Source organism: Pseudogymnoascus destructans (genome assembly GCF_001641265.1).
Source record: "Pseudogymnoascus destructans isolate 20631-21 unplaced genomic scaffold scaffold_9, whole genome shotgun sequence".
NCBI classification, from domain to species: Eukaryota; Fungi; Ascomycota; class Leotiomycetes; order Thelebolales; family Thelebolaceae; genus Pseudogymnoascus; species Pseudogymnoascus destructans.
The window spans coordinates 589,451-692,730 of NW_020167528.1; the positions used below are offsets into that span (position 1 = coordinate 589,451).

A 103,280-nucleotide genomic window follows, 5' to 3' on the forward strand; every position below is an offset into this window, starting at 1 on the left:
TTCTGGAGGGCTTTAGTAGCCCCTCAAAAGAGAGCTATAGGAACTGGCTTACTGGAACAGAAGAGGTTGTAGCCTTAGGCCAGCTTATAGAGCTTGACCTACATACTACTCAGCAGCAGGTTGAGGAGTGGAAGAAGCAGGCAAGCTGAAGCCAGGCCCGTCTTAGTTTGGAGGTGAGCTCTAAGCTGCTCACGCTCATGAGCTTTGGGACTAGAAAGCTGAGCTTTAGGCTGAGAAGCCCGTAGCTAAAGAAGCCTAGGTAGCCCGCTAGGTCTTAAACCAGGCCCAGAAACAGCTTTATAGGGCAGGAATTGAGGCCTAGAAGGAAGAGCATGCCTGAAAGAAGATGATTGCCCAGCTCTATGTAAAGGTGGGTGCACCAGATGTGAGAATCTAGCCACCCAAGGAAAGGGATGATTTTACTAAGACAACACACTGTCTTAGGAAACAGAGCCAAAGGGTTGTAGCTTAGACTATTCCACAATGCAGCAATCAAGTGTATGATGTATGTAAGGACACAGGGCACCCAGCTCACAGTAATAGCATATGAGAGTGCGAGTCGGAGGCTAAACGGATGCTATCCTATAGGTCTACTACGAAGGATACAAAAAAGATGAAGGGGGAACCCCGTTGAGTCTGTTTCCTTAAGTACCCGAAATGGGCCCGACTCGGTTATCCCAACCCTAGCCCTGAACCTTCCACCACAACAGGTCTGCATCGGCCCTGAACCCTATACACTTACCGTCCCCCACTATAGTGTAACTCGCTATATGCTCCTCTACTGGTTCGAAACCCCACCGAGTCGGATTCCATGCTTGTAGTGACTGTAACATCTGAGACAGGTTCTTCGAGTATCTAGGTACGGAGGCATCCTTACAGTCGGGGTGTTCTTGTGAAAGGACACCAGCTACGACTCCATCGGAGGAGTCTGTTTCCAGCTTCGTAGGCAATTCGGGGTTGAAGTGGTGAAGTGCCTGTACGGTTAGGAGTTGTCGCTGCAACTCTTCGAAAGCAGCCTCGCATTCAGCTGTCCACAGGAACGGCTCCGAAGGACTAGTGATAGTAGTGAGGGGCTTGGCTATCTTGCCGAAATCCCGAATGAATTGTCGGTAGAACCCACAGAATCCTAGGTAGGATTTCACACCCGTAAACATGGTCGGTCGCATCCAGTTACGAAGTGGTTCGATTTTGTCAGGGTCCGCTTCAACACCGGAAGTAGTCAGGATGTATCCTAAGTACTTGGTCCTAGTAACATTAAACTCGCATTTTTGTATATCTGCCTGGAGTCCAGCTTCTCGTAGACACTGTAGGACCTTATGCACATGCTCTATGTGTTCCGTAGGGTCCTCTGAATAGATGAGGATGTCGTCTAAGTATGCGGTACAGAAATCGTCTAAATATTGCATCAGGACGTCATTCATATACCGCTGATAGGTTGCGGGACCGTTTGTCAGGCCAAACGGCAACACTTTGCATTTGTAGGTTCCATAGCGAGTCCATTCATGAAAAGGAATTGGACGAGGATGCAGAAACACTTCACCTCATCCAACAGAAACTCCCGCATATGCACCGAAGCTACGCCGATGTCTTTTCGAAGTCAGAATCAGATCGGATCCCTCCACACTGCATATAAGATACAGCTCGAAGCTCCTTTACCAAACGCCTTCTCCCTGCTATACCGACAAGGCACCGAAGAGCTTAAGGCTACCAAGCAATACCTGCTGGAAAACCTGGAAAAGGGATTCATCATCAACAGCAACAGCCCCTTCGCGTCCCCTATCCTATTCGTAAAGAAAGCGGATGGCAAATTAAGATTTTGCATCGATTACTGGAAGTTAAATGGTCTCACCCGGAACGACCCCTACCCCATCCCGCGTATCGACAAACTACTAGGATGGGTGTCGTCACGAAGCTAGATATTAGACAAGCCTTCCATCATATACGAATGCACCCCGACTCAGAAGAGTACACTCTGATCGATTTCGTAGATGCTAGTTTGAAAGAACTCGGAGTCGCTTCGCATCATCTCGTGGTGGAAAGCATTTGCACTGATTTCGCAGATATGCATGGGCGTAAAACTATGTACTAGGGTCTTCTGCAGTGGGGGAAAAATCTGCTGGTTTCGTAGTGGGTTCGATGGCATATCGGTGATCTCTTCGTAGTCGGGAATTATGACTTTCATTTCCATCGAACGTCCGCCTGTGCGGCGTCTGTCTTCACGGTGGATTGCGGAATCCCGGCGATTCGCATCTGACTGGTATGCAGGATGTCTAATGGACGTTTCGCGTGAGTGGTAGGGCAAGGTGATCTCCTTGCTCCAACTAGGTCTTTGCCAGGCCAGTCGTAGTTCCCCATATCAACGCTCTTCTCGAGACGTCGGTAAGATAGTGGTCCTCATTGACGTCAGCCAATTGTAATTGTTGGTTCCTCACTAGCTTCATGTAGATTCCACACTAGCTTAATCACAACTTGGCAAGTGGCACCATGGCGAGCGCTGCAATTGGTTGAGGTGCCTTTAGGTGGGCTTTGCTTACGCCTATTCTGGCAATTCCAGTTTTCAAAGCGGGGCTTCTTGTAATGGTGGGTGCACCAGATGTGAGAATCTAGCCACCCAAGGAAGGGATGATTTTACTAAGACAACACACTGTCTTAGGAAACAGAGCCAAAGGGTTGTAGCTTAGACTATTCCACAATGCAGCAATCAAGTGTATGATGTAGTGGAGTGGTTTAGACAAGTTGTACAAATGTTGAGTCTGAGAACTCAGGGACAAGTCGGAGAACTCAGGGATATATCTACAAATGGCAAGGCACATAGGAACTATTAACTATTATAATTGATTCTCATTTTATGAAGCTACAGGTGCAAGTATCGTGAGTGCTCATTTTGACAGGGGTAGGCTATACCCCTGCCTGGCAAGGACTTGCTACCCTGGCAATAGTCAATTCTAGTGTTTTTGGTGGGCAACTCGCCCATGTAGGCAACTCGCTCGTGAAATATGTTATTTATCTTGTAAATTTCTCAATTTTAGGTGGGAAGTTTAGTGATCGCTTCGCTTGTGAAATACGTTACATTATCAAGACACTATTAGATCACATGGGAATTTTTTAGGATATCAAATGTGAAGGTTTATAAATTAATACTAATAAAATCCACAATCATAATCTGTTAATGAGTGAATTTAGTTCAACCAGCATCCCAGCCTCTAGGTCTAGGGAATCTATCACCACCATCTAAGGCCCAAAAACCAGTGCCCTAACCTCAATACTCTCCCTCCCCGGCCCCCCCACCGGCGTCCTCGGATCCACAAACGCTGAATGCGGCACCCTCCCCCCCTTCACCTCCGATCCCTCCTTCAACCCCTCACTATCAAAGCACTGCAACAGAATCCTCTCATCATTACTCATCCCCGACAAATAATTCCACCTCTGCCCCTCATTGTACCTCACACTCGCCATATACCCCACGCGATTCGGATACCTATGCTCCACCGGAATCAAATCCTCATCCCGCACCGTATGTGATGAAGTGAAGGACAAGGGCTGCGCGACGATCGGCCCGTTGAGGGGGCGCCACACGCTGATGATGCGGTAACGGCCCTGCCAGAGCTTCTCGGCTTCGGAGGGGAGGTGGACCTTGACGCGCTCTTTGGCGGAACTGGCGATCTGGTCGATGTGCGCTCTGTTCACGGGGCCACGCTTGGCGTCGGGGCCGGGGCGGCGGATGGTGTGGTCGAAGATGAAGATTTTGTTGGCGCCGGGGACGTTGTCCAGGAGGATTTTTTCGACTTTGGGGTAGTAGAATTCTTTGATGTGGCCGTCGTCCGCGAACTCGGTTTCGCCCAATGATTCGACGTTTTGGAGGACCGCGAAGGCGTCTTTGTCGAGGGTGTAGGAGGATTCGTCGCCGCAGATGTCATGGATTGTGACGGTGTGCGCGGTGGCGCCGTAGTTGTGTTGGGGGGTGCGGAACCATTCCGACTCCGTGACTTGTCCAGTGATAGCAGCACTCTGGAATCGAGCTTTGAATTCAGGGAAGGTTTCGTTAGAGTGTCCCTTCTCTCCCATTTGCATGTCATCGAAGAGGTTGTAGTAGCCTCTCTAGCTGCAAGTGCAAGTGTTACTTGCTTTGTAGAAGTAGGGATAGTAATATCAGACCAAAGAGCTTGCTCTACAGCTTGAAGTGATTTTGTAGGTATAAGGCATTGTATAATACCAGAGAGTGTTATAACCTGATACCGGTGTGGATAGGGCTCTTCTAAAATGCGTGCAAAAAGCCTCTTATTATCAGTTGAGGTTCTATCCTCTCGAGGAACCTTAATAGAGACTATAGCTCCAATATCGAAGTGTTGGATATTATGCCTCTTACTATACTTTTGTATCATAAGAACCCTTGCCTTTAGAGTTGCTAGTGTAGCCCGCTCAATTATAGGATCAATGGGGGCTCTAAGCTCAGTTCTAGGCTTTGCTGCTACTCGACTCCAGCTCCCATGCCGGAGCTCAGAATGAAGCCGCTCTTGCGCTTGCTCGGAATTGATCGATTCTGCCGGCTCAGAATTGAGTGAGAGTGAGAGTGCTCGCTCGGAATTGGGTGAGAGCGCTAGCTTAGAATTGAGTGAGAATGCTCGCTCGGAATTGGGTAGGAGCGCCAGCTCAGAATTGAGCGAGAGAAGTAGCTCAGAATTGATTGAGAGAGCCTGCTCAGAATTGATCGAGGGTTCCAGCTCAGAATTGATCGATAGCGCTAGCTCAGAATTGATCGATAGCGCCAGCTCAGAATTGATCGAGAGCTCTCGCTCTTGCTGGAGCTCACTCTCAAGAATCGGTGCCATCGTTGGGTCTTCCTGCTCAACTCCAATTGAGAGATCCTTCTGCGCCTGGCTATTAAGCCAGTTAATATAAGAGCTCCTATCTCAGAATAGTAGCTGAGTATTCATTGCAAGCATAACCTCGAGTAGCCCATCCTTCCACTCCATAGATCCATGATCCATTTTCCATGCTCGTAGCTTTGCTTCAACAACCCCATTGGCTTGCTCAACTAGGCCTTGTGTCTGTGGTGACCGTGGCGCTCCATTTATCACTTGAATTCCATACTTGCGTAGTAGGATAAGTAGGGCTCCCTTGAATTCCTTTCCGTTATCAGCTTGCATAATCTTTGGAGGTAAGAAAGCTGCGATAAATTGAGCAAAGCAGTCTGCAATTGGCCCTGCGTGATTGCTCTTTAATGGGTATAGCTGTGTATACTTTGGGAAATGATCCTTTATATACAGAATCCATTTATATTGCCCTGAATGCTCATGGCGCATATCAATTAGATCAATTTGAACCCGCTTCCACGCTCGCCCACTTATAATAAGGACTAACGGAGCTTTTGTAGTAGATGGTCGATTTAGAGTACAGTTCTTACACCGCTTTATAATGAACTCTACTTCTTCTCTCTTTAGTCCATAGAACTTTTGTTGTATGATATTCCATGTTTTTCTACGGCCTGCGTGTAGGAGTTGTAGGTGTTCGTTAATAATAGTATCAAATGCATCGCTCTCAAGAATTACACATCGTGGGTTTTGAAACCTAGTAGTAGGCTTATAGTAGAGCTTATTATGTAGAAGCATAAACTCTGTTTGCGCACGATGCTTAAGTCGTGATTCAATAGGATTTGCAGGTTTCATCGATGGGTTCTGAAGATAGAGGAGTAATTGACGGTATTTTAAGTAGTCTATCTGCTCTCTATTACTATAGCTAAAGCTATGAATATAGGTTTGAAAAGCAGTGCGCACATCCTGAGGAAATGGACTAATCTGTGCAATGTAGGGTCTTCCATATTGATGAAGTTGATATAACGTGCATGTATAACGAAAGTGCCAAACAAGCGAAAGTTCCAAAATCATGCGGTGACCAACCCCCCCAACTAAATGTTAAATTCCTCCACAACATAACATGCGCCATAAAAATGATGAAAGCAAATTAGTGCTAGCTATCCAAGCTATGTAAAGCGACCCAAATTTGCACCTTCGAGTTGCAGCTAGGATCTATTCCATAGACCACCGCAAGCTACGTCACCGTTTACAAGGCGTACCTTCACGACGCGATATCCAAGCCAACCTACGGAAATTAAGTAACCTAGAGGAATCAGTTCTTGTTCAGTATATACTTGGCTTAGCTGCTAAATGGTTCCCTCCTCAGTTGTCTATTGTTGAAGATATGGCAAATCGACTACTTGCAACACGCGACGCGCCACGCGTCGGGTCACGTTGGGCTTTAAACTTTGTTAAGCGCCATGTAGAGCTCCGGACATGCTTCCAGCGAAAATACGACTACCAGAGGGCTAAGTGCGAAGATCCAGAAGTCATTCGTGGCTGGTTTGAGCTTGTATGGAACACAATTCTAAAGTATGGCATCAACAATGCAGATATCTACAACTTTGATGAGACTGGGTTTATGATGGGCGTCATCTCAAGCGCAACGGTAGTAACGAGCTCAGATGGGCAGTCAAAGTCAAAAAAGGTGCAGCCTGGCAATCGGGAATGGGTTACAGTAATCCAAGGCGTTAGTTCTCAAGGTTGGGCAGTGCCGCCATTTGTCATTGTGGCAGGTAAAAACCACCTTGCATCTTGGTATGAGAATAGCGGATTTCCAGCAGATTGAGTAATCGCTGTTACTGCAAATGGCTGGACTACAAACGAGAGAGGTATGAATTGGATTCAGCATTTTGAGAAGCACAGAAAGCCCCGGAGTGTTGGTGGTTATCGCTTGTTAGTCCTTGATGGTCATGAGAGCCACCACTCAGACAAGTTTGGGGAGTACTGCAAAGAACACAACATTATTACGCTTTGTATGCCTGCTCACTCTTCCCATATACTCCAACCACTTGATGTTGGCTGTTTTGGCCCATTAAAGAGAGCTTACGGTCAGCAAATTGGAGATATGATGCGGGCTCATATTATTTACATTACTAAGGATGACTTCTTTCCTGCCTTCCACGCTGCATTTAACATTGCAATGACAGAAAGCAATATTCAGGGAGGGTTCCGAGGTGCTGGGCTTCTTCCATTTAGCCCTGAGAGTGTAATATCTACACTTGACCTTAGGTTTAAGATGCCAACACCTCCAACCTCTCACCCAAGCACCGCTCAACCATGGGTTTCTCAGACACCAAATAACCCAACTGAAGCTGTATCACAGTCTACTTTCATTAAAAACTGAATTGCGCATCATCAAAATAGCTCTCCAACCTCAATCTATGCAGCTGTTGACCAGTTTACAAAGGGTGCATCGCAAATAATTCATCAATTAGCATTGTTAAAAGCAGAGAACCAAAACCTGCAACAGGCAAATGAAGTGCTAAGCAAGCGCCGGAGAGCAAAAAAAACATGACTACAGCAAGGAGGATCACTTAGTCAACAGGTAGCATAGGAGCTACAGGACGAGAGGGACGTTGTGGAGCAAGTAGAGCAAGAAATAAGGGCAAGTAGTGGTCGGAAGCCAAGGGAAGAAACCCATGCACGTCGCTGTGGCAAGTGTGGTGAGACTGGACACAATGCGCGCACTTGTCAGATTATAATAGACATGTCTGAGGAAGAGGACTCCGAGTAGTTTTAATTAATTTATATTGTTGTGGTGGATTTATCGCAATTCTTATGGGGTAGTCGCGATATTTTGGCACTTTCGCTTGTTTGGTACTTTCGTTATACATGCACGTTAATAGATCTATCTACAATATCTATACTATATTACCCCGCATAGGTTGGGCATCATTCGCTGTTGGGCCGGAACATATCTCTTTCTCACAGGTGTTACGCCAGAGTTCACAGTTCCCGGAAACACAGAACAGAATGGTGCTCCGGAGAAGCTTGGACATATCATTTGGAACAAGGCTAAAACGTTCTTAAAGCTCTCTGGCTTACCATGGGAATATTGGCCGGAAATGGTATGCACAGCAAACTGCGTTGGTATGCGTACTCCTCAATCAAGGCTTCTGCCAACACCATACCGAGCCTGGTATGGACATGATCCCCACTACCGACACATGCGTACACCAGGCACAAAGTATCTGGCTCTGGAGACTCCGCTCAAAAGACACGGACAATGCGGTTTAATGTAAGCTTATTGGCTACGAGGGCGATCATATTTACCGGCTTGTTACCACCACTGGACGACTAATCCGAGCGTCATCTGTACAATTCACAGCCGAGAAGAGGGGATTCGATGATGTGGGAGCATTTGAACCCTTGGCTAAAAGACAACACTTATTGACAGCCACGCCTGACTTATGGGGGGATGATGATATAATCCAGGTCACTCCTAGTCCAGAAAGAGAGCCTGTACCTGGGCGGCCCCATACGCCAGTGCCAGCGCGAGAATCTCGTCCACAAATTGCAACAGGAACCAATATCACCCGCTTGAACGAGCATTACTTGCCGCAGCTGATGAGTCTGCCATAATTGATGAGCCCTGCTTTATTGCACTTATCGCAAACACAGTGTAAGAGAGCCTTGGTAGAACAGGGCAGCGGGAAGTCACGTTATGGATAGTTACATAGTAAGGCCCTCTATTGATATGAAGACTGAACGCTGACCCTCCTCCGAAGGTCCGCGTTCCTACTATATACGATTCCAGGCGGGGTTCGGAGTGAAGACCCTCCACCTTGGCACCGCAGCGCACGTGATTGGAGTCCGCATGTGATGATGCTCGTGACAATTATCCCCCCCTATGTGGCTCAAGCCCCTTTGAGCCCGAGAAGTGAATTCGGCCCGTGTTGTTTATTTTGGCTTGTTGCCCTGGCCACTTAGCGGCAGCCCTGCCCCTGAGTAAGTGGTCCCGGGTCGCTTGCGCGTTGTTGTGTTGTTGTGTCGTTTTGCCCGCTTCCTCCTTCACCCTTTTTCCTCCAACTTCACCACCTTTAATTTCTCTTTACTGACTCAACCGATAGATCTCTTCAGGATGGGCCCCAAACGCCCCGCTAAAGGCAAGGGAAAGAAACCTGACGCCGCAGCTTCTCAAAGCTCTCCCCGTGGCGCTGAGGCTGCCCTGGTACCTGGCCCAAGCAACGCCACTGCTGCCACTCCATCTGGCCTCGCTCGTGGTAGTCGCCTTGCCACTGTGGTCCAACCCCCGGAGAACCCTTTGCGTCATGCGCGCCTCCCACCTGATGACACGATGTCAGAGGTGATGTCTTCGCCATTGAAGCCCTGCCGCGCCAAGCCGAAGGTCGCCATGTGTCTCCGTTGCTCTAAGAGAGTGTACAAGGATTGCGAGGATATGTGCTGCTCCCGCGTTAACACTATGACCCGCTGCACATACTGCCAGGAACATCGGGCGAAGTGTCTCCCCGTGCATGTTTACCCTCCGCTTCGCCTCCTACTCCACTGACCCTGCATTCTAGATTCCCCCCTGGGCTTTCTGCAAGTTCAATCACTTGATGGCAGCATTTGAGAAGTACGAGGGCGCCATCGATCCCAGCTTCCCTCGCCCAAACTTCAGCCAAACGACCACGCACCGCCGCGCCAATGTTTTGGAGGCACTTCAGCTCTGCTACACAAAGTTTGTTGAGGCCGGAAAGAACCTGATGTGTCGCCGCCTGCTCGTTGGGGAGGATTCCAAGCATCAGAAGGTGAACACCTGCCTGGCGATGCTGGAGATCGCCTCTGACATTTACAGCCTACACTGTACCATGAGGCACGCGAATGACATCCAGATGGTGCTGGTCTGTTGCCCCTCCATCTGCCCCCCGCTTTCCATGCTGACCCTTGATAGCACGTCCACAACCCTACCATCGCTGCGACTGAGGAGTACGAGTCGTCTGGTAGCGAGGGTGAGGAGGACCCGCTGGTGGATGATGAGGACACTGAGGATTGGGAGTTGGTGACCGTTGTGGCCTCTGATGCTGAGGAGGAGGTTCCTGAGCCAGGACGCATAGCATCAATGACGACTTCCTTCACTCCTTCACAAATCCTCTTGAGCTCAGGAAAATGCATGGCGATCACTGCCACCATCTCTTTGTCTGGGCCAAGTGGGATTTGTTCCCCCCAACTGTAGTGTTTGTTAGCTCCGTCCGTATTGTAAAATGCAGTATATCTATCTTACAACTTGTATGTCTCTCTCGGCAGAAGAGGCAGGATGCCTGCCCCAAAGGTGCTCGTTAACATATGAAGCACCCGTCCTAGTTGGAAGTGCTTGTCAAGTTGTTCCCGGTTAATGCCGAGCTTATCAGAAAGATAATCTTTAAGAAGCGTCACCTTTCCTACTCCTTGCTTGGTAAAGTGTCCTTTGCTGTTCAAGAAGGTCATGATGTCCTTGTTCTTGTCCACAAGCTCTTTGCAATTGCTATACTCGCCATAGCTTATGATTCGCTTCTCCATGTCCATGATGACCTTAAAATCTCCCAGCGACATCGGAAGATGCAAGGCCGGACTTGCTGATGGCGGAACACAATCGACGAAGCGGTAGGGGTATCTCAGCTTCGAGCTTCTTACTCGTTGCGTTCATGACGATCTTCCACTCGTCTGTGGCCTGCAGCTGCTTCACCAGGTTCTGGACCTGACGGGCTCCTGGGATGTTGAACACCCGATGGAAGAAGAATTTGATCACTTCACCCACGATTTGCGGAGTGACAACATACGGTTGAAGGAGGTTACGTTTCACCTCCATTGTCTCCAGATGACAGAGCGAACGGAATACATCAGCGAAGGCGACACGGTATTCGTCCGTGGTGTACTTGGCCGTAAGCGTCATCCCGCCGCTCACCATTGTGGTGCAGATGTTCTCTGCCTCAAGCGCTGCGAGCCTTGCAAGGTCTTCCGCGGTTGGCTCTGAGCTCGGTGGTCTCTCTGATTCTGATGCAGCGTTGCTGGCCGACGCATCCTCATTGTTGTTTGTGGTCGCATCATCGTCCAAGCCCTCTGCTGCGTCATCTTGCGCTCCTTGGAGTTGTCACTGCACAGCCTGTACGCATCGCGCAGCAGACTCTCTGCAGCCCGCACAATGTGCATCAGGTACGACTCTGGATCATACTTCCTTCCATCGCTACGGCCGTCATCCCCCGCCTTCCTAAGTGGTTGCACCTTAGGCAGCTGGTACGAGCTGTAGATCTCCTCGACCTTCAGCCCAGTGAGGTGGCTTGGGAATCCCGTCCGCTCTAGCCAGGGCACTCAGTCTATCTTGGAGGTAAGGTCCCGCACTACACTTGCAGCCTCCTCTTGGTCTTTTGTGACCTCTTTAACATCCTTGCTGATCTTCTCGAATAGCATGTCTTCCTTCAGCTGGCGCTCCTGGTCTTGTTGTGTTGTCGTAGCTTGGGGTAGCTGGGTAATGTCTTGTGTATTACTTAGAGGCTCAACTGCAAAGTAATTGATCCGATTACCGCCTTTAAAGTATGTCTGTAGCTTGCACTCCTTCCACAGCTGGCCATGCATGGTCTTCTGTTGCGCAGCCTTTAACCTATGCTCTACTCGCAAGTGCTCCTTCATGTTCGCTAGGTTGCGTGTGCAGTAGATGCATTGCGGGCGGAGGCAGTAGAACCCATCATGCCTCATTAGGCCTTGCACGGGTTGCGCCAGCTGTCCTGAGTCACTCCTTTGTAGGTTCAGTCGTCGCACCTCTTCCTTCAGCTCGTCCAGACTCCTCCTCCTGCCATACCCATCAAGCAGCTCAGTAGTGGCCTTATGGACAGCTCCGCGTAGGTTGTGTGGGAACTCCCTCAGGTGTCGCTGCCCCCCGCGTGTGGTAGGTGACACACAGCTGCTACACGCTCGGTAGACCACAACCAAATGGTTCGCATCATATGTAAACTCGCTCATCATGGCGACCACAATGCTCCTGTGGACCTAGTACATGAGGTATAGGATGCCCTCTATCACGCAAAGTATATAAGCTGATTTTTAATCGTGTGTGACACTGTGCAGAGGGTGTAGCCCATGCACCGGGAAATCCACGCCGCAGGGGATCACGCCGCAGGGGGAGACCCGCTTTTCGCGTAAATCCACGCCGCCGTGGCGGCGTGGATTGGCATAAGTGGTAGGAAACACAGATCCAGTATTTGGTTCTGCAGAAACCCGACCTGGAAATTCCACACCGGACAGTTATACGCAAGAATTAACAATGCAATTTAACAACGTCATGGAGAAGATACTATTGGATTTACAACCTATGGCAAAGGTTTCAATTGCCCTTGATGGATGGCAAAGTCTGCTCAAATTAGCGTTCTTAGCAATTACTGTGTATTATATCACTGACGATTGGCAATGGAGAGAGGTGAGCAGATTATAACTTATATAATAATATATTAACTTACTAACATACATCTTATAGTGTCTTATTGGTTTCGAGCCAATGACTGGAGTCCATTCAGGACAAAATATGGCAGCTGTTGTACACAATTGTAATGGTGGGTGCACCAGATGTGAGAATCTAGCCACCCAAGGAAGGGATGAATTTACTAAGACAACACACTGTCTTAGAAAACAGAGCCAAAGGGTCGTAGCTTAGACTATTCCACAACGCAGCAATCAGGTGTGTGATGTAGTGAAGTGGTTCAGACAAGTTGCAACAAATGTTGAGTCTGGGAACTCAGGGGTAAGTCAGAGGTTAACACCTCACTGACTTTTCAGAAACAAGGAGTAACAAGATGAATGCTTGGAAGCTTGGAAAAGACGTGGAAGTATGTGATAGTCAATTTACTGTATTGTCTGCTTGCCCTTTCTTAAGGAAAGGGCAATCCTATTTATGCTAAAGGAGTGTAGTTCTCTCATTTTCCAAGACTTTCCATGATTACCAGGCTTGGTAACTGTAGTCGACGTAAGAGAATCCCATAGAACCATCTCTTAGGTTCGTAGCCTATAGGAAGTAAAAGGAGGTCCAAGGTCAGAGTACCCCTATAGACAAATTATGTCATAGACAAATTATGTCATAGACAAATTATGTCATAACTTAACCAATCTTGTGGGTAACTAAAGAGCGATGACATGTAATGAATCATAGAGGTTCGTAGGAGCTTTTAGAGCTATCGTTCATGCTCCTAGGCCTCTAGTTGGTAGAGATATGTCATGTGGTAGTATGAGTGATGTCATGTAATGAATCATAGAGGGTTGTAGAGATATGCTATGTGGTAATATCGGCCCAGTAACTAAGGAGCGATGACGTGTAATGAATCATAGATGGTTGTAGCAATCGTTGAGTAGTATTGCTCTTGTTGTTGGTGTGATAAGCCAAAATATGTATAGTGACTTGTAGGTTTGAGGAGGAGATTTCCAAGTTTGCTCTTGAGTTTGATAGCAAACTGAGTGCAACGAATGTCAGTATGACATGATCCCCCTCTTAAGGACGTTTGTTAGCTGTGTGCTTGCCCTTTAGCCAGGTGGCTTTCTTAGAAAGAATTTCTAGAATCAGCTTGGATGCATTTTTTAGATTTCTCTTAGGCTCCCAAGTGTTGTCACTTGTAGGATAGCCTTTCCACTTAACGAGGAAGTAGTCCTAACCTCTAAGTATCTTTTTGTCAAGGATAGACTCTACTCTGGTTGATCCAAAATCAGAACAGGAGGTGGAGGAGACTGGTCTTAAGGAACTTTCTTGTGCCTTAGACAAGAGAGATGCATGGAAGACATTATGAATAGTCCAAGTAGGTGGCAATGCCAGCTCGAAAGCATTGTTGCCAATAGTCCTTGTGATCTTAAAAGGTCCAAGTCTTTTAGTATCAAGTTTGTCTGAAGGTCTAGTAGTTGTGATATGACTTCTAGACAAAAAGACTTGATCACAACCACCCCCCTGTTAAAAACCTGAGCCTGCTCATCTTGTGCATGCTGTATTTGGACCTTGAGATAGTCCTGGAGGCCCTTAAGGTAGATGATTCTTTCAGTAGCAGAAGGGTTTTTGAGATTTTCAGGACAATTAAGTTGTGCCACTTCAAACCTAGGGTGATAACCATAGTTTGCATAGAAAGGTGTCTCTTTTGTGGTGTTAGAGACTGTGTTGTTGTAAGCAAATTCTGCAAGATGGAGAAGATCTGCCCAGTTGTCTTGAGCATAGTTTGTATAAATTCTTAGATATTGTTCAAGTACAGAGTTGACTCTCTCTGTCTGGCCATCTGTTTGAGGATGATAAGCTGTAGAAAAGCGTTGTTCCATGTTTAAGAGTTTAGAGAACTCCTTAAAAAAGTTTGAAGTGAAAACTGCTCCCCTATCTGAGATCCAGTGTCCAGGAATTCCATGATATTTAAAGACCACCTTGAGGAATAGCCACGCAAGTTCAGAAGCTGTGATAGTCTCATTGCAAGGCTCAAAGTGTGCCATTTTTGTGAGCCTTTCTACTACCACAAGGATAGAGTCATAAGGGGTAGCACCCCCTTTTGGGATAGAAGGAGGCAACTTGACTATAAAGTCAATGGATATGGAGTCCCATGGGCGTTCTGGTATAGGTAGAGGCTGCAAGAGGCCATAGGGCTTTTGCCATGTAGGTTTGTTCAAGTTGCAAGTAGTGCAAGAAGATATATAGTCTTGAAGAGTAGTCCTTAGACTAGGCCAGTAGAACTTTCTTGTTAGAAGTTCATAAGTTTTTGCAAAGCCAAAGTGCCCTGCAGCTGGAGCATCATGGAACTGCTGTAGGAGGTGTAGCTGTAATCGTTTATCCCTTGGGACATAGATATAGCTCTTGAATAAGAGAAGTCCTTGCTGATTTTTTGAGAAATTTTCTTAAGAGAGGAACCTTTCTTCTGGAGGTATTCCAAAGTTCTTTTGGCAAAGGGGTCGTGGTTGTAAGCATCTTTGAATTCTTTAAGAAGTGTTGCTGAGGGTGTATAGTCTTTAAAGGTCTCTGGTTTCTGAGAAGAGGTAATGGGGGCAACTTGTTCTTGAGGGGATAAGTTTACCCCCAAGTCCTCTGTAGTACGAGGGTTGCTTAAAGATGCTGCTATAAGCTTTGTAGAGTCTAGCAGGGCCTTTGTATTGCTTGTTTTAGCAGAATCTTGGTAGTCATGTCTTCTTGAGAGCAGATCTGCTCCTTTGATTCTTGGCCCCTGAGACATGTTTTATAACAAAGTCAAAACCTCCTAGTTGTTCAGACCACCTTGCTTGTCGTCGATTGAGCTGTTTAGTGGTTGTAAAGGTCAAGAGATTTGAATGGTCACTGTAAATAGTGATAGGATAGTTTGCCCCTTCAAGGTAGCATCTCCAATGCTTTAGAGAACATACTATGGCAAGCAGTTCCTTGTCTGTAATGGGATAGTTTTGTTCAGCTGCTGATAGCTTTCTTGAGTAAAATGGGGCTCTTGGAAAGCTTCACAACATTGAACGGTCACCACAACGAATTGCTGAATTTAGAGAGTATAGCCAAGGCAAAAGGCTTGAACGGGACAACTCAACTTGCTGGAACTCATGGTCTCATATGATTGGCTGCACTCTACGGCCTGGTGTTTAGCCTGCAATTCGGATGTTTTGCTCAGAGCACAAGGACGAGCTTTGGGATGATACTTTGACTACTGATGAGTGGTCTCATCTTGAAGGAGTATTTGGGATTCTCAAGATCCTAGAACAAACATGTAGAAGGCTCGTTTGGCTCTCTTGGCAAGGTTATTATGACCATGGATTTTTTGCTTAAGCTTTTCGAAGACATTTATTGACAAAACATCGATTGCCCAACGAGACAAATTGGGATATGCCTCTTGTTGTGAGGCCTCTTTCCACCAATCGAGCGGCTTTTTTTTACTCTTCTGGCTAAGTGTTATGCTATAGTAACATGATGTCATGGTTACAGGGCCAGGGCCTAGTAACGTGACATGTGAGTCACAGTGGGAAGCGGGGTAGGCTGCCATGTGACGGGGCTAATGGATAGTTGCAGAAACTAGTGGATATTGGATAGTTGAGCTATCCACGAACTATCCTGAATATCTAGCTATCCGCCAACTATCCAGATTACCCATGAGGTACGACGCCACTATATAAGTAGATAGTATTTCCTTAGATAGGAGCTTCGTGCTCAACTCAATACAGTATTTGTTATATACTAGTAATGTGTTACTTGAAGCCTTTGTGTCTGATCCCCTGCCTCCTCTGATAAGTAAACCTTTACGCAAGAGAACCTCTGTGTCTTCTATCGTTTAGAAGTCAGCATTACACTAAGCTGAGGAGTCAAGCAATACATCTCATACTCATCACATTCTTCATGCTGAGGGTTGTTCTGCTGCCGGAATTTTTTTTTTTGCTTAAGCTTTTCGAAGACATTACGGAAATCAAATATTCAGATGCAATTAAATCTATGGCTAATGACGCATGGAATAAGCTCAACAAGTACTACAATATGACAGAGGCAAGCGAGGCTTATATTGCTTCAATTGTTCTTAATCCTCAGATCAAATGGGTGTACTTTACAAAGCAATGGCCTGATTGGATTAATCAAGCTAAAAAGGACATGTTGGCCTTCTGGAAGACTTATTACAGTAGTTCAAACATTTTTGAGGATCTTTTAGAGCCTCAAAGGGTCTATGAAGATGGCCAGTCAGAGGTCTCAAAATTCCGGCAGCAGAACAACCCTCAGCATGAAGAATGTGATGAGTATGAGATGTATTGCTTGACTCCTCGGCTTAGTGTAATGCTGACTTCTAAACGATAGAAGACACAGAGGTTCTCTTGCGTAAAGGTTTACTTATCAGAGGAGGCAGGGGATCAGACACAAAGGCTTCAAGTAACACATTACTAGTATATAACAAATACTGTATTGAGTTGAGCACGAAGCTCCTATCTAAGGAAATACTATCTACTTATATAGTGGCGTCGTACCTCATGGGTAATCTGGATAGTTGGCGGATAGCTAGATATTCAGGATAGTTCGTGGATAGCTCAACTATCCAATATCCACTAGTTTCTGCAACTATCCATTAGCCCCGTCACATGGCAGCCTACCCCGCTTCCCACTGTGACTCACATGTCACGTTACTAGGCCCTGGCCCTGTAACCATGACATCATGTTACTATAGCATAACACTTAGCCAGAAGAGTAAAAAAAAGCCGCTCGATTGGTGGAAAGAGGCCTCACAACAAGAGGCATATCCCAATTTGTCTCGTTGGGCAATCGATGTTTTGTCAATACCAGCAATGAGTGATGAGCCGGAGAGGCTGTTTTCAAGAGCCTCAAATACAATCAATGAGGACCGAGCACAGCTATTGCCAGACACAGTACAAGCGCTCGAGTGTATCAAGTCCTGGACGCTTCAGAAAATTGGATCTGAGAATGTGGATCGTAGCATAGAACAGCTAGAGTTGAACATCATGTAATTCTATTGCGATTTTCCCCAAGTTACCACACTTTCAAGGCTCGTAATGAGGCTGTACTACCACCGGAATCTCGACGCAGATCGAGTCCTGTGATCATGTGACCTCGCGCCGCTTTTGCTCAGGCTTGCTCAGGCCAAGAAGGAGTATGGGAGGTTGAAGCGCTGCTTGCTAAGTCGAAAGAACGCAACATGATTTGGTATCTTGTAAAGTGGAAAGGCTACACGGATGAGGACAATACATGGCAGAAATGGAATGACATAAGCTCAGATCTCGTTGAAAGCTTTGAGGAAACTTATAAGGGAAATTGTTTGGGTGTGCAATTGCTCAAAAAGCGAATATGGCATGGTAGGGTTTAATACTTGGTTCAGTGGAAGGGCCGGCCAAAAGTTGAAAACTCGTGGGTAAAGGAAGGTACAGTAAGCTGTGAATGCATCATGGAGTTTGAGGAAAATTAATGGAGGAAACCATAGCATTCTATTTACTACTACTAGCAAGTTGTTTGATATAGCATTAATATAGTACCTTCAGGGCTCTATGCAAAGCTCATTGTTGTAACCAGCCCATGCGAGACATCCTACATATCACCAGCCTCATTAGTGTATGAACTAGCTTTAGCCGTGCTATAAAGCCCAAATCGAGCTCACAGTCGCCCAACATCTATACGTAGGCTCATTAGATAGTTCGACAAACTTAAGTTGATTTAATCACTATATGTGTCCTGTATTATTGGTATTCCATTCTGACTGCACTAAAGTGATAGTTTGGGTCGCTGTGATAACAGGCCGATTTCATACAATTTAGATCATCTGCTGAAATCCACAGCTCCGCCTCAACCATTCGATTCCAGTGGGTATGACGCACAGCCCTAAATTGGAAGCAGATACTGGCTTGTAATTATCTCTTGCTTACCTAGTCTATCAAACCACGTTTCCATTAACTTCAGGAACTGGCTCTAAAAATGGCTGCTTTAAAATCAGGTCATAAATGGCACTAATTTAGAGCAGCCATTTCTGTCAAGCATGATCAAATAAAAGGACGCGCTGTTCAGTTCCATTAATAAGCCGATGCACTTGCACCATTGATATTTACCGTCAATGCTGGTAGAAATCTTTCCTTGTAATCCAACCTACCAGACAGAATTTAAAATGGCGCCTCGACAAAGTAACATAGATCGAGCCCAATGGTGGTCTAAATGCCGCGAAAAGCTTTCTGAGCATATTGCCAAGGACTATGCCTAGGAACACTAATTTAATGCTAACCAATACCAATAGAGACCAAGCTTGGAATAGCAGTCGACCCGTTAGAAATTCGTCTCATTACCTGCAAACAGGATCCTTATTCTTGGCAATATCTGCCAGCAGCATCACACCTGTTCCAAAAAAACCTGAGTAATCATTCAATCGGAGCTTATATGGAGTTATATCGAGAAATTGGAATTGGTAGTTCGTTTGAAGCTGTAGCAAAAGAAGTTCATTGTTATACTACTGAAGAGGCTCAATGCTAATCCTACCGCAGCATATGTTTTTAACTCAACCAGCAGCAAATTTTACGGACAAAATCACACAATTAGAAGCAGAAAATTTGAGATTGGTAATTGAACTGAACAAGTGCAAGAATACTGCTGCAATAGAGTTAACGAAGAAGCAAGAAGCTGAAGAAGTTGCAAAACAGGCTAAGACGATGTTACACACAGTAGACTTAGAGAACCAGTGTCTGAAAAAATATAATCAGAAGTGGATTAGCGTGGCAGAAGATTTTAGAGCAAAATCTGCACATTCCTACCTGATTGTGGACGAGGCATCGCTCATATTAGATAAATTAAGGTCTTCACTACCTTCTATTCACAGAATACAAAATTAAGACTGATCTTGTCAAAAACATTTCCCTAATAACTAGTATGCAATGCATGGCTCATACATTATATTGCATTAAGACAGACAAAGTCAACTGAAGAGCACATATAATTGACTGTGTTAACTTATTAACTAGATTTACTGAGAATAGCTACTAACGTTACAAACATCTACAGACAGCTTTGCGGGCCGTCAGAGACAATCTGACCAGTAACAACATTCTTTAAGAAGCTTACATTTGCGCACAGTGTTAAAGCAATAGAATTATTATTTCTACACCCATGAGATGACCAGTCATCATTATAGTGTGTTTAGGCTTGAATGCAAGTTGAATTGCCATTCGGATTTCCACCAGGGCAGGTTACAGTAGCACAATCGTCACTGGTTCCTTCAACAATCAAGCCATCCTTCTGGAATGGCCAGGGCAGTATCCCATTCCAGCCATCATCTGAATCAAAGACATAGCCATTTACATTTGAGACAGTATACCAAAGACCAGGCGTGTTTTGAGGATGGTATGTGTACTCAAATTGTGTAATTGTGCTCTGGAAGAATGCTTGCTTATCACCGGCAATCGTCTGATTAGGCGAGAGCTTAATGCTGATGCCGCCGTATATAGCTTCTCCATCATGATTATCCCCAAGATACCTTAATCTAAACTGTTCCCGATAAATCCCGCCTGGAGGGAGAGTGTTGACGGAGCCCGAATCGCCTATAGATGCATAAAACACAGGAACATCGCATTTATTCACCACAATAGCTTCTCCGTTTTCATGTTGGGGAGCAACCCCAAGTTGGGCGACAGACAGAGCTATTCCAGTAAAGAAAGGGGTAATATTCGTAATTATCTACATTTCGGGTAAGGGTTATTATGATGCATAGACCGTTGGCACCTCCTAGTATGTTATAGAAATGAACTGTGGGCTGGAAAGTATTCAAAAGTGGCTCTTATGTCAAAAACGCCTTATATATAGCCTATAACTGTAACTAGTATAAGCTGATACAAGCTTCTCCCTAGCCCGTAGTTTAAATTGCATTGCTGCTATTATTCATGTTCATATTTGCTAACTTCTTGTATGATATTAAAGCTAGATATTGCTAGTTTTCTTATATGAAGTTCTCCACCCTTTTCCCCTTGGTGTAGTGGCCACCATAACTTTAGCCCATATGGAGTTATGGTATCCACCACCACTCCATTGCAAATACAACAATTTCACAATCAACATTGATTATAACCGTGGGGGGAAGCGAGTGCATCCACTCGCTTACCAGAGGAAGCAAGTGCGTCCTCTCAACTTGCATATGTTCACCGCTACTCTTTACCAAAACCTCGAACATTCCTACACATAGTAATTTATATAGTAATCAAATGTAATTCATATAATGGAAGGGACACCTCTATCAAATGCCTGTGAATGGCTGGCAGCAAACCCCTCTGAATCTATAGGTGCTGCCAGTAGGATTTTTAAGGTCCCAAAGTCGACTATACAGTCAAGAATCACCCGAGCAGTCCCACGGAAGCAGCCCCATGGAGGTCACAATAGGGTGCTTTCTATAGACCAAACGGAGGCCCTAAAGACCTGGATTCTAGAGCAGTATTACCTAGGATTAGGGGCTAATAGGCATATGGTTTATGGGGCAGTATGCCACCTACGGAGCCCACTGCCTCCACCGTCACAGAGCTGGCTCACTAAATATATACGGAATGAGCTTATGGATTTCCACTTTATCACTACAAAGCCTATTGCGCAACAGCGTACGCAAGCTCAAGAGGAACCTGCTATTGTTAAGTGGTTTGAAAAGTACACGGAATTTGTACTACAGCATGGTATAAATCCAGAGTCAATCTGGAATATGGATGAAACTGGATTTAGGGTTGGAATTCCAGGGGGTGAGAGAGTTATGGCCCCCCGAGCTGTAAAGCAGCTCTATACTCCGAGCCCTGAGAATCGTATATCTATTACGATCATAGAGTCAGTATCTGCAGCTGGACAGAAGATTGCACCTGTACTTGTTGTACCGGGTAAAATCCATATGGCAGCATGGTACCCTGAAAACCTCAGTGGAAATGAGCTGATATTGCTCTCGGAGACTGGCTATTCTAATAGCCAGCTTGCTCTATGGTGGTTACAGCACTTCATAGAGCTTACTGCTCCACACAACCCAGGAAATCCCAAGGTTCTACTACTCGATTCTCATGTGAGCCACACGAGCCCTGAGTTCGTCATTATGGCAGCCGAATATCACATCATCTTATGGGCGTTTCCCAGCCACCTTACACACGTTTTACAGCCATTAGACGTGGGAATATTCCAGCCTTATAAGCACTGGCATAGGCAGGCTGTGCTCCGTGCTATACCGGAAGTGGACATCACCTATAACCTACCCTGATTTATGAGAGATCTCCCACAAATGCGGGAGCAGACTTTTAAGGAATCTACCATACAATCAGCATTCCGGAAAGCTGGAATCTGGCCTATAAGCTGTAATACAGCCCTTGAGAAGCTGCGTACGTACTCGCAGCCTTGTAATGGTGGGTGCACCAGATATGAGAATCTAGCCACCCAAGGAAGGGATGAATTTACTAAGACAACACACTGTCTTAGGAAACAGAGCCAAAGGGTTGTAGCTTAGACTATTCCACAACGCAGCAATCAGGTGTATGATGTGGTGAAGTGGTTTAGACAAGTTGCAACAAATGTTGAGTCTGAGAACTCAGGGGTAAGTCAGAGGTTAGCACCTCACTGACTTTTCAAAAACAGAGAATAACAAGATCAATGCTTGGAAGCTTGGAAAAGACGTAGAAGTATGTGCTAGTCGATTTACTGTATTGCCTGCTTGCCCTTTCTTAAGGAAAGGGCAATCCTATTTATGCCAAAGGAGTGTAGTTCTCTCATTTTCCATGACTTTCCATGACTAACCAGGCTTGGTAAATGTATTAGAAATCAAGTGCGACCCACAACTAGCTTGCTAATCATGTAGTGAACGTAAGAGAATCCCATAGAACCATCTCTTGGGTTCCTAGCCTATAGGAAGTGAAAAGGAGGTCCAAGGTCAGAGTACCTATAGATAAATTATGTCATAACTTAACCAATCTTGTGGGTAACTAAGGAGCGATGACGTGTAATGAATCATAGAGGGTTGTAGAAGCTTCTAGAGCTATCGTTCATGTTCCTAGGCCTCTAGTTGGTAGAGATATGCCATGTGGTAGTATTGGCCCACCCCCTTAAGGAGGAGATTTTCTTAATAACTTGTTCAATAAGTGTCCAAATGATATGCCGTGATGTATGTAGCATAAACAGATGTAGTAGAAGAGTTTGCAGCAATCGTTGAGTAGTATTGCTTCTGTTGTTGGTGTGATAAGCCAAGATATGTATGGTGACTTGTAGGTTTGAGGAGGAGATTTCTAAGTTTGCTCTTGAGTTTGATAGCAAACTGAGTGCAACGAATGTCAGTATGACACCTGCCTGATCTAAAAACTCCTGAAGGTGCTTCTGTTGCGACGTGGGTTGCTGGTTCAACACAGAAATTCACAGTCGTTGGTAGTATTACCCACAAGGGTGGATCTTGCCGAGCCAGTCTGTCCACTGATGGCGGCATAACATTTACGGTCATCCAGTCCTACATTGGCAACTGCCTGCTCGTTTCTGAATTCCCTTTTACGGTCCCTAGCGATACTCCTACTGGCCCAGCCGTGTTTTCCTGGACGTGGTTTAATAAGGTTGGCAACCGCGAGATGTATATGAACTGCGCAAGTGTCACCATTAGTTCAGGGTCAGGATCAGGCCCTGTGGATACTGCGTTTAGCTCCCGACCAGACGCCTTTGTCACTAATGTTGGCAAAGGCTGCAGCACCCTTGAATCCATTGATCTTGAATTTCCGGATCCAGGTCCAGATATCACGGTGAACAGCATTGGTACTACTCACCCAATTGGGTCATGCTCCCATGCAGTCACAAAGGCTGGCATTAGCTCCATCAAAAGCATTAGCATCGGTACCCAAACGTTGTCACTAAGTGGCAAGTGCAGTGGCTAATAAACGTGTTATGGAACGAAATTTGGTCGCTGCTGCTCTAAATTTGGATATTGCGGCACTATGACTACCTATTGTGGTGATGGATGCGACATAGGCTTGGGAATCATTTGGCAACACTATAGCATGCATGCATTCAATAATATTACATTAGTGCAGGATGGCTATGTGTAAACTTGGATAAATTTGGAAGATTAGGGCGTGTTTGTTCGTTGCTGGGTTATTCAGCTTATCACCTGTGGTCGTCTCATTGCCATTATGCCCTTTTGAACTTACGCTTTCTATATTTGTTTAATACTCTTCCTGAATCATGTACAAGGTATGATCGTCAGCCTCCATAGCAACTGTATAGCAATCTTTGTTATTTACTCTCCGACTCATACCATTGTGAGGTAATAGCCCCTCTTCTTCATGTAAGAGTATCATTCTATCTCTGACTACATTTTGTGGGTCTTTAGTTGGCACTACTATCGAATCTAGTTGATGGAATGGTAAGTCTTTAGCTGGCTTAGATACCCATTGTGACTCTTTTATGGCTTTCTTTACGTGAATTGTAACAGTGTTTTGAGCAAGAATCTGAGCATTAGTGGCGTTTTCACTTTCTATATCTAGTAGGCTGTTCGATTCCTCGTCTTCTTGGTGAGGCCGCTCTGGAAACACTGGGATGTCATGTAAAGCTAGCTGGGTATCATCCTCTAACTTCACTTCCTGAGTAGTTTCACATAAGGGAGTGTTATATAAATCCAGACGGTCTTCTTCCTCTGCCTTAATTTCCTGGCATTTCTGGGCAATTATACTTAGACTTTCCCCATCATTTTGTTTTATCTCTAGCGTAGATTCGTACGTAGGAGCTTTGTGTAAAGCTGACTGGTTGTCATCTTCTACCTTTACCCCTTGGGTAGGTACGTGTAAAGGAACGCTGTATAGATCCATTCAGTCTTGTTCCTGTGGCTTTATTTTCTCACATGTGTAAGGAGTTTTAGTCTCACGCTTCCCCTTCCTCATTCTACTTTTAGAGTAGTTGTCTGTAAAGCTGGCTGGGAGCTTTTCTCTAACTTTACCTCTTCGGTAGGTATAGAGGGAACACTGTATAAACCTAGATGGGCTTGTTCCGCTGGCTTGATTTCCTGGCGTTTCTGGGCAATAACACTCAGACTTTCCCCATCTTTCTGTCTTATTTCTTATGTAGATTCGTATGTAGGAGTGTTGTGTAAAGCTGGCTGGGAGCTATTCTCTAACTTTATCTCTTCGGTAGGTATAGAGGGAACGCTGTATAAATCTAGACGGGCTTGTTCCTCTGGCTTGATTTCCTCACGTTCGAATTCCACCCCACCCATAACTGATGTTTCAAGTTGTTCGCGCCATTGTTCGTCGTCCTCAGGCTTTATTTCCGAGATTACAAAAAGCGTATTGTTATTGCCTGCCATAGTCGCCACTTTATAGCATTCGTCAGCTGCTATATGTCTCTTATTTTTGTCACAAGTTCTCTTTCCTTTATCTTTGAGCTCTATGACTTGTTGTTTAACAAAAGATTTTGGGTCGCCGGAATCAACCCAGAGTTGAAATACTCCAGTAGATTCTGGTAACTGGTCTAGGCATTCAGTCGCTGTACCGTCTTGTTCTACAAAGTGTATGAGATCTTGGATTGTAGAGTCTAGTAATGTTAGACATTGCTTTTAGCGGCCACAATGGACGAGTAATCTTACCAGGGGGGACGTCTATCTCCATCTTTAGAGTTGGGCTGACTTTCACTTTAGGTATGTGTTTGACGCTATTTTTGTGCTTGTCAATGCGCGCACTATGCTGCGGACCTAATGGTCATAGCTGCGTCTTTTGTAAATTGACACTCTCGTTTTTAACTTCTTGGTCTTTGGGTGGTGACATGTTGCTGTTACTGTTTGGAACCGGTACCGGTATCGCCCATGTGCCAAAAAATGCATTGAACCAAGACTTAAGAACATAAAATGACGTGATGCCTTCGCCTGCCTCGTCACTTTGGAGTAGGTTGTGTAAAAATATATGCTGTCTGTCTTTCTCAAAAGTATCAGTACATGGCATCCCAGACCTGCGCTTAATCTCAACCACAGCTGTTTTAGGTACGGGAACTAATGCTTCCACTTCCAAGAATGTTAAAGGCTCCATCCCTTTCAGCCTCTCTATCTCAGGGGTGCTAAATCCTAATTGCTTCGCAAAGGAAGCACCTTTTTGGAGCACTTCACTATCGGCTTTTGGCCTTGCAATTTCTATCAAATTTTTCTTCACAGACTGCTTGGGTAAACCTCTGTATTCTTTCATTGCAAAAGCAATCATTTGCAAATACCCAAGTTTCATACAGTATGTCGGGTTTCCCTTTACTAAACGGAAGGTAGTTTCAGTTGTCTGGACTACCTGAGTGCATTGGGTGCCTCCTTGAGATTGGAACGCTTCCCCTAGCGCTGTGAATACCGTCTGATCCGCCTGATCCATAGGAACTGTAACTAGCCACCTGATGCAGTTAATGCAAGCTTCCAACAAGTGCATGTCTTCAAAAAAGGTTGATAGAGAAGGTATAATGCCTCTAAACTTGAGGATGTTACCCCATATAACGCTGCGTTCTTGGCTGCTGAAGCCACTGAAGATGGCGCCATTAAAAATAGCAATGGATAGCTCCTGAGAATCCGAGGTTCATACTGCAGGTGCCTTACGTTCGATAGCCTTAATGGTGGCCTTATCTAGTCTCTGAATCCCATTTTCAATCCTGTTAAAAAATCCAACGAAAGCTGTGAAAATATGATTAAGGTAATGCTGTATTTCCTACATGTAATATAAGTAAAAGAGTGGTTATGCATAGCATTCGACTTACCTCATAGCACCTCGTTGCCATCACTGTATGCAGTGTAGTGACCTTCATTCCAGCGTCAAAGAGAGCCGGAATCTTAGTAAGAGCATCAAATCCAGCAGCAACCAAGCGGTGTCGGAAGAGGCCGCGGAGTCTCTTCTGTCTACTTTCATTAAAACGAGACCACCAATGCATTTCGAAGCTTACAGAGGTAGCTGGTAAGACTAGGGCATCAGCCTTCTGGGGTAGATACTGGTATTTACAGATTTTGCGATATATTTGACCATCACAAGGCCTATCTTCAATAGAATATTCTTCATCTAGAATTGCCCTCGTCTCGTAGCTGATTCCTGAAAGGTATAGATCCACTATCCAGCATTTCTCAGCTGGGCGCAATGCTTTTCCCGCTTGAATTCTATGTAATCCATGGAGACAGATAATTCCGCCTGGAAACTCAAGCTCTGGGTATCCGTTTTCTGAGTCGATCATGGCGTAACTACTTGGCAAAATCCCCATTTTCCACGTCTTATTTTGCTTCACATTCTCTATGGCAGTGTCGAGATGATGTTGATCGACAATAGCAGGTATGTGGTTTCCCACCTTTAGCGAACGGCATCCTTCCTTCTCAAAGATCTTTTTAAGTCGTAGTACATTCTTCAGGTCATGTTGGCGAGTTTTATGCTCTTCCCAATTTAGACTCTCAAGCTTGACAAGAGCGGAACCTTTGCAGAAGAGACGTTGCTCTGTCTCAAATCTTAGGTCTTCCGCATGTACTCGCGCTTTCATATTGAGGTATGGATGTCTATGCTCTGGGAGAATGCTCACTTTTCACATGGGCTATCTAAGTGCAGCAGCCGAAACTGGCTTAGTGCAATATCTGGCTTATTTATATCAGTATTAAAAGCCTTATAGCTCTTCCAACCATAAAAACAAATTGCGTCAACAATAAGTTATTGCAAGTATGAGCTTAAAAAGGAGTAACACCTGGTTTGGGTTTTTTAGAGCCACCCCTGACTCCAACAAAAACAGGTCGAATGGCACGGCATCCCCTCCCGCATCATCCGACAATGATCCCCTGCCAAACAAGCTGAGGAAGAGGATACAAGAAGATGAATCATCACAAAAGAGTCGTCAGCGCTTAGGGGAGAGCGTTAGGGGTAGAAGCAGATTCCGTGCTCCAGAAGCAATTCAGTCCCAGGATTCGTCACCCTGGGAGCGCCTCCAAATGCGATTTAACCTAACCTTAAATAAATCAGTTACGGGCCTGTTCCGTCTCGTTGCCGGTGAGGAAGTATGAACCTAGTAGGTCCATCATCTCGTCGGCGCTGCGAAACGCATGTGTAGCGGACAGGTATTGGGGTTCCAAATAGGTCTTTGCCAGGCCGGTCATAGTTCCCCATATCAGCGCTCTTCTTGAGACGTCGGTAGGGTAGTGGTCCTCATTGACTACGAGTCGGTCTCGGATCGACGCGCTCCATTGCATAAAAGTATGTTCTATCCCATCGCTGAGCGGCGTAATCTTCTCAGAGATGGTGGACTTCTTGTATCGATTCGGAGGGTCCTCGGTGTACTGTCGGGGTAGAACTGGGATTGAAGGAGAGCACGCATTGACGACAGGTGGCAGTCGAACGGTGCCCCCTCGAAGAAAAGGCATTGCAGTGGATTGGTGACAAACCGGTACGTTACAATTTGGAATCCGATAATAGACATGCGGACTCATGGTTGAAGGGCTACACTTGCACCTTATCTGAACGCTGTTTTGCAGTATCTCCACCTGAAGGTACTTGTTGGATATATGTCAATGCCGAGGCAAAGGGATTAATTGAAAATAATCAACACTTCACATCGAACAGCGAAGTAGTAACGGTACAGAGTGACGAGGACTGGATTGCGGGAGATGGAATTGACGTGGTGTGGATTGCAGAGCGTAAGGTCATCCCATCAGGGGGGGAGCTGTTAATAAAGACTTGGTCAAAAACATCATACTGATGTGGTGTTTTTGGTCGCTCAGCCTCGACTGATGGCTCATCATTGAGCAGCGTACGCAATGCTCGCTGGGGATAAACAGAAACAAGCCAGCACCACGGTATGCTGACTCAATGTTCTGATGGTTGCATACATCAAGCCGCACCTGGATGTATGCCTCTATCCATTCATACTTCTGTATGCGCGCAAGTTGCGCTTGGTTGAGTGGGGAGAGCACTGCCGTTAGATGCTTTTTTAGTGGGCTGAATATCGCAACATCTAGCGGTTGTAGCAAATGCGATGTATGAGGGGGAAGTATCAGTAATACAATACGGTTCTGCATGCAATGCGCAATGAAACTGCCACTAATGTGTGAGTCGTGGCCGTCGCATATAAGAAGCCGGTGCTGACCATCTGCTTTTGCACGTGTTGTTGGCTCAAAGATGCGTTTTAACCACTCTAACCCATGGAGATTGCTTGTCCAGCCTTTTGTATTCGCAGAGAAGAACCACTCGTTGATGATTGTAGGAGGAATCCATGATTGGAGAACGTTCTTGCCCTTAAAGATCCCAAGGGGTGGAAGGATGGTTCTGTCTGCACAGATGCACTCGACCATTGTAACCCATTCCTGATGGCCAGGATGCGCTTGATGCTTTGTACGAAGCGTTGAATCAAGTATAATTCGAGTAGATTCCATTGTCCCAATCGAAAATCCAGATTCATCCATGTTATATGTGTTCTCTTGTGTGATTCTGAACTGTTGAACCACCTCGGTGTATGCATCAAACCATGCTGTAAGTTCTGGTTTTGTTGCACCGTCCATGCGTACAGTTTCGATCCGTCGTCCGATGACAACCTGTAGATGGGGTGCCGTTTTATGAATCGCTGTACCCAGTGGTAACCAAGGGCAAACCGTGGTTGGAGTGGAAGTGAGTTTGGTGTCGCGTCATCAAAATTGAGTGATCGGTGCGACTGGATTTCTTCAGCTATTTCCTTTAACAACCGATGCCCAGGAGAATAACCGCTAATTGTTAGGTTCTTAATCCACTTCAGAAGTATCGTCTCTTGCGCACTTGATAAACTCTGCTGTTGCTGACGGGCTTGAGAGCGTGTCAAACCTCCATTGGCGCGACGCGTCACAGAACTCTTAGGTAACCCTAGCACTTTCTCAGCGTGATATGCGCTCTTATAATTCCCAGATTTGACGTCTAATACTGCTTGGGCTATTAAAGTCTCACGTTCAGCAATACCCAGGTATTCACGACGATTCATTGTTGAGTTATTTACAATTATCTGAAGTTGGTGAGGGAAATCCACCGCGTTACCCAGTCCCCCGCATTACACTGTCACTTACGTTACAGTCTATAGGGTCAGAAGAGAATGCACCATGACGGGTACAAATAGGTGGTCTACTAAGTACGACATTATATGCAGCGGACCTGCCTGCAATCCAAGGAGGTGAAATGCCACAACAGCACTTCTGGGGTGCTTTATTATGCAACTTAAAGCCAGACAATAAGTTACGGTTTGTAAAAAGCCAAAATTCCGTACTATTCTATATTTGGATCCCGGAAACTATGATTACTCTGGATTTATGGCCGACAGCGGCCGGTGCGTTATGGAAAAAAATAGTAACCACGCGGGAGGAGAATAGATAACAAGGAGAAATGTTTACGACCATGTACGACAACAGTCACACCTTCTTCAACATGTGTTTCTTAGTAGCTTCGCGGTTTGGGGTCGTTGTCGTCGTTGCTGATGTGGTTGTCTCCTTTTATCGTCGTCATGGATGCGACGTTATTTTGCAGCTTGAGGGATAAACCGCAGGATATGCAGCCGTGCCCAATAACACCACGTCCGATCATATGCTGTTGTCACCTGTCGAAGAGTTTTCGAGTGCCTTCGGGTTGCTTGTCGACCCAGTTGTAGGGGACTGAGCCGTCGGAGGGGGCTTGGTAGAAGTGCAATTCGGCTTCGACGTTGCCACGGGGGATGGGGTAGGTGGGGGTGGTGGTTTCGGTTTGAACGCCAGCCGCTTCGGCGCGGGCGGAGGCGGAGAGGTTGTGTGAGGGGGTGGCTTGGTGGGAGGAGACTGTGGCCATGGTGGTGGTTTGGGTGTTGGTTGCTTGGGGGAGGTTGGGGGAGGTAATGCGATGGGTGGTAAGTGGTTGTTGGAGGATTTGTTGCTTGAGTGAGGTATGTGATAAGTGGTTCTTGGTGGATTAGTTGCAGTTGGTATGCCAGTCACTGAAACAGCGTAGGATAGTAGAGTGATAGGAAAGTAAGAAAGATGAAGCAAGAGCGGGGGAAGGTCTCATATATGCAGAGAGAGATATGAATCCTCGATGCCACAAGGAAATGGCGTCAACGTGGAGTTTGATATAGTAAGCAGCAACCTACCGTGATAAGTACAGATAGAATACCCAGAATGCTCAGAATGCCTCCGGGATCTCCAGGTAGACCAGGTAGACCAGGTAGACCAGGTATATCACACGTAGTTGTACTCGAAAAGGCTTAAAATGGTGTATTTCTGGTTATACCCGAGTGCTGTGGAATGTATGGCCAGCCAGCATCGACCCCCCTCCTTCCTTTCGGTCATCACATCATGGCAGCTTACTTAATCATCTTGAATTACTAATCAGTCTAGTGGTCCCTATCCCCAAATTCCCCCGCTTTTTGCCGTGTTGTAGCCTTGTAACTTTCTTTATCTTAGTATCGTCTAAAGTAGTTTAGTTCCACCTAATCTACGGAGCAACGACAAGACCCCTTCCCCGCTACTTGTGAGATGGTTGGACGTCAGCTGTCGAACCCCCAATTCCGCAAACAGTCAATGTAAACAAACCCGCCAGGCAACTCCAAGAGCCTCATCAACTTTATTCATGTACATAAATATACGAAATCGATGCGGTGACTGCTCCTAACACCCTAAGAGCTCCAAAAAGGACGCGTCTTTTTTATTGTCGCGAGTTGGAACGCGCTTCCGCTGTCCAAAGCTTCATGAGCAACTACGTAGTCGAAGCTACACAATCAAGAACATGTCTTATAATATGGCAGACATTTTATCTTCCTCGCCGGACCCTTTCAATGACACTCCGACCTTCTCATCACCTTCAAAATCTATCCGACAATCGAGAGCCCGCAGGTCACAACAAATGTACGGCAGCTCGCCAACCAAACAAACGTTCGAATTGGACGTCGGCAATGACCTCTCGCCGCAAAAAATAAGGGTCACCGTCGAAGCGGAGAACAACAAGGAGAACTCCTACCCTGAATTTTCGGACCTAAGATCTCCCTCGCCATCGCCTTACTATGCTTCTTCAAGACGCCCAAACATGCGAACAACTACCACAACAGTCCCGCTCAAGGGCCTCTCGGATTCCGAAGAAGACAGCCCTGCCGCGCCGCCAAAACGCGGTCGCGGTCGCCCACGAAAGTCAATAGGCACCCCAGTGCCCGCGAAAACCAGAAATGTAACTCCCGCTGGAAAGTCTCCTAGGAGGAGGAGAACACTGGGAAGTCTGGTGGATGGTGATGACGAGGAGGACTGGGATTTCGCGATTGGGAAGAGCGTCAAGGTTGGAAGAGGCAAAGGACGGTCACGATCAAGATCTGTTAAATCGGTTACTCGAAAAACGCCTGCTGCGAAATCGATGGGGCCTTCGTCAGATCTGCCGGATTCGAGTGTTGCGAACAAGAGGGGTAGAAGACAGTCGTTGCTGCCGGAGGTAATCCCGATACTGGAAGATCTGACGGGACATAGCTCGCCGGCAGAGGAGTCATTTGAAGAGGTGCATCCAGATGATAACATACCATTGAGTCCTATGGAACAAAATACAATGGGGTCTCATTCGGAATATTCCACAATCCGATCTACATCCACTGCATTCGGCGAGGATGTCACGGTCGCCCAGTTTGACAGGGAGAGAACACCTGAAGCGGAGGGGTGGTCGAGTCCGAGAGTTGTCTCAGCTATCCCCAGACACCTCCAGGATAGGGCCAGCTCGAGACGGGGGTCGCCACTTGTCCATCAGGCGCTGGAGGAGGTCCCTCGTTCATATCTGTTCGCGAATGAGATTGGCTCTGAAGATTATCGGTCCCAGCATGAGGAAGAGCACAACTACGATGATGAGGCTGAAGATGGCCTTGATGATCTCCAGGAGTTTGATACGATCCTGGAAAGTGAGGGATTTAGCATGATATCGGTTGATTCGGTACCTTTGTTGCGGGAACACTTCAGCAGCCCTTTTATTCAGAGCAAGCCGGTTGAGTCTGTATCTTCGTCTGAAGAACGTGAAGCAGAATACAGAAGCGACAACAGATCCTCATCGGGCATGTCATCTCCAGCAGAAGCATCTTCATCGAAACGTCGAAGCTTTGATAATATACAGACCGCCCAGCAAAGCTTAGTTAATGTTTCCGCTTCGAATAATTATGCTAGGTCCCAGCCTACCACGAGTAGCCCGCGCGACCAGGACCATGAGGCGGATGCCACTGAACATTTCCAAGAAGGAAGCTCTGTGGCTGAATCTGCGCTCCTTGCTCCGCCTGTTGAGGCTACCACTACCTCTATTAGAGATGCTGAACTCCCCCAAACACCTTGGCTCCCAACTCCCCAAGAGGCACCATCGCCAGATAACGACTCAACTGGGCCATCTGCCCAGGTAACCTCTCAGGATAAAGTACCGTCAGTTACGAACAGGGAAAGCGTTCACGTTGAGTCAACTGCGGATTCGTCGATGAATATGCCTCAGATGAGATCGTCACCTCCGTCATTCGCAGCTCCTCGATACACATACACGGCACATCTACGACAACGTAAATCACTAGGACTAACCGAAACCCCATCAATCGTGTTCTCATCGCCGTCTCTACCTCCCCCAAAGCAAAGGCCAGCTCCGAGAGAACAGTTGCCGAGTACGACAGAGATTAATGGAGCGCCAAAGCCACACTTGTCTTCAAGTGTCATTGCAGGCCGTGCTCTTCAAGAAATCGTCGTTCCAAATTCGGCAAGCACGCATTCATCGTTCCTTCGCAGCCCATTCAAAAGCCCAAACGCGAGGAGACACCCATTATCTCCAACTGAGGAGCCGACGAAGGAACCTGTGGTTCAGCCTTCGAAACTGGACTCCTCTGTCCCCGGACTCGGGCCAATGTCATGGCGCAACCTTTCTCACAGCAGAACATTAAGCGGGGCCGCAGATGAGCGAAAGCCAGGCTTCATGAAGAATATCCCCTTGATTGTCGATGACCCATTCCTGGCAGAGGCATCTGAGCAGTTACGCTCACCTTCTCCGGAGGAAAAAGATGACTATTCTCTGGGGCTGCCTACGCCGGGTCAGGCTAGGAATCCCCAGATTGTTAACTTGGTAACTCAGGATACGAATACGGTTCGCTATTCTGATGAGATGAGCTGGCAAGCTGAGTATCCTGTGATGAGGACGCCTCCGCGAGATGACAATGAAGGGTCTGGAAGCGGTAAGGCTACGGCTGGCTCTTCTCGCACTGGGGGGCGTCAAATGGAATCTCAGAAGCAAAAACAAAGAGATGCATGGCTAGATGATAAGGCTGAAACCACCCAACATCTGGGACTAGACTTAACGCAGGTATATGTCGTGCCATCGGATCTACCAACGATTAACAGCACTCCACTCATAACACAATCTGAACCCGCTCCGAAAGCCAATGCTGTCGAAGATGTTTTTGACGATGAAGACATATGGCTAGCCGAAGCGCGTAGTAACTCATCGCCATCTATAGGGAAGCCTGTTGATATAGCCCCTAAACAAGCCCCGTTGGAAAGGCCGAGACGCAGCAAACTCCCAAGTCCATGGAGGCAGAACAGCAGACGATTGGTATACAGCGACGAACTTGCCGCTAAGGATTCATCGCCGTTAAACAAGAATGAAACCTCGACTGCATCACCGGCGATTGAGGCACGGAGCGCAGCACTTCCGGCGCCACCAGCAATTGCCCCCAAGGCTACCTTGGTACCAAAAGATGACATGAAGGCAACCAGTGTGCTAGCTAGATTAACCCAATCGCAGCTTGCACCGAAGGCTGTTCTATTGTCGAAAAGCACTTCCTGGCCCTCTGATTTACCTTCGGGTGCGCCACAACTGGGAACATTGCGACGGAGCATTGAACTGCCAAAGCCACAATCAAGGCCTTTTATGGCAGCAGCAGAGCGGCCACAGGCGCCCCCCGTCACGGAATATTATGACCAAACAGAGCTATCAACTTGGGACCTCCCGCAGAAGCAGAATTTCAAACCAAGGATTACACCACGACAGAGCAATATCTTGGGTATTTCAGCCCTGCTCGCGTCGTCTCCTGTCAAGAAGCCCGAGCCTTCCTATGCTGAGGATGATACCATCGCATCGCCAACGCAGAGTTTGCCAGCAGCCGAGCAATACAACGACACGACGGAGGAAGCAGACTTCATCCAACAAGACGACTCTCAGTTTGCCTCAGATGAGGATCCAACAAGGGAGGAGGAATACACCCAAGACCTCCCCACCCCCGAACGCTCCCACATCTGCTCCCCCTCCGCCCTCTCCGACCTCTCCCAACTCTCCCGCACCTCCTCCCTCGACGAATCCTCCCGCCTCTCCACCACCCCCGCACGCCCAAACCCCTACCGCCGCCCCTCCGCCCCCTCACCACTAAAATCCTGTCTCCGCCACCCCAGCACCGCCTCCCCCACCAAAGCCGTCGTCTTCAGTGCCACCACCGCCGCGTCCCCTTCAGTGGTAAAGCCGCGGTTTATGGAGGACGCGGAGTGGACGAAGAGCCATTGGCTGTCTTTGAGATCAATTTACTGGGATTATAAGAAGAACCCAACGCCGACGGCTGAGATTCCGATGTCGGTGAGGGAGAGCGAGTATGCGGGGAAGACGGTGTGGGGGAGGGAGGCGGATGGGAGTGATAGTTTGGTGATGGAGGTTTGGATGGTGGATGTGGTGCATATGTTTCTTGATGAGGCGGAGGAGGAGGGGATGTTGTGGGATGAGGCGTTTGTGTGTAAGAGGCTTTATGGGCTGGTGGGGATGGAGAGGAAGAGGAAGAAGGAGGAGGTTGAGCTGGCGATGAAGGTGGAGGAGGAGGCGGAGAAGAAGAAGGGGATTTTGGGGTTGGGGATGGGGTGGTTGTGAGGAGTGGTGTAGGGATATAGTGTGATACTGTTTGGAGTGGCGGGCTACTGTTGTATATACCTCATTGTTAGGAGTTGGTCGGGAATCACGAATTACGTTACAGTCACAAACGTGAACTAGTCCAGAGTAAAAAAAACACATAATGAGTAATGCACGCCTTAATATTCTCGATCCGCCCATGTAGCGCCTCTATTTAATACAAGCCTTTTGCCTCATCCCCAGCCCTCACCCTCCAAAGCCACTCACTCAAGCTGCGACGCCTGGTTCGTATAAAGCACATCCACGACACCACTCAGCTTCGCAATCGTCGCCAACGCCGATTCATACCCCTCATCCGGCTCCGTCTCATCGAAAATAATCAGACACCCCGCGCCCTGATCCAAGACGCCGATAATCACCTTATCGAGAATCATCTGCGACAGCTTCCGCTCCACCTGCTGCTCATCCAGCCCTACCATCTTGGCGATGTGCGCGATCTCGACGCGCGAGAAGGGCTCGATCACCTTGATCAGGTTCTGCTCGAGCATGGAATCGTACAGTCGACGCAGGTGGTTGCGGATGAAGGTGTCGCTGCCGAGCTCGTACTTGTAGTCGCCCAGCGCGGCTTCGTATTCCTCGAGCGACCGGTTCGCGTGTGCGCGCGCGACGGCTTTCATGGCTTCGAGGTTCTTGCCGGCGTACTTGACGGCCTGCTTGGACGTCATGAGCTGCGCGATGTCGTCATTGAGGTTCAGCATGATCTTGCAGAGCAACATGTACTGCAGTGCCGCGGTGGCCTTCGCCGGCTCATTCTGGGTATGGTACCCATCGAGCGCCTCGATAAAGTACGAGAACGCGGTATTGAAATCCTTGTCCTCCGCATGCAGCATCCCAGATTGCATGTCCAGCCCTGCCTGCAGGAGAGGGGGGGTGTAAACCGACGCGGCGGAGGTGCGGGCGCTGGTTAGGGCGGCGCGGCCTTTGGCGACGTTGCCGAGGGCGTGGTAGACGCGAGATTCGAGGAGTTGGACTTCGACGAGGACGAGCTTGTCGTCGAGGCGCTTGAGTTCGCGGAGGAGGCTGTTGATGAGGGTGAGGGCGTCGTAGTAGGATTGCTTCGCCATGTGCAGGGCGACGAGGCGAGTTTCGAGATTCTGACGCAGGAAGCTGCGGCGCTCGGAGGTGGCCCATTCTATGCAGGATTTTGTGACGGAGATTTGGGTGTCGGTCGTGTTGGGGATTTTGTGGAAGAGGTCGAGGAGGGAGCGGACTGGGGGGTGTTAGCCTTGCGTTGTTGGGGGGAGGTTGTTGTCCAGTGCTTACCAAGTTTGGCTGTCTTTGCCTTTGCAAACGACGACAGAACTGTCCGGCTTGTTGTGATTAGGTTGACAAGCTCATCGGTTTTCCTGTTAATGTAAGCAAAGGTCATCCATATCCACTCAAATAAACATACTGCTCATCTCGATACAGCTCTCCCAGCTTCACCAGCGCCGTCTCAAACTCCCGCACGGCCGCATCGTTGGTTGCGGATGGGGTTTTCGAGAGGATATCCTTGTATAGTGCCTCCGCTTTCCTTGGTTCCGTCTTCACCAGCCTCTCAGCTTCTATTATCCGATCTGAATCTACCGGCGCCATTTTGATGTTGTGTGATTGAGGGTGGTTTGGCGTACCGTCTTGCGTAGCTTTAGTCGCCTTGGGCGACAGCTTGACGCACTAGCGCATAGTCACGTGATCTACGATAAAGCATCCCTGCTCGAAAAAGTTCGAGACGAGGCTTCGATAAACGGCCTCTGCGAACTTCTCATGAACCAACAGTAAATGGGAATCCAACTGTTCAGCACATCATGGTATGTGAAGGACTACTTTTTAATATAGGGAATTGGTGCTAATACTCAAATTTAGAAGATTAAAGCGCTCACGCGCTCAGCGGCCACGGCGCAAGCGCCAGGTTCTGATGTCGCCAGACAGCCTCGCAACCTTGATCCAGCATTACATCCCTTCGAAAGAGCAAGGGAATATACTCGTGCGCTCAATGCGACGAAGCTGGAACGTATGTTTGCCGCACCATTTATTGGGCAACTCGGCAAGGGCCATGTGGACGGAGTCTACACCATGGCGAAGGACCCGAATTCCCTGCACCGATTTGCAAGTGGCAGTGGTGACGGGATAGTAAAGGTCTGGGATTTAACTAGCAGGGAGGAAATATGGAATGTCGGTGCCCATGAGAATATTGTTAAGAGTATGAGTTGGACGAGAGACCAGAAACTCTTGACTTGCGCCTCGGATCGGTCGATCAAGCTCTTCGATCCTTACAACACACCGTCTGGAACGGCGCCATTAGCAACATGGCTGGGTACGAATGCCTTTACGGGAATATCGCACCACAGGTCGAACAATGCTTTTGCTGCTTCGTCGGGGGTTATTTCTATCTACGACCTCGAGAGGTTTACCGCCCCGCCAGAGGTGCTCAAATGGCCAACATCCACAGACACCATCACCACCGTGCAATTCAACCAAGTCGAGACCTCCATCCTAGCCTCCTGCGCAACAGACAGGTCGATCGTACTATACGACCTACGCACCTCAATGCCCCTCGCAAAGACAGTGCTGAACTTCGCATCCAACGCCATTGCCTGGAACCCCATGGAAGCCTTCAACTTCGCCGTAGCAAACGAAGACCACAACATCTACATCTTCGACATGAGGAAGATGAACAAAGCCCTTAACGTTCTCAAAGACCATGTCGCAGCAGTCATGGACGTCGAGTACAGCCCCACCGGTGAGGAACTCGTGAGTGCCTCCTACGACCGCACCATCCGCATCTGGAAGGCGCGCAGCGGACACTCCAGAGACATCTACCACACCAAGCGTATGCAGCGCGTCTTCTCCACCAAGTTCACTCCGGACTCGAAATACATCCTCTCCGGCTCCGACGACGGAAACATCCGCTTATGGCGCGCCGAGTCGTCGAGACGCGAGGGTATCAAGTCCGCCAAGCAACGACAGGCATTAGAATACAACGCCGCTCTGTCAGAGAGGTATCAGCATATGCCCGAGATTCGCCGTATCAAGAGACACAGACATGTGCCGAAGGTGATTAAGAAGGCTGGGGAGATCAAGGCGGAGGAGCTTAAGGCTATTAAGCGCAGGATTGAGAATGAGCGGAAGCATACTAAGAAGCAGTTCCAGAAGAGGAAGCCGGAGCGCGAGAAGATGGTGTTGGTCAACGAAAAGTAAATTTTGTGGGCAGGGGGGATTTTGGGGAACATACCAGGCGTTGTTGGGTGGGTCGGTTCAGCATTGTTTGGAGTTGGGTTATATAGACACTCCCAGTGTACGGGATGAAGTACAAAATTGAACAAATTCACGACTACCGGCGTCAGCCAGCCTTCACTATTCTAGCTGTTCAGTGAGAATATATGTCTGTTCACGAAATGCTATCCCGCGTGCAGGGGTGGTAAAGACGACAACGGTAAGCCTTCAACTGTTTCTATGCGTTTATATCAATCGCTTTCATTCTTATTTTATATTTCACGGGGCAGTTTCACAATTAAGCATGCACCTCAGTTATATTTAATAATTTCATTATTCATCCTACTTGATCCCAAAACAGGCCAAGTACACTACGCTCAAATACCTCTCCTTCCACTCTCTAAGCAGAAGCAGCACTCTCAGCGGCCAGCGCCTCCTTCCTCGACACACTAGCCGGGTCCAAATACGGCCTCTCCCCCAAGCTCACCGCGCGATTCCCCTTCCTCTCTCCATAGTTACCCTCGAGGTAATCCGGAGTAGCAGCATGGTACACACTCCTGTTATCCCAGATCGCAAGATCATTAGGGTTCTGCCACCTGTGACGGACCTGCAGATCGTGGTTATCGACGAGCAGTCTCACGAACCACGCCAGCAGCGCCTCGCTCTCGAGCTCGGTCACGCCGTTCACCTTGGCGACGTGCTGGCCGACGGCGAAGACGGACTTCCAGCCCGTGACGGGGTTGGTGCGGATAACGGGGTGGATGGCCTCAAGGAGCTCACCGACGTTCTCGGGGGCGCCGCGGGCCTCGGTGAAGAGCTTGAAGCCGTTCCTTTCGGCTGCCTCATTGAAGCCGGGTTGCGCGTAGGTGGCGGTCAGGGTCTCGAGGAATTTCTGGTATGGTTCGGAGATGCGGTCGTATAGTTCGTAGCCGGAGGCCCAGAGGGTGTCTATGATTTATCAGTTTGGGTCAAGGTATGGGGTGTTGTTTTAGGACTCACCACCACCAGTCGAAGGAAGCTCAACAAGTCTGAGGATGGAGTAGTCGGAGGGGATGGGCTCGAAGGTGATGTCCGAGTGCCAGCCAATCTTTCCGTTCTGTTTCTTCTCGCCTTGGCTGTATAGCTTCGACTTCGAGTGGATATAGATCTTCTTCGCCTGGGCCGATGATATGACGCTTATCTCGTCATCCTTTCCTCCGTGCTCCCTTCCTGCGTTCGCAACAGGGTGGATATGCAACTTGGAGGTCTCGGGCTTGCCAGATAGCTCGCCGAGGCGTTGTGCGACTTCCTTCTGGAGGTCGTCTGTAAGGTTGTCTTGGGCACGGAAAAAGACGACACCACGTTGGGAGACTGGACACCTGTTAGCACTTTCTATTCTGTGTATTGTTGGGCTTTTCAAAACATACTGGTGATGGCAAGGTCTCTGAGCAGCTCGTCAGAGTTCTCCGCCTGCAAAACGGCGGCAAGGTCAACGTCGGCGTATTCACGCCCAATAACAGGAGTCACTTCAAAGTTCTTCCACGAATCGATGGCACCGCTGAGCTTCAGGGGCGCTTTGATGTAGCTGGCAGCTGGGACAACTGCTGGCTTGACGGACTCCTCAGCTGGCACTTCAGCAGCCGGAGCCTCAACAGCAGGGGCCTGGACAGCTGGGGCCTGGACAGCTGGGGCAGCCTCGACGGCTGGGGCTTGGACGGCCGGAGTTTCCTCGACAGGCTTCTGCTTCTCAACCTTAGCTTCGGAGGAGTTACCAAGGCTAACAGCTCCAAGCTTCTCCTGGATGTGCTCAGCAGTCTGCACGACGGACTCCGGGACGACTTGCTCAATAGAAGGAGCCATATTGTCTAAGTCTTGATAGGCACTGGTGGTATTGAAATAGCGGTAGGCTTCTGTGGCTTCGGTCGAGTAGGGTAGTTGGAAGAGATGATTATAAAACAGAGTCCGGGAAGACATATTTTCGACTCTGGCTTGCAGGGCATATATATATATTTCGTCAGTGATAGCTCGCTATGTATGCAAGATCGCAATGACGCCAGATGGCAGCCTATGGCGACGATATCGATGTTCGTGCTCCTCATTGAAGCATTCTATGGCAGCTGTCGGCGACAACTACCATGCTTTGCCCGTCCTCGAGACTACCCCGCCATGGGTATCCTCATGGCGCCTTGTTTTAACATCGGCGTCGTCGGTCCCATCAACCCCGCTATCGAGCGTGCTTTCAATCAGCGCGTCCTAAGTGGCTACGCAGCTCGATCACAAAATCTTGCATATACCTAGTGGATTAAAATAGACGGCGGTCGGTGGTTGACTTCTCCGTACTGTGATGCTGGGCAGGTTTCAAAGGTCGAGCTATGAGGGAGGTCGGCGTCTCAGGAAGAGTTGACCGATGGCGGATGGGTGATTGCGAAGGCGTCAGAAGACGTCAACGCGTTACTCTGATCAATCAGTGTGGTCGCTAGCGACACTAGAGTTGGGCATGGTAGCTTCGTAATGTGGTGAAATGTGGTGGTTGATGGCATGGGAGTGATATGATAACACTGTGTGGGGTTATGGCGTGCTAATTAGGGAGAATATCAACACGGACAATTCAACTTTTTCCACCGACGCCGGCGAGCCAGAAAGGAGATAGCTTGTATAGTTTGATCAGAACAATTGGTCATGAGATATTGTTTTGTGGTTGCCCTGACAATTGAGCTTACGGCGTTGATTTAGAGATTCATGGCAATCAATGAAGCTATTTGAATAATGAATTTCTTGCCATTTGATATGCTTCAGCTGGTATCTCTGCAATAGTGAATAAATAAAAATATACAAGGTCCCAATCCAAACGCCGCGAATGCTGATACAGCTCCTATCGCACATATATGATAGGTGATGACGCCTTATTCTCCCCTACATTGAGGCAGCGCTCAATCCGTTCCAAAAGCCTACTCCTTCTTCCTGTCTGCAGCAGTATCTACTGCTATCGGTACAGCATTCGTTGTCCTCAACCACTCGCCGTTAAAGGCGTTAATAAGCCAGTTATTTAGTTCTGCATTATATTAGTACGTATACGGCATGTGACCGGACACTATAGGGGTAAACTTACTGTCATATACAATCTTGTTCGCGTTGTGGAAATAAATTCCGTGGTCGCTATCGGGGAAGACGTGGACATCATAGTTCTCCACGCCGGCCAAATCCAGTCGGTCGAGCAGTGCCAATGTGTTCTGCATGTGCACATTATCGTCCGCAACGCCGTGCATGATCAAGAACCGTATATTCTTCTGCAACGCCACTGCATCGCTGACGGTTGCGTTGTCGTATCCCCCGGGGTTCTCTTGGGGCGTATACATATATCGCTCTGTGTAGATGGAATCGTAGTACCTCCAATCCGTTACTGGAGCAACAGCCATACCATATTGGAAGGTCTTGCCGGCATCCTGCTCAAGCGTCTTGAGGGTCATGAATCCACCATACGACCATCCCCATATAGCGAGGCGAGACGCATCGACATAAGGCTTCGCAGCCCATAATTTTGCAGTCTCGATCTGATCGCGCGCCTCCCAGTGTCCCAGGTCACCTCGGATGATGCAACGCGCTTTGCGGCCTATGAAGCCCGTGCCGCGACCGTCAACCGTGACAACGATATATCCCAAGTTGGCAGCAACATATGCTTGAAAGTCGACGTTAAATTTCTTGTTGACTGTTTGTGAGCCTGGACCTCCATACAGGTGGAAAAGCACAGGGTACTTCTTCTTCTTGTCGAAATGGGGCGGGCGGCGCTCAATGACTTGCAAGTTAAATCCGTCAATTGTAACGTTGGAGAATATGTTTTCGGGTAAGTCGTGCTTCTTGGTCATCCTCTCCAGTCCCTTGTTTTCCTCTACAATTTTCTCGTAGGAGTCAGGATTGCTCGGCGTGCTAACAACCCTTTGCCACGGAATAGCAGGACCGTCGTAGCCAAGTAAGACGTAACCAGCACCACTGGAGAACGAGCCACCGTAGTACCCCTCTTTCGAAGTGTCAGTGAGGGCCTTAAGATCGGTCCCATCTAGTTTGACGCTGTAGATGTGCCGTTGAATCGGTGATTCCTTAGTGGATACAAAATACACCAGGTTCTTCTTCAAATCCACTGCTGACGGAGCCGACTCGACCTCCCAGTCTCCGGAAGTAAGTAGAACTGGAGTGGCATTATCCAGGGGTGTAAAGTACCCGAGATGATCGTAATTTTCGTGGATTATTGTATCGATATAACCATCGTGGGGCCTTCCATTCGAAGGATCTGCTGGAATGTAACGAGTCTTCTGAGAAACTTCGAACCATCCGCCATCAATCTCAGCCACATTGACAGTACGCACAGTCTTGCCTGAGCGGCTCAACACATCCACCAAAACGACTCGTAAAATGTCGCTTTCGCGGTTGGTCTCCTTGACGATTGCTTTTCCTGTCGAACCTGCCCAGATGACTTCTGTGATAAGACGAGTGTCGTCGGCAAATTCATCCGTAGTCTTGACGTCAAAGACATCACCCTTGTCAATATCATAAAACCGGAGAGAGACTATAGGATTCGGAGCCCCAGCCTTTGGATACTTGATCTCCCTGACCTCCGGGTAGTTTTCCTCTCCAGGGGCAGCCTCGGTCCCACTCGGTCTCTTTATGAAGTACTGGACTGGATACTCCGGCACTTTAGATTCATTTGTCCTGAGAAATGCGATATATTTCCCATCTTCAGCCCACCAAGTCGCACTATTTCTAGAGAAAACTTCCTCTTCATAGACCCAGTCGGGAATACCGTAGAAAAGGTCCTTGTTACCATCTGTTGTGATAGGTATGACGGTTGTTGAAGAAAGTTTCCTCAGGAACATGTTGTTTTCTCTTGTAAACACGATGGCATTGCTCTGTGGGCTCCAGCTTGCCAATTGAACTCTACCACGGAGGTTCGTGGGGTCCAGTGGCTGAGCGGTTTGAGTCTCAACATCGAAGATCCAATACCGGGCATAAAAGGAATGCCTCCAGTTGCTTTTAACGTCGGTAGCAATTAGGACATGTTTAAGGTTCTTGCTTGGCCAGACTTTGGACGGACGAAGCTTTTCACTTCCCGAAGCAAACTCTCCTGTCTTCATCAACGTAACACTGTTCGGAGCGCTACCCTGTGTTACATTATCCCCACGCACATCGTCAACAACGAGGTAGTCCTTGCCACTCGCACCTTGCTCAAGAAGCAGGCCGTCTTCGCCATTGGCACCCTCAATCCAGCTGATGCCGTGCCTTTGCGCGCGCCACTGACCGCCAAGAACCTGTGGTAGGGTCACTTTATTTCCGTTGCCGATATTGGGCGCACTTGGGTTGTGAGGGGCATCGGATACGGGATGTTGAATGAGAAATATAACAGTTGCCAGAGCCCATGCGCCGACAAATATTCCCCCAGCAATCCAAACAAGTTTTGTGCACCACCTGCTGTTTCCCTTGCCACTGGTTAAAAGACCATTTTCGAGGTCTTGCTGCTTTTCCTCTTCGGCGTGCATTGGGGACGCTTCCACATGGTCGCTGTAGGGTCGGGAGCCGTTCTGGGCTGGTAATCTCGAGACCTTGGCTTGACTCTTGTTTTGTTCATCGATTCGTTGAAACACTAGGCTAGTCGTCGATGCTGAAGATATCGAATCGACTGAGGCCCTTGATTGGGCCCCATGATTGTTGTCCAGAAGCCCTGCGGCCTCTTCTTCGCGTCCCACCATGGTCGGAAGCTGTGAATGTGACCGTCGTTGCGGGCGACTGCTGTGTAATGGCCAAGCTTCGAGTCGGCCAGTTTTAGTAACGAAGTCCCATTTGTGTGAAACGTCGGGAGAAAATATGCAGATATTCCTCTCAATTAAGGGTTCCCAGGAAATGTTATTGAGAACCCCTTTGGGAATAAATTGATCTATTCGATCGATGGTCCTTGTTGGGGACAGTTGCAGGCGGCTGAGGTCTGAACCCCCCTGTATGTGACGCGATCCGGTAATTGGCCAAAACTGGAGATATGCCACGAGGCTACGAGGCTGGATTTGATACATTTATTTCCCCCGAACTCGATACGGGACATCAAAACGATGGATCTCTTTCTTGTTTGAGAAGGCCACATCCCAAAAAACTGCCATTTCGATCATAGGAATTCTTCCTTAGGTTCATTTTCTGCATTAGAACCCTAATACCAGGACCCTTCTCTATACCCCATTGTCATATTTAGCTCCATACTGTCGGAGCGCGGCACCCTACCATCCGATATGTTGATAGCGCCTCGCTCCAATTCCGCGATTTCCTTAATTCTCTGAAATACCTTTTCATAAAACAGGAATTGGCTTTACCAACAGTCGAGCCCAGGAACTACGACTCCAACGCATAATAGAGCCCGCGACTTCAATCATACATATAAGGAGCGATAATGGCAGCAATTTAGCGCACGTTTTTGGTTCCCTGACAGCAAGCCACCCGGGCTTTGCATTTCTTAAGAGTCCAGGACATCAATTCTTCCGTTTCGCAGCCATGGACATTACGGCGCGGCGCATATCAGCCAACAAGTTGGTGACGGCAGCATCGAAGAGAATTGCCTTAGCGAAATATCCCATTCCGACGCTCTGTGCCCAACGATCCACAGGACGAAGAAACCTTACAACCCCCTCTCTTCGAACGAAAGCACCCTCACAGCAGCAGCATAACCTCCTAACACCCATAGCGAAGCGACAGGAATACAGCTCCTCGTCAGCCATATCCCCACCACCTCGATTCTCATACGGGATTGCAGCCTCCTTCACAGCCAAAGACAAACGCTTCAAGCCGAAAGATAACGTGCTTCACTTCGAACCCCGCCCAATCCCGGTCAAGCGGCGAACGAACCGTAAAGACCGCCCTTCTTCCGGCCAAGATGCTTTCTTTGTCTCTCATCTTGGTGACAGCGGCGATGTGGCGATGGGTGTTGCAGACGGAGTAGGTGGGTGGGCAGACTCGGGAGTGGACCCGGCGGATTTCTCCCATGCCTTCTGCGACTACATGGCATATGAAGCCAATAATTACGACACCGAATCGGGGGAGGCACTAAGTGCGATGGCATTAATGCAGGAAGGGTACGATGATGTCGTAAACGACAAGACTATTAGAGCAGGCGGTAGCACTGCTTGCGTCGCAATCGCGAGGACCGATGGAAGTCTGGATGTTGCGAATTTGGGCGACTCTGGCTTCCTTCAGCTGCGGTTGAATGCGGTGCACTACAACTCTGAGCCTCAGACACACGCTTTCAACACCCCCTATCAACTGGCCATCATACCAAGATCGATGAGGATGATGACCCAAGCTTTTGGAGGAACGCAGTTGGATGATATGCCAAAGGATTCCGCAGTCTCCAAGCACAGCTTGCGCCACGGTGACGTGCTCGTCTTTGCAACAGATGGCGTGTGGGATAATCTCAACAGCTACGATATCCTTCGGCTTTGTAGCAAGTTGATGGTAGGGTCAAACGCGTGGGCTCACAGTGACGACGGAATCAACGTTACGAATCGCCTATCCGATTATATTATGAAGGATGATTCGAATGGGTCTGACCAGGTTAAATCGTTGCAGTCGTTCCTGGCGATGGGGATAGCGAGCGCAGCTAAGGCGGCCAGTATTAATAGGAGGGTTGATGGGCCGTTTGCGAAAGAGGTGCAGAGGCACTACCCGCATGAGATGTGGACTGGTGGAAAGGTCGATGATATATGTGTAGTTGTTGCTGTGGTTGTGGAAGATGGGAAATAAAGCGTCCAGGGTTTAGATGGAAATGGGCGTCTCTGGATGAATTATTGGGTCAGATGAGAATATAGACTGCGAGGTCCAGGCTCGCGGCCGAAGGTAATAAGATTAATTGGTCGAAGACGTATATATATAGCATTTATATTGAAGACGTACATATTATAACATTGTCCTGTCACGTTTTTTCAAGAGTCAAAGCCACCAACGTGAAGTAAGTTGGTTTTCAAGCAAACAACCTCAAACGGGAAAGAAACATTCAGACAATCACGTCATTTACAATTATTTATTATTTGTACAATCCCAAATGGCATTCCCCTAACTGTGCCAAATCCTCTCCCAGAGATAAGCATCGGCGTGCCAAGACTTCATGTCGTAGCGCCTACTTAGTCAGCAAGATTTTGAGATTCTCGAGCGCCCTGAACTACCAACCTTTATAGACCAGCTCTTGCAATTGGCATCGCAGGCCACATTCAAGACCGAAAATGTTCACCAGGGCATTAAGACGAGCGGTGCAGGAGGTGCGGGTGCCCTCCTTGACACTCCCGCCAACTTTCCTCCTCCCAAGCCAGGCACGATACTTCAACTCGACAGAACAGCACGTTGAGCCCCCGACCTCGAAGGCTCCGCTGGCTTCGCATTCTCCTATCTCGACTGAGGCCATTGCGTCTGCCACTGGAATCAAAGCCACCCAGCCGACAGTACCATCTACTCCCTACGCCGTCACCGAATCGGTCAAGGAGCTCCTACCGCTGCTCAATGCGCAACCGTCGAAATTCATAACGGCGCTCATCCACGGCCGACCATACCTCCTCACAGTAGGAGATACCGTCCGTCTCCCATTCCATATGCCTGGTGTTGTGCCCGGCGACGTCCTCCGACTCAACCGCGCATCCGCTATTGGCAGCAGAGACTACACACTGAAGGGGCAACCACACGTGGACGAGAGGGTGTTCGAGTGCAGGGCTATCGTGATGGGGACCGAGGGCGAGCCGGCACGGATTAAGATTAAGAAGAAGCAGAGGAATCGGAGGACGAAGACTGTTATTAGCAAGCACAAGTTTACGGTGTTGAAGTTGTCTGAATTGAGGGTCAAGGAGTTGGGGGAGATTGAGCAATAGATGTGCAATAGCGAGAGGGCATGCTAAAGGGATAGCTAGGGGATTTGATAGGGGGAATAGGGAAGGACTATGTTGTATGATTATTGCAGTATATACTGTCATGCGACGAGAGGCATGTGTAACTATCAATTGTGTTATTCTATCTCACTAGAGAGGCAACTGTAAAACGGCACTGCTTTATATGCATGTGATCGTTTCCTTTTGGCAGCCAGTTTTTACATGTCTGCGTGTGCACTTATTACCACTGCACAGATTATGTCTATTAATTACTGATCAAATTTGGGTATCTCTATACATCTGTCTCGACACATCGTCTATCTCGTGCTTGAAGGGCCCCCCTTCCATAAATGCCCAATCAATCCCTTTTCACTTCAAACAACACCTTCGCCAACTCCCTAATCTCTTCACTCTCATTCTTGCCCAGCGCAGCCGTAATCCCCTGCAGCGTCTCAGCATCCAGTCCCTCCTTCCGCCGACTGTAAATATCAATCCCAGCCGGCGTAAACAGCGTCTTCTGGAAATACGTCACAGCCCAACCTTCCCCCTCTCCTCCCTCTCCTCCCCCGCCATACCCCAAGAACTGCCAATGGCTACTAGCAATCATCAACCACCCCTTCCCCCGCCAACTCCACGCCCCGTCGCCTGCTGGAGTATCAATCCCAGAGACCGTCTTGATACCAGAGCCCGTAAGGCCCTGGTAGGTTACCGTGTCGTCAAGCTTAGGGCTGGCGTCTTCCGAGAGAGGTACGTAGGTTATGGCGACGTTGCGGGCTTTTTTCCACATGGGGAGCGTGGAGTGGGTAACGTGCCAGGTTCCCGTGATAGAGTCGCGGGGAGGGACGAAGGTTGTGGAGGATGCAGAGAAGGGCGCGCCGCGTTCTTTGGGAGCACGGATTTTGATGCTGGTGGTAGCACTGGGCGCAGCTGCAACTGCTTCGGCGGCGACTGGGTCTGACATTGTTTTGGAGGGGCGAGTTGGTGATAGTTCCAGAGGGACAGTCTCGCGAGAAGCTGATTTTGATAATGCGGTAGTTGGGGGTCCGTCGAATTATATGGGCATTCTGGGATATTATACACTATGTAGAAGAATTCTTTTGCTCGCCATATTATTTCTTAACTTGCAAGACGTACAAAAAATTGAAGTGCTGGGCCAGGCGCAAAGCCCAAGATCTGAGACGAGTTGGGAGCACCTAATGCATGGTAAAGCACGGACCCCTACTGGCTTTCTTCCCCAGAATCTGCACGTGAGTTCCTATCTCGTCACCTGACCTACAATACTACACTCACCTTCAAACCTGTAATACTTTCTCCTCAAAGCAACAAGGATGGACCCCTCATATGCCTCGTCCGATGATGAAGCCGACTCCATGGCGGCAGCTATGGGCTTCTCCTCTTTCGGTACTCAGGGACCACCCAAGAAACGGAAGTTCAACCCCAAGAGCGATGCCTTCATCGAGGACCAAGAGCTGGAAGCCGTAGACAAAGGGGGAAAAAAGGGGCAGGGCAGTGGAGGGAATCAGATTCCGCTGGGAAGGCCACGACAGCTCGGTGTGCCGTCACAGGCATCAGCAGGAGCTGCGAAAAATGACGAGGAAATTGCATTGGATGATGATGAGGGACCACAGTACGCGGGTGAGGATGACGAGGGGCCGAGATATTTGGACACCAGTCATCCGCCGCCTATCATGGATGGTATAGGGAGGAATGAGGATGAGATTCTGCTGGATGAAGATGAAGACGAGCAAGGTCCAGGCTATGTTGATACTAGCCTCCCACCACCAAACCAGGCAGCTCGTGAAGCACAAGAGAAGATCGATGCCATCTTATCCTCGACAGGAAGTTCGGCGGCCCCAGTCCCTCCGAAGCAAAAGCAGAAAGCCAAAAAACCACAGAGTTCTGGACTTGGAGCTTTTATGAACGCGTTGAAGACGCCTGTTGTTGCACCACCGGGATCCAGCATAGCACCAGCGCCGGGGACGACGCGGATACTGCAAATCCCAGCAGTGGCCTCACTACCACAGCGCCCACCGCCACCTTCTTCAAGTACTATGGGGCCGCCGGGAGCATCAATGGGCAGGAGTCAAAATGCGGGCCAGAGGGGGCAAAGGAATGAGCTATGGTATATAGGCTATTACGATCCAAGCTTTAATGATAATCCCTGGAGAGGACTGGAGAAGGAAAATGGGCTGCCGGAGGTTGGGACGTGGATTGAGAGGCCTCAGAGGGGTCAGGGACAGACGGCGTAAATGGTCGTAGAGGCCGGGCAATCACATTCACATTAGTTCGAGGTTGGGCTGACAATCACAATAACACTGCAACAAATCACGCATCAGTTTCTCCCCGTGCTCAATCATATTCTTCAACTATCTTTTATTTTTCTCGGCGTCTTCTTTACCCACTCAAGCTGTCTCACGCCCGTATCCAGCACTTGGGAAGCGTGCAATTACGATGTCAAGACATTCATAGTGTGAACAAAATTAAGCTGGTAGGTAGAAATCAGAGCCGCAGATGCCCGTAATATCCTGCGCTCATCTCCCCCGTCTTTGGACTTCGGAGTCTTTTTTTTGGGTATAGCAAAGGTATGTAAACGGGGCTTGTTTTTTTTTTTTTCGGCCGAAGCACCGATCATGTCCTGTAGCAACTGCCCACTGTACTGTATACCCACGCATGGTGTCAAATGAATGGGATTAACGAACCCGCCCTCCCAACTCCAATGAAGCAGAAGAACGAGGAAAAAATATACGCCATGAAAGAAAACTGCCTCTCCCAAGATTGGCTGGTGTAATTCCATTACATGTATTCTAGTCGTACTGGAAAAGGACGCTGATGGATTCGCCGTGGTATACCCTTCGGATTGACTCTGCGAAAATGCCGCCAATCTCCAGTACTTCCAGTTTCGGGCACAGGCGCTTGTGCTCTTCTTGTGGGACACTGTTAGTGACGATGACTTTGTCAATGGCGCTGGCGTTGATGCGGGCGATGGCGTCGCCGCTGAAGACTCCGTGGGTGAGGAGGGCGTAGACGTAGGTAGCGCCCTCTCTCTTTACAAGCTTGGCAGCGCGGGTAATAGTGTTTGATGTATCAGCGAGATCATCGATGATAATGGCGACTCGACCAGCGACATCTCCCACAAGCATCATGGTGGCGTTTTGGCGGTCAGTGATGCGAGTCGGTCGACGTTCCTAGGGTTTTGATTAGTTTGTAGCCTCGGTCAAGAAGCAGGCTATGTTACCTTATGAATCAGGGCGAAGTCCATGTTTAAGCCGTCGGCAATTGCTGTGGCACGCTTTGCACCGCCGGCATCTGGACTGACGATAACGGCATCTTTGAAGTTCGGAATATGTTGTTGGATATATCTCTTGAGAAGTGGCTTGCCGTAGAGGTTGTCGACGGGGATATCGAAGAAGCCTTGGTATTGCGGGTCGTGAAGGTCCATGGTGATGATGTGGTCCGCTCCGGCACAGGTAAGCAGATCCGCGACAAGGGTGCCCGCTTGAGCGACCCATTGCTTGTATCCAGGCTTTGGCTGGAAAAATGCGGCGTTGTTGATGACTGCGTTGTTCTCGTAGTCGTGAGTCGTAAAGTGGGGTGTTTGGGCACCCTTCTCTTCCCTAACTGATCCGTTGCTGCTATCGCTCGTATCTTGTCGCCTAGGTGGGGTAATACCATTCGACATGTTATCCTCTAATGACGACTTTCCAAGCTTCTTGTGCAAGTTACCGATGCCATTTGTCAAGCCTTGACTCTGTGGTTGAGACAAGCTCGGTGTAGCTGGACGACTCTCGAAGGAAAAGTCAGTCCGGTTAACGTCCGTTGGATTTCGGGTTAGAGGCGCTCCAATCTTATTATAAGGAATATCCGGCTGCCTCGAGTAGGGAAATAGCGGTAGGACTGCGGTGACTCGCTTTGCCGAGCCGGTTTTGCAAGCGGAGATCATGATGCACAGGTCGATGAAGTTGTCGTTGACCTTCCCACCACCTGACTGAATGATGTAGACATCCTTTCCTCTGACTGAGTCTTGAATCTCAAGTCGACTTTCACCAACCGAGAACTTTTTGAGGATTCGATCACAGGCAGCAACGCCAAGAGTATTGCAAATCGTCTCGACAAGCTGAGGATGCGAGTTGCCACCCAGTATGACGATGTTTCTGGTCATCGTGAAAAGGTCGGAGTATTTATTTTGTTTCTTTCAAGGTAGGAGGTCTGCTAGTTAAGCAAACTTGTTCGCCGGTAAGAAGCTGTTGAGCAGATGGTGAATTGTTTTGTTGTCCGATGTTTCCCGTTTACGTTCGACGGATAAGGAAAAGTCGGTATGAGGGGTGACTTGAGGATGCGGTGAAGGCAGAGGGGAGAGTAGTGGTTAAGCACTTTCGAATGTAAAGTTTGCTTTCAACATTTGGAATATTGGTGCTTGTGAAAACACATGAATTTTGAGGTTGTTTTCTCCGGATGGAGAGGAAAACGAGGAATTGCGAAAGGCGGCTCAATCGTAGTTTCGGCGCGAGGTCAAGGAAAAAAGTTGTGCCCCACCCCAATCAATGCGGAAAGTTAGAGCTTTTGACATAAATGGCGCATTAAAAACCCAATCAGCTTGACCGCCTCGGCAGAATTCATTCCAATAAACGCATAACTACTGGAGGTTGCTCATGCGGTTAAAAAGTTTGAAGGAGGGACCGTGCGTCCTGTGCAGTAGTTGGGAATCAAATAGTAAAAATGAAGCTGATGGGAATTACTCTCGTTATTTTAATTCTTGAGTACCTGGCGTATGAAAAGGCGTATTGGAAGATCGAAAGCCATTCTTTTATTCACAGCTACTGTAATTACCTTAAGCGGCGATGGTGTCTCAGTGGTGTCCAATAAACTAAAACGCGGCTTCGCTAATCCACCGTACAAGCTGCCCATACAGTGCTCATATAAACAACCAGGTCGCAGCTTCCATATTATCCAAGCTCTCATATCTCGTACTCCAAAGAATAAAGGGGCGGCTGAGCAGTAGCTCGTCTGGCTGATCAGGGTTCTGTTTCACTGTTTGAATACCAACTAGAAGCCTCTGAGACAACGGCACCGCGGGGTCGCAAACCAGAATGAAGATCCTTGAGGCCCAGTCAGCGGTCTTAACAAACTATGAAGTTTACACTCATCTGTCGGAATTGAGAGAGAGGTATGCGAAGGAGCGTAAAAACAAGAGAGGTAAGAATAGCCAGCGTTCAAACCGGGACATGCACTCTGCAAATAAATGTACTCGTCCCCGCCCTCAATGCCTTTCCTGGCTGGAATGCTAACAGAGTTTCCAGGACTGGGAAACCTACAGACCATAGTCATGGAGCTCATGGACTACTTCGAGAAGCCTCCGTCTCCACTGGGGAGCAAGCCTTTGCCATACAACAAAGACACCATCCGTACTCTCTTGGAGCGCCTTCGTCCGTACGACCTCACAAAAGCTGAGATAATAATGATTATGAACAATAGGCCAATGAGCCCTGCGGTGCTGAATATCTTGATCCAAGAATTTGACGACCGGTTCTACGAAGATGTCGACGGCATTCGCGATGATATCCTTAATATCGTTGCAGATGTTCTTGGGACACCTGATCAAAAGGATAGGCAGATCATGGCAGCCGAAGCAAGTGGACATAGAGAAAAGGACAATGAAGCGAAACTGGCAAGGAATGAAGATGTAAAGATGGAAGGGCAACAATAGAAGGAACATAAAAGGTTGGGTTGGTATTTAGCATTGCGCGGCGTTCTCACACGGGGTATATAGGCGCTGGGACAAATCAATTAACTTCAGAGTGGCTGAAAATTTATCAGGATGGTTCTTTACATTATCAAGCATCCGCCCTCACTGAGACCTTGCAGCCCATCTACTTTGTTCGTTGTCTGTGCCCCAGTCTTGCAGATATCTTCCCAAGCTTCCTTTAAAAGCTCGCCTGTGACTGCTGAGCACTCCATATACTTATCACATCTCATCTCTTGGGCAATTCTATATGCTTCCTGGGGATATATGATCCCGTTCGGGTCTTCCTCGCTACGCAAATCGCGCTTCAAGCCAAGCACGATAATTGGAAGCTCCCGTTCCTGCATAAATGACTTGATAGTCTCATTGATCCACTGGAAATACGTCAGGCACTGTCTATCAATAGTCTCGCTGATAGCAAGCTGGGATTGGAAAGGTTATCCTTACATATCTCTGCATGTGGATCATACTCAACCTCTGGCTCACATCAAAGCACAGCACTACTACGTCGGGTCGCAGGAGCTTCCAGTTTTCAGGGCTTGCGGTGTCGTAAAGTCGAAAGCGAAACGGGCGATTGCAGAACTTTATATCATAAACAAACGGTTGGTCGCCATCACGAAGAGGCGCAATGCGTCTGTCGGCCTGTTGTCCCACGGCGCCTTGGCTTATCCGCCTGGGATTTGTTTAGCTTGGATCAATCATGATCGATTCAAGACTTACGAGAAGAACGTAGACTTTCCACATCCAGCATCGCCAAGGAATAGAATTGAGACCACAGGCGAATCGGGATCGGAATTGGCCATCGAATGGTGGTTGAATAGTGAAAGACGAACTGACGTCTAAATCCATTGTTATCTTATCGATAAGCCAGGCCCATAGTGCGACCGCAGAGCACAGAGTTCAGGGACTCGGCGATTAATGTGTCGCTCCCCGTCTCCCCAAAAAAAGTCTTTGGGGTACGATTCAGGAACCCAACGGACTCCCAGGCCACCAGAGGCCATGAGATGAGAACCTCACAACTGCGCAACTGGAGAAAGTCTTTGAAATCTCTTGGCGAATCCAAGAATAGGCATTTTCACGCCTCACCACCTCAATTCCTTACCCATTTTGAAATCGAAAGGAGGAAGAAGGCGGCAAGATTCGCCCTTCAAAACATGGCAACCCTGCCTGTGGAGAAGATAAACTACAAAGAGTGGTCTCACGAAAATCTCATCAAACGAGTGACAGAGCTGGAGCACAACTTAAAACTCAAGAATGCACAGTTGGTGGCAACCCAAACTTCTATCCCAACCTAGCTAATAACCACACAGCTATCCCGTCGCGACACCAGCAAAGAGCTACAAGAAAGTGCGCACAGAAAAGGCCTTCGACCCCTCTAGATACTCTACCCGCCTCATCGCGCTGAAATTGGCATATCTGGGAAAGGGCTACAACGGCTTCGAGCACCATCTAAACAACAAGACACGGTTACCAACTGTCGAGGAGAAAATATGGGAGGCGCTCGTTAAAGCACGGCTCATATTCCCCAAAGGCGCATCTCTGGATCAGCACGATGGCAGTGGCGAAATAAACTGGGATGGATGCGACTATTCGAAGTGCGGCCGTACCGACAAGGGCGTCAGTGCGTTCGGCCAGGTCATCGGCCTGAGAGTCAGGAGTAATAGGCCTCTACCAAAGTATACGGCCGAGGGACCTAAGTATGAGACGGACGGTTTTCGCCACACAAAGCCCCGTGATGGGGCACTTGAGATGGCTTCGCCTGCTCTCCGTCCTAGTATTGAAGAGTCAAGGTCACAGGTCACGCCGGAATTGAGCATCGATGATCCAGAATTCGAGGAACCTCTCAACTTCGATCCGATTGCGGATGAGCTACCATATTGCCACTTATTAAACCGCCTTCTCCCTCCGGATATCCGCATATTGGCATGGTGCCCGGCGCCGCCTCTCGGGTTCTCAGCCAGGTTCAGTTGCAAAGAAAGGCAGTATAAGTACTTCTTCACGCAACCCGCGTTCGCACCGCCACCAGAGAATCCAAACATCAAAAGTACTAATAAAAACACTGATGTCAAGGATGGATGGCTCGATATCGATGCCATGCGTGAAGCGGCTGGTTACTTCGTTGGATCTCACGATTTCAGGAACTTCTGCAAGATCGACGGCAGCAAACAGATAGAGAATTTCGAGCGGACTATGTTTTTCGCTGATATCTTGGAAGTGGACGACACAACCCCAACATTGGACTTTGTTGGGAAGAAGGAATTTCTTCCCGCTGCCTCTATTACTGGCTCAAGCGAACAGATATCTCCAAAAGTGTATACCTTCACTCTCCACGGTTCGGCATTCCTATGGCATCAAGTCCGCTGCATGGTGGCTATTCTCTTTCTGGTTGGCCAGGGCCTGGAAAAGCCAACTATCATTAAGGAGCTTCTTGACGTTGAGAGGAACCCTTCTCGGCCAGCTTATGAAATGGCACAGGATTCACCACTCGTTCTTTGGGACTGCGTCTTCCCTCATGAAGATGACCCCAGCCGAGAGAACGCAATCCAATGGCTCCATATGGGCGACGAGCCCGGCCGCGGCGATACGAAATGGGGTACGACCGGCCTAATGGAAGATCTTTGGAAAGTCTGGCGAGAGAGAAAGATTGACGAGGTTCTTGCAAGTAACCTCCTGGGTGCAGTCGCGAAGCAAGGAGGTGCCATTGAAGGTTTGACAAGCGATCACTGGGCCAAGGTTGTCAGGAGCCAGAAGGTCTATGACGGGAACAACAAGCCGAAATTGACTGGACAATACACTCCAGTCATGAAGAAACCGCTGATGGAGACGGCCCGGGTGATCAATGAGAAGTACGCCGTACGGAAAGGCTTCGAGGATTCTGCGGACCTGAAGAAGCAGGGCTTCAGGAGGATGAATAATCCCAGCGACAACGCAGACGAGTAAAACATTTAACAATACATATATTCATCAGTAGTCTCGTTCCTTTCCATCTATGCCATCCCAACATGAAACTTCCTATGCCTTCCCATTCCCAGCTTTATCTACAGCTTTCGCTCGACCATATAAACACTGTCTCCCGCCCCTCCACACCTCCTCCACAACCCTCCTCCTAGGTAACGTTTTGGGAAACACAACCACCACCTCCCTTTCCCCCTCCACAACCACAACCAAGTAGTACCTAACCTCAAACCCGCGAAACGCCTCGTTAATGAGCAGATCCTGAATCTTCTGCGTCGGGATAAACTGCGTCGATGCGCCGGTCAGATACGTCGACGAGCTCGAACAAGTCTGGATCCCAAGACCGCGCAGGACCAGCAAGGACTCCTGAGAGTGGATGCGCAGAATGGACAAATAGGCGAATGCAGCTGCTAGCGGGAGCAGGATGAAAAGAGGGACGAGAGACGCCACGTGCGTGGCTCCAAGGCCGAGTTGCGAAGCATGGAGAAGAGCGAGGGAGTGCCAGAGGTAGTCTAGGCTGGGGACCTCAGGCGTTGGGGAATATGGTAGAATCGATGGCGCGGAGGGGTAGAGCTGCCATTTGCAGAATAGGAGGAGGGCGATGCTCAGGAGGAGGAGCACGCGGATGGTTGTCAAGATGCCGAGCAGAAGGCGGAACGAGAGCGTGGACGGCGGGCGCGTCGAGACGATATATTCAACCGTCGTCGGAGAGGGCCTCCGCACGCGGAGGGTGGGTTCGACAGTTAACATTTGGCAATGGCTGTCTGCATCTTTGGTTGTGCCGTGAAAGGAAGCTCTTGGTGCTGGGGTAGCTCAGCATATGGATATTTACAAACACTCGAGGCTTATCGATAAGGGAATATGTGGTGGATGGTGGAGTTGGCGGATAGCAACAGATCAGAAGTTGCAACATAGATCACAGTATTTCGGTCCAAAAGCTCTTGAATGAACCATAGTGCTTTAATATTCCTATGTTACTGACAGTAAACTCAGTAATCCCTTCTAAACGCCCTCATGATACCGTCCCACCGCCTCCCAGCATTGACCAGCTTCAATTAATCTCCAGTGTCAATCTCCAAGTCCAGCTGCACCCCATTGCTAACCCCATAATCCTCCAGCGTCAGTTGATCTTTGAATGGTCGCTCTCCTTGTCTCTTCAGCATGATCTCATGTGGCTGTCTTCCAATGCGCGCCGCAACCTGAGCTTTGAACAGCTTGACGGGATCGCTCGCAAGACATGGAATTGCAGCCTTAGTCCCCAACCGATCATTGATATGGACGATAATCATAGGCTCACCACTTGCAACCGGTGCAGCCGCAGCAGCAGCAGCAGCCGCCCGAGCTGGTGGCTTAGAAGTGTCCGCCGCAGCACTCTTCTCCGTCTTCGACGAGCTCCCAAACTTATCAGCCACCGACGGCCCAAACTTGGCAGCAACACCGAATTTGTCCTCGACCGAGGACCCCTTGGCCGCTGGTTCACGTCTTCGAGGCGAGGGCGAACGGTTTCGGTAGCCTCGCTCAAGGCGCTTAGGCTCCTCGAGGCGGTCCTCGTCGCGGCGCTTCTCTTTCCATTTGAAGCCGCTCTTCTTGGGTTTGTCGCGAGGCTCGCGGTCGCGGGTTCGGTCTCTTTCGCTGTCGCGATCTCGGTCGCGGGGTTTTTCTTGACGGTCTGGCGATCGGCTGCGTCGCCGCGGGGGCGAGCGCCGTGGTGCGGGTGACCGCGACCTGGAACGAGGCATGGTGGTGACTGTTGACGAGAGGTGGAGTACAATGGCGGGGAGAAGAAGTTAAAAGGTCCCAGACTAACTACCAACACCAACACGTCAAATTATATCATTTCACAGCTCATTCACCCTAATTCACGTACACATTTACGGTTATTATTTCAAACATAATTTTCGGTCTCATTCCATGAAAGTGGTAATATTTTTACGCAATAAGTATACAGCCTCGTCGTATCGTTATTCAGGCAAGCAAGCTTTCAACTAATCAAATCCCTTAAACTCCTGCTTATCCAACTCAAGCAAAGCCTTCTGCTCCATCTTCGTCTTCTTCCTCACCTGCTCCAATAACGACAGCAGCTCGTTCTCCTTCTCTCTCTCCTCGGCAGTCATCTTGTCCACCCTCTCCGCCTCTCTCTTCCTCTTCTTCTTCTCCCTCCTGTCCTCCTTCAGATCCTGTGCATCGTGCTTCGCGCTCCACGCACTCCGCTCCTTCTTCCTTGCAAGCTGCTCTGCAGTTGGCACATACGGACCCGCATTCTTCGCCTCCTCCATAGCAACTATGCGTGCCTTCTCCCGGATCTTATCCTTGTATTCATACTCAGACATGTTGAGCTTAACGCCCAGGCTCTTGTCTCCATCCCACTTGTTCAACTCCGGCATCTTTGGGAGCTTCACCAATGCCCACGCATGGCCAAGATCAGTCCAGTCCAAGTCTGCGACCCGGAATATACTGCTGGCTGTATGCTTGCTGTAGCTCTTAACCCACGACACGAAGCCACGCTGACCCTTGTCATGCAGGGCGCGGTCATCTAAGACCTCCTTGCGCAAACGCTCAGTTATGGTGCGCACGTCCTTCTCACTTATCTTCACTTCTGGTGTCGTCAGCTCACTGATTGGCGTTTTGCGAATCTCCAAGAACGGGATATAGTCCTCTTCTCGGCCTGGCTGCAGGAAAATGACACTCAGTCCTTTGCGGCCAGCGCGTCCAGCACGGCCGCAACGATGGAGGAAAGCCTTGGGGTCGGAAGGTGGGTCGATTTGGACAACCAGATCAACTTGTGGGATATCGAGGCCACGGGCAGCCACATCAGTAGTGAGAAGGACCATGGGACTAACGGAGTTGAGGAATTTAGAGAAGTTCTTGTTGCGTACGGCAGGAGGGTGTTTGCCGTGGAGGGGAACCAGAGAGAAGGTAGGGTGTAGAACAGCGATGAGGAGATGCTGGAAGTAGTCGACGGCTGCACAGGTGGAAAGGTAGACGATGGTTTTCTGTGGTTTGGGGTCTAGATTTTCCAAGAGTGAGAGTAATGCGGGTATCTTCTCGGGCGGGCGTGTGGGTAGGTAGGACATTTGTAATGATGCTGGCGTTCGTTTATCATCGCCGCTGAGAGATTTCACTTTCACAGCGATTTTGACGGGATTGCGGAGACCAACACGGACAATTTCGCCAACTGCTTCTGAAACAGAGGCACTAAAGAGTCCAGTGCGGCGTTGTTTTGGTAGGCGGGCGAGAATGCGCTGGAGGTCATCTTTAAATCCCAGATCAAGGAGACGGTCGGCTTCGTCAAGAACGAGAACTTCAAACGACGACTGAGGGCAATGGACATGCGGAGAGGATAGCAGTTCGAGGAGGCGGCCGGGCGTGGAAATGAGAAGGTTTGGGCTGTTCTTGAGGAATGCGCTCAAGTCTTGGGCTGGGGTTGTTGTTCCTCCGAGGAGCAGTTGGGGGACAACTGAGAGTGTCGACGCGGGGAAAGGTGTCGCAACTTCGGATGGAGTAAACTTTGCTACTGACGGGGCGTGGAAACCAAGGAGCGACAACAGGACGGTGTGTAGTTGGGTAGCCAACTCTCGAGTAGGAGAGATGATTATTGCGCCGACGTGATGCTTCCTCAGTGGTTCTTGGAGCCTAAGTAGCTTCTCAACTACTGGTATTAAAAACGACAGAGTCTTTCCGCTTCCAGTAACAGCCTAGGTTTGTTAGTTATTATTTTTGGCAATTAATCCGAGCATTCCAACGAACCTCTACAACAACATCTTTATTCCCCATGAACAGTGGAATTGTCGAGGCTTGGACTGGTGTCATGCGCGTGAAGCCCATTGTCTTAATCGCATTGAGAGTCCAATCGGACAGTGGAGGAGTGAGCGAATCCCACGCCCGGGGATCCTTCTTGGTCACATCCTTTGTTGGCATGTCGCCGTATGTCTGCTTTTTCCTCAGTTTGAGCGTATCGAAGCTCCCCGCCGTATCAAAGATATGTGGTCGTGGTCGAAAATGTGCACTGAATTAATTTTCTTATCGTTATCGATAGCGCACGTGACTAATGGCACCCATTCCACATGCCTGCTGTTGATTTCCCCACCTGTGATAAAGAATTGGAGAAATGAGGTCAGGGACCAGGTAAAACAAATGCAGACATCTCTATTAAAACTCTGTATACAGATAGCTAAACTCTGCACGCATATAAAACACCTTCTAACACCTTCTAACGACCTCGCGGTGAATCCAAACCAAAAAATTGTCATCGTAAAAATGTTATACGTCGGCGCCTCGGACCTACCAGAAGGAGGATGCCGTCATCCAACATTTTCGTCACTTTTTTTACAATCTTAGCGGCCTTGTGCCTGTACCTGGTCGTCAGCAACCAACCCACGTTATTTTCTATACCACGACACCCTTCACTTGCTCTCACGTCCTATTCCCTATAACAAGATAACCGTGGCAGCCAGCTCACGAAATAGTAGGCAGAATCTCCATTTCTATGAAGATGCAACGCAGCCCTGCTCTGTACCTATCGCTCCACTGGAGCCAATAGCACAGTCCACCACTACAATTACGAACCTAACGACACACGACACTCAACTCCACTTTACATATAATATACTACGACTGCAAAATAACCGGCGAACTATCGTCGGCGTTGCACCTTGCTGGGCGCTACCGACCTTTGACCATATGATGCCTCCGCGCGCGATCCCGGCAACTCCGAGGGTGATTTCACCGTCGCCCACCCCATCCGAGACGTCACAGGATGGATATTCTGGTCCGATGACACGCGCATCCGCGAGAAAGCGCGTAAATACACCTCAGGCTATTCATGAAGATCTCGATGACGAGTCATCAGACTCCAGCACCGATGCGACTGGCAGAAGGCCGAGGCCGAAGAGCAGAAGCCCGGTCAGGGTTCGCAAGACCAGTGGAATCTCCAATGCCCAGCCCAACGGGGCGCCAGAAATACAAGATGAGGCATTATTAAGTCCAGCAAAGCTGTCACCGTCGACGGCCTGGAGTTGGCGCGAGTTCAGTCGCAGCCCGAGCCCTCTCGGCTTGATTCCGATCCATAAACAATTCCGCGCCTTTATTCACAGGCACGAAGTACCCAGGAAAGCACTGCATGTGTCGATAGGATTCTTCACATTATGGGCATACGTCTCTGGAAAGCAAACCAGCGCCATCCCACCTTATCTGATGGCTGCACTTGTACCTATCGCCGCGACGGATTATTTAAGGTTTAGGTTCCCATACCTGAATCGAATATATGTAAGGGCACTCGGTGCTCTCATGCGCGAGACGGAGTACAACTCATGGAACGGCGTCATATGGTATTTACTCGGTACATGGACCGTGCTCTACTTCCTTCCTAAAGACGTCAGTGTTGTTGCAGTACTCCTCCTCAGCTGGTGTGATACAGCTGCAAGCACTTTCGGGCGGGCCTGGGGCAGATTCACTCCACGGATCAGGAAAGGGAAATCCCTTGCTGGCACTGCCGCTGCATTTATTGTCGGTGTTGTGACTGCTGTGGGTTTCTGGGGATGGTTGGCCCCACGAACTGGACCGTTCCCTGGTGATGACGAATGGCCATTTATGTTCACGGGTGTACTGAGACTCCCTGGCGCCATCCAGAATGGTCTGAGCCTCACTGACTCTCAGAGCTCAATTGGAGGAGGAGTTGCACTTGCAGTAATGAGTGTGTGGACGGGTTTTGTTGCAGCGGCCAGTGAAGCTGTCGATATCTTTGGCTGGGATGACAACCTAACCATACCAGTTCTGAGTGGTATCGGCATCTGGGGCTTCCTCAAGGTCTTTTGTTAGAAGGTCAGGAAAGATCTGGTACACACTCAGCATTGGACAGAACGAATAGCACATCACATGTATTATGTAGACGAATATTCCAATTACCACTAGGCAGCACTCCACGTTTTGAGACTTTGTTGTGCCTTGTGCCTCCAGGCATGGTTTCGTCAGTATCCCTTCCGATGCACGAATTCCTTCAGTGGTTGTGACGATATATTTTGGAATTTGTGTCCAGCCCATGTTTCGTGCCACAGGTGCCAGTCGCCTCGTTCAGCTTCATTGGTTCCTGGCATGTATAGGCCACCTCATTTGATCGCAGAAAATATGCGGGCTTACCCCGTCCTTAGCCAACGAATGCAGCCTTGTGGCATTCCGTTCCAATGTATTAGCTGAGTGCTGAGGGTGCTGAGGTCTAGGGGGAAAACGTGCCGCGGGGAGCATGATACTTGCCCGAAAATTTGTACTGACTGTACTGTAACATGCATGGGGAAGACTCTGTGTTCCCATAACACAAAGCCACAAAGGTTTTTTGATACCGCAGTTGTATCACTTAGCCTATCACAGCAGAAAATGGCATTTCCAAGCTATCTGTTTGATGGGTTCCGATCGGACATTACAAAGTGATGTCAGGGACGAATTTATGTTTTTTTCCATTAAAAAATTAAATATTTTGGACACACAATTCGCCCATGCCCACGCACAGCCCGACGATGCATTTCTGCCTGACATCATTGATTATTCTGTTTTCCTGGGCCCTTGGGATTTCCCATACATTTCCCACAAATGTCCCCAATATCAATATCGGGCATGTTAATATCAATGCTGAGACAACAACCTTCATAGGATCTTCCCACATTCTCCCATTCTCCCACTTTCCAGTGCTGCTTTATCCAGCCCGACTAGCGTCACCGCGCTTGAAGTGTATCATCGCCTTAATCAAGTCGCCTCACAACTTTCGCTCCCTGAGACCAGCATCTGACTGGACAATGCCCGTCTACCGTCCCCCCCATCCCCTCCCCTTATCCACCAATACCAGGTGTGCCGACGGAGCAAAACTCGAATGACGGCTATCTGTGATCAATAGAAACTGCGTCTGAGACCAATCCCCGTAGATGGCGTCAACCAGGGTGCTCCGGGGTCCATGGCCGGACCACCACACTTACAGGAAATAGGACCTTGGAAGGACGGGAACGGCGGCTAAGGAGAGCGGAGCTTCCGGAACTGAGGAGGAGGATGGGGGAAGGGGGGTGTTCAGCCTATCTCTGGAGTCCCTCGAGCGGGGTCAAGAGTATGACACGAGGACACAAAGGGAAGGAATAGGGTCAAACCTATTCAACCTTCCTCCATCGAGCCTGTCCCCGAAGCGAGGAAGAATGAGGAAAAAGTATAAAAGGGAGGTCAGAATCCTCGATGGAGGACTTTCCTCCTTCCTTTCCTAACATTCACATACCCGTTTGCACAGTAACTACCCAGAGCACATACTCTTTCAAGCACCTTACTCACACACCTCGTCGTCTCACCAGCAAACAGAAACACCCACCACCCCACCGCTATCACATACTCTTGTCTATACACCAAGGTTATACCAAACCTCGGTTCATCTAACATCCATATTCCAAACGCTATCATCCCTCCTGCCACCGTTTCTCAAACCGCACAGTTTCAATTTATTGTTTCTATCAAACCATCAAAATGGCCACTTACACTTATTCCGTCACCTCCCCCATCGCCATGACCTCCAAGTCGCAATATTATCACCCTGCACCTATTAGCCGCAGCTACGCCGTCTCACCACCAGAGACCGCTGATTCGGTCACTTCCGGCTCAGCTACTGGGCCATCATACTCGGTTTCTGGATACAGCACTACTCCTTCCTACGCCAGCAGCGAGTGCGAGACGAGGAACTCAGCGAACGGAATCGATCTCCAGGAATACGTCAGCGAGCGATTCTCCAACATGATCTTTGACCCACTTCCGCTGGATCGCAGTTTGGCGACCCAAGCACAGGCGTGAGTTCTATTTTCTTTTGGGGGTCTCGGCGCATTACCCCTAATTACCCCGCCATTAGCGAAACTGCCCCCTTTTCACTTCCAGTGAGAATTCAACATTTTGGATTCTGTAGCGCGCGGAAAAAGAGATAGCTGATTGATAATTTCTCTCGGCGAAATCTATGAATGCATAACTGACTAAATTACAGATCCGGCAAACTCAACAACAAGCAGCGCGAGATTGAGGAGCTGCGCGCAAAAGCACAGGCTCGTCTGGCGAAATCTCGCGCCAGAATGCAGACTGGATTCCAGGATGTCAAGGAGGTGAAGAGGGATTTGGAGTGGAGCCAGAAGCACGTTTCGTAAGTTTTACCGTTAATTTGATCTGCAATCTAGAACTCTATTGTCCTGGAATGCTGGTTTCACCGGTTTTGGACCGTTCCAAATGAGACCTGCGAAATTCTACCAGTTGCGATTCAAATTGCAACGGATAGAAAGAACAGAATCTCGCCGTTTTCAAACTTTCAAAGCAAGGAAAGTTGAGAACATAGCTAATGCCATTCCCAGTGCTCTCACAAGCAAAACCTCGCGAAAGCACCCCCAAGAGTACAAACAGGCCCGCGCGCGTTACCCATCACCAGAATACTAGGTTTTGTCACCAGGGAAACCTCCTTTTTTCAATCCCTCACAATTGATCTTTTTTTGTTTACGTCGGCGTCGTAAAAACCGTCGTCGTCGCCATCTGCGGAGTGGCTGGCGGAGCGGAGCGGAACACCCCCTCCCCCCGCAAATAGCCGCGCACAACCTTGTCCGGCACACTCGCTGCTGCTTTATCACGACCATTACGAGCTTCTGATTTGAGAGTTAGCGCTAGGGCTGCAGATCCTGCTAGTAGGGGGGAGCTGCGAGGGGATAGCCAGGGGGGGTCGCTCTGGCTAGGGCGCCTGGGCTGGCTTGGGGTGCGGAGGGGTAAAATCGGGGCGAAAATCGGGTTTTGGATTGGCTATTTTTGCTGGGTTTTGAGCGAGAAGGGCGTCCCAGTCGCCCAGAAAGGGTGATTTAGCGCTGTTTCGGGGGGGTTTTCTGCCCTTTCAGGAAGGGATTTGGACGCTTGGGTGGGTGCTTTGCCTATTTGGGCCATTGTATTGATCGATTGGGCGTCTTGGAGGTTCTTTCTTAGTCGTTTTGGTGGGTTAGCCTGTTTATATGACTTTAATGATACGTACTTATTATGGCATTGTTGCCCATGAAACTTCCGGATATGGTGCGTGAGACTCCAAGTTTGGGCTTAGGCTGGTGATACTGGCAGGCTGTATAAATGCACGTGCACATCTCTGGCAGAAAGTAGAGTAAGCAGAATGGATGAGGCTGCTGGCCTCACGTGGAAGAAACTGAAAGGTTGAGGTGTGGTGTGGTACAACGAAAGGGGAAGCTACCCCTAGATAAGCATTCATGATATCGTAGGAAGGTACAGTATATATGGCAGGGGCAAGAAACAGCTTACGGAACATAGCACCCAAGGCAGAAACACTGGTCACATACACATCACACAATGGCACCAAATGACACAAAATAGATGCGGCCGAGGACAGCTTCCAGTAATGCATTATTGCGTAATTCCTCCGACAAGCTTCGCATTCCATATAGTACGCGTCCCAAGACAAAGGAATCAAAACACATGCCAGCACAGGGCTTTCCCTCAACCGCCGAACGAGTGCACCAGCAGCCCAGTATCTTTCCCTCATAAGTGTCAGGCACGCGAATCCTCAATCAGGCAACGACATGATGGGGTAGCAAATCGTTTCTTTTTCTACAGTTTGACCTGTAATAAGACCTAGAAGACAGGCATCTACCAGTCCTCAGTGGCGGCCTTTGGGTCAGCAGCGGCCCAGTCGGTGGTGGTGCCAGCTGGCTGAGCAGCCCACTCAGCACCGGCCTCTCCATCCCATCCAGCACCAGCAGTAGCAGCGGCACCAGTCGCGGCAGCAGTGGCAGCGAAAGCACCTGCAGCTGGGCCGGAGACCTCCCAGTCGGCGGCACCAGCAGAAGCGAAGCCGGAATCGATGGCACCGGCTCCAACCTCCTCAGCACCCGGGGCCTTGGCCTCCTCGGCGATCTCCTTGTTCTCCTCGGCCTCAGGGTCGCGGTAGAAGTAAAGGTCGACCATGACGTCCCAGTCGGCCTCACGGTTGGCGATGGTACCTCTCAGGCGGAGGACCTCACGGGCAAGCATCCACCAGACGAGACCGATGGAGTGGCGGGCCTTGTTGTTGGTTGGGATAGCAACGTCGACGAATTCAGTTGGGGAGTCAGTGTCGCAAAGGGCAATGACTGGGATGTTGACGTAGGAAGCCTCCTTGATGGCCTGGGCATCGGTACGGGGGTCGGTAACGATGATGAGACGGGGCTCCTTGAAAGAGCGGGTGATGTAGTTGGTGAAGTTACCGGGGGTGAAGCGACCGGCGATGGCGACGGCACCGGTGTGGTGGGCAAACTTCAGGACAGCGCGCTGTCCGTATGGGCGAGCGGAGATAACGCAGATGTCGGCGGGGTTGTCGATGGCCGCGATGATACGGGCAGCGAGGACAATCTTCTCCCTAAGCGTACACGTTAATACCAAATTCCAGCGCAATAGCAGAAACTATGCGTAGCATATTAGAGCGTCTCTTACCAGGTCTTGCCAATGTTGATGACATTGATTCCATCCGGGCGAGTCTTCCAGAGGTAGTTCTCCATGTGAACCTGCATGTTCTTGGAGCCCAAGTGGCACTGAGCTGCGAGGAGCATCTCAATGTCCTGGGAGGTGGCATTGAAGATCGGGGGGAGTTGAGAAGGAGCCATTTTGACGGTTGATCTGGTACCTGGTAAGACCGTGGTGTTGTGATTGACGGAAGATGAGGAGGAAAAAGACGTGAAGGAGGAAAAATTCACGATAATTTTTTGGCGATATTCAGTGTGCGTCGGCCCTCGTAGGGTTTCGCGACAAGGCCTGAAAGGGTTTAGCGTTTTGTAAAACCCACTAACCCAAACGCAGGCTAGTGCATATTAACCATTGGCGACGCCCGAGAAAATAGCTGTGTTGATGAGGCCGGGATTCAGGTCAGGAGGAAGTATAGCAACCAGCCATGCCGCCTCAAATACCGTTGCTGGCGCGCTTTGGCGCTCTGTCATGTATGTGGTACACACAATTCTATAATGCCACAAGTTACTAATATTCCGCAGTATGCGCACGACCTGCTGTAAAGCCTGTAGTCGCCGGCCCAGTATCAAAGATATCTGTCGCCAATGCGTCCACGACAAAGCGACGATACCGTGACCCATATGCTTTGGCCCAAGCACGCCAAAGGAAGGCAGCCAATGTTAAGAGGCGGGATGAGTTGAACGCGGAGCGTGACGCCGCCCTAGGCGACCCAGTTCGTGGCATCACAACGCCCTTTGTCGAGTCCTTCAACACTGCCACCCCCATTCAAGGGCTGGACAGGAACACTACACGCCACCTAAACCACTTCGTCAAACCCTCCGAAGTTGAGACAGCCCTGCAGCACTCATTCATCCTGACGCAACCCGTCGTCTCCGAAAACCGAGACATTATCGACCCAGTACGGGAAGCCGAGGAGATCCGCAAGCATGCCGAAGATCACGAGCGAGCCACCGTAGCAGTTCAGCGCATTCTGGCGCTGGAGAATGGAAACCAGAAAGATAGGACGAGAGCCAATATCCGACGTTGCATTGATACCTTTGGCCGCCACAACACCGATGGTGTCCTGAGACTTCGTGCGGCTGGAGCTGCTGAGGCACAGTCGGAGATGGAGAAGACACCCCGTGCTGGTCCAGACACTGGTAGCTCCGAAGTTCAAATAGCCATTTTGACGGCCAAGATCAAGGTCCTTGCAGACCACATGTTGTTGAAGGGGCGCCAAAAGGATAAGGCCAACAAGAGGAACCTCAGACTATTGGTGCATAGGAGACAGAAGTTGTTACAGTACCTCAGGAGAAAGGAGCGAGGAGGTGATCGTTGGCAGAACCTAATTGCGACGTTGGGTCTGACCGAAGGAACATGGAAGGGTGAGATCAGTTTGTAAAATAGCAGCATATGTCGTTAAGGCGCAATGTACAATAAGAATCGAGTAGGTAGACTCGATTGTGAATTATGTAAAACTACCAGTGTCCCATTCGCCTATTGCGCCTATCTCACTGTTTTCTAACCCGTGCAAAATAAAAGCAGGACGACGTATCGAAAGCCTAACTATATGGCTAGAATACGCTGATATAGTTCCCAATCCTTTCCTTCTGATTCTGTGCTATACACTCTGCAATCCAAGTGATATTGCGGATCTCCTGATCATATGTTAGACCTTGAACAACTTGTGATATAAATAGGTTCGACTTACTTGCTCCCGCAGCTTAATCCATGCATATACAATCGAATATGTGAATTGTCTTGTAAAGGCATTCTTGGAAATTTCCATCTCCTTTTGATAGAAGAGATCTTCCAAGCTTTTGGTGTCGCTCCCCGCACCACCGCTCATGTTTCCAGCGCCAACACCACCACCTTGTCCCAGCCCTGTTTGGTCGAAGTATGACTTATAATCCGAGTTACCCTCGACAGCTAGGCGTACACCTTCAATGTCATCTGCTCTCGACAACATCAGAATCCCGTCGGGGAATAACTTGCCAAAGGTTGGGTACAGCTTCTTGCGGTCTTGCTTTGATAGTTCAGTGCCGAACGAGTTCAGCGTAATGTTAATCGATCTGCGGTCGGCCTCAAACTCTAGCATTTCTGACATGACTTCGCTCGTAGGGGTGCCGGCAATATCAGAATCCGTGGTGACAAAGTTGTAGAAGTCCTCCAAATAGTTCTTGTAAAGTGTGTTTCGAACAATTTCAATGTTCAGCTCGTCAAGATCTTGGTGGCTCAGGCTGCCCTTGAAATAAGGCGCAAGAGGTGTCTCGATTAACACGCTGTTGTATAACTCCTCCATATTCGTGGCGACGCAGAGAACCGGCATGGTCTCAAACCAGCCAAGAGGGTGGCATCTCTCCATTAGTTCCCTAGTGTCTCTTTCGTGCAGCGTCCCTGTAATGAGGAGCGCAACATTATCGATCATATAACCGTACGTCAGGTAGTCCATGAACTTTGCCAGCGACCCGACAGCATTTGCTCGCAGATAGCGGAACTCCGATATCAGTTTGTCTGTCGTCTTTGCTGCGAGAGAAGAAGTGGAGGGGTTCGGAGGTAAAGACGAAAGGAAATCCCCATATGCAGGGCCTAGTTGAAGTTTGAGATCTAAAACATCAATATCCTTTCTGTCATGAGTATTATATAGAATGACCCACCATCAATAGTCTCGCACTGTGTCATGTTGTTGTAGTTCTGGCTCGTCAAGAGGCTGTTGCGGTAGCCACGGACGATTCCCTCGATGTAGCTGCCAGATACGTCAGAAACAATCCCGAAAAACTCATAAGACTACTTACCCATTGTTAACATTGAAGAAGAGGCCCTCCATCTTGAAGGCTTGGTGGTTGTTTGAGAGTGGGTGGGTGTTCAACGTCTTGTGAAGCTCCCAAGGCTCCACCTGAGCTACCATCAAATCACGTGACCGAATAAGTACAAACTTTCGCCAATCCGCGCTAGTCCCGTCTGCCTCTAACATTTTGAAAAGTTAAAAACTTCTGGAGCAAGAGCGCTCAGCAAAACAGCTCTCTCCAACGACGACTTCCCCACGCTTCCGGCAACAGCAACCGCCACCCTTCAAAATGACGCTGTTTATACTTACGGAGACGAGCGCAGGATATGCGCTCTTCAAGGCGAAGGACAAGAAACTTCTGAAAAATGAGAACCTCGCAACAGAGGCCGGCACGGCTGAGGGTGTGTGCAGCATGTAAGTTTTTACCAGCAAGTGCACAATGGCCATGATGTTCGAGCCATTGGTGTTGCGCGTTCTTAACTAATGTTCCATTTCTTCCAGGCTCAAACTCAAGACTTTCCAGAAGTTCGATAGTGCCGCTATGGCCCTCGAGGAAGTTGCGTCGTTGGTCGATGGCAAGGTCACTCCCATGCTGGCCAAGCTCCTCGACTCAATCAAGGACGAGAAGAAGGCCTCACTGGCTGTTGCCGACCCAAAACTCGGGCAAGCAATTAACAAGTTGCCATCGGTGACTCTCACCCCAATCTCCGACTCCTCTTCCAACGAGCTTTTCCGTGCGATTCGTGAGAACCTCCCAGCGCTCATTCCGGGCCTCCTCCCAGAGAACATCTCAACCATGTCCCTTGGTCTGTCGCACTCTCTGTCCCGCCACAAGCTTAAGTTCTCTCCCGACAAGGTCGACACCATGATCGTTCAAGCCATTGCACTTTTGGACGACTTGGACAAGGAGCTCAACACCTACGCTATGCGTGTCAAGGAATGGTACGGATGGCATTTCCCTGAGATGGCCCGTATCATCAACGACAACCTCGCCATCGCCAGAATCATCTTGAAGATGGGTATGCGCACGAACGCCGCTACCACTGACCTCTCGGATATCCTCCCAGAGGAGATTGAGGCCGCTGTTAAGGCCGCCGCTGAGGTTTCCATGGGTACCGAGATCACACCCGAGGATTTGGACAACATTCAGCTCCTCGCCGAGCAAGTCGTTGGGTTCACAGAGTACAGACAGCAACTGTCCAGCTATCTCAGCGCCCGTATGCAGGCCATTGCCCCCAACCTTACCGAGCTTGTCGGTGAGCTTGTCGGTGCCAGACTTATCGCACACGCTGGATCTTTAATGAACCTTGCCAAGTCGCCTGCCTCTACCATCCAAATTCTTGGTGCCGAGAAGGCTCTTTTCCGTGCTCTCAAGACCAAGCACGACACACCCAAGTACGGTCTCATCTACCACGCCTCCCTCGTCGGACAGGCGACTGGTAAGAACAAGGGAAAAATCGCCCGTATGCTTGCTGCCAAGGCTGCCATCGGTCTCCGTGTCGATGCTCTTTCAGACTGGAGCGCACAGGGTGAAGGCAAGGGCGATGATGTCGATGAGGAGGAGCGCTCTGCTCTTGGTGTCCTTTCCCGCGCAAAGATCGAGCGCCACCTTCGTGGCCTTGAGGGCAAGCCGCTTCTTCCAAGAGGCGTGGCTGTCGGCCCTGACGGCAAGGCTCTGGACAAGCCAGGCAAATGGGAGCTGAAGGAGGCAAAGAAGTACAACGCTGATGCCGACGGAATCGCTTCCGATGCGCCCGCCGCTGTAGAGGAGAAGAAGGAGAAGTCCTCGATGAAGGACAAAAAGCTCATCCAAGAGGTCGAGTCTGAGTCTGAGTCCGAGGAGTCTGACGAGGATGTTGAGATGGAAGACGCCAAGTTTGCCACCAGCAGCACCCCCAAGGAGTCCAAGAAGGAGCAGAAGAAGTCCAAGAAGGAGAAGACCCCCAAGAAGGGCGAGACCGACGAGAAGAAGTACGGCGCTCTTGCCGAGGCCGCCGGAATAAGCGTGGCCAAGTACAAGCGCAAGGCTGAGCGTGGCGAGATCAAGTTAAACGCCGACGGCACTCCTCTCGTGGTCAGCAAGAAGGACCTCAAGAAGCAACGGAAGGCCGAGGAGAAGGCTGCTGCCGCTGACGGATCGAAGGAGAAGAAGCGGAAGCGCGGTGCCAGCGAGGATGCCGAGGAGGTGAAGGCTGACAAGTCGGAGAAGAAGGAGAAGAAGAAGAGCAAGAAGAGCAAGGCATAGAGAGGGCGAGAGTTACGCTTTTCTTTTTCTGTAATTGCTTGGCGTTTTGTATCATATATGTGCACAGCGGTCGTACATGGATATGGCTGTACTCAATGGCGTATTTAGGGGGTGTATTTGGGCATGAACTCTTAATGAGATTTCCTCAAAAATAAAATTCAGAGATTCCTCTTCATTCTGTCTGCTTTGTTAAATTTTGTGAATTGTTTGTATCTAATGAACGCTTGTACTGGTCTGTCTTGTCTTCAAGCTGCAGGTGTATGTATACTGCACCGAAAATCCACGCAATGCCAAATCTAAATATGATACCGAAGCATCCCAATTATGTGCACAAAATCCAAATGGGTAACCCGGATGACAAAACTCCAGGAAGCAATAATACCCAGTAAGAGAAAAAACTCCATATCCCATTTTCAAACCAACCAGCCCGCGCCGGGAGGACTCAAGACGCTACTCATATCCATTGATCGTAATTCGTAATGTAAAGCCCAGAAACAACACTAATTGTTCTTCGCCTTCCGCCTCGAGCCCTCCCCGCTCATCTCCACGCCCCCAGCCTCACTGCCACCACGACTACTCTGCTTGCTCATCGCCGTGCTTCCCATCTCCTCGGCATCCAGGCCCAGGCGCGCCGCGGCACGCTTCCCGACACCGAACTCGCTCTCGATGCGCTCTTCCCTCTTCTTGCCGCTGAGCCACACGGGATACACTCCCGGCTCGGCGATTGCGGCGGCCAGGAAACGGCGGTCGCCGGGGATGGTGCCCTTGTCGGTCTCGACGTCCTGGTCCAGACTGGCTCCGGGCTTGAGTTGGGAGTTCACGCGCTTGCCCCACTCGATGCGGTTCATGTCTTGGTTGAGCTCGTCGCCGGCTACGCCCTCGGTGAGGTTGGGGCGCATGTTATCGCCCTTTGTGGAGCCGAAGAACTTGGTCATGCTGGGGTACAATGGCGGGGGGAGACGAGGCATCTGGTTCAGCTGGCCGGTGAATGTGGATGGTAGAGTGAGATCAGCGATCACTTCAATTCCCGTTGAGCCAATGAAGCCGCTGGTCGCTCCGCCGATGCCGCGAGTTGAGCGTGTTGTGCGGTCCATGGCTGGGGCAATCAGGGGCGAGTCGGGTGTGGAGTCATTGTTTCGCTGGTCGGCGTCGCCATTGCGAGAACCGTCACTGTCGGATTGGGAGCGTGTCGCTGCTTCGTTGAATTTATGGCGGACCATGTATTTGTGCGCTGCCTCGGCAGCCTGGCGCTCAAGCAGAGACAACTCTTTCTCAGTAAAGAGCTTGTCGACACTGTATAGCGGGTACTCAGGGTCTTGGGCTTTCTCTGTGAATCTATTGAGAGGTGTGTTCGAGCCAATCTGGTGCAGGTCGATTGGCGCACGGCGGCTCGGGACTGGAGACGCCCGGCCGTCGTCGACAGCTCGGCGTTTGCGCTTGGTGGGATCGAGCATTGCCGGCAGATCGTCCAGGTCTCGGCGGTGTCTTGATGAACGCTTCCCAAGAATGCCGCCAGGGCTCGTGGGGTTGAGAACACTGTATTGCGCTGGGTGGTAGTGATATGCATTGGAGTTGTCGATTCCTTCATTGCTTGTCATGTCTCTGTTAAGCTTTCGCTTTCTTTCTGTAATCGAATTTATGAGTCGGTCGCGAATAGTACTGGCGAGAGCCGAATGCTCTCGTCCAGCGAGCTTCGTCAAAAATGCCGAACTGGTATTGAGTTCACTGAAATTGCTTTTGTGCTCGAACTGAGAGAGACGTGTCAGTGATAGTTGAGATTTAACTGAGGGGTTCTTCCACTTACTGCATACGCTGATAAAGCGGCATCTCGACGCTCCATGGCGTCCTGAATCTCATCTCTGAACTCATGGTATATTCTCCCTCCAACGCCTTGGAGATCTCCTTCCTTGACAGACTGGAGGGCTCGTGGGTCGCCCCTGGTAAGTTTTTGGATGACTGCCAGCAGCTCGACAGTTGATTCTTTAGTCGGGTCTTCCACGTAGGGGATTGCATGGAGAATCAAGGCAATGTCCTGCTGAACAACACCCAGTTGCTCACGATAATACTGGTCTTTATTCGCCGAAAACTGCATCGTGATGTCGTTGAGTCGATCAATCAACGCAGTGCGGCGCTTGTCTCTCTTCGAGAGAGGTTGGGCAGGAGGGGCATTGTCGTCTCTGTCTATGGCCAGTGATAGGATCGGAGATTGACTGGTTGCCATCTCGCGATATTCTGCGTCGCCAATTGTTCGAAGCCCAAAGTCTGTAGATATTTGCAGGATGCGTATGAGAGTGTGGTGTTGTTCGTAGCTTCTGAGAATTGGTTTTGATCAGAATCGTGTTGACAGAGCTTCACGGTCGGTGCAGTGATTGTCGTTGCAGAAAACCTGGCGACGGTAATCAAGTTGAGATAAATATATGTTTAATGGAACAAATAAAAGATCCGATCCGTAGCGAGCTATTGTCACTCCTGGCCTTTGTTGTGTTAAAAATATTCCCATTACCAGCGTCTTGAACCGTCTGCTGCTAAGATTCAGTCCTGTGACCATGGCCCTGGTGCGCTTCATCAGATGGATTTAGCGTCGTGTGCGGATTTTTGGTTTGAGCCAATGAAAAGATCGGAAATACCGTTTGTCGCAGCCGTGCAGGCGAGGCTGGCGTGTTCGAGGTAGCGCGAGGCTTCAGCCTCAGAAAAGGGACAATGATAAAAGACTACAGACGATCGAGTACATAGTGGTAGGATTGTGTTTCTATTGTATAGATAATAATCTCTGGTAAATATTATCTGAATTACCTCGTCGCATCAATGACGGCTATTGTCTTGCCATTGATTCATCTTGCCTGAGAGAACTAATAGTACACGCGAGGCTGCACCATATATAATAGAAACCTCCCCAGCCCAACTTTCTGACTATAAACGTCCTGTCCTAGGACTTTGATAGTGTGTCTATTGAATATCTAACGATATCTCAGCATATTCTAAATTTCCAAGCGCCACCGAAATGGCTTTCCAACCCTCCCATTCTAAGAGAGCCAAACCACATAACTCCATTCCTTCTCAGATGCACCATCTATCAAGTCCAAAACAGGCCGACTACTGCGGAGGTTTATCCGCAATAATCTTCCCAAATTTATTGTATACCGGCTGGGGCACCTTGTCTTCCTCTCCCAGTTTCCCCATCTTATCCCCAAAAGCAGCCTCGTCATATTGACCACAAACCTCCTGCCACTCCAGGAACTCGCCTGAACTTCAAGTTAGCCATTATCACAGACTCCCGGGTGGATGCTATACCTTTATCAGTCCACATCCCCCCTTTACCTCCCCTAAAGTCCCACCAATACTCACCTCCTCTCGCTGCCGCCTCTGCAGCAATATGCCCAGTGTAGCTTCGCATATACCGTCTCATCAATGCTCTAGCCTTGGGCTGGTACCACATCTTCTTCCACCACTTATCCTCCAGTCCCGGCGTCCCTGCTCCAAAGAGGCTCAGACTACTTGGGATCTCTGTTCCGGGAACAATGATATTCGTCGCCAGTGCCACATCCGCCCATGGCTTATTGACGGGCAGCTTGTCGACCTCTACAAGTGGGAGATCGGACACTGGGCCTTGAACTGGTGTGCTGTGCAGTTTGAAGGGTGGGGCGGTCGAGTTCAGGTCTTGGGGTAGGTAGATTGGGTGGCTGAAATCGGAGGCGGAGATGCGCGAGGGGGAGTTGACTATAGTGGGGTGGTTGAATGTGACAAATTGTATGTCATCGACACTATTATCGAGAACCTGGAAAATCGAGCTCGAATAGTCTAGACCAATTCCAAAATCGGGATTGTTATTATTCGTAGATCCGGTGTTCGTCAGGTCGAGCTTGTCGATACCGAGTAACGTTTGGTGATCATTTTTAGGATTGTTCCGTATGAGCCACTCTTTGAAAGCGGATATAGGGCCCAGGGAATCCCTTCTGACCTTTTCTCGTTTTAATTCTTGATCTCCAAATATCTCAGAATAGAGGTATTGCGTGCTTTCTTTCGAGGTTCTGGTGTCCAGTTTCAGTTGCGCGTACTGCAACATATCTCTCAGATCTCCAGCTCGTCCCATCATGTTTGGCGAATATAAATATCGAGGCCGGTAGTTTGAAGTCGGCGGCTCGTCCGTGCTGGGTCCGTATGCGTCTTTCGGTATTGGTGATAATGGCGAGGCATAACATGCTGTGTCGTCTGATTTATGATCAATGCATGACTTTTCAGCCCCAAATAGAATCTTCTCCTTGAATCTTCCCGCGCCATACTTTGCAAGTAATTGGGCATTAGACCTTTGAAGATGCGAGTCGAAACGATCAACCATTACTTGTCCGGGTAATTGAAACCATGTCCTCTCATCCACGACTAAAGCCAGGTCACCATCCTGTATTTGTCTGCTCAATAAGAACTTTAGAGTGTCCGTAGTGGCCCCGCCATCTGCTTCATTTCCATTATCGTTTCCATAGCCAATGAGAGTAGGCGGAGGATAGTTCAATATAGCTGCAGATACCAGAGTCTTGCAGAGGGCGACGCTGGGACGTCGGGCTGGAATTATGAGAACAAATTTGTTTCCGTCGATAGAGCCGTTCGAGGAGCTATTGTTGCCGCCGATTCCCCATTTTGATTCCTCTGGTTCCGATGCTGAGTTGCTTGAGGAAAGTGACGTGGAAACGTAGTTTTTAATATGATCCTTTGGAATATAAGGTCAGACTTGACATCCCTCTATAATAACCAAATGCTAATGAGATAGGGCTTTTCATACCGTATTACCTCTCACCATATATGCAGCAGCCAACAATAGACTGATAAGAAGTGCAATGGCTAGACGACCGCGAATACGACCTGGCCGGCAAAGACCACTAATAAACATTCCAGCAAGTGAGATCGGGGAGGACGCAGGTCTACTGCTGCCTCCACCGGGAACGATATCCAAACCATCTTCCATTGCTGAGTTGCCTAAATAGCTGCCATGCATCACGACCCAACAACGATATTTTAAAATGGTGGAAAGAAGTGGCGTGGCATTTCGTGGTGTTTAAGCTTATCACAGTAGATATGTGTGGGGTGACGCAATGGGCCCTAGACAAGGAACGAACGGATGATAATCACGATAAAAGTCGAAAAGGCGGATTCCGCGCACGAGAACCGCAATAATAGAGACGATCACCTTACTTTTCCTAAAATGTAAGTGATAAACATAAAATCGACACCATGGGCAGGGCTGGACGGGAGAAAACTCTGGAGTCATGGGCTGAGCCACGTTGCAATCCATCACCAGTCAGGGCAGCCGTTGTTTAACCTCGCACCATATTTGGTTGTAAATGTTCTGTTCATTTGATCCCGTTTAAATACCACCGCGCATTTTTTGAAGCTGGCTAATGAAGCCGTAGCTACTTTGAGCCTTCGAATCCGTTGCGCTGGCCGTCGGGACCGTGCCTGTCGCTTTCACCTCAGGTTTACTTCTAGCTCCCTTCTCTTGCTCTTGTTGTTCTCGGAGAAGGCTGCGATGTCTATCTTCGACCATCTTTGCCAGGGACTCCACAAATCGAACTCTTGCCTTCTCCTCTGCCGTGCCCTTCCACACCTTACTGAGCTCCTTGAGCTCTTCTACTCTCTTAGCGGCCGCTTCAATGTTGTCCACGGGGTCATCACTGCGGATAAGTATATCGGCAATCTCGTCACGAAGCTTCTTGGAAACTTGCTGGCCCTTCTCCTCGATGCTCTGTGCTTCCGACCCCGGCTCAGCTGCTGAGACTGATAGGAATCCCGAGCTCACTGAGACTTCTGACGGAGGAAATGTCCAAGACATGGCATCGCCGAAAGTCTTGATGACTGTATCGAGTCGGTCCCTCACTAATGTCAGAGTGCGCAACTGCTGGATATATGGAGGGTCGCCATTGGCCGCAGCCTGTGTAGTAGTTGTAGCCACCTTTGTATCTAGCGACATAGATGATTTCCGTCGGGCCGTCCCACCTGTTCCTGAAGCTTTCCTTCCTGGGCTGCTATCGATACCACCGGGAACAAACTTTGAAATGTCCTCATGGAGACCTTCGGTCAATGACTCCGACAATCCAAGCGTCTCGCCGCGCAGTACTTCAACTTCGTATGCCAGTCTACTTCCACTTCGTATTATCTCATCTGTGAGTTGTGTCAAGGTATTCGTAAGTCTCGTTGTGTGTGCGCTTAGTTGTGACAGCAGCGTTTGTGTCTGCGTAGACAGGTCGGCAAGTGGAACCTCTTTGGAGACGCGCTGGGTCGATGTTCGAGCTTTCAATGGTGGCAGCGTCACATTCAAATAGTCTGCCGCATTGAATGAAGGTGCAAGAAATGGATTCAACGTCGGATCTGCTACGTGGGTAGATTTAGGCGTGTATGTCTTGGTGACCAGCGGCTGTGCTGGGCTTTCAACACGTTGCGGAGAAACAATGTTACTCTGCCGCCGCCGGGCAGACTCAGAGTCCCAGGCCATGCTGGACCATAAACAGGAAAGACTGCAAAATGTTCTATAATCTGAAGCGCATTCAATTGAAGTATTCTACGCAATCAGGCAGTTGGTGGCGAAAGACCAAAGTCGTTAACTTAAGCTGCTCGTACGTGGATCCGTACTGTACTCGACTACCCCAGTAAGCTCTTTTGGCCCTCAGCTGTCGTCCCTATTGGCTGCATGCCAGGGCCCCGCGCTGTACCTGATGAGGCCCCCTTTTGAGACAGTGCCCTGGTATAATGCGACGACTGCCTATGTTTCCTCTGGTGTAAGGGTGCGGCTTGTTATCCTCAGACCACAACTCTCGCGACTTTTCTAGCACATTAGGCATCGACTGATGTCCCTTAGTGAAGGCGCTTGCCAACTTCTTGCTGACTCTTGATTCACATGGGCACATCCAGGGACCTTCTTGACCATTACTTCATGGACAAAGATCAGAGTGAATAATGGTCTGGCCCGCTTCGAACTGGCCAGTACATTGTAGCATTCAGCCTCAGCCTCACTCGGGAGATTCTGTTCATCTGCAATACAGCATACTATAATTTCCACTCCTCAGGTGGTTATAAATGATCCTCGTCTTTGATAAATCGGAAACTAAATTGGCTCACAAATCTCAACTCGAACATCATGACTCGGAAGGCCTTCATAGCTGATGTCGCCGCGGCGAGTAACACCACTATTGACGATATTGAACGTGTACAAATCGGAGATGAAGGAGAAGACTTCACCTTCGCTTTCACAACTGGATCAGGTGATTCAGTGCTGATCCAGGCCCTCGCAACCGGTAAGTTCAAATTCTGGTGTAACTTCACTTCTTCTCGGATCTATTCACAGGTTCCCATTATGACCTTGACGTGGCAACCGCTATTTCAAATGATGGCTCCTGTTCACTGCCAATTTTGCACAAACTGATGAACTGCTCATACTAATTTAATGGTAGATACCTCCGCATATCCAAAAGGCAATACCTATTTTCTTGGTGTCGACTCCGTCTCAGCCCCACCAGCTTTTGAAAGGGAACTTCAGAGCATCCAGGGTTCTTTACTCGGCCTCACAGTTCAAGGTCTTCTGGAAAAGACTGCGGCAACTCTACGCTCTTTGGCAACCGGCTCAGAAGAAGATCCGCTATGTATAGACGATGACGATGTTATTATGGGCGGCTCGTTCCAAGATGATCAGGCCACTCACCCCGGCTATGGCGGCCAAGAAGATGTCGAAGATGACGGGGACGATGACGATGATAACGACTGGTCTCCAGGCTCCCCATTTAGTGATATTTTCATGTCATCCACCAAAGTCACATTGGATCCGTCAATATTAAGAGCTATTCAGGGGAAGATAAGACAAGACGTAACACGTGCGAAATTGGCGGGATTCAGGATTGGAATTTTGGCTGGGATGAGAGCTGACTCTACAGACAGCATCCTAAGTATGTCCATTAAAGTTGCACATCTTGGACTCTCAGAGCAGGCTATTGAGGCTTGGGATTTACAGCCACATCAGTACATCGTTCTGCTCATTCACTACGCAGGGCCATATGTGACGTTCCAGAAAGTCATGGACATCGCCGTCCGTCAGCTTCAGATTGAGTTTCGAATTGGGGTCTGCAATCATTATAAACCCTGCTTATCGGACGCTGTGGCTGCGTTTTCAACCTCCAGGCTTCAAGCATCTGATATTCTCTCAAATACACTAGAGCTTGACGAGAATCCAGAGGAGACTGATGATCGCAAGTTCCACGCCCTGTTTATATCCAGTCCGATGAATCAACTTCTAAGCGACCGCTTTCTAAGTCTGCTTAAAATCCGGAAAAACGATGGTCTTGGATGGGAAGGGGCAAAACGTGCCTACAACATGTACCAATCACGGGCAACTATGTCTTCGAGGGAGCCAGTTGACCATTCCATCACTGAAGATATCACCAAGGAAGATCTTCCGCCCATTGCCTCAATCGACCATCTTGAAGACTCTGAAGGCGAAAACTACTCGCTTCCTCTCATCGCGATGCAGTTTTGCCTGCGATATCTCATTCGATGCACCGAATTCTGTTTGGTGTGTCACTCCAAAACTGAGGACAGCTTTGAGGCTCTGAAACCTTACGTTTGTTCTAACCCGCTTTGTCTATACCAATATATGGCATTGGGCTTTGGCCCATCGGTTGAGCATTCTGTGGCAACCCAGCCATACGTCGTCGATCTCCTCGTCAGTTTTGCCTACGCCAGTACCCATGCTCGAAGTATGCGCAAGTATCCTACAGGGATGGGGTTGGTTGTGGCACAACCTGTTCCGAATGCCATTGTGCAATTCACTGAGGGAGCACCATCAACATCACCCCCGAAAGATCCGCCTAGTGGTGAAACCAAAGTACCCGGCATCCATGTCGTTTGTTTTATTTTGGCAAAGAAAGAAGTTGTTATGGATGCCGAAGATCCCTGCGATGTAGTGGTGGGCGACTGGGTAGAAATTACAACTCAGGATGCAACTCAGGAGCCAGGAAGAAATATCTTCCATTTCAGAGTTGCTTCATATACGCACCCTCACATGCATCTTATCAATCCCGGCTTGGAATATGATAACACAAGCTCCGGGGGGATAGTTATGCCTCAGGTAATCCAAGAAAACAACCTTGGAGGCGCGCCTTCCCGAAATAGCACCGCCGCCTCACCCAAAGACCGTATCCGGGTAAAGCTGGCCGCCTTTAAAATGAAATTTGACGACCTCACTGTTTCACAAAAAGATGCAACGATCTTATCACTACTGAGGAATATGCCTTCTATCAACGATATGAGAGCATATCTTCAGTCAACGAAGGTCTCTGGAGAACCCAGCTTTCGCAATTGGGCCGATAGAATGTGTCCTGCTGCTCTGGGCCTACTTCGCTGGATCGTTGCTTCGAACCTGTCATGCATCGTGCAGGTTGACAGATATCCTGGTCAGCCAGAAGCAGATGCTTTGTTCAATAATGCCTCTCGCTTGGGACAAAAGGTTACGAATCTGGATGGGTGGGTTCAGTTCCGCTTTGCCCAGGGTGCCCCAGACAAAGAGCAAAAATTCCACAAAGCCCTATCACTTAAGAAGGGCAGCATCAGCGAGGAGTTCCCCACGCTATTTGCGTGGCACGGAAGTGCTGTTCACAACTGGCACAGCATAATTCGAAGTGGATTGGACTTCAACCAGATCGCTAACGGGAGGGCATTTGGGAATGGCTGTTACCATTCCCAACACTTTCAGACAAGCTTGGGGTATTGCAACGCTCGTGGCGGTGTCTTTCCTTGTGTAAGTTACTGTACTCTTACTATCAAGATTCGACTGCTAACAGAAACAGGATGCCGGATTGAGGTACTGGCCTGGTTCCAATCTCAAGATCGCGCAGGCTATATGCCTGAACGAGATAGTCAACGCCCCTCTGGAGTTTACTAGCAATAATCCCCATCTGGTCGTACAACACGTCGATTGGATCCAGTGCAGATATCTCTTTGTGTTGTGCGGCGAAGTCGTAGGAGCTGCAGGCAAAGGCAATATGCCGAATGGTCCCATCGATTCTAAAGCAGTTCAATACATCAAGCAGGATCCCATGAGAAGAGTCACTGGAGTCAATGGACAAGTGCTTGGGATCCCAAGAAGCGCCTTTCCCCCTTCACGAACATTCTCAGTTGAGAATGGAGGAATCTGGGCCAAGAGGCCTGACCCGCCTGGGAACCAAAAGAAGAAACAAAAGCATCGGTCTTTGGCTAATATCTTTTTCAAGAATCCGGCAGGTGACGATTCGGATCTTACTGATGATTCGGATCTTGATGATATCAATTTCTTAATAGATGACGAAGAGAGCAATTCCGTAGTCAAGGCGAATGCTGGCCCCCAAACCGACTTTATCCCGGGATCTCTCGACAGGTCGACAATCACCCTCCTTGGCTCTCCTTCCTACGCTACCTCGACCGCAACCAACATGTTAGCTCGTGATCTTCAAGTTCTTCTCAAAGTCCAATCCGCAACACCACTCCACGAGCTCGGCTGGTATATCGATGGGGACGCCATCGACAACATGTATCAATGGATCGTTGAACTCCACTCCTTCGACTCGAAACTACCTCTCGCCATGGAGATGAAGGATGCAAACATATCATCGATCGTCTTGGAGATGCGATTTGGAAAGAACTATCCGATGTCACCCCCGTTCGTACGTGTCATCCGCCCACGATTCTTGCCATTTATGGCTGGCGGTGGAGGACATGTGACGGCCGGGGGAGCATTGTGTATGGAGCTGCTCACAAACTCGGGGTGGTCGGCTGTTTCTTCGATCGAGAGCGTCTTGTTACAAGTACGCATGGCAATCTCAAGCACAGATCCGAAACCAGCGAGGCTTACTAGGGGGGGGCGTGAGGATTATGGCGTTGGGGAAGCTATTGATGCATACTTGAGAGCATGTAGAGCGCATGGCTGGGAGGCGAGTAATATGGACGACTTCAAGAGCGGGGTTGCTTCCAGCTCTTAACGAAATTTGATGAGAGGAGTTACTTGGTTAGCTTTATGAATCAGGAATAGATAAGAACCATGCAAATAAATATAATTATTATTGCGAATATTCAAACTCGAGTCTTCCATTTGAATATAAATAAATTGAGTTGCGTATTTATAGAATAAAGCCACTTCTCGGGGTTGCGGCTGCTGCTTTAGGCACCCTTTACCTCTGTTGATGATTGATGATGATGATGATGATATTTATTTACGTCTAGTGGGCCGCAGGTGTAACCCGCGGCCCTAAGACCTCCCAAGGGTATGGGGACGTGCTAAGCTATAGGTTTATGTACAGAGTATGACCTTAGAGAGCAGTTCTTGCGTGTTTACGTAGCTGTAAGGCCCGTTCACTAAGCGCCTTCCCTGCTAATTGGGATGGTGTTAGGTTTGCTAGTAGAGGGCGGTGCCTCAAAGGTTCTCCTAAAAGGTGGTGTATGCGGGACCGGTTGGTCTGGTCCCGCTGGTCTGATGTTATGAGCCACTACAAGTGTGGTGTGTAGTGTGCCCTACGGCCTTGCTACGGAGTTGTAGCTCTATAGCTTAGTAGTAGGTAAATGAGTGTCTTTGACAAAGTATAGTGTCGTTAAAGGGAGTGTAGGGGTGTTTGACCTAGACCCCAACTGCTAGTTTGAGAAAATATAGAGTACATATCCTCTAGGACTATGTCGCATTAGGGTCCTTCCTCTGCTCATTCTGCTGCATCTTGCAGACATTAGTATAATTCCCACACTCGTGTCTTCCCTTTCTCCTTAGGAATGGACTCCTCGAACTTGTAATTGTTCGCAGCCTAGATCTCTATAGGCTGTGGTCCTTCATATCCTTCCCCTAGCTCTAGTTGCTCTAGTACTTATAATAGGCTTTCTTATCGATCCTTATAGATCTCTTTGTTAGGGTGATATATGTCGAAGATTCCTCCTTCTACAATAGCATCCTAGACGTTGTATTTGTAAAGTTTGTCCTTTAGCCATTCTATGGCTTCTTTTTCTGTGTAGTTGCTCTACGTAGTCCCTACTAGTATGGATATTCTAGTTGGTACCTCATTGTGTAGACTGTAACCTCCTAGTCTTGTGTGGTGCCTAGCCATCTTGTTGGTGGCTTTGGCATAGGAATTCCTTAATTGACTATTTCCTAGAGCATGGTTTCCTTAAAGGTTTTTACTGCTCCTAGTAGCTGCTCCTTAAAGAGGGTCTCACTTGCGTTTTCCTTAAACACTTGTAACTGATGCTTCTGAAAGCTAGTGAGCTCTTTGACTTCAGCTCACTAAGTCGTCACTCTTGTCTTTTCCATTTGACGTGTTGAATTCCTTAAGATCCTAAGCATTAGTGCTCTAGGTCTCTTTTTGTTACGATATCAAGTGCGCCTTGCAGCTCGAGTGGGGGTTCAGGGGTGTGGGGAGCTTTCCGGGGTTGGAGCAAAGTTTTCAGTTGTGGAGTGAATTCTCAGAACTGGTCTTGCTAAAGAGAATTCACTCTACAACAACATAGCTGTATATAGATTGAGCCACTTCTCGAGTGCTCCTCTTCTCTTTCCTTTCTTCTCTAGATTGAGTTTAATTCATAATACCCAACTGGCGCCCTATGCCTTGGTGAACCGTGACACTTTTCCCTATAACGTGGCGCATATCTGTCCTCGCAGGGAATTGTACCTGCCCTAACCTTGCTAAGTAGCATTGAGCTGTTTGCTATACTTTCGCCTGCCATTCCCTTTCTTTAGTTGCTTGCAATTTCGCACCATATGTCTAGGCTTGTTACAGTTGAAGCAGAGCCATTCCTTAAGCTGTTGCTCCTTGTTAGGATTGTAGGGTTTGCTGTTAGGCTTGATAGTAGCATCAAGTTCCATAGGTTAAGGCTAATGACTCTTTGTTTGTCTCCTCTTCTAAGTCTCCTAAATGAAAAATGACATTACGATTAACAGACAGAAAACGCGTATGTAGGTAGGGAAATGAGGACATTCACAAGCGTTTGACATCTAGAAGCAGGATTGCACAACTTTAAACCACCTAATGAAGAAATTAGGAGAATGGGGGCAGGATGGGGATGTGTAGGATGACAACGATCTTGTTGATTAGGTGGTCCCCCCTTCTTCTTGAGTTTCATGTTCATAGTGTTAGTTGTTAATCTTCTAAGCCAATTTGATCATTTCCCTAAGGTCATCCAGTTTGTCAGACCTTGGGATTTCGTACTTTACGTGGTCCTTTAGACCTGTGTACTCGTGCGGCCCAAAAGTTTCCACAGGGTCTGTGTGTAATAAGTGGGGCGTGTAAGTACTTGGAGAAAATGCATGTACATACTCTACGTACTTGTACTGATCTACCCACGAAAGTTGTTCCCCCCATTGACTGCAATACACCGCTCCAACTTGTCCTTAAACGAAGCACATAATTGTGTAGATTTCCCATCCATTTTTTTCCCCCATTCTTCCTCAAGAAATACCCGTGCATGAGCTCTCTCAAACTTCCCTCCGTTTAATGGTGTATAGCCATCAACCTGATCCTTGAGATAATCAAAGGCATTTTCAATAGGGTGCAAATCGGGAGAGTTTGGAGGCCAAAATTTCACTCTATAGATTCCCTCCTTCTTCATATAATCTTCCAATGATCGGTGAGCCTTCAAATGAAGACTTACATTATCATCCACAAACCATACTCGTTTTGTAGGATGTAAAGCCTTTACTTTTCGAAAGTAGGGGAAGAGAAGAGGAATAAGAACCATCTCTCGATATAGAAACCAATCAATCCCGCCCTTTGAAACTTCTTGCCCTTCTGATTGCCGTCCTCTACTCCATGTCTCTATATCTCCAAACTCTTGTGAAGCAACTCGTGCCTTTTTCCATTTGCTTTTGCCATTCCGAATATCTGCATTTAGAGTTTCCATATATCCGTACTCAAGAGTTCCAACTGTTGTTGCTCTAACAAGTTCATTCTCTGCTTTTGATTTCCAATATGCATTTATCTCTCGTAGTTTCTGCACATGTATCTGCTTCTCTTCTATACTTTCAGGAATCCATGAACGAGAAGGGCGTAAGATAGAGGTTTCTGAACTCATTGCTCCCCAAAACATAACTTGAAATAAAGATTTCTTCTGTTGAATTGCCATGCTCTCTGCTGTTTGACCCCGTTGAACTGTTATCCGTCGTTTCTTATGTGGATTCCCTCCGAAATTGATATATGATTCGTCTGAGAAAATAAAAATTGATCCAGCTTCAAGTTCGGATAGTGCCCATTTGCAGAATTTCCATCGTACTGAAGGAATGATATTATCCAAGTAGGGCTTGAGGCAGATGTTTTTCCGTACAATAGGTTGTGGAATTTCAACACTTGAGTGATTCTTTGCAACTCGTTCGACAATTGATCGTGCGTAGGGTAGATTTTCCTTATTAATAACTTGTTGAAAAGTGTCAAATGGATTTGCAAGTAGCAAAGATTGTATGCGTAGTGACTCTTCAGAATCCTTTTGAATTGTCTGTGGTCTTCCGCTTCGTGGCTTTGATTCGAGGTGTTGGAGAAGGTTGTGAATTTCAGTATTCCCTGCCCTTTTAACAGTTTGGTGCCATATATATGCAATAGAGTCAGCTGAGATTCCAAGCTTCTTTTCAATCTCTCCATATGATGCGTTCATGTATACACGCAAGGTAATAAATTGCAGCACGTAGTGGTATTGAGATTTCAGCCATTGTTGAGCATTACTTCATTGCTTCATTCACTCTCATATTCTACGTGTGTACATTTTCTACGCGTGTACTCGGGTACAAGTACATGGTGCTTGATAGATTCCTACAATCTAATTTGCTGTTGTGCACAGACCCTGTGGAAACTTTTGGGCCGCACGAGTAGAATTGGTCACAGATAGCCTCATCTCCCTAGTTGGTGAGTGTTGCATGCTGTTAAAACTTATCAGTGTATGCAACTGCTAACCCTATCTGCTTAAGAGCCTAGAGTGCCCTAACTGCATTTCATTGCTCATCGATCTCTCTGAAGTTTGCTTTAAGTTGTTTAATGAGTCTGCCCTAGGATACGAAAATCTCCTTCATTCCTTAGCTGGCTTAGGTGTTGTATGTTCCTTCTAACGTTTGATGGGTCATGTAGTTGGCAAGATAATTAGAGATACATTCTAAGGCTGGTCCTTGTAAGAGGGCCACAGCCTATAGGATCTGTTCTACTTCTTAGGTGAAGTGTTTGGCATTAAACACCATCCATAGCTATGTTTAGGTGAGGAAACTATTTAGCTACTTACGATCCCCATGAAAGGTATTAGGGAATGCAACCTTAAGCTTGTCTAAGGGATGAGCCTGTATGGCTTTGATGGCTAGCTTCCCCTTTGTTATGACATTCGATCTAGTATTGTTTCTAGCCATGTTGCTTTGTGTGTAAGCTAGTACCTCATAGAAGTGGTGCTTAAAGTGTAACGCTACTTCCTATCTAATAGGATACATAGAGGTTTCTTATGTAAGGTTGACTTGACAGAGGAGGCAGGGGATTAAACACAAAGGCTTTCTAAGTAACACGTTACAGTCTTGTAAAGAATACTATATTGAGTTGAGCACGAAGCTCCTATCTAAGGGAATACTATCTACTTATATAGTGGTGTCGTGCCTTATAGGTAATCTGGATAGTTTATGGATAGCTAGATAATCTAGATAGTTAATAGATAGCTCAACTATCTAATATCCACTAGTTTCTGCAACTATCCACTAGCCTAGTCACGCTACAGCCTAGCCCCGCTAGCCCTGTGACTTCGTAGGTCACGTTACCAATCCTAGTTCCACTAGCCCTGTAACTGACGTCACGTTACCAATCCTAGTTCCACTAGCCCTGTAACTGACGTCACGTTACCATAGCCATAACACCTTGGTTATAGCATCAGCCTGTCCCTCAACCTTCAACTAGTAGTTCTTAAGGTCTGCCTTCCTATAACCATTAGCCTTCTTGTCTTCCCTCTACATCACTTCTTAAATAACATCATCTTCTTCCTCCTTAGTTTCCTAAGCCATGTGTTATTGTCCTAATGCACATATGCCCTACTGTCTACTCTAATGCTAAGGTTTTGCTCAACAACACTTACATAGACTCCATCTCTAACACTGTTTCTTGGTTACTATAATGATTACTATATGTTGACTACTTTCATAATAAGCTCTGCCTAATTCCAACCTAAATATATGTTAGCTGATTACTATAAATATTACTATGATGCTATTAACCTGTATGCTCACCATATAGTTCTTGTAATGCAAGAACAGAGTGTTCTAATTGGCTAGTTTCAGATATATAGTGTGTGATTATGCCGAGAATTATAAGGCAGTTAGGAGAAGTCTAGAGGTCAACTGTAAAGTGGGCTTTTAAGAGAGCTGATTGTACGTCACATTTGATTTGTTGCTTTTGAGCCTTGTATGTACAAATGTCTAGGTCTGTATTATTAGAATAGAGTTTGGTAGCTAATTATCGATCTCTAGATTAAGGTAGTAGAGTAATGCCCTAAATTCCAATAGTGTTGCTATATAGAAAGGGACTCTACAAGTTGTAATCCATCGTACCTATATGTAATGGTGGGTGCACCAGATGTGAGAATCTAGCCACCCAAGGAAGGGATGATTTTACTAAGACAGCACACTGTCTTAGGAAAAAGAGCCAAAGGGTTGTAGCTTAGACTATTCCACAATGCAGCAATCAGGTGTAAGATATAGTGGAGTGGTTTAGACAAGTTGTAACAAATGTTGAGTCTGAGAACTCAGGGATAAGTCAGAGGTTAGCACCTCACTGACTTTTCAGAAACAAGGAGTAACAAGATCAATGCTTGGAAGCTTGGAAAAGATGTGGAAGTATGTGATAGTCGATTTACTGTATTGTCTGCTTGCCCTTTCTTAAGGAAAGGGCAATCCTATTTATGCTAAAGGAGTGTAGTTCTCTCATTTTCCAAGACTTTCCATAACTAACCAGGCTTGGTAACTGTAGTCAACGTAAGAGAATCCCATAGAACCATCTCCTAGGTTCCTAGCCTATAGGAAGTGAAAGGAGGTCCAAGGTCAGAGTACCCCTATAGACAAATTATGTCATAACTTAACCAATCTTGTGGGTAACTAAGGAGCGATGACGTGTAATGAATTATAGAGGGCTGTAGAAGCTTTTGGAGCTATCGTTCATGTTCCTAGCCCTCTAGTTGATAGAGATATGTAGCAATCGTTGAGTAGTATTGCTCTTGTTGTTGGTGTGACAAGCCAAAATATGTATAGTGACTTGTAGATTTGAGGAGGAGATTTCTAAGTTTACTCTTGAGTTTGATAGCAAACTGAGTGCAACGAATGTCAGTATGACACTATAGCCACTTAACAACTAGTGTCTAAGGTTTGAGTTGTAATAGTAGAGAGACAGTGGCATTTATAATTCGCATTCTTAGCTTTATCAAAAGCATTAGCGATACTGCTTTGAATTAGGGTAGTTTGAGATTCCTAAGTAGAGGATATATCAATGTCGTGTTCTTTTAGGTGCCTTGTAATAATCTTCGTTCCACTAGCCTTAAGATACTCCTTTAGACAGTATCTACAACGCCATATTAACCTGCCCTAGTGGTTATGAATGATATTGTAGTGGCTAACAATGTGATAGGGGGGCAACTATGTCATTCGCTTCATCTACGAGAATTGTAAAGTTAAGGCATTTAACTCTGTCTACTAGTATCTTGTTATAGCTATGGTAACGTGACTTATGGTTATAGGGTAGGTAGGTCAATCCTTCAAGATATACTCGCTATTGCTCAAAGGCAATGACAATGGCTATTAGCTCCTTGTCGTAGATGTCATAGTTGAGCTCTATAGGTGATAGTTTTCTAGAGTAATATGCAACTGGTTTAAGCTTTCCGTCTTTGTCTAGTTGACTTAGACATGCTCTAATCCACAGCCTATGCTAACCCCACAAGCTGTACATCAAGCTATACAATGTCTGATTAAGTTCATAGAATCTAGGAATAGTGGCATAAAGGATGTAGTAGTGTATTTACAGTCCCTTAAGAAGTTTAAGAGAGAGTTGGGGCTTATAGCTGCCAATTCTAAGGCATAGAGAACTTTAGATAGGTGGTTTATGTAAATAGCCTAGTTTTCTATAGATGTCACGTGAAATTCAATATCTTAATATTTACGCTATCTTAATATTATTTATAGGAGCCGAGCTATTGACTTAACAGATTATGACTGTATCTACTAGATAGTTCGGATAGTTAGATAGTTCTAACTATCCCAACTATCTAACTATCTACTAGATGAGTCATGCTACTACAGCCTAGCCTTGTGACTATAAATCATGTTACTACTACCCTATATAGGTATAGACAGATTATAAGAATCTCATATACTTCACCATAACTAAGGTTTTAACCATAGACAAGTCTGATATGCAGAGACACTCGCAGCCTACAACTTCACGATTACATATCGCAACGGCTCTAAGAATGCAAGAGCTGATGCTCTTAGAAGACATTAGCCCTAGAAGAAAAACCTAGAGCCATATTAAAGAAAACAGACGTAGGAATGCAATACCACACGCAAAGACAGGACGTGTTACAACTGCAGCAGGACAGGCCACCTATCGAAGGAATGCCTGAGTCAGACTGACTACATTAGCCCTAGAAGAAAAACCTAGAGCCATATTAAAGAAAACAGACATAGGAATGCAATACCACAAGTTACTAGCCACAATCTCTACTATAGAGAACTCAGAGGTGGAAGAAAGACTTAAGAAAGCTTATGTAACAGATGAATGTGCAAAGTTAGTCTTAACTAAAACCAAAGGCGACTTCGCCATTAATAAACAAGGATTGATCCAATTCAAAGGATTAGTATATGTCCTAAACTAAATGAGATGCCTACTAATGTAAGAACAACACTTGCTACTAGCACATAGCCATTAGGGAGTAATACGCGAACAAATCACCTAACATTACTATTTCCTAGGTATAAGAAAGCAGGTGGAAACAATGGTAAGAGAGTGCAACATTTACAGCAAATCGAAATCCAATAGGCACTTGCCCTATAGACAGCTCAAGTCAACACTAGTACTAAATAGAGCATGAAAATCTATAGCTTTAGACTTTATCATCAAGCTACTACACTCTTAGGACCTGTTAACAGGAGTAGAAAATTGTTACAATGGTCATAGAGGTCATGATGCTAGTCTAGGTAAAGTAAGCTAGATTGAATCTAAAGAGAGAAGAAGAAGAAAGGAAGGCAGGTAAGGCTTCCCTCATTATATACAGCTGTTCGCTTAGCAATCCCTTGTAACCTTTATGGCTACCATAGCTGCCTGTTCCCATAGTTGCTAGCAGCTGTGAGCTGTGATCATAACAAGAACCACAGAACAAAAGCTTTATTACTTGATTCTTATACAAGTCACCATTATCCTCCCTTTGCTATTCTTGTAGACACCATATATACCCCTTTACATTTCCATCTCATCTCACACACATTTTACAACCACTTATGTCAGAATTTTCCAACTGTATAAGCATTAGCACAAAGTTGCCATTTAAGCAGCACAGAAGTTTGATCTACAACATGATATCTCTTCATTCATGCGAGATCTTCCATAGATTAGAGCATACTTTCAAACCTCAAACTGGAATGTAGCCTATAAATAGTGTAGTTTCTCTTGCAAAAATCCAGAAATACTCAAAGCCATTATAAGAGGATGAAACACAACCTTTGCTACCTATGTTAAAGAATTTAGAGAAGCAACTTCAAGTATAGAAAGATAAGTTTACTCCATTGTTAAGTAGCCCGTCAAAACAGTAATTTCATACTTCATTGCAAGGGATAGAGGGAGTATTAGCAGAGTTTGATTATTCTATGCTACAAGGACAAGTTCAACGGAGTCAAAATTGCAAAAGCAGAAGCCATCGTACACTTCAATTTAGGGGTGCTTTAACTACAGCTCATGTACATGCTAGGATTCATCAAAGGGCATACAAGGAGGTTGACAAGCAAGAGAAGCAAGTTGCTAGAATAGCAAAGGTAGAAGCACCACAAGCAAAGAAGGCTTTACATCAAGCTAGGATTAAAGCACGGAAGAGAGAGCAAGGGCGAAAGAAGGAGGTTGCACGGCTTCTTCGAGTAAAATAGTTTATACCAATTAAGCTCTTGACTCCCATTCTTGATCTAGAGGCACAAGCAAAGGCACAAGCAATGGCAGAAGCAGAAGCACAAGCAGAATCAGAAGGGGTAGTTGGGCAAATAGAGGTAGTAGATATGGTAGGAGATGATGGTTCTGATGAAAGTGATGAGGAGAGTGTAGTTTTCACGTTGTAGAATAAATGAGAAGAAATACCTTTCTATATAATTTTCTATGTGAAGATACCTACTTATTTGCCCTAAGAGGGGACACTTGCTTACCAGGGGACACTTGCTTACCAGGGGACACTTGCTTACCAGGGGACACTTGCTTACCAGGGGACACTTGCTTACCAGGGGACACTTGCTTACCAGGGGACACTTGCTTACCAGGGGACACTTGCTTACCAGGGGACACTTGCTTACCAGGGGACACTTGCTTACCAGGGGACACTTGCTTACCAGGGGACACTTGCTTACCAGGGGACACTTGCTTACCAGGGACACTTGCTTACCAGGGGACACTTGCTTACCAGGGGACACTCGCTTCCTCCGACTGTGAGCGAAGCGAACAGGCGGTCCTGACGATGATGTCTTTCCACCGTAAACCTTTGCTCTTCAGGCACATCAGCTTATCGTCTTATTGCTCCTCATATCTGAGGCGCCCACGCTTTCTCTGCTTCTGCAGGGCTGGCCGTGACCTCTTTGCATGAGATGCGCAAACCGGGGAATGGGCTGATCCTCCAACTGATTCCCCGCTAGACGTGGAATTTGATATGTGGAGACCGATTGATAGTCTGAACGAATCCGTTAACTCCATGATGCAGCCTATTTTCCCCCGGCCTTTTTATTTTTATCTATGCCTGTTGTACATGTGCTTGTTTTGCTTGCTTCTCTTCCTTTGGTGGATCATTACACCCGGCCCCTCCCGCCCCTCCCGCCACTCCCGCCCTTCCCGCCCCTCCCGCCGCCTGTCATATTCCACGCCAAGCAGAGCCTTGCGACGCTAAGGTCCATGGAGCACTCAAAGGGAAGGTGACCTCACTTCATAGAACCAGCTCGCATCTAACCAGGAGCCTACCCGCTGATGTCGACAGCGGTTATTTTTATATCTTTATGATTTGGAATTTGCCAATTAACCGGACACTCAAGGTCGGCCAACTTCCCGATTAGGCCAGCCTTTCGGGCCGTCCCGCTAATTACAGGTTCCTCCTGGCAGCCTTCTCGTATTTTTAAAGGCATGTTCTGATTCGACCCCGTTCATATTCAGACAGATAATTAAGTTGCAAAGTTCTATGAATAGATACCTGAGCAGAAATCGTGTATGTTTTGGACCAGCTTTTCATTCTGCTCGAGTATATAAACCTCCTCTCCACCTCCCCTTGGCCCTCTTGCTATTAACACTTCATCACTCTTCATTACTGAGTCTAATCATCTCATTGAGCCGGAAATTTCTGTACACTTTCTAAAATGCTTGCAAAGCCTCTCCTCATCCTCGGCCTGATGGCCATTGCCTCCTCATTCCAAATCCCGCAGGGAGCGACAGACGGAGTCTACCGGGCCTACATTAACGAATCTGGCGATGAAGTCCACGAGCTGATTCCAGCTGGCGCCATAGACATCTCGCCTAGGGTACCAATGAAGCATGATGCTCTTTCTGCCGGGCTTGCAAAGCGTGGCGAAGCTTGGTGTGGATGTGGTTTTGGAATGGACCACGGAAGCTGTGATGGGGCAAACAACGCTCTTTCCAAACAACTCAACAATGGGGGCATCATCAATGGCGGGATGTCCTTCTATTCCGTTGTGGGCAGTTCCGTTGCATTTTTGTGCAATCGAGATTCATTTCCCGCACAAGTGTTCTCGGGCACTGTTGTTATCGGCGCTCGGCAGGTTACGGCGGCTTGCGGTTATTACATTGCTGGAACCTGGCGTGTCGATGGGTTTAAGGCTATGGATTATGGGTACATGAACTGGAACAACGGCCTTAATATCTGTGGCAATGCTGAAAATTCTCACCAGCACCACTGTTGATAGGGTAATGATGCGACAGAGGGCAGCACGGCGACGAGAGCTTTCGGTTGTTGTATAGAGTTCTCTCCTAGAGTTTTAGCTCGGCCAGCCGTTCGCGGGTTTATATTCTTACAGTCTATATAACGTGGACCTTTTAATAGTTAAAAGGTCTAACTTACTAAATTAACAAAGTGATTAAAAAAGAATACACATTTTCATACTTAACATACAGTGGGTTAGGGTTCATACCTTGCGCCAGTGGCTAGAGAAGTTAGCAACCTCACCCACCTGTCCAAGGACACTTCATATGTTCAAGGACGAAACCAAGATGAATGCTGGCCCCAATTATAGCGGGTGATGTACGCGTTGTTTCCACTCCTCATGAGGAAGACACAATATCCGCGGTGTATCGGTGATGCAGCTATGTGCATGGAGGAAAGAACGTTCTCATACTGTCGACCAGCAGTAATGAATGACCACTTTAACCGCGAGCACCTGGATACGATGAAGACCATGTAGCGAGATAGCTTCATCGTCTGTGATCACCCGAAATGCAGGCAGGCGGATCTGATGTTGAAGAGTCTTGACCATTTTCGGAACCATGTAGCACGGGTTCACGGTACCTCACTCAGGCCTGTTGGGGGAAACGAACATTCCCGTGCATTACGATGGGCTCTTACACCTGAAATGACAAGTTTTCATCTGGGGGATTGTCGAGCTCCCCAGTTAGCTCTCGAGCCAAGCAGTAGCACCAGACTATTGGAAGCCACCGATTTAGGCCAGCTGAGCCCTGGAAGCTCGGCTCGTCAGGACTTTGGGGTTTCTCTAGGGCTACAAATAGCGTATGTAGGCCCGTAGATTAGGTAGTAATTCAATTTGATCGATATTACATTTTACTGTACTCTACTGTGAAGCTTCTGCTCTGTTGCCCGAAGAGACTAGAGGGATTTAGCTGCCTGACCTTCGGGCTTTTAACCAAGGCCGGAAGAAGAAGGTGCCACATAGTGGCTTGGCACCTCCTTCTTCCGGCCTTGCTTAAAAGCCCGAATGTTAGAGGTGGCTTTCAAAAGTTTTGTCCTACGCTAATAACGCCACAATTGATAATTTAATTTATACTAAGTTATTCAATCTGCCCGCCCCTCCCTGTACTCGTCTCCGCCTTAAGTTCAATGACCTTCTGTATATGCCGAGGAATCCTCTTAATCCACGCTTGGATTTGAGATGTGGAAGATCTTCCTAGCAGCCCTCCCATGCCCGTATTGCCTCTGCCCGGCTTTTAGGTGCCCCTTTCCGTGTAGTCCGTCGCTTCATCTATAGCCAACATGGCTCAATTGTGTTAAGGTCGTGATGCACTTGAGCACTAGGCCAGGACCCGCGGTTAAATGAATTTGTTCAAAAAGGTGGTGTGGCGCGCGTTTGTGGCTGAGAAACGCCTTAAACGCTGCTCGTAGACCCTCAGATCCCGTCGCGGTTAGCATCTATTGAACAATATCCGTAGGATTCGTAGAGTAGCGTAGCCGTAGAATAGGGGTAGGATCCGTAGCAGTAGGTAGAGAATATAAACCGTAAATGCAGTCACGAAGCAGTAGGGCCCGAAGCGATAATTTTGTAAAGCATGTTTTTATAATTGAAGCTATTCTAAGTACTATATATACTGTTACGGGTGTGCCTATTCGTGGTTCGGATCCTAAAACCCTCCTGGTTTCGGTTCGTTCCCTGGAGCTTCAGAATCGAAGCTTTAGAATCGGAAGATCCAGGATCCGGAGGATCACGAAGCTGGCTGACACAGCTTCGGTATCAGGGCCCTGATCCCTGCTTCCGGGCCGAGGATTCAACAGCATCTCTCACCTTCGATCCTCCAACATTCTGCCCGCCGACCGTGTCAGCGCGAAGTTGTCATGTGAACGCTCTATGTCTTTCCCTGCATGATATTTCCATAGATGGAGTCCAGTTCATCTCGCATAGTCTAATCCCTTGGCTACCAGATCCTCGTCCTCTCGCCATGGCCAACCTCTCCAGAGGCCATCAGAAGCAAACCAATAAGGGACGGGTTGAATGTGTTTCGCGATTCATTCAAATCTTTGTGTGAGAAGCTTGAGATATCTACTTCCGTGGCCGGATTGCAATACATTGGCCATGAAGGTACGTACAGTGGACTGCACATTGTTCTCACTTAGGTCTTCAAAATCTAGCACTTGATCTTATATCCGCCTTGCAAATTCTCCCTGCCTCTCGTATATTACGGTCTAGCACTGGCAACATAAATTTCTTCAGCGGGTCTTTCAAGGCTTAATTCGGCTGTCAATAGCGACGACTTCAATATCAAACAAGTTACACCACTATTAACAGCCGTGATCAGTAATGAATCCGACGATATCATCTGGGACAAAGCCTATGTCGCTGTAACTGAATCTGCACCACAGGCCCGCTGGTCCAACGCTACAAGCAGTATTGTCAACTCCTCGGCTGCCTTCGACACGCCCTTACGATCCAGCTCGGCTTCTCAGAGGGGAATCGAGCACACGATGAAGTCGACCAGCGAATCCTTGAAGAGCTCACAGGGTGCGTCTACAACGGTGTTGGGGGGTTCATTGAGAGATATTTCGAAGGAAAGATCTGGATGAACAACACCGAGAGATATCTACAAAAATTCGAGACACCAATAATGCTGAAGGTCACTGGAGCGGGTGGCCAGAGCCTTCAGCCCAAGGTTCCTTTTTTGAGTGGTTCATGAAGTTCCAGGACACTGTTCTCAGTGGACTTGACCGCCGGTATTACACATCAGCAAACAAAGTGCTGAGTGTAACGCTGACTTCTAAACGATAGAAGACACAGAGGTTTCTTGCGTAAGGTTGACTTGACAGAGGAGGCAGGGGATTAGACACAAAGGCTTTCCAAGTAACACGTTACAGTATTGTAAAGAATACTATATTGAGTTGAGCACGAAGCTCCTATCTAAGGAAATACTATCTACTTATATAGTGGCATCGTGCCAAAGGGATATCCGTGGGTAACATAGATAACATAATATCCATGATATCCAATGTTATCCATCACCTGATATTCTGTGGATCCCTGTGGATAACATGGATAACATAATATCCAAGATATCCAATGTTATCCATCACATGACATTCCATGGATTGCCGTGGATAACATGGATAACATAATATCCATGATATCCAATGTTATCCATCACGTGAGGTTGCAGCCGTAAGCGCTAGCCATAGCACTAGCACTTAGCCGTAACACTGAGAGGCTCTGAGGCAGATTGCAAGCTTGACATTTTCCTCAGCCCTGCCAACGTTGCCCTACTGAACGGCGAGCATGACTGGTCAAATGTACTCGTCATTGGGCCTCATGAGGATGGGTCTACAAAAACACTATTACAGTTGGCAGGCTACGCGCGGGAAGTGTTGGGAAGTCAACCGGATCGGCGATTTGTGCCTGGCTTTACCATCTGCGGAAGCGTGATGCGGCTTTGGGTGTTTCATAGATCTGGCCCATACAGCTCCGAGAAATTTGACATCCACAAAGAGCCAGAGTGGTTCGTTCAGGTTATTGCTGGCTATGCGCTGATGACGGATGCAGAGTTGGGATTAAATACATTTATCAGGCGCGATGGTGATACATACATCATCACACAAGGCTGCAGGGTCCAGCCAAGTTCTCTGGGGAAGATCTAGAAGCAGCAAGGGTCGCCTGACAGGTTTAGGAATCAGCACAAGCAGCACCATGATCTCCTCTTCTGGGCAGAAATGGAAAAAGAGGAGCAGCATTTATGTGAGGAGGAGGGACGACAACGCGAAGCAGCCGAGGCGGAATCTCAGTCAAAGAACCTCATCGAGTATCTCAAAGCTTGCATACCTTCTCGCTTGCACCCAATATCTTCTGAGTTGGGGGCTTGGTGCCGGGTTGGCGCTTGGCGGCCTAGGCGGTATCGCTGCCCCTTATCCCGGGCACGGAGTGAGAATTCCACAATACATGACGGATCAGAATCAAAATAAGAACATTCTCCAACCAATGGAGATTCAAGGAAGCCATAGATAGCGGAGGCATGGGGAAAGGAACTGTAGCTGATGTTGTAGTCAGTAAGCCATCTCTTCCCCCAGTGTAAACAAAGGCAGGCCAGTATGGTGTGGTTGCTAGAACAGGCCAGAAAGCCTCAGCCTGATGTTTATATTTCTTGTTGCTGCTATCCTGGGCCAGCTGTAATGGTGGGTGAACCAGATGTGAGAATCTAGCCACCCAAGGAAGGGATGAATTTACTAAGACAACACACTGTCTTAGAAAACAGAGCCAAAGGGTTGTAGCTTAGACTATTCCACAACGCAGCAATCAGGTGTGTGATGTAGTGAAGTGGTTCAGACAAGTTGCAACAAATGTTGAGTCTGGGAACTCAGGGGTAAGTCAGAGGTTAACACCTCACCGACTTTTCAGAAACAAGGAGTAACAAGATGAATGCTTGGAAGCTTGTAAAAGACGTGGAAGTATGTGATAGTCGATTTACTGTATTGTCTGCTTGCCCTTTCTTAAGGAAAGGGCAATCCTATTTATGCTAAAGGAGTGTAGTTCTCTCATTTTCCAAGACTTTCCATGACTAACCAGGCTTGGTAAATGTATTAGAAATCAAGTGCGACCCACAACTAGCTTGCTAATCATGTAGCGAATGTAAGAGAGTCCCATAGAACCATCTCTTGGGTTCCTAGCCTATAGGAAGTGAAAGGAGGTCTAAGGTCAGAGTACCCCTATAGACAAATTATGTCATAACTTAACCAATCTTGTGGGTGACTAAGGAGCGATGATGTGTAATAAATCATAGAGGTTGTAGAAGCTTCTAGAGCTATTGTTCATGTTCCTAGGCCTCTAGTTGGTAGAGATATGCCCTGTGGTAGTATTGGCCCACCCCCTTAAGGAGGAGATTTTCTTAATAACTTGTTCAATGAGTGTCCAACTGATATGCCGTGATGTATGTAGCATAAACAGATGTACTAGAAGAGTTTGCAGCAATTGTTTAGTAGTATTGCTCTTGTTGTTGGTGTGATAAGCCAAGATATGTATGGTGACTTGTAGGTTTGAGGAGGAGATTTCTAAGTTTGCTCTTGAGTTTGATAGCAAACTGAGTGCAACGAATGTCAGTATGACACATACCCATTAATGGTTGTAGATGGAGAGCCCATCTCAACTAACAATGGAATGGTGACCCACGAGACGGTCCCATTAGAAATGGTCATGCTACGCGGACACAAGGAAACGATACAGTTTGATATCGTGCACATGGACAATCATGCATGCATACTTGGTGTACCGTGGCTCAAGAAACACAACCCCCAGATAGACTGGCGGAATGAGAAAGTTGTGATGAGCCAGTGCGCATGTGAACAACGAACGGACATGACGCAGAAGGAGAAAACCTCCAAAGACCGGAAGGAGTTATGTGCGACCACCGAGTCTGATGACCTAGCCCAGGCATCCTCACTAAAGCAAATACCAGTGGAGTATAAGGAATACGAGCAGTTATTCTGGGAAGGCCCTAACGAAGAGGCGCTTCCTAAGCACCAACCATGGGATCATGAGATACCTATCATGGAAGGAAAGAGTCCACCGTTCGGACCAATATATCAGATGTCAGCAGCAGAGCTGGACATACTGAAGGAATACATTGACAAGAACCTCACGAAACGGTTCATTCGACCATCGACATCACCAGCAGGAAGTCCAATACTATTTGTGCCAAAGAAGGACAAGAAGCTAAGACTCTGCGTGGACTATCAAGGAACGAATAATGTCACTATCAAAGATAGATATGCCTTACCTTTGATAAGCGAACTACACGACCGGTTCCAGGGAGCCAAGATATTTACCAAGCTGGACCTCAGAGGCACCTATAACCTGATTCGAATCAAGAAAGGGGATGAGTGGAAAACAGCATTCCGCACCCGCTATGGCTTGTTCGAATACTTGGTTATGCCCTTTGGTCTAACAAATGCAGCAGCATCCATGCAGAGGCTCATGAATGCAGCTCTCCATGAATACTTGGATTTGTTTGTTATCGTCTACCTAGACGATATCTTAGTCTACTCAGGAGACCCAACGGAACACATTGGTCATGTTCGGAAGGTATTACAGAAGTTAAAGGAGCATCAGTTACTCCTCAAGCCAGAAAAATGTGAATTCCACAAGGATCAAGTTGAATTCTTAGGCTACATTGTCGGAACACATGGCATCAAAATGGACCAAGCAAAGGTCACAGCAGTGTTGGAATGGCCAACACCAACCACGGTCAAAGAAGTACAAGCCTTCTTAGGCTTTGCCAACTTCTACCGGAGGTTTATTATGGGATATTCCAAGGTAGCTCAACCACTTACAGAGCTTACAAGGAAAGAGAAGCACCTATCCTAGTCACATTCGACCCTGCAAAGAGGATTGTCCTCGAAACGGACTCCTCTGACTTCGCGATTGGAGCCTGTCTAAGTCAGCCAGACAAAGATGAGAAGCTTAAGCCAGTTGCATATTACTCTAGAAAACTGTCACCCGCGGAGCTCAACTACGACATCCATGACAAGGAGCTGATAGCTATTGTCGTTGCTTTTGAGCAATGGCGAGTATATCTTGAAGGATCGACCTACCCAGTACAGGTATGGACGGATCATAAGAATCTCATATACTTCACCACAACCAAGGTTTTAAACTGCAGACAAGTCCGATGGGCAGAGACACTCGCAGCCTACAACTTTACGATTACATATCGCAAGGGCTCTGAGAATGCAAGAGCCGATGCTCTTAGCAGAAGGACTGACTACATCGGCCCTAAAGAGGAAAGACCTATAGCCATATTGAAGAAAACAGATGCAGAAAATGCAATACAACGAGTTACATTGCCACTGTGGAGAACTCGGAGTTGGAAGAAAGACTCAAGAAAGCTTATGCAACAGACGAATGTGCAAAGCGAGTCTTAATAAAAACTGAAGGCGACTTCGCCATCAATGAACAAGGATTGATCCGATTCAAAGGATTAGTGTATGTCCCAAACAAAATGAGATGCCCGCTAAGTGCAAGAACAACACTCGCTACCAGCACACGGCCATCAGGGAGTAACACGCACCTTCGAACGAATCACCCGACACTACTACTTCCCAGGTATGAGGAAGCAGGTGGAAACGGTAGTAAGAGAGTGCGACATTTGCAGCAAATCAAAATCCAATAGGCACTTGCCATATGGACAGCTGAAATCGACTCCAGTACCAACAGGAGCATGGAAATCTATAGCTTTGGACTTCATTGTCTACCACCCTCTCAGGACCCGTTAACAGGAGTAGTATTTTGTTGAAGGAGGAGGTTGCTCAGACTGATTGGTTAGGCGTGTGGCTCGCCAACCGAATCGGGTTGCGGACCACCCACAAATAGTTCCGTAGATAGCTTCACTCAGAACAACAATACAAAACATATATTCAAGTGAACTGTTGTTCAACTCAACGTGATAACTATGCCGCTGCAGATACAGATACACCACTGATCTCAACAGGTTATGAGCCCGGCTATCGCAAAAGCCAAAAAAGTTACCATATTCAGAGAAGTGCTCATTACAGCACATACAATCTGAATTCGTGGACAAGCGCTAACATACAGCACATACACTCCACGAAAACCTCAAGACGAACTTGCAGCCTCTAGCAGATGATCGATTCAACTCAGCAAGAAGAGGAAGAAGAAGATCAATTCTACAATCTAGGAAGCCCCAGATCGAATTCATCATCCATCATCCAACTCTCACAAACTCGAAATTCCTTATCCAAACACACAAGACCTTTCACAATGGGTGAAGGCAATGGAGGTCGGAATAACCTCCCAGAGAACATGAAACTCCGAGGAGAGGAGAATTACATACAATGGAAAACTGCGATGGAGGACCTCGCGGATGCCAACGACCTTGTCCGTTTCGTACACCCAAAAGGCAAAGCTCCTCCACAAGCAGATGAGTTCGATGAGAAGGTGGACATTGAGAAACTCGCCACATGGAAAGCGTGGAAAGCAGGAGACGCATCGATGAAACTCATCATCCAAACTAATGTGAAGAAAACACCATCACAGCTGCTTGCAGGTTGCAAGTCAGCACGCGAAATGTGGGTGATCTTACAGTCTCAATATGAAGGAACTGGCGCAGTTCTCAACTTCAATGCAATTGAAACATACACCAAGATCAAGTACGAAGACTACGCAAACCTTGAACAATTCATCATTGGGTTCAAGAAAGCAATTGAGAAGCTCGCCAACCTCGAGATCTCTCCACCAGATGCGTGGCATCCAATTCTCTTCATCATGGCACTTTCAGATGCATGGCCAATCTGGGCAGAACGCCAGCGCTCGAATACCCGTAGTGAAGTAACAAAGCTCACACTCTCCGCGCTTATTGAGGATATTACGGATGAAGCTCGCAAGAAGGACAAGAAAGCAGATGGAAGCATACACTACAATGGCAAACCACCTACGAAGGGCAAACCAAATTCGAAATTCAAAGACAGTGCAAAAGGGAAGAGTGGAAAGATGTGCAAGAACTGCGAAAATCCAAATGCAAGGCATGAACCCGAAAACTGCTTCGTTACAAACAAGAAGCTCCGTGACGAATGGGAACAACGGACTGGAAAGAAGTTCATGCCATTTAAACCGTCAAACTCAAGTAGCAAATCAAACAAGCTAAAGAAGGCAAAGAATGACAACTCATCAGATGAAGAATGTCATACTGACATTCGTTGCACTCAGTTTGCTATCAAACTCAAGAGCAAACTTAGAAATCTCCTCCTCAAACCTACAAGTCACCATACATATCTTGGCTTATCACACCAACAACAGAAGCAATACTACTCAACGATTGCTGCAAACTCTTCTACTACATCTGTTTATGCTACATACATCACGGCATATCATTTGAACACTCATTGAACAAGTTATTAAGAAAATCTCCTCCTTAAGGGGGTGGGCCAATACTACCACATGGCATATATCTACCAACTAGAGGCCTAGGAACATGAACGATAGCTCTAGAAGCTTCTACAACCCTCTATGATTCATTACACGTCATCGCTCCTTAGTTACCCACAAGATTGGTTAAGTTATGACATAATTTATCTATAGGTACTCTGACCTTGGACCTCCTTTTCACTTCCTATAGGCTAGGAACCCAAGAGATGGTTCTATGGGATTCTCTTACGTTCACTACATAATTAGCAACCTAGTTGTGGGTCGCACTTGATTTCTAATACATTTACCAAGCCTGGTTAGTCATGGAAAGTCATGGAAAATGAGAGAACTACACTCCTTTGGCATAAATAGGATTGCCCTTTCCTTAAGAAAGGGCAAGCAGGCAATACAGTAAATCGACTAGCACATACTTCTACGTCTTTTCCAAGCTTCCAAGCATTGATCTTGTTATTCTCTGTTTTTGAAAAGTCAGTGAGGTGCTAACCTCTGACTTACCCCTGAGTTCTCAGACTCAACATTTGTTGCAACTTGTCTAAACCACTTCACCACATCATACACCTGATTGCTGCGTTGTGGAATAGTCTAAGCTACAACCCTTTGGCTCTGTTTCCTAAGACAGTGTGTTGTCTTAGTAAATTCATCCCTTCCTTGGGTGGCTAGATTCTCATATCTGGTGCACCCACCATTACAAAGAAGATGAATATTGTCAATTTGGCAAGAACGCCACCACATACATTTGTGTTCAACTCAACCACTCAAGGTCGCCAATTCAAAATGGCACATTATTTGACACTGGAGCAGAGACACATATCGCCAGCTCAATCGAGG

General features: G+C 48.0%; 34 protein-coding genes across 34 annotated transcripts; 16 read left to right on the forward strand and 18 right to left on the reverse strand.

Annotated features, from left to right (window-relative positions):
* Positions 1 to 8,937: 8,937 nt before the first annotated feature.
* VC83_04248 (uncharacterized protein) lies at positions 8,938 to 10,032 on the forward strand (the record flags this gene model as incomplete). Its single annotated transcript, XM_024467883.1, has 3 exons — positions 8,938 to 9,162; positions 9,380 to 9,700; positions 9,751 to 10,032. The coding sequence occupies 3 exons, from the start codon at positions 8,938 to 8,940 to the stop codon at positions 10,030 to 10,032; spliced, it is 828 nt and encodes a 275-aa protein (XP_024324473.1).
* Positions 10,033 to 10,076: 44 nt separating this feature from the next.
* VC83_04249 (uncharacterized protein) lies at positions 10,077 to 11,792 on the reverse strand (the record flags this gene model as incomplete). The annotated part of the gene is made up of 4 exons (XM_024467884.1): positions 10,077 to 10,411; positions 10,470 to 10,916; positions 10,961 to 11,131; positions 11,180 to 11,792. 4 exons carry the CDS (start codon positions 11,790 to 11,792, stop codon positions 10,077 to 10,079), a joined length of 1,566 nt encoding a protein of 521 aa, XP_024324472.1.
* A 9,728-nt stretch (positions 11,793 to 21,520) lies between these two features.
* VC83_04250 (uncharacterized protein) lies at positions 21,521 to 23,144 on the forward strand (the record flags this gene model as incomplete). The annotated part of the gene is made up of 2 exons (XM_024467885.1): positions 21,521 to 21,617; positions 22,597 to 23,144. 2 exons carry the CDS (start codon positions 21,521 to 21,523, stop codon positions 23,142 to 23,144), a joined length of 645 nt encoding a protein of 214 aa, XP_024324660.1.
* Positions 23,145 to 24,322: 1,178 nt separating this feature from the next.
* On the reverse strand, positions 24,323 to 24,869 carry VC83_04251 (uncharacterized protein; the record flags this gene model as incomplete). The annotated part of the gene is made up of 2 exons (XM_024467886.1): positions 24,323 to 24,795; positions 24,848 to 24,869. 2 exons carry the CDS (start codon positions 24,867 to 24,869, stop codon positions 24,323 to 24,325), a joined length of 495 nt encoding a protein of 164 aa, XP_024324661.1.
* Positions 24,870 to 25,805: 936 nt separating this feature from the next.
* VC83_04252 (uncharacterized protein) lies at positions 25,806 to 26,745 on the reverse strand (the record flags this gene model as incomplete). Its single annotated transcript, XM_024467887.1, has 2 exons — positions 25,806 to 25,934; positions 25,984 to 26,745. The coding sequence occupies 2 exons, from the start codon at positions 26,743 to 26,745 to the stop codon at positions 25,806 to 25,808; spliced, it is 891 nt and encodes a 296-aa protein (XP_024324662.1).
* A 2,512-nt stretch (positions 26,746 to 29,257) lies between these two features.
* VC83_04253 (uncharacterized protein) lies at positions 29,258 to 30,471 on the reverse strand. Its single transcript, XM_024467888.1, has 2 exons — positions 30,325 to 30,471; positions 29,258 to 30,137 (listed from the first exon to the last, which is right to left on the reverse strand). The coding sequence occupies exon 2, from the start codon at positions 30,024 to 30,026 to the stop codon at positions 29,799 to 29,801; it is 228 nt and encodes a 75-aa protein (XP_024324663.1). The 5' UTR covers positions 30,027 to 30,137; positions 30,325 to 30,471; the 3' UTR covers positions 29,258 to 29,798.
* Positions 30,472 to 30,603: 132 nt separating this feature from the next.
* VC83_04254 (uncharacterized protein) lies at positions 30,604 to 35,075 on the forward strand (the record flags this gene model as incomplete). The annotated part of the gene is made up of 1 exon (XM_024467889.1): positions 30,604 to 35,075. Exon 1 carries the CDS (start codon positions 30,960 to 30,962, stop codon positions 35,073 to 35,075), a length of 4,116 nt encoding a protein of 1,371 aa, XP_024324656.1. The 5' UTR covers positions 30,604 to 30,959.
* A 148-nt stretch (positions 35,076 to 35,223) lies between these two features.
* On the reverse strand, positions 35,224 to 36,706 carry RPN6 (26S proteasome regulatory subunit rpn6). The gene is made up of 3 exons (XM_024467890.1): positions 36,508 to 36,706; positions 36,378 to 36,460; positions 35,224 to 36,324 (listed from the first exon to the last, which is right to left on the reverse strand). Exons 1-3 carry the CDS (start codon positions 36,687 to 36,689, stop codon positions 35,318 to 35,320), a joined length of 1,272 nt encoding a protein of 423 aa, XP_024324657.1. The 5' UTR covers positions 36,690 to 36,706; the 3' UTR covers positions 35,224 to 35,317.
* Positions 36,707 to 36,852: 146 nt separating this feature from the next.
* Positions 36,853 to 38,425, forward strand: SOF1 (rRNA-processing protein sof1). Its single transcript, XM_024467891.1, has 2 exons — positions 36,853 to 36,901; positions 36,957 to 38,425. The coding sequence occupies exons 1-2, from the start codon at positions 36,899 to 36,901 to the stop codon at positions 38,289 to 38,291; spliced, it is 1,338 nt and encodes a 445-aa protein (XP_024324658.1). The 5' UTR covers positions 36,853 to 36,898; the 3' UTR covers positions 38,292 to 38,425.
* A 195-nt stretch (positions 38,426 to 38,620) lies between these two features.
* On the reverse strand, positions 38,621 to 40,259 carry VC83_04257 (uncharacterized protein; the record flags this gene model as incomplete). Its single annotated transcript, XM_024467892.1, has 3 exons — positions 38,621 to 39,254; positions 39,306 to 39,656; positions 39,713 to 40,259. 3 exons carry the CDS (start codon positions 40,257 to 40,259, stop codon positions 38,707 to 38,709), a joined length of 1,446 nt encoding a protein of 481 aa, XP_024324659.1. The 3' UTR covers positions 38,621 to 38,706.
* A 705-nt stretch (positions 40,260 to 40,964) lies between these two features.
* On the reverse strand, positions 40,965 to 44,219 carry VC83_04258 (uncharacterized protein). Its single transcript, XM_024467893.1, has 2 exons — positions 41,395 to 44,219; positions 40,965 to 41,337 (listed from the first exon to the last, which is right to left on the reverse strand). The coding sequence occupies exons 1-2, from the start codon at positions 44,021 to 44,023 to the stop codon at positions 41,234 to 41,236; spliced, it is 2,733 nt and encodes a 910-aa protein (XP_024324654.1). The 5' UTR covers positions 44,024 to 44,219; the 3' UTR covers positions 40,965 to 41,233.
* Positions 44,220 to 44,369: 150 nt separating this feature from the next.
* VC83_04259 (uncharacterized protein) lies at positions 44,370 to 46,211 on the forward strand. Its single transcript, XM_024467894.1, has one exon. It carries the CDS (start codon positions 44,811 to 44,813, stop codon positions 46,053 to 46,055), a length of 1,245 nt encoding a protein of 414 aa, XP_024324655.1. The 5' UTR covers positions 44,370 to 44,810; the 3' UTR covers positions 46,056 to 46,211.
* A 220-nt stretch (positions 46,212 to 46,431) lies between these two features.
* Positions 46,432 to 47,716, forward strand: VC83_04260 (uncharacterized protein). The gene has a single exon (XM_024467895.1). The coding sequence runs from the start codon at positions 46,532 to 46,534 to the stop codon at positions 47,165 to 47,167; it is 636 nt and encodes a 211-aa protein (XP_024324447.1). The 5' UTR covers positions 46,432 to 46,531; the 3' UTR covers positions 47,168 to 47,716.
* Positions 47,523 to 48,317, reverse strand: VC83_04261 (uncharacterized protein; the record flags this gene model as incomplete). The annotated part of the gene is made up of 1 exon (XM_024467896.1): positions 47,523 to 48,317. Exon 1 carries the CDS (start codon positions 48,123 to 48,125, stop codon positions 47,523 to 47,525), a length of 603 nt encoding a protein of 200 aa, XP_024324446.1. The 5' UTR covers positions 48,126 to 48,317.
* A 175-nt stretch (positions 48,318 to 48,492) lies between these two features.
* Positions 48,493 to 49,413, forward strand: VC83_04262 (uncharacterized protein; the record flags this gene model as incomplete). The annotated part of the gene is made up of 1 exon (XM_024467897.1): positions 48,493 to 49,413. The coding sequence occupies one exon, from the start codon at positions 48,493 to 48,495 to the stop codon at positions 49,411 to 49,413; it is 921 nt and encodes a 306-aa protein (XP_024324449.1).
* Positions 49,414 to 49,968: 555 nt separating this feature from the next.
* PRS5 (ribose-phosphate pyrophosphokinase) lies at positions 49,969 to 51,323 on the reverse strand (the record flags this gene model as incomplete). The annotated part of the gene is made up of 2 exons (XM_024467898.1): positions 49,969 to 50,349; positions 50,400 to 51,323. 2 exons carry the CDS (start codon positions 51,321 to 51,323, stop codon positions 49,969 to 49,971), a joined length of 1,305 nt encoding a protein of 434 aa, XP_024324448.1.
* A 475-nt stretch (positions 51,324 to 51,798) lies between these two features.
* VC83_04264 (uncharacterized protein) lies at positions 51,799 to 52,981 on the forward strand. The gene is made up of 2 exons (XM_024467899.1): positions 51,799 to 52,357; positions 52,462 to 52,981. The coding sequence occupies exons 1-2, from the start codon at positions 52,252 to 52,254 to the stop codon at positions 52,866 to 52,868; spliced, it is 513 nt and encodes a 170-aa protein (XP_024324451.1). The 5' UTR covers positions 51,799 to 52,251; the 3' UTR covers positions 52,869 to 52,981.
* On the reverse strand, positions 52,982 to 53,710 carry VC83_04265 (uncharacterized protein). The gene is made up of 3 exons (XM_024467900.1): positions 53,625 to 53,710; positions 53,352 to 53,577; positions 52,982 to 53,278 (listed from the first exon to the last, which is right to left on the reverse strand). Exons 1-3 carry the CDS (start codon positions 53,705 to 53,707, stop codon positions 52,988 to 52,990), a joined length of 600 nt encoding a protein of 199 aa, XP_024324450.1. The 5' UTR covers positions 53,708 to 53,710; the 3' UTR covers positions 52,982 to 52,987.
* VC83_04266 (uncharacterized protein) lies at positions 53,703 to 55,872 on the forward strand. The gene is made up of 2 exons (XM_024467901.1): positions 53,703 to 54,165; positions 54,215 to 55,872. Exons 1-2 carry the CDS (start codon positions 53,909 to 53,911, stop codon positions 55,842 to 55,844), a joined length of 1,887 nt encoding a protein of 628 aa, XP_024324453.1. The 5' UTR covers positions 53,703 to 53,908; the 3' UTR covers positions 55,845 to 55,872.
* Positions 55,873 to 55,916: 44 nt separating this feature from the next.
* On the reverse strand, positions 55,917 to 56,609 carry VC83_04267 (uncharacterized protein; the record flags this gene model as incomplete). Its single annotated transcript, XM_024467902.1, has 1 exon — positions 55,917 to 56,609. The coding sequence occupies one exon, from the start codon at positions 56,607 to 56,609 to the stop codon at positions 55,917 to 55,919; it is 693 nt and encodes a 230-aa protein (XP_024324452.1).
* A 305-nt stretch (positions 56,610 to 56,914) lies between these two features.
* Positions 56,915 to 57,598, reverse strand: VC83_04268 (uncharacterized protein; the record flags this gene model as incomplete). Its single annotated transcript, XM_024467903.1, has 1 exon — positions 56,915 to 57,598. The coding sequence occupies one exon, from the start codon at positions 57,596 to 57,598 to the stop codon at positions 56,915 to 56,917; it is 684 nt and encodes a 227-aa protein (XP_024324445.1).
* A 159-nt stretch (positions 57,599 to 57,757) lies between these two features.
* Positions 57,758 to 59,843, reverse strand: SPB4 (ATP-dependent rRNA helicase spb4). The gene is made up of 2 exons (XM_024467904.1): positions 59,607 to 59,843; positions 57,758 to 59,554 (listed from the first exon to the last, which is right to left on the reverse strand). Exons 1-2 carry the CDS (start codon positions 59,775 to 59,777, stop codon positions 57,845 to 57,847), a joined length of 1,881 nt encoding a protein of 626 aa, XP_024324444.1. The 5' UTR covers positions 59,778 to 59,843; the 3' UTR covers positions 57,758 to 57,844.
* A 699-nt stretch (positions 59,844 to 60,542) lies between these two features.
* Positions 60,543 to 61,676, forward strand: VC83_04270 (uncharacterized protein; the record flags this gene model as incomplete). Its single annotated transcript, XM_024467905.1, has 1 exon — positions 60,543 to 61,676. One exon carries the CDS (start codon positions 60,543 to 60,545, stop codon positions 61,674 to 61,676), a length of 1,134 nt encoding a protein of 377 aa, XP_024324646.1.
* Positions 61,677 to 63,350: 1,674 nt separating this feature from the next.
* Positions 63,351 to 64,295, forward strand: VC83_04271 (uncharacterized protein; the record flags this gene model as incomplete). Its single annotated transcript, XM_024467906.1, has 3 exons — positions 63,351 to 63,667; positions 63,856 to 64,008; positions 64,214 to 64,295. 3 exons carry the CDS (start codon positions 63,351 to 63,353, stop codon positions 64,293 to 64,295), a joined length of 552 nt encoding a protein of 183 aa, XP_024324647.1.
* A 776-nt stretch (positions 64,296 to 65,071) lies between these two features.
* RPS0 (structural constituent of ribosome) lies at positions 65,072 to 66,576 on the reverse strand. The gene is made up of 2 exons (XM_024467907.1): positions 66,318 to 66,576; positions 65,072 to 66,243 (listed from the first exon to the last, which is right to left on the reverse strand). The coding sequence occupies exons 1-2, from the start codon at positions 66,485 to 66,487 to the stop codon at positions 65,496 to 65,498; spliced, it is 918 nt and encodes a 305-aa protein (XP_024324644.1). The 5' UTR covers positions 66,488 to 66,576; the 3' UTR covers positions 65,072 to 65,495.
* Positions 66,577 to 66,589: 13 nt separating this feature from the next.
* On the forward strand, positions 66,590 to 67,781 carry VC83_04273 (uncharacterized protein). Its single transcript, XM_024467908.1, has 2 exons — positions 66,590 to 66,817; positions 66,869 to 67,781. The coding sequence occupies exons 1-2, from the start codon at positions 66,772 to 66,774 to the stop codon at positions 67,726 to 67,728; spliced, it is 906 nt and encodes a 301-aa protein (XP_024324645.1). The 5' UTR covers positions 66,590 to 66,771; the 3' UTR covers positions 67,729 to 67,781.
* Positions 67,782 to 67,900: 119 nt separating this feature from the next.
* VMA6 (H(+)-transporting V0 sector ATPase subunit d) lies at positions 67,901 to 69,300 on the reverse strand (the record flags this gene model as incomplete). The annotated part of the gene is made up of 4 exons (XM_024467909.1): positions 67,901 to 67,984; positions 68,038 to 68,933; positions 68,984 to 69,072; positions 69,122 to 69,300. 4 exons carry the CDS (start codon positions 69,298 to 69,300, stop codon positions 67,901 to 67,903), a joined length of 1,248 nt encoding a protein of 415 aa, XP_024324650.1.
* A 103-nt stretch (positions 69,301 to 69,403) lies between these two features.
* Positions 69,404 to 71,359, forward strand: NOP58 (Nucleolar protein 58; the record flags this gene model as incomplete). The annotated part of the gene is made up of 2 exons (XM_024467910.1): positions 69,404 to 69,528; positions 69,616 to 71,359. The coding sequence occupies 2 exons, from the start codon at positions 69,404 to 69,406 to the stop codon at positions 71,357 to 71,359; spliced, it is 1,869 nt and encodes a 622-aa protein (XP_024324651.1).
* Positions 71,360 to 71,859: 500 nt separating this feature from the next.
* VC83_04276 (uncharacterized protein) lies at positions 71,860 to 73,580 on the reverse strand (the record flags this gene model as incomplete). The annotated part of the gene is made up of 2 exons (XM_024467911.1): positions 71,860 to 73,107; positions 73,164 to 73,580. 2 exons carry the CDS (start codon positions 73,578 to 73,580, stop codon positions 71,860 to 71,862), a joined length of 1,665 nt encoding a protein of 554 aa, XP_024324648.1.
* An 872-nt stretch (positions 73,581 to 74,452) lies between these two features.
* Positions 74,453 to 76,346, reverse strand: VC83_04277 (uncharacterized protein; the record flags this gene model as incomplete). The annotated part of the gene is made up of 3 exons (XM_024467912.1): positions 74,453 to 74,601; positions 74,651 to 76,061; positions 76,134 to 76,346. The coding sequence occupies 3 exons, from the start codon at positions 76,344 to 76,346 to the stop codon at positions 74,453 to 74,455; spliced, it is 1,773 nt and encodes a 590-aa protein (XP_024324649.1).
* A 369-nt stretch (positions 76,347 to 76,715) lies between these two features.
* Positions 76,716 to 77,840, reverse strand: VC83_04278 (uncharacterized protein; the record flags this gene model as incomplete). The annotated part of the gene is made up of 1 exon (XM_024467913.1): positions 76,716 to 77,840. One exon carries the CDS (start codon positions 77,838 to 77,840, stop codon positions 76,716 to 76,718), a length of 1,125 nt encoding a protein of 374 aa, XP_024324642.1.
* A 230-nt stretch (positions 77,841 to 78,070) lies between these two features.
* VC83_04279 (uncharacterized protein) lies at positions 78,071 to 82,433 on the forward strand. Its single transcript, XM_024467914.1, has 3 exons — positions 78,071 to 78,639; positions 78,796 to 81,131; positions 81,181 to 82,433. Exons 1-3 carry the CDS (start codon positions 78,483 to 78,485, stop codon positions 82,345 to 82,347), a joined length of 3,660 nt encoding a protein of 1,219 aa, XP_024324643.1. The 5' UTR covers positions 78,071 to 78,482; the 3' UTR covers positions 82,348 to 82,433.
* Positions 82,434 to 92,831: 10,398 nt separating this feature from the next.
* VC83_04280 (uncharacterized protein) lies at positions 92,832 to 93,621 on the forward strand. The gene has a single exon (XM_024467915.1). It carries the CDS (start codon positions 92,934 to 92,936, stop codon positions 93,492 to 93,494), a length of 561 nt encoding a protein of 186 aa, XP_024324549.1. The 5' UTR covers positions 92,832 to 92,933; the 3' UTR covers positions 93,495 to 93,621.
* Positions 93,622 to 95,475: 1,854 nt separating this feature from the next.
* VC83_04281 (uncharacterized protein) lies at positions 95,476 to 97,159 on the forward strand (the record flags this gene model as incomplete). The annotated part of the gene is made up of 3 exons (XM_024467916.1): positions 95,476 to 95,530; positions 95,897 to 96,183; positions 96,710 to 97,159. The coding sequence occupies 3 exons, from the start codon at positions 95,476 to 95,478 to the stop codon at positions 97,157 to 97,159; spliced, it is 792 nt and encodes a 263-aa protein (XP_024324548.1).
* Positions 97,160 to 103,280: the final 6,121 nt, after the last annotated feature.

Coding starts and splice junctions, on each gene's coding strand:
- VC83_04265 (XM_024467900.1), bottom strand. CDS start 53,707: ATGGCCAATTCCGATCCCGATTCGCCTGTGGTCTCAATTCTATTCCTT. Junction 53,578..53,624: donor GGAAAGTCTACGTTCTTCTC/GTAAGTCTTGAA, acceptor AACAAATCCCAG/GCGGATAAGCCAAGGCGCCG. Junction 53,279..53,351: donor TGATCCACATGCAGAGATAT/GTAAGGATAACC, acceptor ACGTATTTCCAG/TGGATCAATGAGACTATCAA.
- RPN6 (XM_024467890.1), bottom strand. CDS start 36,689: ATGGCGCCGGTAGATTCAGATCGGATAATAGAAGCTGAGAGGCTGGTG. Junction 36,461..36,507: donor GAGCTGTATCGAGATGAGCA/GTATGTTTATTT, acceptor TTACATTAACAG/GAAAACCGATGAGCTTGTCA. Junction 36,325..36,377: donor GGCAAAGACAGCCAAACTTG/GTAAGCACTGGA, acceptor AACACCCCCCAG/TCCGCTCCCTCCTCGACCTC.
- VC83_04259 (XM_024467894.1), top strand. CDS start 44,811: ATGGACATTACGGCGCGGCGCATATCAGCCAACAAGTTGGTGACGGCA.
- VC83_04260 (XM_024467895.1), top strand. CDS start 46,532: ATGTTCACCAGGGCATTAAGACGAGCGGTGCAGGAGGTGCGGGTGCCC.
- VC83_04279 (XM_024467914.1), top strand. CDS start 78,483: ATGACTCGGAAGGCCTTCATAGCTGATGTCGCCGCGGCGAGTAACACC. Junction 78,640..78,795: donor GATCCAGGCCCTCGCAACCG/GTAAGTTCAAAT, acceptor ATTTAATGGTAG/ATACCTCCGCATATCCAAAA. Junction 81,132..81,180: donor GTGGCGGTGTCTTTCCTTGT/GTAAGTTACTGT, acceptor TAACAGAAACAG/GATGCCGGATTGAGGTACTG.
- RPS0 (XM_024467907.1), bottom strand. CDS start 66,487: ATGGCTCCTTCTCAACTCCCCCCGATCTTCAATGCCACCTCCCAGGAC. Junction 66,244..66,317: donor ATCAACATTGGCAAGACCTG/GTAAGAGACGCT, acceptor GTGTACGCTTAG/GGAGAAGATTGTCCTCGCTG.
- VC83_04253 (XM_024467888.1), bottom strand. CDS start 30,026: ATGGCCACAGTCTCCTCCCACCAAGCCACCCCCTCACACAACCTCTCC.
- SPB4 (XM_024467904.1), bottom strand. CDS start 59,777: ATGCCAACAAAGGATGTGACCAAGAAGGATCCCCGGGCGTGGGATTCG. Junction 59,555..59,606: donor ATAAAGATGTTGTTGTAGAG/GTTCGTTGGAAT, acceptor TAACAAACCTAG/GCTGTTACTGGAAGCGGAAA.
- VC83_04273 (XM_024467908.1), top strand. CDS start 66,772: ATGCCGCCTCAAATACCGTTGCTGGCGCGCTTTGGCGCTCTGTCAT. Junction 66,818..66,868: donor GCGCTTTGGCGCTCTGTCAT/GTATGTGGTACA, acceptor AATATTCCGCAG/TATGCGCACGACCTGCTGTA.
- VC83_04266 (XM_024467901.1), top strand. CDS start 53,909: ATGAGAACCTCACAACTGCGCAACTGGAGAAAGTCTTTGAAATCTCTT. Junction 54,166..54,214: donor TTAAAACTCAAGAATGCACA/GTTGGTGGCAAC, acceptor ATAACCACACAG/CTATCCCGTCGCGACACCAG.
- VC83_04258 (XM_024467893.1), bottom strand. CDS start 44,023: ATGGTGGGACGCGAAGAAGAGGCCGCAGGGCTTCTGGACAACAATCAT. Junction 41,338..41,394: donor GAACAAGATTGTATATGACA/GTAAGTTTACCC, acceptor AATATAATGCAG/AACTAAATAACTGGCTTATT.
- VC83_04280 (XM_024467915.1), top strand. CDS start 92,934: ATGCTTGCAAAGCCTCTCCTCATCCTCGGCCTGATGGCCATTGCCTCC.
- VC83_04264 (XM_024467899.1), top strand. CDS start 52,252: ATGAAGATCCTTGAGGCCCAGTCAGCGGTCTTAACAAACTATGAAGTT. Junction 52,358..52,461: donor GGAGCGTAAAAACAAGAGAG/GTAAGAATAGCC, acceptor CAGAGTTTCCAG/GACTGGGAAACCTACAGACC.